Genomic DNA, 144179 nt, shown 5'->3' on the forward strand with positions numbered 1-144179 from the left:
AGTGCCCAAGATGACATGGTCCCAGATCTCAAATACCAGATACTTAGATTAGTTCTAGATTAGAATCACAAGACTTAACAAGTTAAGTGGATCATGAAAATAGTGTTTGGAAGTCTTCATCATTTCTTAATGATGTAACTGTTACTATAAGGCCTTATTAATTTGTTTTTCTAAATATTAAGACTGTAAAATGCTAAAATTGATTCAGTTAGTGCAAATTTTGATTTGCTTACACTGGTCTTATATAGATAAGTGTCTACATATTTCAAGATGAATCTTAATGCTTCATATGCACAATGCAATCAGCGGTTAAAGACATCGCCCTTGATTTTTTGCGGTCAAGTTAGTTTTGTAAACAAATAATTACTTAATAATCAAAAACTTTGTGCAGTGGCAGACACTTGGTAAACGTGATTTTCAGTTCACTGTATAACATATGCTTCTGCTCACATTGGCTATATAGAAATACAATTTAAAAATATCCTCAGTGATTATGGGAAAAAATTTATCTGCCCATTCAGCCTTACATACCTTTACACACCAGCAATAATTTAAGAGATTAATTTTTAGAAAGTATTTTTAGGGTTCAGTTAATGGGTAGTGATTCTGTTCTGGGTTTATTGGTTAGGAAACACTATTCATTTCTAATCAAAATATTTATATAAGCTAAATGGCATGAGGAAATGTGTGGTTAATATTATGGTTCTCTATTCATGTAAAAAAATTAGACAGTCACATCTTCTGGACACACAGCACAGTGTATTTTCCAAGAGTGAATACAGCAAGAAAACGGCATGTTCTGTTTCCATTGACTGTTACATCTTCAAGCTCTTATAGTACACGTGTCCTCATGTATCTGTACTGGATGCATTCAGAATTGCAAAACTTGCAAGCATGAATGACAGCAATCTGACATTTTAAAATTATTTTACACACACACTGAAATTAAAATTACATTTTGAAATACTTTTGACAGATCTTTCTGTATCTCCTTCCCCCTCTAAATCTGACTTTGCAATAAAAAAATAACTTACATGATACTGGTGGCATAAATGTCTAGAAGCCTCTCTGGTATCTAACTTCCTTGTGTGAAAAGGTTTCACCCTGACATTGGGCTACTTGCAGGACAGCATCTGCACCTTGGAGCAAGCTTCACCCAGAATTATTCATGCATGGTTCATTGTCTAGATACATAAGGTTTGTTAGGCACGTTATCTTGGTGTTAAGAATTCTCTTACTGGATAGTGAAAACTGCAGTGTTGAGTTTAATTTTTCAAATATCCACACCCTTCATGATCTTTCTAGTTAAGGTTGTAGTTTTCTAGGACTCCCTGAAATTTGACAGTTTCTTCACCTCAGGACACAATCTGGTGTGCGTGTGTGAAGACATTGAATATAAGAAAGTTGTTACTACTGCTTGTGTTTTCATAAAGCAGATAATTCTAGTATTTGTTAGAAAATACCCCCTCCTATTCTTTCCCAATCACATCTCGAGAGTGCTAAAGCAAGGAAATTCTAGTTTTACAGGTAAGAGGATAGTAACACTGACTTTTCAATTTTGCTTGAGATATTTACCAGATATTGTAGTGAGAAAGCATTAGCTGTTAATTGATCATTTTCTTAAAGTGACTTGATTCTTAGAAAAACATTATTGAACACAGTCAGAAATAGTATCAGAAATACCATTTAGAAAAAAAAATTAGGAAAAGGAAATAAGAACTTGTTTGCTTATACAAAACGTAAAAATTTAAGATGCTACTTTATAAAAGTCAGGCTTATATAATCTAAGAAGTGCATTATTACTGCATGATTTTAAATCCATGCATCACTAAGACCCATTCACATATCTGCACGAACAAAAGAAGCAAACACGCCATCCTCCCTTGCCAGGAGGCTTTCTGGTGTGTCATATTCTAGAATATTTCCACGCTTCATCACAATTACCAGGTCTGCTGTCAGAATAGTGTGCACCCGATGCTGCAAATGAAAAGAACGCATCCTTGTTAGGAATGTCACAACCCAAATGCAAGCCACAGCGTTATTATTCCCAGATTGAAACCCAGATCCCTCCTTTTTGTTTCTTATTTGAAGTATTGTATGTTTATATACTTTTTAAAATGTTGCCCAGTATGGTGAGATTTTTTACATTGAGCCATCTGCACTGTCTTGAGTATAATTAATATATCAGTGTTAACCATCTTCACCAAAGCTTAGGTGTAAGTAGGTTAATATTGGTCCAATAATCAAATGCAAAGAGGAGTCACTGTGAACCAACTGGGTTACATTTTAGTGTCAAATATTTTAGTATGGAATCGGGTGACTCAGTAAATGGCCAGCTCAGAGATTGTAAAGTGGTTCAATTCTGGGAACACAGTATGGGACAGTTGATCCCAGCATGCACTAGTACATGGATTATCCAGCACTTTAAAACATGCCTACCCTATCTCTTTTGAGATCTCAGCCACTCACCTGTTCTTTACTTCTGCATAATACTCTTGGAAAGATGTTTTGCTGTTAATAGCTAATAAATATGTCACTTATAGAGTATATGGCATATACTCCACATATACTTGTCAATCATTACAACATTCCTAAACTGTGGATGCTGTATCCTCTCCACGGTATGGGGAAGGCATCTGGGTTTATAGAATGGAGCAACAGCCAAGGTTCACAGATAGCAAGGTTCAGTTACCTCAAAATGTGGTAAAGGTCTCTGAGGGAGTATCTGGCACCTGAGGGGACTGTTGACCTGTCACACTTAATATCGTGGGTAGCAGTGGAGACTTGCCAACAAGACAGGACTCAGGCTATGGCTTCCTACCTGCAACTTGAACAGTCCAGAGCTACAGACTGCACGCTGCTAGGGATGCAATGCAAGCGCCTGTCTGGGAGACCCAGGGTGAGGATCAGATCCAGGTTAAAAACAATTGTGCCCATGATATGACATATACATGCAGGCAGTAAACATCAACTACTATTGCTTTTCCCTTTTGTAATTTAGAATTAGAAAAGAAAATTTAGAATTTCCTTTATTATCTCTGTGTTGGGTCCTTTCTTTCCTCTTAATACTAGCAGTGTCTAATAGAAATTTTACATTTACACATGGCTTACAATGTGTAAATGTAAAATTTCAAGCAGCCCTATCCCTAAAGCACAAAAAACACCTTGTTAACTCATTTCTATAAAGCATGTATTATTTCCATTAGTACTGTCTTTGAAGTAAGCATTTCACCCTTAAAGCACTTCTTACTTCGTCCTGCTCACTAGGCTGTCACTGTGCTCCTGGACCACTCAGGCTGAAACACGAGCATGCGGTGGGAGCCATTCTCCAGAGCTGCAAACCTACAAGTGCACCGGTTTCACTTCTACCGAGTCTTCCCAAGTACAAGCCGCAGTTATCCTCAGAGGCAAAGGCCTGTGTTATCACTGGACAAAGGTATCTTTTAACACTATTCCAGTTTTCAGCAGCAGTTAGTCAAAGCCAAAGACACAACTTTGAGACCAAGAGCAGTGGCTTCTCTTTGAGCCGGTTAGGATTGAGTTGGAGGATTCAAAAGAATCTTCCTCTTACCATGACTTGACGTGAATAGAGGAACTCTACGTATCCTAGTAGCCACGGATAGTCTTGAAATAAAGAATGAGTGTAAGAAAGATATGAAAGATGATGGAAAAGTACTCACTAAATGTAGGATGAACTAGATCATATAATAGGTCACTTTTTAATAAGGAAAATGTACTCATTTTTTTTAGATGCACTAAACCACACCATGCTTCATGCAGAGTAAAAAAAAAAATCAGTCTTTTCAGTAGATTGGGATCTGCTTTCTTTCCATCTCCCCACTATCCTAGGGGCAACAAAAAGTCCTCTTTTCTCCAACTCACCTCCCTATCTTCTACAGCGAGAGAATTTTCAGGAATATTAGACAACTCTTTTTTGACTTTGTCAATTTGTGAATGACTGACTTGGAGTCTCCTCCAGGGCAGAGGAAACACAGAGGTCACCGGGAGAAGGCAGAAATGGGCTTGTCTGAGGTGAGCCACTAGGCAGACCGTGTGTCTCGCCAAGGACTCATGTCCTGCTATGTTGCAGACATGGCATCCTTCTGTCCAGCATTACCCCCAGACTGGAACTCCAGCAAGCACACCATGAACAACTCCTGGCACTCAACAGTTAATGACAGGTGTATTCACGGGGCAGGTATGGGACATCTGTAGCTTTCTAAAGGATGCCTACAAAAATCCCCAAGGAACAATGAAATTGGTCTATAGGAGGGAGGTCAGTCAACTTTAAACTTTCATAAATCTCTTAATGCACACAGACATTTGAAATCATGTGAAAGTGCATTATTCAGTACTGAGGTGATTGCGTAGTATGACTCAGTGGTTCCCAGACCCCAGTTCCTCCCACCCTCTCCCTTCCATCCCAGCATTAGCCTTGCCTCATGCAGGGGATCCCTCAGGGATAACTACCAGATAATGGGACAGCTGGCAGAGTAGATCATGGGGATCTACTTGTTGGTCATCACCAAAGTGGAAAAGAGGCCATTCTTGTGACTGAGCAAGTTTGGACCAGTATCACACTCCACCAAAATACCCTCAGAAAATACTAACACAAGGCCTGCATCCACAATAGAAGAGACACGGTGCTGGAGGGAGAAATGGAGAAAACAGAAGTCAGGAGAATTAAGGATGCCTAAGAGACCATCAGAAAACAGTCACGTAGTCAGCCCATGATGAAGAGGAAGGGACAAGACACCGTAGCCTATCTTACGTAGATTTCTGCAATTCTTTATTTGCTTGGCACCATCAGTACAAAATACCTGCTTCTGCTGTGGGGTGTCTTTTTTTTTTAAGGTAAATGAGCAGAAAGAGAAGTATAGATAGTAATGGAATCGGTAATGAAATCTGAGTTTTGCTTTTGAATCTGTTGATCAGATGATCAGAACATGGAAGACAGAATTATTCCATAAGAACTTCCCTCTGTAGCTGGTGGACGGGTCTGAGTCCTGACCTGGAGTCCTTAGATGTAGGATGTGTTAACACTGCAACTTAAGGGAGTTAGGCAGGGCACAGAGTTGGGAGGAAGATGCTTTCAAAATACACATTTTCCTTTTTTGGTACTGATACAGAAATATTATCAGGAATCTATAATTCAACGTAAGTATATTCTAATTGCTCAGTCATAAAGATGATAGGATCTTAGAATAATGACAGTGGAGTAAGTGAACCCTGTTTCCCATACTTACAGCTATGGTAACAACGGTGCGGTCTGCAAAGGCAGTCATCACTACTTTCTGTAAAATATTTTCCTGAAATAAAAATGACAAAGCATTACTTTATTCTGGACTACCTTTCTCTTGTCACAACATTTTGTCCTTAAGGCCAATATCCCACCATGTCCAGTGCCTTCTGTGTATTCTGACTCCTGAGTCTTCAATGGGAGATAAAAAGGGAGCAAGTGCTCGGTAGCAGGCTCCTGTTGGGGACTACTGGTGTCCTTACCATGCAGATGAATTAGGGAGCAACAGAGTGACCGACAGATATATATCTTGCCAGAGGACTCAAAGAGGCAACTGAAGTTAATTACATCAGAATGTTTACTTGCTAGAATGTGCATATTGCCTCAATATTAAGATGTGCCACAGCAAAGTTTTGGGGTTCAATGTCTGGCTTCTGACTCCAGCTACCTGCCAGTGCAGACTCAGGGAGGCAACCATGATGGCTCAAATGCTTGGGTCTCTGTGACCCAGGTGAGAGACCTGGATGGAAGATCCAGGTCTTCAATTCAGCCCCATGCTAGGTCTGGCTGCTTCAAGTTTGAGGAGTGAAGCAAATGATGGGAACTCTGTCTCTCCTCTTAATAAACTCAAATATTTTTAAAATTCTCACTTGTAATATACTAAGAATAGCAAGCATTCGAAGTCAACAGAATCTAAGGTACTAACCTTTGGATCAAGGAAAAATTGAAATTCATGCCAAAAATATGGATTTTTACCCATACAAGGATAATCCAGGCAAAACCCATTTTTATTTCCAATACAATGTTATTTTATAATTTAAAAGGTATGGGTAAATATTCTACCCCTTCCTCAGAGTAATACTGGATTTGTTAACCCTTAAAATGAAGAGGTTCTTTCTTCTATTCAAATATGTTCTCTCTGCCCTAGTTGTATTATCCTTCTAATAATCTAGGGATTGATAAATCTTACTAATTAATGTTAATCTTGATGTACTTGATGCATTTATACTTACTTGGTAAAATGCCTTTATTGCTTTATATTATGTTGAGTTTGAGAAAGCTATATAACTTTACATAGGCACTTTGGTTAATATTCTTAATGGAAAAATGATGTCAAATTGGTAGCTCCATTTTCAGTAATTTAACTATTTTTAAATTGTTTTACTCTGGGACATAGTTTGACACTATGTAAAGTATTTGGTGTGGGTCTTTTTTTCCCCTATGTAATACCAAACTTTTGCTATTAAATTAACAGTTGAAAGAATAACATTATTATCCCATACACAATTTTGGTCTTTATATAACATTTCCCCTACTTAATCCCAGCCTTCCAGCCAGGTCTTTCTTGGACATATTTGAACCCTCTAAATAATTTATTTCAAAAAGCAAAGCTTCTAGCTTTCAGTCTTGAACATAGGAAATTCAATGGTAACCCTAGCAAATAATCTTTTTCAAATTGCTTGGGTAAATGATTGGGTACCATTCACATGCTGTGTTCTCCCACTTTGTCAGCACATGGTACAGGACTCTCAGCAACTGAGCTCTGCAATTGTATCAAAAATGTATGGCATGATACACTGCAATCAATTAAAGCTTATTCCTTCAGTCTACCAGAAACGGATCCTCATCTTTCCCCACCAAACCCCTTGCTTCTGCTACCCACTTTTTTTTTCCTTTTTACTGTTTGACATACTCTACAGATGAGTATCAACACAAGTGGATTATATAGTCTATATCTTTCTGTGCTTTATTTCACTTAGCATAAGATGTCCGGTTATATGCATGTCATTGTAAATGACAGGAGTTTGTTTTGAAAGATACCATATTTTATCCAATCATTCATTTATTGGCTCTTAGCCCGATTTTGTACCTTGGCTATTGTGAATTGTAACAAAATGAACCTAGGCATGTAGGTAATCATTGACATACTCATTTTTTTTTAGAAATTTCACACTCTTTTCCAAAATGGCTATAGTAATCTATATCCTGTACACATCTCTGCCAGTGCTTCCTATCCTTTGTCCTTTGGTAATAGCCCTCAGGTTTAGTGATGTATTGGATTACATGGTGACCACAGTCAGTAATGTGCTATACATTTACAAATAGCTAAAACAGGTTTTTTACGTTGTTGACTTCTCTTTCTACAGTGTTCACACAGCTCAAAATCACACTGCAACACCACACACATATAAACAATTATTTTCAAATTAAACACAATTAAGAAATTATTTTCCTTAGAACATTTCTGCAAGCCTGAACTTATTATTTCAGTTATTAGGAATTGGAATTCTTTTAGAATATGTATCATGGCCCATTTATTGTAATTCTCAGTGGTTAATCAAGGAGCTGGTTGAGAAGTCACTCAAAACAATCACATTGAGGATTCAGAAACAAATCACAGAAAATAAAATGGAACTTATACGCATGTTTCCCAACGCACCAATTTAAGGCACACACAATGTACTCACTGTGGCCATGTCAATGGAGGCCGTTGCTTCATCCATAATGAGGATGCTGCTCTTGCGAACAAAGGCTCTTGCCAGGCAAAACAGCTGTCTCTGTCCCACGCTAAAATTCTCCCCACCTTCCGTGACAACTGCATCTAAACCAGAGGAAGCAGCCAAGATGTCAGCAGCAGCTGGCAAATACATCGTATAGCAACAGTGCGAGGGCTAAGGAAGGACGAACTTGACACATGAGGATGATCTTGGATCACTCTGTTCTTACAGCAGGCAGTGAAAAGCTTCCTGGCAGTGGAATATAAACACTTGATAAGCATTTTTGAAAGACATTAGAGATTCATGTAATGGGGGGAAAAACCTGCAATAAGAACCATGGAATATCCTTGTGTTATATCCAGTTAGATGAAGTGGCTTGACCAATGTCACATTTAGCTAATTTGTGGTATGTTTGTTTTAAAGAAATTCAATATTCTGTATTCCAAGTCCAATAGATTTGGATACCTTTAGATGTAAGCTTCCCTGGGTAATAGTGGAATTGATTTTTTGGCTCACTTTCTCCAGTACAATATGTGACGCAGTAACTGAGGAAAACATTGTTGCATGAATACATGAGGAAATCTGCATTTTACTTTGTTCTTCCATCTATATTTCACAAGCTGCTAATGTAAGATGAACTTTTCAAAATATCTCATTAAAATTTAAACATCTTAGGTTCCTAAAAGGAATTTTGATGTTTTATATGCACCTAATTATAATGTCTTCTCATACTTACAGGCTAGGCGTTTCTTTTCTGATTTTTAATTTATGTAACAGAGGAGGAGGGTGCCAGGGCTTTGGCAACCGGTGCAGTCTTTGTTGAAAGGTTGCACCCAATGTTGGCTAGCACAGTCCAACCACAGTCCCCTTACTCTATTCTACACACACCAAAGCTCCTACCGTGGAGAAGCTGCCTCTCAATGGTGTGTGGGCGTGATAACCTGAACCGCTGTGCAAGCTCACCGGAGTCAGGAGGGCAGCATCACCCCAGCAGCAATGAATGCAGGGAACCATCTGATGACAGCGACTAGCAGAGGATGGATGAACTGGGGTATTCCGAATTGTTCCCAATGGAATGGATTGTTGTTCATCCTCTGCTCCTCCATGAGAAAAATCACTAGATTTTTGGAATAGTATCTTAAAGGGCATTAGAACATTTTCAATGCAAAGGGATTTAGCACTAGAATTTTATAATTCCAGAAAGAAAAGCATGTAGAAATATTTAGAGTCGATTAAGTACTTATGCCATAAATGTCTCTCTGTTCCAACATATACCTAGACCTCCTGACAGCGACTTGACCATATTCTTCAGCTGAGCGATTTCTAGAGCTTCCCAGAGTCTGTCGTCTGTGCATTTGCACTCTGGATCCAAATTAAATCTGAAAGGAAAAATATGTCATTAGTGAACAGAAGTGATATGCTTATAGGCTTGTGTGCTTAAAATGTGTTTTCACAATGCTTACAACAGAGTAAGCAGGATTTCACATTTCATGAATGAATGACCTTACTGTTATCAAAAGATGGCGTTTGATATCATTAGGTATGTTTCTATAGAGGCTACGATATGGCCCATTTCATTACTTGAATCCAACTGCTCCATGTTACTCTTAGTTTAATGTGAATGGTGTCTTGTAAAATGTTCCTGTGGCAATGTTTCAAAATGCATATACCTACATGAAAATTGTTATTTCAGGTAAGCTGTGTGGCACCAAGCACAACAGCAGTAACTCACAAGCCATGTGGTTGGAGTTATGAACGAACTTTAGTATTGGTGAAGAGCTTGGAAATCCAGAACTTCTACAGAATTCCATGCTTTGAGAAATAGAAAATACAAGAGTACTCCAAAAGGTACATGGAAAATACAGCTTGGGAAGAAAAATCCTATATGGGTTTCCTATATACATTTAGCAGATATTAGTAGATACCTCTTTTTGGGGCAGCCGCTTCTCTGCAGTAATTGGGGTTCAAAGTAAAACTGAGGGGGTGAGGGAGAAGGGTTGAGCCACACTCATAAGGCTATGCCAGAAAAGTAGCTCAGCAGGGTATGTGTAATATTTCAGAAAAGGCCAAAATCACTGATCCTGGATTCGGGGTGGTGGCCTTTGTGGAATTAAATCGAAGGACAGAAACTCCTTGAAATTTAAGCAATTAGTCTCCAGGCTTAATAAGCAACTCTAGGGGTTGCCCACTCTGAGTTGTCAAAATACAAACTGGCCTTGAGAAAGTATGTATGGATTTGAAAGAGTAGAACAAACTTGTCTTCTAATTCCATTTTCCACAAACGTTTTAAGTCCCTTTGTATTTCATCTTATCAACAGTGATACTTCACATTTACTGAAAAGCAAGTTTACAAGAAGTTCTGCGTAAAGGCCAGAAAGTAAATTCTGAAGTGAACAGGTTTATGCTGAGCTTGTCACCCACCTAATGGAACCACTGAAGAGTATTGGGTCCTGCAGGATGATGGAAAGCCGGGAGCGCAGCGTGTGGAGGGGCAGTTTAGAAATGTCTATCCCATCAATGACGATCTTTCCTGGAGGGAGAATTCAAAATTACAGGTATGTACGAAAATACCAAAAGCATACTTGGCTAGAGATTGCAAGCTCTGTCTTGGCTTAAGGTAGAAATTATTTTTTCAATTTCAGTATCAGACGTTTCATGATATGTCTTTAAGAAAATGTATGTTCTAGGCCTGAGTATTTGGTAGAGCTGTTGCACGGTCACGTGGGATACCCACCCACGCTCCCTATCAGAGTGCTCTGGTTAAGTTACATCTACTCAGCTTCCCAGTTTCTGGACGATGCGCACCCAAGGAGGCAGCAGATCATGGCTCAAGTGCTTGACAGCCTGATGGGGACCCAGATGGAGTCCCAGTAGCCTGGCTTAGTCTTGGCAGAGCCCTGGTTAGTAATGCGGGCATGTGGGGTGGGACCCAATGGAGGGAACATTTTTCTGTCTTTCTGCCTTTCAAATGAAACAAAAATAATTTTAAAACAAAATATACATTTTAATGACAATTTCTTATTTACATGTCAAGCAAGTTTTCAGTTTTTGTTTACATTTGCCCCTTTTTGAACATCGTTCCCACTAGAATCCCTTTATCATCCCGAGTTTTTTTTCTCCATGGGATCTATTAAAATCTCATTTTATGTGCATTTAACTATTTTTGTAACTATACCTTCCTGGTCAAGAAATAGGCTCTAAGCTCTTTGACAAGGGTTTTTTTTTTTTCTGTTTGTCCTACACTTCTATATTGACTTAATAATTGTACAATGCATTGCAAATAAGTGGATCTTATGAGGCACATATCACATCTTAACAAATTTCCCTTCACTACATGTAGCCTTATGAGGACATGTGCATTCCTGCTCTCTCCTCCACTCCATACATTCATTTACACTGTTGCTGAGGCAGCAGGCCTGGCTCAAAGCCACATTGCATTTACCTGAAAGGACTGCAGGAGTAAAGAGTAGGTGAGGGCAATTTGCTTAAACTGTGTCTTTCAGAATGTATGTTACTTATTTAAAATGTTAAGAGCCAAATGTTACTGAAAAGAGAATGAGTCCTTGGTGGTCAACCTGGTGCCAGAAATCCTTCTTCTACACACCTGAGGACCAAACTAACCAAATGTAATCAGTGATCTAGTTTTAATTGAAAAATGTATCAGCTGTCTTTTGAAAGTGCAATTATTTTACAATGCAAACCCAACAAACTGTCCTTTAACAGTGTGTGTATTATCATTAGCTACACAAAAAGGGACTGCAAACCCAGCATAAATTGTTCCTCCTAATCCTATATCTTTAATAACGAAGTAGTACACTTACTATAGTTCCACTTGGTTGTTCAAAAACTGACCCCTGTATTTCACAAAGCTGTCATTTACAACAAATAATATAAACTATGATTAGCATCACAGATACTAATTTCAAGTACTTTCTTGAGCTAGCTTTTTAGTTTATTGCTGAGTCCACTGTCAGGATGCTTATCTTCTGGCCAATTTATAGGACAGTTGATAGACTAAATAATTTGATTTTTTCCCCACTAAGACAGATTCAGTAAGTTCTGTGGTTTTACACATCATATTTATGATCTTGTGAATGAATAAATATTTGGGGACATTGTTAACACGAGCTTAGCCCATTACAGTGAAAGCTGTCCTCTTGGAAAAAAAACCTGAAGATTGTTAAACATTAGGGGAAGATGATGGTCAAGCAAGCATGAGTATTTAAAATGAAGATTACTCACCTCCTTGTCATTTTTTCCCCCTTTCTTGGAAAAAGATATTTTTGAGTGTGAGGAAAGCAAAGGCAATCTTTTCCTCTTAAAATGCCAGCCTCCATCTACTGCTATTCAGAGCAAGTGCCTTGGTTTTCAAATCTCCAGTTAGTACAAGTCTTTAGTCATATTCTCTAGACCTGAAGTTAGAGCTAAGAACTTCATTTCCGCATTTGATATTCCTTCTTGAACTCTGGGCTGTTTACTTGGGATAACTGCTCTGAACAACATGTGGAGGCAAAGTCCCCATATAAATATTTACTTTTCATTGCTTTGGAATTAGGTAACTTGATGTGTTTGAACAATTTTTTTAAAAAAAACTTTAAAAAAATGTTACAGCTCACATCTTACCGTCAAATATGTCGACCATTCTGAAGAAAGCCAGGGATAAGGATGACTTGCCACTGCCAGTGCGACCGCATATGCCCACCTAGGAAAGCCACAGCAACTCAGAAGGACTAGGACTCGGGAAAACCACGTGATGGACTATGTCAATCAGCGGATTCTTCAAAGACCTTATAGTGCTTGGAATGGCAAGATTGGCAGCGATTCATAACTGGTGAACTATCGAAACCACCTGAGCAAGAACCTCGGAGCATGCCCTACATCCGGGACCTGGGGAGGGTGGGAAGTTGGGTGGGCCTTCTCCCTTAATACCCCGCTTTAAACATGAAGGAAACTATCTGGAAATAAGTCTTACCCACTTTCCTATTGCCCTTAACCTTTTTACCCTAATTAACTATGTAAAGATTGTCAAAAATATAATAATAATAAAAAATGGAAACATGGAGGGTGTATTTGTATGTGCACCAACAAGGTAACCCCTTTGACAATATGTCCCATTCTGAGAGAAGACTTAAATTCTGAGTGTGGGAGAAAAAAATAAAGTGTAATGTTCCTTACTCTGTAATAGAAAAACCAGCCAGCTTCTATTGCTAAGATATGGTGAAACAAACCCCAAAGCTGCTACATCTAAAAAAAGTTACATTTTGTCATTTTGTTCTTGGGTTTCCTTTATAAATTATCATCATTAAGATGACACCATGGACTCTATATCCAATCTTCCTTGATTTCATTCTTACTCATTTTCTATGTGGTTGTGCTGTTTTCCCTTCATGGTCCAATTCTTGTATTGAGTATATTTTTTGGACTAATACATAATTCCATTGTGTCAAAGCATTGGTTTATAACAAAAAAATAGATCAGTGTGCACGTATGTATACATAACGGTTATTTTTACAATAACTAAAATGACATTTTGGGGCTGGAGCTGGCATGAATACATTCATGGGGATGTCTGGTTTGTCAATAAAGCTGAAGCCAGACATTTTTAGGAACCTTTTTGTCGATTTTTCTGATCCTGCTAAGATGAACAGATGACAATATGTCAGAGAACAAGTGTGATTCATTGATTCCCTCTCTATTCATTCCCTTTTATGTAGACAGTCTCACTTCAATCATTCAGGGGATAATAGCTGAACTAAGGGAGAATACAATTACTTTGTCTGAAAAACTCAGTAATTATGTTTGAAGGTGATAATGGAGTGGGGTCCAATCAAAATTGTATGCATATAACAAGACAAATGGTTGTGAATTCCATACCTTCTGCCCAGGTTTGATGTAAGCCTTGACGTGTTTAAGAACAGGTTTCAGATTATTCTCATATCTGACACACAAATCATGAATCTTGATCTCGCCTTCCTGTGGCCAGTGTTCTGGGACTTGAGAAGGATCTGAGGATGGGCCAGGCGAAAGATAGACTGGTAAGCAGGTAGACTGAAAGATGACAGGTAATGGGCAGAGAGACTTAGCAAGAGACATACACACTTACCTTTGTGCATAAATAGCTTTTCTGACAAAATGAAATCCAGAACATAATTCTGTGTATTTCAAAAATGGAAAATACCAACTAAGAGTTCTTGATTGAGAACTTTTAAAAACAGTTTGTATGTGTGTTTGGAGCATATTCCAATGCTCACTTATATTCAAGGTGAATATGTATAATTCATTTGGGAATTGACTTTTATCTACCAGTTAGGTTTTTAAAAACATTTGACTGCTTAAAATGCAAGGTGCCACACTGTGAGAAGACAGCAGATGACAGCCCAGGTCATCGGATTCCCGCCATGCATGGGAGAGACCCAGCCTGAGTCCCTGGTTGCTGACTTCCACCTGACACAGGCTTGCTATGGCAGGCATTCAGAGCAAGTCAGTGTAGGGAAGCTCTTTCTCTCTCACTGCCTACCAAATTTAAAAAATGAAAACAAATAAACATTTTAAAATAAAAAACAATGCAAGGTGCCTTGTAAGGTTCTGGGAATATGGAGGTAAAAGCGATAACTGGAACTGTTTGCTGTGTTCTTGCAGCAGCATATAAGCTAGGTCGGTAGCTACTGGAGGACTGGGAGAACCATCAGATGTGGCTTGACTCTGTGGTCACCCAAGAGTTCCAGATGATCCCACATTGCCCGAGATGAATCTTAGAGGCCAAAACAGTCAAGAAAAATTGTTTTTAAATATATGAATAACAAATATGAAAAGAAAGCACAACATATTGTTGGTGTCAGAGTGAAAGGTGTGGATGCATGATAAGAAAACCAGGTGTGTAGGCCAGGGTTGACCATGAATGGCCTAGTGGGCTTAGCTAAGTTATCTGGATTTTTGTCCTTAAATAATGACATAGCTGAAAATCCCAGTCCATATTCCAAGATGCAAATTTTGTGGCATCTAAATTTACAAGATCATAAGACAGGGAAAATTCTAGTTCATAGCGTAGGCTGGCAATTAATGTAATAAAGCATAAATATTTGTATAACTAAGTTTAAATATTATTAGTGCCTATTTGGACTTTGGTTCTATTTAAGATGTTTTAGGTATAAATACTTATTTATTCGGGCCCGGCGCGGTGGCGCAAGTGGTTAAAGGTCCTCGCCTTGCACGCCCGGGATCCCATATGGGCGCCGGTTCTAATCCCGGCAGCCCCGCTTCCCTTCCAGCTCCCTGCCTGTGGCCTGGGAAAGCAGCAGAGGACGGCCCAAAGCTTTGGGAACCTGCACCCGCGTGGGAGACCCGGAAGAGGCTCCTGGCTTCGGACCGGCATAGTATCGGCCCGTTGCGCTCACTTGGGGAGTGAATCATCGGACGGAAGATCTTCCTCTCTGTCTCTCCTCTCTGTATATCCGCCTTTCCAATGAAAAAATAATAAAAATAAATCTTTAAAAAAAATACTTATTTATTCAAGTGTAGATGGTCAAGTGCAGTCAAGCTGAGCGAGAATTACTGGAATGGAAAGCAAGAGCCACAATGTGCCTTCCATGTACCTGATAATTAAATCTACATTTCAGTTAAACAAGACAAGACTCCGAAATACCCATGGTGCCTTCGTAGTTCTCGGACTCCATAGTCAAGAAACTGTTCACTTTCTTCACTGCACCCATCTGGACCTCCAGATCAGCCAAGTTCCTCACAACCCAGTTCAGATAATTGGTTATCTGTGTCAGGTGACAAATAAAAAGACTTGTTTCAAAACTAGTTAGCAGCTTCATAATCATTGCATACTTGTGGAGATAGGATAACTGAAATGGTTAGCATGCAACACAGTTCGCACACAAGTACTATGACCAAGACAAAGCTATGAGATACAATGGTAAAGATCTCTTTCAGTGGAATCATCATCTTCAGATTGTCATCAATGTTCATGAGCAATAAGAAGCTATATACACTTGTGTTGCCGTTTAGCACCCTTACATTCATATTTCTTTGGGCAGGTGTTTTGCAGAACAGTCACAATGCCACATGTGCATCCCGTATTCAAATGCCTCGTTTTCATCCCAGCTCCTCTGTATCCAATCCAACTCCTAGTAAACTCATACCCTGGAGGCAGCAGGTGACAACTCATATGCTGTCACCTATGTGGGTTATCTGAATTCAGTTCCAGGCTCCTGGCTTTGGCTTGGCCTACCCTGGCTGCTGTGGGCATTGGAAAAGCAGATGGAGTCTCTAAATACTCTTTGACAATGTCAGAAGTGAACCCAAGCTGTCCTAAAATGCTCATTTGGGACCTAACCCTATTATTTGTCAGATGCCTTCCTTGTGTGAATTTCAAACTTCGCTACTGTATCACGCCAAGTGTTGAGAGTAACTACAGCAGGTTCCTCCAACACTGCATGCAGAGGAATATTTCCATCCATTCCTACCGTAAGTGCATACAGCAGACCTAAGCCGACCAATCCGGAATTTGAAGACCCACTGATAGATGCAATTGAGGCAGTCAGGACAATACAAGCTCCCAGGTAATCCTAAACAGGAGCAGGGGAAAAAAATGTTACAGTATCATTAGAGTGTTGTTGGAAAAGTGACCACTGAGATGAGACAGGCCATTTCATTCTGTGTCCTGGTCCACTGCAGAGAAGGACATTTCAGAAAGGAAGAATGATCACTCGCAATAGACGAGAACAGAAAGTGATACATGGCTCTCAATACATGCAGCCGGGACACGAACCAACACTCACATGGGCTCTCGATGTGTGTAAGGCAAGGATTTAGCCACTAGGCTGTTGCACCAGGCCCTAACCATTGGCATTTAACTAAATTGTTGAAGCACTAGGAGGGTTGAAACCAAATTCAACTATGGTGTCCAGAGGTAAGGATTTTGGAGATTAACAGGATCAGATGTCATCAGGATGGAGCTCACATGATTTAATACTTGTGGCTTTATAAGAGGGAGAGAGACCAGAAGCTAGACCTGTGCTTGCTTTTTGATTCATGCAATGTGATGCCTAGGCCACCCCAAGACTACTAAGGGAAGACCAGTGCCAGATGGGGCTCCTGAGCACCCCTAACTCCCAAGTTTCTGTGACAGTAAGGCAAAACACAGTGAGGAAGACACCCCAACAAGTTCCCATGCTACTGTAGCCCATGCCCCTGAGGCAGGCAGACGTGCAGACATGGGCACTCCAAGAATTAGCTTGTTCTATCGCACTGGGGAACACCCTCTCTAGCCACATTCTCACTGGTCTTTCAAACAACAACAAGCACAAAACAAATCCAAAACCCTAGCAACTAGACTTTAAGACTTTAACGACAACACTAGAGTTGAACGTGCTGAAATCAACCAAAAAAGTTTCTCAAATCGGCTCACATGTGCATATTTCTGCTGCTTTTTGAAAACAGTCCCAAAGATCAAACTGTTGGAGAGGACTTGGGGAGTACAGCCTTGGAATCACACTCTGGACTTGAATGTTGCTTTACCAATTACCAGCTAGTAAGATTACACAAGTCATTGAACCCCCCCGAGACTCAATCTCTGCTTTGGAAAAACAGAAGTGATACCTAATTCACAGCGATTTTGAAAGCAGTAAGAATGTAAAATGCCAGTTACATTTCCCCTTCTTGCCACGCCACATGTCTTTTATCCCCTTGGGTGATTTTCAAGCGTTTAAAGTAAGCTCTACAATGTGTACACATCCTAAAACGTCAAAGGTCAAAAACCACATTTAATTCCATACTGATTCCCATAATCTTTACAAAAAGGAAAGAAATCCGTTAACCCCTTGAGGCAATCAATTCCACTGGGAGATAGTAAGTACCTCTTGGATGGCTTTTCCTGTTGTATTCATTTGTTAACAGCTTTTCACATCCCACTCGAATCATTCTGCCTCTTTTGCCCTGAACTTGGACATGGATGTAGAATCCAACCAGTCTGGAGTGTGTTTTATGGTTTACAAATGCCAAAGCTCAATCGAGACGGAGATGGACACAGAATATACTGCAGGGAGAGAGCTCTCCCCTTCTGGTTCACTTCCAAGAGGATGTAATGGGCCAAGATGGGGTCAGGCTGAAGCCAAGAGCCCAGAACTCCATTCTTGTCTCCCACAGTGCTAGTAGGAACCAAAGGGGCCATCATGCCACCTCCTGGGGTCTGCATTAGCAACAAGCCAGAAGCAGGGGCCAGGTAGGCGAGCCAAGCTCAGGCACTCTCTCCAGTGTGGGATGCAGCAGCTTATCCACTAGGCTAAGCCCTCATTCCCCAATTCTAAACAATTTACACCAATATGAATTTTTCTTTGTTCCAAAAGGCTAAAGTTATGCTATTCATTTCCTTGGCATCTCACATAGCAGTTGCTGTATAGGCTCAGGTATTTGGCGCAGAGGTTAACAGCAGCATTGCTGGGTTTGAGTGCCTGGCTTTGAGTCCTGGCTCCATTTCCAGTTTCTGCTTTCTGCTAATGTGCACCCTGGGAAGTGGCAGGTAATGCTTGTGGTCCTGGCCACCTACATGGGAGATACAGTCTGAGTTCCTGGCTTCTAGATTCTGCCTGGCTCAGCCTTAGCTGTTGCCAGGATCTGAGGAGTCAACTAGTAGATGAGATCTCTCTCTTTTCAATTTTAAAAAATAGGAAAAATAGATTTTGTGATAAGTTGCAGAAAGTAAATTAGAACCATAGCATTCTTCCAGCAATATGTTCCTATTTGATGTAAGGGAATGGCATTTGGCCTCTGAGACAGTTACGTTATGTATATATATGTTAAGGATTTGAGGCAAGAAACTTTATAAATGAATATCTATTATTTGCTTTCCATCAATTGACTTGTTGAGAGTACAAGTGTCATTCAGTCATGCAGTCTTTTAAAAATGTGAAGTCATAAAACTTCCCTGACAACAATTATCCATGAGCATTGCATCTTTAAGAAGTTTAAATGTAGATAGGTTACGAAGCTTCATATAACACAACATTTGGAATTTAGACCCTGCCACCTCTGACCTCATTTGAGATGCATTTTCTGGTCCTTCATTCTGCTCCAGGCACATCAACCTGTTACACATAAGCTTCATTTCTGCCAATGACATCTTCAAGGGCAAGTCCCCCCAGTCTCCGATGCCCAACTTCAGCTCCATGTTCTCACTGAAAGGCAACTCAAAATCACCCCTTTACAGAGGCCTGCCTCAGGTTCTAATCCCAGCCCCGAAGCTTTACTGTCTCCCACCGACTTCTACCTACCTGAACTGAATGTTTGTGTGTGTGTTGCCAGTCTGCTCCCACAGGACAGGGTCTTCGAAGTTTGACCACTACTATCTCCAGCCTCAGCAAGAGTGCCAACCATGAACCCTGTGAGGGCTTAGGGATTCTTTCTGGAGTAACTAACTGGACAAAGTCACCCTGTCATAAAACATCTACAGAGTTTTCCTATGAGCCAAGTACCTTCCAAATTAGGACTTCTCCTGACCTTGCTTTTAGGATTCCTATGAGTCATTTAGCTCCTCACCAATATCTTTTCCATATTTCAAGAGTTGGACCTGGCAACAGAGTGCAAGGATGCATATTTGATAAAGTGGGAAGCCCAGCACCAATTTTATAACCTATTAATCTCCCATCCAGAACTGTAATATGACTCTCAAAGTGTGCATAAATGTCAGTGATTCTTTTCTTTTCTTTCTTTCTTTTTTTTTTTTTTGAAATGAACAGCACTCTTACCTAAGCCATGAATTTCACTGTTCAGTTCCAAATGATGATTTTTTTGGAAAAACCAGTTTAGATATGTCGGGGAACTCATACAATTTCTGCCTTCTCCAGATGAAGAGCGGATCTGAACAGGGCCAGAGGAGAGCAAGAACACACTGCGGCACACCTGGCTACCGGGAGGCGCTGAACACACACAAGAAGCAGTGCCGCTCACTTTGGCTGCGGCCTGCTGACTCCAAAGCCTCTTTGCAGGATTTCTCTCTCTCTCTCTCTTGGCTTCCTGATATGACTATTCTTTTATCCTTTCACCACACAGCAAGACGAAGCCTTGGAACGACAGCCTTTAGATAAAGTTACACAATTTTTCGCACATGGCAACAGCAATGCCAAAGAGCTGGAACTGTTTAGTGCAGAGGGATGAGGAGAGAACATCACGCTGAAGCAAAAAAACGTCAGCAGCAGCCGAGGGCAGGCTGCGGTGACACATCGCAGAAGGTCGTGGCCCGCTGCCCCGGCCCCCGGAGGACCAACAGTCCTTCGGCTGCCAGAGCAATCCGGGTGGCCGCCGTCTCCCGGCGTCCCTACCAGCCAAAGCTTTCTTATTCTCTTATCCACTCATCCTTTTGAGCCGTGCGTGCGTCATGGCCTTTGATTTTTTGCTAATTTAAAAGGATAAAGGGTGCACAAGGCTACAACTTTAATATGATAGGGGAGAAAAAAAAAAAGCTTTATCCAGAGAAAGACTAAATTGTGAATGTCTTAACTCTTAGCAGGGATGAGAAAGAAGGGGAAGCCAGCCATCCAAAAAAAAAATAAATCAATAAGCAGGAGTCAGGGCTCTGGGACCCTCGGAAACACAATAGAAGGCATTCTTGTTCCATTTTCCCTCTCATGAGGATTTTTATATCAATAACAAGACATTGTTTCTCAAAGCCAGAACAGGGAAAAAAAGAGTAGCCATAGAGAGCTCGGGTACAAAGCCTGGAATTGGAGTTTGTGGGGCTTCTGATTCTGCATTAGGGAATCCTGCTAAATGCTCCCCTTTATAACACTTCAGTTGTGTTTGCGCTCTTAGCAAATCTGTGGTGTTAACTCACCAAGAAATATGGCAAAGGACAGAGAATGGAGTGGGTTGTGTTAGAGCTTCAGATAACATCAACACAGATGTACTGGCCCAGCAGACATTTCATTACTTAGTTTTGCAGTGACTTATAAGGCAGAACATGTCCAGTAATGGGATTCAAAGAACAATTTACACCCTAGTCTCCAAGGCCCTATACCTGAAAAAAAAAGTATTTTTGACACCAGAAGCAGTTATTTCAAGCAGAACGCGTGGCTTTCATGATATGGAGCTGTCCCTGGAAGCGCAGTAAGGAGGTCACTGATGCTTGTACCATTGCAAGGCAAGAATACTTCCCAACAGGAATGTTCTATTCAACTGAACTAGCACTGTTGCCATGGCACATGTTCGTGAATTACAGCATTGATAGTTAAATGGAACTATCTTAATAAAAACTGAGTGAACTCAGAACACACTGAGAGTCAATCAAAAAAGTTCCTATGTTGGATCTCTGGGATTGTTGAGAGGGATGTGTGTGTGCGTCCCTGTTTATCCCCATGAACTTACTGCCACATATACACACTAGACAGAGACATCATTCACAAAGGACTGCAAACTTGACTTGCTTAGCAGACATGTCTGAATTTTTTTTTTTTTTGGTATAAACCAACAAAAATTTCCTATCAAAGCTTGCCTTTACCCTCCAAAATAGATAGAAACATTTTTTTTTTGTGGTATTAGCTTTTACAGTTCATTGAAGGGATCCTTTAAAAACAAGACTATATAAATCAAACCTTGAAAGGATTACAATACACAGAAAGCAAAGAGAAATAATAGGAAAGGCATTGTAAAGTAGCAGAGGAATGGCAGATTTTACCCTTTTCCGAGTATCACTATGTTTTGTTTTCAGTAGGTGGAACTAGAATTCTCTTCTCTGTAGGTTGTCAGCTGCGCTCACATGGGTAGTACACTTTGGGCCAAGCGAAAGGAAAGAATTCTCCATCTGGCTGCTATCCCTATCTAATGTTGTTTGACCTCACGCTTGGAAATTTTAAGGTTCTAAAATCTCGTCTGTGTAGACAGAGAGCTTGGATTTCTTCAAGATTGGTGTTGGCATATTGGCCTCTACCTGCTGATGTGGGGCAGGAACTAGAGTCATCACAGGCACCTCAGGTTCAAAGCACACACACACTTGCCCCTTATGCACACCCTTTGGTTTCAGACCCACACAAGCCAGAGCAAAAGGTAACTATTATTTTCCCCTTAAGTTCTGGGGGATTCCATTTTCTGGATCACTCCTCTCAATGACAGCCATGACCAAGATTGGGCCTGGCCAAAACTCGGGCACTGGAATTCTATCACAGTCTCCCATGGAAGTGGCAATAGAGACCATCTTCCACTGCTTTCACAGGAGCATTCACAGTGGAGCAGCCGGGACTCCAACCAGCTCCCTGAAAGGAGATGCTGGCATTAAAATCAGAGTACTGACCCACTGCATCAAATACCTGTTCCAGCCTGTTCCATTTCAGCACCATCACATCTCCTTTACCATCTGCCTTTTGTCTGATCTGCTTGAGTTCTGAAACAAAGTCTGCATACAGTCCAGAAACTTTGAGAGTAGGATTATTCCAGTAGTATAGAAACAGCTATTTTTCAAACCAATAGATAACTAATTTCAAAAATTACCATAAAGTCATCATGTACACCAACACAGCTTATTCATGATTTCATAGAGCAGTGTGTAAACTATTCCTTCCCTGGGAGAACATCTCTCTCCTCCCTTCCCTTCAATTTCTCTCTAGCTGCTTAGCTTAAGAACTGCTCAATAAAAATAGGTAACATTTCCATTTTTTTTTTCATTCAACCATTTGAAAGACATTTTTGAGTGCACTTGTCTATCACAGTACTAGGGGATTAATATCATTTTTAAACCTAAGTCCAGTGCAATGGCTCAATGTCTAAAACCTCACCTTACATGCACCAGGATTCCATATCCAGTTTGTGTCCCAGCTGCTACACTTCCCATCCGGCTCCCTGCTTATGGTCTGGGACAGCAGCAAAGGACGGCCCAAAGCCTTGGGACCCTGCCACCAGCATGGGAGGACTAGAGAAGGCTCCTGGCTCCTGGCTTTAGATTGACTCAGCTCCTGCTGTTGGGATGATTTGGGGCGTTAACCAGCAGATGGAAGATCATTCTGTCTCTCCTTTTCTCTGTAAATATGATCTGCCTATCCAATAAAAATTAATAAATCTTTGAAAATACACTACCTAAAACTGTCAAAAGGTACATATATTTATTCACCCTTATCTTTGGCTGAGGAACTGAGAATCAAATAAATCAATATGGGAAGCCAAGTCCTCACAATGCCAAAGTTTGCTTGTTTTTCCACATCACATGGGGTAAAAGAAGCAATCAATGATCAATCACAGTTTGTGCTGATAGGATCCTCCACCAGCTTAACACACAACATGCACACCAGGTCTGTCCTGCTCAGTGAAGAAAATGAACACATCTGTTCATTGGTCACATGTGCTCTTAAAAAAATGAAGCTGTACAAATATTTGCCATTCCATTAACTTACATGGTCTAGAGACTAACACAAAATGTTGGGCTATTTGTCTTGCAATTAGCTAAAACATTATGGCAAATTTCATCCGTGACATAAACACACCTGATCTATTTTAAAGCCCAGAAAATGTGAGGCTGACGAGGAATCTCAGTGCAAGACAAATTTTTACAACTCTCAGCCTCTTTGCGGCAAGTCTCTCGTCTGTTTGGATTCCATTTTGAAATCATGAAATGAACGTACCGTTCTGACCTCCAGCCATCTGTTGGCAGCTGAGAGAAATAAGTAGGCAATGTTGTTTGTGTCTGTCAGTTCCAGCATACGTTGCTTAAATCTGGTCTCATGCCTGCAGAAAACAAAAATATTGTGATGTTAGCCACACAACAGGCGAAGTAATAAAAGCAGTCACACTCGCTACTGCACTATTTACTCAACAGAGCGACAAAGTGATGGGGAGCAATGACTGGTACACAGACTCCTATTTAAAAATAAAGACCAGCTATTACTGCTGGGCTGCATTTTTAGCCGAGATGGTGGTGTCAAGTGTTTCTTTTCTCACATCCCTACTATGCCAGTAGATCCTTTTGATGACACAGCTAAATATTATTTCACACATTTTCATATAGTTATTGTCATTAGCACTAGCCCTGCAGTAACCTTACAGTGTATAATAGATTCTACCTGCTTTTGGGGGATGGTTTATCTAACTTTTCCAAATGACATAGTTAACTGTTGGTGCTGGAGGAGAAACAGGAAAAACAGGAGCCTTTGCCTATGTCAGTGATACAGATGTTTCTTTTAACTTCTCTTTTTACCTGTTGTTTATGGCAACACACCATGGATGCTGGGGTGGCTAGAAATAGAGCATAGAAAGCTTTGGAAATGCCAAATGTTCTTTTAGTATCACTGTAGTCAAAAGATTCATAGCTTTTTGTAAGGATGATCATTGCACAAAACAAACTCACAAGATTCTGTGATACCTTGCAATTTGAACATTAATCCCTGACAAAGTCAGTTCATTCTTGATGCTAAACATCATACCAAATTCTGTGTAACCCATCTTAGAAGTCAAACTGAAAAAAAGCCTCTGTGTTTGAATATGTAAGACACCATCTCATTTTTTTTTCTAAATCTCCCAGAGGAGTCTGGTTTTGTTTCTTGCTTGCTTTTACCTGCCTTAACCTTAAACAGAAACAATGGGAAGTTGGCGAATTTAATCAAAATAGCTAGTCTGAAGACTGGGGAAATGGCAAATCAAAATATGGATCATTCCTTTGTGGTGGCCACAGTTTATCTCGTCTGGACTCTAGCATGTGCCACTTACACTTACCAGGCATAGTTGAGTTCCACTGGAAAGCCTAGAAGTGATTCTTACAGGAGAAGACTGTCTCAGTCTTCCAGTAAAACTGCAAAACTTCAAGATAAAGCATCCATGTTGTCCAAGAATAAAGAATTCCTAGCTAGGTGGGGTGCACACTTGGCCGTAGAAGCAATCCATATCAGCCAATATAAATCAGATACTTGATATTTATCCAATCAATCTGATCATTCCAGTATGCCAAGTCAGAAAAATAATTTAGTCAGACAGCAACATCTGATCAACAATGATCAAAGGATCAACACTCAGATCCAGATAATGATGTCAGCTGGAATTCTGTAGCCTTGTCCCAAATGCCATGCATCGTAGGGCCTGTGCTGAGTGGCAATGCTTTGGGGTGAGAGTTGTCCAAAGAGGATGCTTTTCCCCAGATGCCCCTTACAGGGACTAACAGGGTGACTGGAAGGCAGAAGGATTCCCAAGGCGGCTGGGTATCTGCTCTAAGTGAGATATCAGGGTAGACACTAGGAATGCACGCAGGAGTAAGATGTGACCTCTTCATTTCAGGAGCCCTTTCTCCAGAGAAGGAAGCAAACACTGCACCACCAAAGAAGGATGGTACCATGCAGGAGATCAGTTTCAATGATCCTACGCTTACAGTGTTACCTGCACATGAAGGTGGGGGGTGGCTTGTGGTAACCAGGGAATCAGTATGACTGGGAAAGGACTGGAAGGTGGAGTGAGGATGGGGAGGATGGTCTAAGTGACTTTTATGAGGAAGGAACTGGATTTTTCAGATGAACTAGTTATTTCAAGTAGTGAAAACAGCTTGAGCAAATGCATACAAAGGAGAAAGCCCATTACGTTGAAGGGCTCGCAGTAGTTCCTCTCCTTAGCACTCAAATTTGGGAAAAGGTGAGGAGACCAGCTGGATCAAAGCCAGTGGTCTCCCACAGCCTTGGTTCTGACCAAGTGTTTCATCTGGACTGCCCTTACACTCCCTTTACTTTGCGATGCAGCTTCAAAAAATGCTCTTAAAGGGTTTGTAAATGGAGCTGGCAAGGATGGGAAGCAGCACTAAGAGGGGAGGGGTGACATGCAGTGAACATTCTTTCTGTGTGTTTCTATTTGGCAAGAAACCTTCTGTTTTCCTAGTGGAAACTTTGACACACTCAGCCTGTATCTTTTCATCCACATCCAGCTCATCTTCTGAACATTCTTAGACCTTTATTCTGTCAGACAAAAAAAAAATAGGAAAGGTCACTGAAATCTCTATGATACTACTTTCGTGGTCAACTACTTGAGGGAGTTCACTGCTTCATGTGAGTACAACACGAACCCTGAACACAGAGGAGCAAACACAGCCCAATCAGTAAATACTAACTTTCCAAAAGGCTCAAGGCTCTGGGGACTCTGCAGCTTGAAAGAAAGAACAGATGGATGGAAAAGAACATGGGCGATTGCCAAGCCCAAGTTCAAAATGTAAAGAGTCTAGAATTTTATCCATGATGGCAGGGCCATTCCTTCAGTTCCAAGACTTTGTTTTGTTTATAGAAAAGGCCAATATTCATGGTATTTAGTATTTGCTTTGATTATGAACTTCAGACAATCTACTTCTGGACGTAGGTAGTTCTGGATACAAATTAAGCTATCTTTGCCTCTTCTAAGTCAGGCATTGAAGTTTCACGTGTAATACCAAGAATTATTCTAATACAAAATTAGGAAAAGTAATGCTGAATTCTGCCCATGGTTCCAGTGAAGAAGGCAAACAGATAATGTGAACCTTGGCCCTGTGTTAATTTCTACTTTCAGTCCAAATCCCCACTTCCCTTCAAGGTACTCTACACGATTCTTGCCCTTGTCACATTAATAATGCCTTACCTGGCCTTTGGGGGAGAAGACAGAGGCTATTAGCTGTTGAATCCTTGAACTCCCTACCTGCTTTCCTGACGCATTTAGCACGTTCCCATCCCTCTGGAGAACTAAGCGCCAATTCCTCCTGTTCAAGCTCAACTACTCTCTCCACTTGGACAGCTAAATGCCACCCTGCTCATCTGACATAAAAATCTGTGCCATGAGCTGTGCCATTCTGCCTCTATTTCCCCTTCTTCCCTCAGTCTTCACAGCTGTCCCTATCATTGTCCTCTTAGGAATAAGCAGATAGCAAAAGCCTCTTTGTCCCTCTCCTGACTCCTTCTGTGGTCAGTGGAATCTCTTGGGGCCTTTCCTTGCTATTTCCATGTTCCAATTTCCAGTTAATTTTTCAGTGCTCTGAATTCTGACCTCAATCCTCTGCACTTTACCAATAGTGCTCTTGCTAAATCCACCAGAACTGACTGCCAATTCCAATGGACACTTTTCATTCCTCTTCACCCTATTTATGCCTTCACTACCATTGACCGTTCAATTTCTCCATTAAATGCTTGTTTAATTTCAACACTGATTTCCTGCCTAGTACTTAGATGGTTTATTTTCTCAGCTGACTAGAATTCTTCTTTCAGGTGGGAACTGAGTTCTGTCCTGCTATGTGGTAACATTTGTCACTGTCACATCACTGAAATCCAATCTTGGGAGGAGGGATATGAAACCAATGATGTTGTCTACAGTACACATGGAGCAGACATAAGCACAGCTGATCCTAAAGCCTTCTATGTTTGATCTAGGTAGAGCTAGATATAAATGTTTGCTTATTAGAAGGCATAATTAATATGAAGGGTCATCAAAAACACCAGATGATCACTTAAGGTCATCCGATAGCCACTAAGGTGGCTTCAAGTTCTTAGATGCTGGGTTTGCATCCTCTATAGTATATGCAGAACATGAGGTGAGTCCTCAGTGAATTATCATTAGCATGACTAACTTGTCTCATTCACAGCATAGTTGGGCTTTGAGGCAACTAACATGCTAAAATAGTCCAAAGATCAAAGTTGCTCAGGCTTAGATCAGCCTTCTTTATAAGGCATTGGTTTGGAGCTGATTGTGTCAACCTGACCCATGCTGGGGTTGGCTCGGATCTGGAGAAGGTCAAGAAGATTTTGAATTGGAAAACAAAAGCCAACACAAAAGTCCACATCAGTCCTCCTCTTCTGGTGATGCTGGCTGATGAACAGACTTCCAATAGGATCCTCCCAAATGGAAAGCCTTGGAAGCACGTCACAGGAGATGAGGTCCAACAGTTTCGGAAACATTAGTAGGGACTAAAAGGTTGGAAGGTGGAGTGTTGGATTCATTCACAAAACATCTGAATAGCTATTGTATGCCTGCCTCAACTCATATTCTGGAGATCAGGATCAAAGATACACCACCAGCTGCTCAATCTTGTGAAGGAATGCAAACACACAAGTAAGTCATTCTGAAACCATGAATTCTAGGATACAGAATATCCTTAAGAAGGATATCTCCACCCTGACATTCAGAGGAAACTCCCCATGGTGGACGATAAGCATGAACGGACATTGTAGCAGTAAGAGAAGCACTGATAAGCCTGACATAAAGGGAAATCTGGAGGACAGGTGACACATTCTGGCTTATTCTGGAGCATAAACTCAAGTGGGCAAACTATCTAAATTGTGAGCACCTGGAAGAGTCTGCTTGCCATGAGAGCTTTTCTGCCTGCTTGGTGCTGGTCATCTAAATAATTTGTCCAACGTTTTTTTTTTTTAGTATATCCATGTTCCCAAAACTAATAAATAAAGAGAATGAGATCCAAACTTACCTCCTGCATTGAGATTTGTTAACACATTTGTATACCCAGCTGCAACCACTCCAAGAGTCCACCATACCGCATCAGAACCTTTGTTCATTAAGAATCACACATCCCTTCGCGCTAATCTATAAAGTCTTAAAATTTGTAACTCAGAAAACTACTTACTGATGAACAAGCTTTGTCCTAATAACCAGTCCCTTTGTACCTACCTTATGTCCCAACTATACTGTATTGTTTTGATTGCACTGCAAAATGGAAATCTTCATGTTTTTGCACATCTATTGTGTCTCTCAACTCTTCAAGATTTTTCCTTCATTATGTCTTGATTCCTTGGAGATTCGATGCTATACTGCTTTCTGATGCAGTTGTTTCTTGGGACTCATAATAGTTCACTGTATTTTTTTTTCATAGTAAGTTTTTTTCCCATTAGACTGTGGGCACCATAGACCAGAGTCCAGGGTGGCTAGGAAGCTGAGATTCTATACATGTGTATGTGTGTATATATATATACACACATACATGTATATATATATACATATATATATATACATATATATATACACACATATATATATATATATACATATACATATATATATATATATACACACGAGAGAGAACACACAGTTACTTAGTTCCAGGCATTTTCTCAGTTTTTGAAAAAAAAAATCTGTTCTTACAGGGCTTATATTGGAAAGACAAATTGCAATTTTATAAGTAATAAAACACAGATAAGAATACTGATATGCAAATGCCCCAAAAGAAATAAACTGAGAACCTGGCAGGCTCGAGAAGGCAAATGGTGGCGCCTTCAGCTGGAGTGGGAATGAGTGTGGTCGAGCAGCCACAGCAGAAATAGTTCCTAACATATATTCAATGCACAAGTCAATTTCTTAAGCCAGTTAACATGAAAGGATTAAGGTGGCTGAAAGCCAGTCATCCTTAATATGGTATATTAATATCCTAGGTCATTCTGGCTACTACTAGAGTATGAATTTTATCTTGATATGCATGTCACTTGCCAAGCAGACAGCTCTGACATCCCCAGCAGGAGGCATTGCACACGGATGGGGACAATCCAGGTACAAGTGTGAATGCTTCATGATGAATTAAAACTTTCTGTACATCCTTTTGTCTTCTAACTCCATTTTACATTTTTAGAATAATGTTCTTAGGTCAGAGAAATTTGTGCTTGAAAGCAGTGCATTATTTGCAAATCAGATTACAGAAATACAGAATACTTTACAATGTCATTTGCCCGGAAAAAGTGAAATTTTCAATAATAGCACCCCTTTTTCTGATCTGACTTGACCAGGAAAACAGGGCTACATCATTTTTGGAAGGTTAAGAAAACATTCCTGAGCTAAAGCTTGGGTTATGTTGGTTTACAAATATTAAAGAAACAGAACAAAATTTAAAATAACTTTGCTGCTGTATTTATTTTGCTTGTATTATTATGTGTACATTTGTTCTACCTTGTTTATAGAGTGCTGCCCCCATAGTCACTCACAGTGCACGGTGGTTAATCCTCCTGCAATAGTTGAATCTGTCCTACTATTTAATGTGATAAACTGACTCAGGAGGAAACTAACGTTAGGGGATTTTATCTAAGTTATACAGCCAGTGCTTCTCAAAAAAAAAAAAAAGTTGCTTCTTTTCTTTCAATTCTTGTTGACACATCGGAATAATCATTCAAAATGTTGAGCCTTCATTGCCAAGTTTTCTTACGAGTTTACAAGGCTGTCAGGAACAGAAGGGGCCCAAAACATGGGAGCAATTCCCAGCTGTTTGTAGGTACAGATATGTTGATGATGTAATGGCCTAGCCAGCAAAATCAAAGTATGTTTACTCACCGAAAGGCTCGGATGGTGGTGAGTCCTTCAGCTGTCTCTGAGAAGTGACAAAGCAGCGGAAGTTGGGTGCTGTCATCCAGTTCCTGGAGGTCCCTGGGGAGAGAAGGGCAAAAATAACCTTCAGGATGCCAGGACCCCAAAACCATCATATTCATCCTAAATGAGGGCTATCTGGCATCACATTACTGATTGCCTTTGTGACTACGTGCCCCTAGCACTCAACACAATTGTTCATGGTGGGACCAGCGCAGTAGCCTAGTGGCTCAAGTCCTCGCCTTGCATATGCCAGGATCCCATATAGGCACTGGTTCATATCCTGGCTGCTCTACTTCCCTTCCGTGTCCCTGTTTGTGGCCTGGGAAAGCAGTAGGGGATAGTCCAAAGCCTTGGCACTCTATACCCACATGGGAGACCTGGAGGAGACTCCTGGCTCCTGGCTTCATTGGCTTAGCTCTGGCCTTTGCAGCCACTTGGGGAGTGAACCAGTAGACAGAAGATGTTTCTCTGTCGTGTCTTCCCTCTGTAAATCTGCCTTTCTAATAAAAATAAATACATCTTAAAAAAATCATTCATGGTTTTACAATCTAAAAAGGAAGGGGATGGTGGGCGTGTAAGGAATCCAGGGTCAGGTTGACTCTAACATGTAGCACTATACTATGAACTTTGTGTAAGTGCTAAGCCTTGGGCTTTATGATTTAGCCAAGGGCCATTTTGTTACTTATAATATTATTTGCAGGCAGCACAAGATTGGAAATTTAATACTTAACTTGATGTATATTTGTTAAAATCTGAGTTCCACCTACACTTACTTTGGCAGGGCCAGACCAAATGTTTTGATAGGATTGACACGACCCACTTGTTGGACACTGGCTACCCCTGTCAGCTGAAGTATGTGTCTATGGGAACACAGAGAAATGATCTATACATTTGTGCATAGGAAATTGGTAGCACTTTCTTTTGAGCAAGAAGAATTTAGATCAAACTTCACGTACAGTGAAAGCCCCAGTAAGATGTAGCACAAAAACGTGCATTCCAACCAACCAGATAATTCAGTAAGTTGAAGGTAGCCGGTGCCTATAATCCTTTGGGTGTGTGGTAGTGAGAAAAGACTGTGTAAACAATATAAACTTGTACTGGTTGGGCTGAAGTGTAGAGGATTTTTAATGGGCTCAGGGGAAAACGACTGAAGACTAAAAATAAAATTATCAGAGCTGTGCTTAGTCACCATAACTTAAGAGAGTAGGCAAGGACCAGTTAGAATTGTCTATATAAGAAGTTTTTTTTTTTCTAATTCCAGTGTTATATTGTTGTGATTTAAAATCAGAATGAAGCACCAAAATAACATATTAAGCAGTTTTATACAGTGTAAGGGTTAATTCGTTGTAACAGCTAAGTACTAGATGTGACGTGGCTCTTACTAATTCAGCAGATTTGAAAGGTGACAGTGCTATTTTTCAGGGTGTGAATAGACCAAATGAATTATTAAAAAATGACTTTAACCTCTTTGAATATTAATACCTGTCTTCATGTAGCTCCCACTGAAGTGTAAGTAGTGTATATATGATATTAAATGAAAGGAAATATCTGAATCTTTTGATAAACATGCATATTCTTGACAGCTTTTCTTTATAAGCAAGCAGTTATAGGAAACAAGTAGAAAGCTGTATTACATGTTTTACAGCATCTTCTTTTCATTTTTTGTTCTCCCCTACACTTTTCTAGATCTTCAGCATTGAGGGAATCAGAGAAGCAGAACTGACATCCACCTGCCAGACTAAATGCAACTGAAAAACTTTGTTCCATCATCTTCAGTAATCAGTTTGGACCATCCCGACATGCCTGCTGTCGTCCAGGGTGCAAGGCGTTTTCAGCCTGGAGTTTCCAAAACAGGCTTACTTATTTGAGAAACTGCAAGTGTTGGAGATGTGGAGGGAAGGACATGAGAAGGACTAAAAAGCAATGTGCAGAGTCTTACTTTCAAACCTAAAATCAATCAGGGATCTGTAAATTTGACATAGGCAGCAGGTGGTGACTACATTAAAGTTTGTGGTAAAGAAAAACATTGAGAAAAGACACACCTTTGTTTGCAGAACAGTGTTTTGTAAACCTGAAAAGGTGAGAGCGCAGCATAATCTTGGATTCGCCCAAAAAGGAAACAGTTATTGATGGATAATCAAACTTTGATGAATTTCCTGTAATCATATTTCCCTTTTTAAAGTCTTAGTGTAAGCATGGTGTAAGCAAGCATGGTGCACAATCCATTATCAACATGAACTTTTCTAAAAACAATTCTCCCCATGTATATTTTGCACAGCTTATTCTCCACTAAAGAACAGAATTGACCATTTCTAAATTATAATGGACCAGGAACATTTATCCAAGCTCTTTTCACTCAAGTGCAAATGAGTGCAAGATTGATTTAAGATGCAACTGTTTGATAGTAGGGATGAAAAGGCAAGGGCAGATTTGGAAAGAACCAGCAGTAATGAGGTAACTTTGAAAGCCTCGGCTCCGTCGGGCAGCAGCAATGTAAGTAAAAATAACAGGAAAAAATGAGGTTAATTTGATGAGTAGCTGCTGCTTTTCGTTCAGAATCTGCAACAAGAAAAGGATAAGGATGAAGAAACATCCTAGATGTAATATGGATCCCTCACATTGAATGCTTCCTGACCTAATGGTTAAGCTCAAATGTGGGTCCCCAACATTGGAAAGACTCTAATCCACAACCCTGAGGGAAAAACAGCTATCTTTAAAAAAATGTAAAATGTTACATAATTGACTCAGAGATTTCCACTTGCAAGCTTTCCCTGTTCCTTCATCTTCTCTACATGCAATTCATGATCAATAGTTTCAACTTCCTAAGTCAACTCAGTATGTCTTCGAATTTTAGCATTCCTTTTTAAGGAACTAAAAATTTTAATCTTTTCTCTACCTTTGGAACATACCGGTATTTACTCGCTGTTTGGGAGTATGTTTGATTTTGTAAATTGTCTGCCAATGTCACATTCAGCAAAGGGACCATGAAATGAAGAACTTGGCAGGGTTATTGAACTTCAAACTCAAATAGGTGGATTCACATGTTAATACCTGTCTTGAACTACATAAAGCCCAGACAATTAAGCACACTGACCATTCATATAAAGACTATTTTCATGTTAAAAGTAGGATGCAATTCTAAACACGTGACCATGAGACAACACTCTAGCAAATGCAGTTTCCAGAAAAATCAGTATTTAGGCTTATGAAAAGGCAGAGCATACAGCTTTACATACTTAGAGGCAACTCGGAAGTATTTCTGGATAAAATAGAAGGCAACTCCAAGGGGCACGAGAGCAACCAGGAACACAGGAGTGGCGTAGGAGATCATTCCGATGGCAGACAGGCAGAGCAGTGTGGAGCGAGTGAGAGATTCCAGAGTTGGCGGGATATGCTATGGGAAAGGTAGTTTGAAAGAGAAGCACATTTTAGGGCAAATGAAATGTTGCTAAGATAAAAAAATCCTTTTCATTTTTAATGTTAAGTTATATATTTAACTATAAAAGTAACATACAAATAGTTCCATCCCATGTAATTCTTCATTCATTGTCCTTAGGGTAGTATACATGTCTATTTATAAATGTACACAGCGCTTATTCCTAGCTTAGATATTTTATATGTTACTATGCTATAAATAGTGAAGATGTTGTTATACTACAAGTCTTATTCCACCACGTGCTTCTTCGACTTTATTGGGCAACAGATTACAGAAAATACAAGCCTACATCTTTTTGATAGTAACATTAACATGAAAAAAAAAAAACCAAACCCCTACACAGCTCTACTGTGAGGCATCTGAATTTCCTGCAATTGCTTGTTCATATTCTTTGCAGAATTCTAATCATTTATCTTTTCCTCACTGATTTTGAGAAGCTGTTTATATTTTTTGCCTATGGTCTTTATTTTACATTTTAAACGTGTCTTTGGTACTTTTAGCCCAGTTAAGCCTTGCAATGTAGAATATTTTCAATATTTATATTTTATAGTTATTTCTGTTAGCCTTTCCCTCTGTTTCTAAAGGTCTCTGCCTTACTTCAAATCTTAAGGTGCAAACGATTTTTCTAACTCTATTGTCTGCATTTTATATATTTTTGTATTTATGTAGTCATATTTATTCTATTTACATTATGGATAACTCATTACCCCAATATGTTTGCTTGAAAAATTCTCCTTTTTAAATCATTCAAGATGCTGCTTTTAGCTGATGTTAGTTGTCTGCACCTGACGATTTTGAATTGTCCATTTTTAAGCTACTTATGTATGAGCAATGCAGTCTATTCATATTATTTTTTAATCCTAGGGAAATTCTCTTTATGTAACATTCTTATGACTTCTGACATTGCTTGATATATTTTTGCCATATTAGGGTTTTTTTATGTTGTTCTTACCATGGTTACTCTTGGTAATAATGAAATTTATTTTTCACTAAATTTTTTCACTTGCTGACTTAAGTTTCAGATTTTCATATGAAGTATTTCATGTAGACATTCTGCTGTACTTTCTAACTGGCTTTTTATTTTACTGATTGGTTTGAATGCTCTAAGTAGCAGTCTGCCTGATAAATAAGTGTGTTATCTTTTCCAATATATATTATTTTAGAATTATTTTAGGGGGCAGTGTGACCTAACTTCAATCCTGTGAAAACACCCAAATTTGTCTTCATGCTCCTTAGCTACAAGCCTCCAACATTCATTTTCTAAATTGGAAATAATTTAGGAGTCCCTAATACCACTCTGGCAAGCTGGAAAGGGCCAAGGCTGGACTCAACAGGCTCATTTCTCAATCATTCCAGAAGTTCTGCTGTGGTGTAATTTCAACTTCAGAGTCTGGTGTCTTCCACTTTTAGCACAAACCTCTGGAGTCCTAAGGATCTTAGATTAAACAGAGCATCCTTGGGATATTCCACAGACATCAGATTCTTTAAAGTCTTGAGTGTCAACTTTTTATTGAGCAAGAGACTGACTGAATGTTGCTAAACTTTGAAGAATTTACTACTGTGCATGGAAATACACACTAATAAAAATAACTCCTTTTTATAATAAAAACTTCAAATGTTAATTCATTTTTTGCTGTTTCTCTTTATTTCATGAGGATTCTCTTAAGTGTCCTCGTCTACATACACAAATTAGTTTCAATTAAGGTTCTTCCATTAAGTCATCATTGTCATGAGTAATATGGACATGAATCTATGCATGCTTTCATGTAAATGTGAATCTGTTATTATTAATAGGGACCATGTTCTATCTTATAACACCTAGATTAGTTGACACAGAGAAGTTCTTTAAATTTGGAAGTCCCTCATATACTCACCTGATCAATGATGTTGGTGTCAGCTGAAAAGCGATTGAGGATCAGTCCCAGGGGAGTGGTGTCAAAGAACCTAGACAATACAGAGTGACATGTGTGATCACCCTAGACTCTGGACCCTGAGTACAGTCACAAAAATGGGATGTTCGCTACTCATCTTCAAGAAACACATATTCTTCAGACTTTCATATTTTGCTTAAATTTTATAAATCCTATGCTTCTGTGTATGGGAGTGAGAAATAATTGCATGTTCTTACCTTATTGGCCCCAGAATGATCTTATTGAGGAGATTGTGGTGAAGGTTTTTGGCAGCTGTGAGACCCATCCATTCAACGGTGAGAGATGTCACAAGGCAAAGGAAAATGCCTGCGCCACAAAGTATGCTAAATCCGGCCACATAGTAGGTCTACAAAGTCATCAACAAGAAGCACATCGAGGATTAGCCACTGAAAACCAAACCTTAAAGTCACACAAAAGCTTAGCTTCCTGATCTTGCACACAGCGGAAAAAGTGTAGGTGAAGCGGTGCAGCCTCCTCTCATGTTTGGAAATTTAATTTTGGCTTTCTACATTGAAAAACACATAATTAAATATCAAATATCAGAACAAGAAGAGTTGCATTATGTATAGACATTTGCATACAACATTTCTATAGTCTGTACAAAACGTGTACTTAAACCTTTTAATTCCAATCCGAATGTCATCTTTAAATGTCTAAGATAAACTTTTAAAAATAAAACAACAATAGATACCATTTTTAACACTCTCTATTTCGGGTCCTATTCTAATTGGTCATTGAATTATCAAAGAAGTTCTCGGAAACTGGGGAATTGGTGTTGCCCTAAGTAAGAGAACACCACTGTTAAGCTCAACATTTCCTTGATGATTTAAAACCAGGACTGACTCCATCCTACCTTGTCAGTTTTCTCAGTGTTATACTCCGATGTCCATGTGGCCAGCCAATAATCTATTGCCACAATGACCGAATGCTTCAAGAGCTTCGAGAAAATCATCAGGAAGAGCAAGAAGAATCCACCGGATGTGAGGTATCGCCAGCAGGTTTTCCAGGGCATCTTGGTCCTTAGCCTCATTACAGTGGACATGTTATCATCTTCATCTTCCTCCTCCTCTTCCTCTACATACAGAAAACCCCTTGTTTAAAACTACAGGTGGGCACCAGAGTGTGAGAATTGTTATTATCCTCCAAAAAGGAAATCCCACCCATTTCAAGCTTTCAGAAATTTAAAGTATTACTGTGAAGACATCTAATACTTTTAGTAAGGAAAGCTTCCAAAGTATTTTTTTTTTAATAGGTGAATGGATGAATGACCAAATAAATGTAAAATTTACGTCTGGATGGGATAATTGGCTAATTTCCACATCAAATTGACTAGAAGTTTAGACCTAAAGCTTAATAAGTTATTCAAAGTGTATCGCCATTAAAACCTGCCCTGCACATCTATAGTCTTTGACCCAGAAATTTCTGAATTTATGAAACAGAATGAGAAAACCATCTCTGAAACTGTAGGCAGCCTGAGGGACACACTCCTTGCTCTCCACAGTCCCTTTTAGGTGTGAGTAGGTTGGAAGCTCTTGGTGGACAAAGCCAAGAGAACATTGGGCAGGGGAGGTCTTTGTAAATGCTCCAAGCATCTGGACATTCCAAGACAGGTTATCCTAACAACATACTCCATCACCGGAACCTACAAAATCAATTCGATGATTAAATGACTGTTGATGTGTTTTCCATCCATTGTTTCTCCAAAGACCATTTTATTCCCGATCGCCCCATGCCACTGATCTATACTGACCTAGCTGTGGTCTGGAAGGACAGATTACTTGTCTTTCATTTAAGTGTTTTCAGACCGTGCCATCAAGAGACTATGGATATAATAGGGATACTGAGCATCATAAAGGGTCCTGATATTGAGTCTTGTCATATTGTTCAAATTTCCAGCAAATCTTTGCTACCAGTTATACTTTTTAGATGCAAAAACTGAAATGTAGTATTTCTTGATATGGTGTCATAAAAACCTTAACAGGACTTACTGAATGACTCAAAAAGAGATATTTTCAAGATGTTTTCCACAATGTGCATTGGCCATTCATTTCTGAATGACTGAAATATCATTAAGCACTTGATTTAGTCATTCTACCAGACCTTTATTTTTCTGATCAAGCATCTAAGCCTGTATCTAGACCACTGGATTCTGTTTTCAGTTCTTTCTTACTCAACACAAATACACAAACACACAGCATGTGCAGTCCCTCAAGGCACCTGTTAATGAATTACATACACTTTCCTTGACTCCTAGTTTCTTCATTGTCAGTATCAGGTTTTGGATGTAGCCTTTGTTTCCCTGTCAACCACCTAGTTATTCCCCATGGAGCCACTCCTACCTCAACCACCAAAGACGGACTTTCCCCGGCATTTTTCAGATACAAGGGAGAAAGGTACCTTCATCTTCATCCTCCATCTGGGCTTTGGCCTCTCTCGAATACATGGCCCTTCGCAGAGTTTTCCTCTCTAGAGTGGTTTGGTCAGCTTCCATGTCCTATAGGAAACAGGCTGCTGTCATCCAAAGTCCTCACAGCCCTAAGAGACATCTGAGCTGCCACTGGGTGAGCCACATGTACAAGGGGTTAGTTCTCTTTCAGGCTAACAGACACACTGCTTGCTATAGAGACCGACAATTCCTGTTGCAAAGACAGTTGTGTGGACAGTACTTCCATAATCAGAGGTACAAGAAGCAGCTGTGTAGGGAATGCTTTCGTCATCAGAGGCGGAAGGGCATTTTGGAGATTGAAGCAGGATGAGGGCTGTACATCTTGCTTTCCAGTCAAATAAATCCATGAATATTTGAAAAATGTGAGTGGTTCTAGATTGGTTAAACTTCTGTGAGGTATCTACTATAATGAATTTCTAAACCAGGCTGAGGTTCTTCAAAATCTCACTAAGAGAGCTCTAGAAGGGAAAAGGGGAAAGGACTTCAGTAAGATTTGAAGGCAGGTGGGTAATTTTAAAGAAAACAGACAAGAACAGTACTTGGGTTGCCTTACTGTGCAGAAGCAAGCTCCCGAATCAGGAAACGAGGGGCTCTAAACGTTCATGGAAAAATATAATTGGAAGATAAGTCTATTTCCCTGCAAAAAGAGCTTTGGAAAATGTGCTTATCTTTTTCATAATAGGCACTTCCATACATTTTTGGATCACTCCTCATGCACGAATTTCAATTCTTTCCACTAAAATACACAGTGTCTTTTAATTTCTATGAAGTATTAGAAGGAACAATGGTGTAGAGAGGGGACAGATGGCCAGAACGACCCTGTAAGACAAAATGGATGCTGCAGACTTGTCCCCTGTCCATGAATGGGAGAAGCACATGGCTTTCTCCAGCCCCTGGTTCTCAGATCCTCGACCCCTGGGCTGACCTCAGGACTGCGGTAACAGTAGGACTGCCATCATAGCGCAGATGAAATCATGTTCTATGGATCAGTCTGGAAAGCTAACTGTCTTCCATCTCCACAGGGAAATGCAACACATTCCAAGCAGTTTGGACCCACCAACTTGGAACCTATGGTAACTTGGGAGCTTCCTGTATTTGCCAATACAAAGAAATTCCAGAAAACCACAGTTTGACTGTTACATCAATACACTAAAAAAAAAAAAAACAATGGGTGATCCAACCCTAGGCAGTGGCTTTGGTGGCTTTTTGCTTCATGCACCTTTATAAAGTAAAAATGGCTTCTGAACCAGATGCTTAACAAGAGCATTTCATATTAGTCTTTACTTCTGTCTAGTGATAAGAAAACATTTGTGAAGGAGTGTCTAGGTGAAGCCAACTGTTCCTCCAGGAAACAAAATGGGCCTTGATAGAGAGGCAGACTGTGTCCTGCAATATTACACACTCAACAGAAATCTGTCTGCAAAAACTTCCACAAGAGGAGTGAGCATTTGACATAGCAGCGAAGATATGATGCCCTCAGCCTACATCCAAGTGCTGATGGCAAAGTCCTAGTTCCAACTTCTGACTACAGCTTCCTGTTACTGCAGACCCCGGGAGACAGATCATCATTCAAGTGATTGGACTCCCGCTACCCACAGAGAAACTTGCATTGTGTTCCTGGCTCCAGCTCTGGCTCTGGCTTAACTATGGCAGCACATTGCCCATCCCCACCCTTCTGTCAATCTCTTCTCTTCATTTATAATTTTTAGATATTTTTCTATGGTATTCTGGTAGACTCACTCCCATGGTATGAATTCCCTAGATGCAGGTACATTGAGTACCTTCCTTGTGTTAGGTGTTAGTAACCCCTTTCGTCTTCAGAAATGAATGCCCAGCAGGTGCTGGATTCGTTCTAGTTTCTTTTGGCTCCATTCCACCTCACAACTGACTTGCCCTGTCCATACCCCAAGTTACTCCCTATCTTCCTCCACTGATTTATAACCCTGTAAATGTGTCTTTAATTATGGAACTATGCTATCTCAAGTGATCACTTCATTTCTAAACACAATTTAATGGACTTTCTTCCTGGCTTGCTTAATATTATTACTGTAATATTGGGCCAACAGCTCTCATTTTTTTTTCCAGATTTTCTTTCCAAAGTAAACTATAAATTATCCCATTCCTTAAGCTTACATCATATTCTTTTGTCCCAGGCATTTAGATCACTGAAAAAAATGTCATTTGGAGCCCTCCCCAGTAAGTTTATAATCAAGCTTCCCACAACACAATTCCTAAGTGGGTACTTGCTAAACATACCTTGTAATATTTTTCTTGACAAATAGCGTCATCGTAACAGTTACTGCTATGATTTGTTGTATGCTACTCATGGAATTACATGTACTTATACATTTTTCTTCTCTGCGTGGCTAGCTTTTAAAGATCTGCAGCAAACCACAGAAGAGACAGACATTCCTGGATTTGCTTGGCTTCATGATCTTTCTTTCCCTATGGAAACATAGATCCTTTACTATCTTTCTACAGTAATACATTTTAATCTCCTAGATTTTTTTTTAGAAATTTGCTGACACAAGTATTTCATTTTATAAAGTTTTTTTTTTTCTGGCCATGAATATCAAATGCTAGTCTCTCCCTTCTCTGAACTCAAGAGCAAACATTTTGAAAACGTATGAATTTCATTTCTTAATCAAAGGTCATACTCACTCCAGTCTCTAGCTCAGTTATCACCTTGTTCAATTCCATTCCAGTGGGATGATACTGGATAGAGACCTGAGTTTACCTCCCATGGCACCATTTAGTATAGGTGCTGGGCACCTTCAGTGAAAGCTGAGGTTTTTTCAATAACTTTTTCTCAAGGCTCAGTTTACTCATCTGTAAACATGACATTTTTTTTTTTTTACTTCTTTCTCAAGAGCTTTGGGAAAACCAAATGTGAGGGAAAAAAAGGCCATGTGCTTGAAAACAGCTAAACAATATGAAAGTTTATTTTTAGTTCTTTCTGGTTTCTTTCTTCCATCTAACAATTTGATACACGGCTTCCTACTTCACAAGCACAGCTTTTCCTTTCAAAGTTCACTTGACACTTGTCTTGCTCAGGACTTAGTGTTATGTAGGTGATGAGTGATAATATTCTCATATCACTAATGAGAAAAATAAGTTAGAAATAAGCAAAGATACGGAAATGTCATGCTTCAGCTGATAGCTTGTCCAAATTTTAAATGAACAAATTATTACAGTAGAGTCTGGATGGTCAAATTCAATTAAGAATGCTGTAAAAACCTGAGAGACTTCATCTGAAAGATGGCATTGGAATTCCAGATTTCAAGGAGCTTGTTCCTTGGTGACACAGCAAAACATGATCACTCGTGACTGTAGATGAGACTCCCACTGCTAACCACCAAATGTGAAACTTGAAGAACACTCTTGGTACTTACACGGTCCATGTTGGATCGTCTGGGCCATGAACACTCACCTTCTCCAGTTCTTGATCCTGACGGTTCATAAGTGTTTTCCAGTGTTCATACAGCTCGACGTCTTTGGTCTGAATGTCCTTCAAAGTCCCTTCTCTGAGTACACTTCCATCCTTCATGGCAATAATCTAGGAAAAGCACCTTTTAGCACACCTGAGCAAAAAGTCTTAATAAAGTCACCTTTATTTTAGAAAGCAGATGGCAATAAAAATATGGAGGAATGGGGGAAGGAAATATTATGTTCTTAGAAATGGGTCTACAAATCACTTTGTTAAACATAACAAAATTATTAGGGACAATAACATAAGTAGAAGTCAATGCATGACTACAGATGAATATGAGAACCCAAACTATTTAGACTTGATGTGGAGAGTGGAGGAGTCACTCCATGTTTGCTAATGTATTGCATAAGTAAACATTATGAAACACCTGTGCAACAGTGTTTCAAAAAGGAGGCCTAGAGCTTTTCTCTAAACTCACCCAGTCAGCGTGTGTCAGATACTGCAGTTTATGAGTCACAAGAACAAGTGTTCTCTTGTCATCCTGGAGAAATTTCAGAATCCCCTCCTGCATGAGGTGATCGCTCAGGTGGATGTCCAGGGCAGAGAAAGGGTCGTCCTGCAGTCACAGGGAAGCAAGGAGGGGTTTCCTGTGGGTCATGTCACTCCTGTCAGAGTGCAGCACAACTTTGCCCCCCATTTATATTCTAAAAGTGAACTCTTTACAACTTGTTAGAAAAGGGCCCACAAATGAATTTTTCCTTCTATTTCAAAAGTTATTTGCTAATCCAATAACTATTCTAGCTGGTTTGGTTTCTTGGAGCATCCTTTAAGCTCACGAACCAACATTACTCAGCAAGCCTAGGCAGAGACAGGAGGGAAGGAAGAAGGGAAGGAGGGAAAAAATGAGCAAACTCAACTAAGCAAGCACTCAGTGCACCTAGCCCCTTGGACACTAGTCTGGAGTCCTGACTCTCCACTTCATGTCCATCTACTACTGTTATGAACAATAAGCTTTTGTCCACCTCCACCAATGATCTAGTATAGCACATTAAAACATATGTCCTTGAATTTACTGACTTTTTAGGGACTCATTTGTTCAAAAGTAAAAGTAACATGAAATGAAATAAACGGTAATTTTCTTACCAAGAAGACAATATTGGTGTTCTGATAGAGAGCTCGCGCCACACAGATCCTCTGTCTCTGTCCCCCACTCAGATTGATGCCCTAAGGGAGAAGACACGTTTTCCATCAGTAAATGAATGTTCATAAAAATTAGCTGTGAGTATAAACACCTCCTTAAAAGTGGATAGTAATTAATTAATTGTGATAGCAGAGAATAAAGCAATTAATTGGTCAGCATTCTAATTATACCAAGATAGTTTTGGCTGATAACACTCCAGTGATACAGAGCTCTGATGTGCTAAAGCATTCAGAAAAACACTTGGTGAGTGCTGTTCAGCCGAGAGCACTGGCAAGAATCCTAGCTTCCTGAACTGCGTGCAGTTTACTAAATCTAAACCTCTGAGATCTCATGTTTGAAGGTATGTTACACAGAAGTGTGCACAGCATTCTCATAACGACTTACTAATTTTATAGACACTAGTACTTCTTGAGTATTGAGTATGTCTAACTTTATTCAATGGCTTTAAGTTTCTCTTCTCCTTTATTCTTCGCAGCAGCTTCAACATCCAGCTATTCTTATTTTACATATGTGCACACTGGGGCTCAGAGAAGTTAAGCTCATCCTCTTAAACTCTTACTACACTGCAACAAAGAACAGGAATTAAGAGCACGGTCTACATGGAGCCCATGTGTGGTACAGTGATTCAGTCACTGTTTCAGAGTCCCACATTCCACACTGGGATGCCTGGTTCAAGTCCTGGCTGTGCTGTGCCAGCAAACAAAGGTCAAATGTGTGGGTCCCTGTCACCTACATGGGACAATGACAGAGTCCCAGGATCCTGGGTTGGTCCTAGCACAGCTCTGGCTCTTGGGTTTTTTGGGAAGTGAACCAATAGATGGAAGATTCATTCCTTCTTTTTTTCTTCCCTCTCTCCCACTTTCTTTCTCTGCCTTTAGAATAAAATAAAAACAGTTTTAGAAAAAAAAAGTTAGAAGCTATGGAGTCAGTCTATTCCTGGTTGTACCACTGACTCTGCAGTTCCTCATGTTTGTTAGCCTGTTGCAGTCTTAGTTTCCTTGGTTGTAATATGCAGATAATAAGAGCAACAAAATCCATTTGCAGTAACATCCATAATAACACTTATAATGATGCTTATAATAGTTTATTGTGCAAAGAGATAATGCATATATTGCTCTTACATTTATTAGGGTTAAAAATTATGGCCAACATTTTAATAAAATCACAGGGATATCCATATATCTATGAATATATATATTCAAGCTGGGCAGAGTAGTGTGGTATCAATATAAAACTTGCCTACATGAAGAAAAATGAATCCCTTAGGAATAACACATAGGTGCCGACAAGAGTGACAGACGCTGTCAGAAATGATGTCCGTTTCCAAAGCAGTTACAGAAAGCACAATTACATGACGACCAAGTCAGGGACTGTATTTCACTTTCCTTGACAACTTCTGAATGACAAGCACCTTGTTAAGTAGACAGGGGTTATTCAATAAATGTTTAAGAAAGAGTGGCAGCAAAGGTCTCCAGTCTAAATGCTTCTGGAACTTGACCCTAGCCACAGCCTACATCTACGAAGGTCAAGGATTTTCTAAGACCACTGGCCACCGACTTCCGGTCTGTGTCCACTGTTTAATTAAAAGTGAATACAGCTTACCCGTTCTCCAATTTCAGTTTGGTCTCCAAATGGTAATAAATCAATGTCTGGTTGCAAAGAACAGGCATCGGTGACAGCTTTGTACCTTTGGGAGAGATGATTTTGACTGTTTAGATAGCTATTAAGACACTATCCATAAACAGAGCACAGACTCAGCATTCTGGAAGCCAAAATATGTTGTCTGGCATCTTTAAAATATAATGCTACAGATGCAAAGATACATAGGTAATAGTTCCCAATCATCTCACCATAAGAATAATAGTGTATGAGGGGATGTCAATTTAGACATCCTACTGTGTGTGCTGTTTGAGACAGCATGTTAGAATTGATAAATGTGCACAATTTTATCTTTGAATTTATATTATGAAAAATGCTCGTACGTGGGACAGAACACTGATACAAATACATAATCAAGTATGCCTTTGTAGGCACTCGCTGGATGTTGATACAAAGTTCTCGTAAAATACAGAGGAAGCAAAGTGGGACTACGCAGAGAAGCATAGTCTGCACCCAGAAAGGTAAAGGGCAATTCCGCAGGGACAAAAATGAGGAAAGGGGAGCGCAGGAAACCCTAAGAGGTCAAACAACTTCCCAGTGTGCGTGAAGGACCACAGCAGGTTCATTATGCTTCAGGAACTCGATAGATATCCTTGCTCCCCAGCACGCAGGGTGGCCGTAGGGAGGAAAAGGAGGCTGATGGAGACGGACAGCGCTCATTCATCAAGGCTGGCATGGACCGCTGGGAGCACTGAGGGACCGGTCGAGGCAAGTGCAGGGATTGGAGAGAATGGGAAGAAATGCCAAATGGCTCTGTTTCCTTTGCCACCTCATCGCAAAATACTCCAGGTATTCTTGACTCTTCCCTCTTCTCCACCCCTGCCCATGTTTGTCCATTTCTATCCTGGACCCTTTCTCGGTGTTCTTTCACATTTCTACCATCATCCCCAAGTGCCAGCAGCAAACTCCACACGTCTGGATTACTCCAGTACACTCCTAAAGGTCTTCTTGGTTCCAACTCAGAATCAACTGCCAGATGTCACCTCCAGATCAGGCACTACATTTATCTGGCTGTGCTGTCCTAAAATGCACTCAGTTATATCCTATTGACTTCGAGCCCCACTCTCCAACCCTGACCTCACCCTTCCAATTCCCCTGTCTGCCAGTGCCCAGTCCCAGAAGTTCCCATACGATCTAGGTTCTTTATCCCCTATTACATATTTCATCCTTTCTCTGCCTTCCCAAGCTGCTCCCATTTGCCAAACGCTCCTGAACTCTCGGGGTCCAGCAGAGGGTCTTCAGAAACATTCTGACAAGAATGGCTCACGGAATGGTATCACCTTCGGAGTTCCAGGATGATAAAGATGGTTGAGAGGGAGAATGTAACTCCCCATCACTGGGATCTTCAAGATTCTTCTATAACTCATCTAACTTTCCCTTGTTTATCTGCACACCAATAACCTGATCAGCATTTCCCCCTTCCACATATATTCCAAACACATATGTGATGAGTCTTTTAAAAACTGACACATGGAAAACTGGAAAATAGGAATGTTTGAAAAATATTCAGAGATTTCTTCTGTTTGGTACCAAAGTAAACCTATCTTTTAACTTCATTTTTCCACGAACTTTCTAAAGTACCTTCCATTCACACTTAAGTTGGTGCTATTTATTCCTCATGTTCAAATTGTTCCCAGTAGCTGTATTGGATACACTGAAACTTTAATGAAACTTCTTTTGAGTTTCTCAAAAACCATCAGTGGGGGGCGGGCCAGCATCTAACACAGGGTTTAAAAGATCATTGAAGAAATGCCTGGGTTCAATACCCAGCTGTAGCTCCTGAATCAGACCAGGAGAGGTAACAATGACGGCATATGGAGTTCCTGCCTCTCACGTGGGAGACCTGGCTTGAGTTCTGGCTCTGAGCATGGGAGAGCCCCGTTGCAGACACTTGGGTACTGATCCAGGGAACAGGTGTTCCATTTAGCTTTCTTTTCCTGTTTCTCACAACATCATAAAACAAAAACAACAAAAGCCCATTGGTCATGCAGTGAAGAGTGAGGGTGATCAGGGAAGAAGGCTGTGAATGGAAAGATTCCAGAAACAACGGATCAGAACCATGAATCAAAAACAGCTGTCGTTTCAATTTCAGATCTTATATGCCTAGAATTACCTCTGCTTGTTGAAAGGACTTCCAAAGGTGATATTTTCTTCTACTGTGGCATTTAATAGCCAGGGTTTTTGGGCAGCATAAGCCACTGAATACCTGCTTCTACTGTAGAAAGAAAAAAAAATACACTAGAGTTAGGCAAAGTTACTGTGCTAGGCAGGTGCTTGAATGTGACTATGGAAAATAACAGTTGATGAAGTATCTCAAATAGAGAAATAGAAAACTTCTAAAAGGGAAAAGATTAAAAACAGCTAACCCAATTCTGAAGTGGTTACGTGTATCACTTGAATGGAAGGGATTAGAATTTCATCAAAATGTCATACAATGTATAAAATTAAATTTTGTTAGGCCAGAAAAGTGTTTTAAATGCTGAACTACTGATAAAATTTCCCCTTAAGTTATTGTAATCTTAAAAATATATTAAATATGAATAACAACTTTCTCCTCTTCATAGCTACAGATATTTTGTATCTGTATAATCACTTTATGCAACTCCGAATTTTATACACATATCTTAAGGATGTATGTTGATAAAATAAATATGCACTTGTGGCATAATTAATATTTTAAAATTTAGATATTGCTGATATCTTTAGATAATATAGATGACTATATAGTAACATCTATAGAAAAATATATTTCTAGATAATGCATTTATATTTATATATAATCTATAAATATATTGAAACAGAAAAGTCCATACCAATAATGCAACTACACATTTAGATTACCCTTCTCAATTCTTTGGGCTTGAAAAATTTCCCAGATATCTACACATCAGACCACTGCTGGCAATGATTAGGAAAATATATGTAAGCTAAAGACACAGAATATTATGGGGTCATGGGCCAGGGAGTGGTAATGTCAGCTTAGAAGTCAAATTTCCTCTGTTAGTTCATGATTGGTAAGTACTCATTAAGAACTAAGGTTAAAAAAGACGAAGGTTACGAAAGGGCGTGGTTAAAAACGCGCAATGATGACCTTGAAACGTTATGTCCCGGGAGTTTATGAGACACGGTAACAGAGTAATGCAAGTCATTTGTTGGATCATCAGATTGCAGTAAACCAGTGGCTCTCAACCTCTTGACAGTTCTGCTTCACGTGTGGTTTTGTTGATCCATTTTGTTTCTTTTCTTTTTTAGTGAAGTACTGAGTTCTCCATTTCTATTTCCCCATCGTTATCAAGCTTACATTGAATAAAGAGTTCCTCAAAAAGTTTGTGGAAAAAAAATAGAACTCAAATATAAATTTATTTTGGTACAATAAAAACTTAAAATCCATGCAAAGTTTTTTTCATAATAAAAAATTTGCACTATCTTTTTAAAAGAACCCATATATATTATACATCACTTTTAATTTTTATATTAAGGAATCATGAACTTTGATTCCTAAATCAGGCCGACTTGAGATATGTGTGACTCATGGTAGTTGACCCACTGAGCAATTTTGTTTGGCAAATCATTTTTCCAGCAGCCTGTAAAGGTTGCGAACCACTGCTTTGGGGAATACGCTAACACAGTTTAATAAAAAAGCGACATCGTGAGAATGAACAAAATGACCAAGAATAGGAGATTAAAGTCTGGAGGGAAAGAAGTTATTCTGATTAAACTCAGGTTAAAATAGAAATAATACCTTCTGGTTGCTTCAAAAGAAGGCTCAGATTCATTTACACTGCAAGTATGGCAAACAATGCTCATTAATTATGAATAATAATGTAATGAGTGTGCAAACATATCAAGAGATAAACACTGGACATAAAAGCTACATTTTTCTTCCAAATGGCTTTTGATATTGAAAGACAAAGCAGATAAGTAATATTCTTCATTTGTGTCTTCATGTGCTAAGAAACAACAGCTCCCAGAAAATGGGACTGTTATCTTTCATACATGCTTTTCATTTATACAACCACCTGAATTCTAGCCCAAGTTCAGTTCTGACTGCAAAAATCTAGGTCATTTCACTGGAATGCAGTGAAAATTCCATATTTCTAAGACCTCTCTATCTTTAATATTTTACTTTATTCTATATGCATTTCTAATTAACCATCGTAAGGCACTAGCAGAAGAAATATTTTTTTTTGAGATCTAAACTAAAAGGTGCATAGCCCAACTGGGTGTGATGAGTATGATCATCTGCTGACTGACATTTATAAAAGAAGCAGAGATTGGCTAATTCTAATTACTTTCCCCCATGTTATAGGGGGAAAAAAATCCAAAGATTCATTCAGATTTTTCATTTTTAAATAATTTAAATTCAGCAGAATTTCATTTTAAAAGATACAAATTCAACATCATACACATAATTGAAGCTTACACAAACTTCAAAATGTGCTTTCATGGAAAAAACTAACTGCAGTACATAGAAATATGGGTTTCAAGTTACTCAGGAAATTGTTCACTACTGCTAGTGATATCTTGGGATGGTTGACAGAAGCAGTAAAATCTCAGGCTAAAATCTCTCTCTTCATGACGATTATTCCCTGATTTTAAGTTACTCAAAAATGACTCAATATCCCAAGTGGTACTTTCTATAGACCATGCATACTTAAGATATGAAGAAATACGGACATACTTTCTTAGTGGCAAAAAGACAAGAATGAACTCCTGAGTTTTAGTCACTCTGGAGAAGAGAGCCAAGATGAGGAAGAATGGGTGTGTACTGACAGAAATTAATGGCTTAATTTGTATGTTGGCCATGCAAGGGGACAGTTAAGCACACATCTGAAAATAACAGTCTCACTAAAACCTGATTTAGATAACAAGATTGTGTGGTATTGATTAAAGAATATTCACTAATCACCCCTTAGAGCAAAGAATATTACAGATGCAGCGAGTAGAAGATCATCCATCATTCTTCATGCTCCCTTTCACCCTTGTCAAGTCTGACAAAGGAATAAACAATAAGCTAGGTGACATAAATGATAAAATATACAAAAAGCCCGTGCCACTTCCGGCAAATCAAGGACAACAATGAGGTTAATACTAATGGCACAATTAAGAAAGGGGGGCCTGTGTTGTGGAACAGTTGGTTGTGAGCTGTCACCTGTGACACTGGAATCTCATATGAGTGCCAGCTGTCTCACTTCCAGTCCAGCTCCCTGCTGATGTGCCTGGGAAAATAGCAGCAGAAGAAGGTCCCAGTGTTTGGCTCCATGAATATAGACAGGAGACCCAGGTGGGATTCTAGTGTCTCAATTTTGGAGTGGCCTAACCCTGGCTATTAAGCTCATTTGAGAAGTGAACCAGAGGATGGATGATCTGTAATGTCTCTTACCATCTCAGCATCTCTTTCTCTGTAACTCTGCCTTTAATATTTTGTCTTTAAAAAAAAGAGCTAAATAAAGAAAAACCCAAGAGCACTGTATGCCAGAAAAGATGCAAATTGGTTGTGATGGGCTATTCTCGTCACAAAGGACCTGATATAAAGTCAACAGGGTTGAAGAGTGGGGATAGACAGGGAATGAAGAAAACAACATAAAGAATATCCAAAATAGGCACAGCCAGGCAACAAGGTCATGAGCCATTTCCTGACGATGCCTATTTGGGATATTCTTACTGTTGACCATGTTAGAAACATTACTGTGATGACAGAACGTAACAAAGAACTGGACAGCAAGACTAGAAGTGATATAGAGATCACTGGAGGCTGGGAGAGTCACAGAGATCAGAAGGCAATGCCTTGAATTAGGGAGACTGAGAAACAGCCAAGAGGTAAGGTAGATTCAAAAAGAGCCAGAATTATGCCACTGGACAGAGGGATGGGATTAGGAAGAGAGCTGAAGACATGAACAAAGGCAAACATTTGGTAGAAGGATCTTCACATCAGACACATTCCATTGGAGCTGCCCAACGAGTATCAGGTTGACCTTGGCCAGGAACCAATATTTAAAGCTCAACGAGAAATCCAGGAAACCAAGACCTCAGGGGTGATTTTTCTTCTTCTTGATATGGATCTGAAATACTAAAATCTTTGTATTCCACTCTTTCTCAGTGCAAGCTCATTACAAAGTCTCAATAATTGTAGCTGCCTCATAAAAGAAAAAGGAGAAGACACTAGAAATAGAAGTCCTGGTATGAAGTTGCCTCATGCAGCTTCGGACTTTTGACTCATTGATTTTAGTTAATCCTTAAAATCAATCAATGTTCAATTACCATCTATTCAGTACCCTCAAATCTCTTAACCCCCCAGACTCAATTCAGTCATGTCACCTATTGTTTGTTTTTAATGAAATCATGTACTTCTTTTTCTTACTTTTGATTTTAAAAATTAGTTTCCTCATTGTCTCTCCTGCTAAATAGTAAACTTCTTGAAAATATAGGGCAGAATTTCCTTGTTCACTTATATATTTCTCATAAACTAATGCAATAAGTTGTACATAAAAGGTATTCATTAAAGCTCTTTCATAAATGAAAGTGTCATGGAAACAGAACTGAATTAACTTTAGGACATCCTTATCTATGCAGGGGTTAAGTAGGATCAAGAACCAATCACTAAGATTTAGTACTTAAGAGAGCTATGAATCAAACTTTCATCCAGAATCCAATCACAGGGTGGAAGAAATAGGAGAAGGGCAAACTACTCAAGAGAAATCTTCCTGTAGTTTAACAGAATGGCCACTTAAAAAAATGGGCATGTGCCTTGGCATGGTGGCCTAACATGCTAATCTTTCACCTGTGACACTGGCATCTCATATGGGCATCGATTCCTATCCCAGCTACTCCACTTATTATTCAGCTCTCTGTTTATGACCTGGGAAAGCAGTGGAGGATGGATTAAGTTCTTGGGACCCTGTGCAGGAGACCCACAAAGAGGCTCCTGGCTCCTGTCTTCAGATTGGCTTAGCTCCAGCCATTGCGGCCATTCGGGGAGTTAGCCAGCAGATAGAAGAGCATTCTTTCTTTCTCTGTAAATCTTCCTTTCAAATAAAATGAATCTTTAAGTGGCAGATAATGGAGAATAAGGTATAATGAAGACATTTATACAAGAGGAGGGTTAATATAGTCTGGTTTTGAAACAGGACACTATATAGAGGGAACTTCATTTCTGAGAACCTCACCTTTAAGGCTTTCTGCATATTCTCTTTGATGTGGAAATGTGTCAGAAATGTTCTGCCAGATGACACTCTGGTGTTTTAGGTCTAAGCTTGACATGAAAATTGGCATTCTGGCCATTCTGGGGAATGTTTTGTTCCTCTGTGTCCTATCACTGGGGGAACTGCTAGACTGTCTCCATCGGTGGCCTTACGCACCAGCTTCTACCTACCTAGAAGTGTTCTGAATCAACAACAATGTTCTCTGTCCTGCCCAAAGCAAATATTTCTCCCTGGAAAAGGCCAGGGAGCTCTGGCCTTCTCTGGAGCTTGCTCATGCCAGTGTATGAGGACACACGTAAAAATAAAGCTTATGTAACCAGATGCAACTGCATCTGGTGGAGAAAGGAGGACAGCAAGATCTTCCCATAACTCTGAATTTTACTTTGAGCCATCAAAAAGTAGCAAACAGTTCAATATGCTGAAGTGAAGAACTTCACAGTATTGGAACATCATCAACTCATAAATATTGGTAACTGCTAAAATAACTTAAAGTGATCTTTTTATGGCTTTATTGAACTGGGTACACAAGTTTTACTATGGCATGAAAAAAAATTACAAATAGCTTTCTTTTCACAGGTCAGTATTCTTTGAACAGTCTTGATCTGAAAACATTTGATCAAGAAAATCATCTTATTCTTTTAATTATAAAAATTAGATCTTACATCAACTTCATCTCTTAGCTTAGTGTTCACTTGTTTGTGGGCTGAAGCCAATACAAACATTCCTAAAAATGTGTTTCTTGAAAAATGTTTTCGGTGAAAGGTGGAAACAAGACACGGAGATTTTCGTTCTGATTTACTTGTCAAAGACCTACAGTGAGCAGGGCTGAGCCAGGCGGAGCCAGGAGTCAAGAGTTTCATCCTGAGCTCCAGCATATGGCCCATATGGTGTAGCAATCCAGGTGTTTGAGTTATTTTCTGCTACCTCCTGGGGTGTTTACTGAAACAAAGTAGTTCAGACAATTGAGCCTTCTGCCGACCGTGGGATACGGCTATTCCAAGGGCTGCCTTAACCTTTACGCCAAATGCTCACCCCACATGTTTTTTAAGAGCTACAGTTATTGTCAACTAGAAAAATGGTCATAAAAGATGATTTTTAAATTATAAGGGTTTTACAGTTATTCCAAATTATACTAATTCCTTGAGCACGTCTCCATCTTCTTGGGTTTGGCTCCAAGATTAGGCCCATTCCATTCTCTTTGCTCTCTTTTCACAGCTCTCATTGTAAGTAGAGCTACTTTAAGCTCTCAGATGGATTTCTAAAGTTAATGTCTACATGATCTAACTTCTCTTGACTCTGTAATCCACTATTCACAAAACAATCAGGATAAGCTTTTCAAATTGTAAATCAAATCTCTAACCATAATTCACTCTACTTCAACTCCTTCAAAGGCTTCCCACTCAATTTAGAGCAGAGCCTTCACTCCTCACCATCTCCAGCAAGCTTGCTTCCCTCTCCAGGTAACCTCGTGTTTACCTGCCTGCCTCAGTCAGGACTCAACAACATTCTCCTCCCTTTTCTCATCCTGCCATGAGTTCATTCCTACCTGAGATACTGGCACTTGCTAGCTCCTCTGCACACAGCCCAGCGTGGCACCACAGAATCACTCATGTCTCAGCTGAAATGCTAACTCCTCCATCTTTTCCTTAAACTCCATGTAAAGTGTCCTACATTGTGTATCATATACAGCATTGACCACAGATGTATATTTTTCTATTGTATGTGGGTCACACACTAGACTGGCTCAGGGACTTAGTCTTTCTTCTGCATTTCAACATATAAGATCATTTGAATGATGTAGAAATCCCCCCCATTCCTTCAAATGTAGTTAATTTCATTCTTGAATCCACATTATGAATTAGACTATGTCATTTTAATAGTACCTACTCCACCCTTTACTCCCTCCCGCTGGCCCTCTAAATATTCTAAGCACACTTACTAAGTATTATGATGCTGTCATTTTTGTTCATAATAATTGTCACATGGAATTTGCCTTTGAATACATTTTAGAAATATTGGGAACACTGGGAATTATATAATCTCTTATTGGCTTTTAAAAAAGTTACAGCACACGGGAGGAGTTTCTTTCCTGTTCTTTCCAAAAAAATCTTTAATGAGTAAAATATGCTTTCATCTGGTTTCACTCTTTGCCTAGCTTTCATGAAGCTCACAGTGGAATTTGTGGCCCATATTTTATCTCCTGGGCATAGATTTCTTTTAGCTCCTTGCATTACTCAAAAATTCTTTTCCTTCTTGATTACTCTTAAGGTTTTATTGTATTTTTTAAGTTGCAAACTTTAAGAAATAATATAGGATAAAAATGACATATGCATAGAAAACAAAATTTTTTTTGGTAAAATCCTTTTACAAATCTGTTATTTCTCCATCATGATAATTTATTCAAATTATATCCAAAATTATTATGATTATTTACAATACTGAGAGTTAATCTGGCCCTACTGGAGCTTCTAGATACTTCAATGATGGATATGGACTTTCAAGAGATATCAAAATAAAATCTGAAGTTTCTCCTGTTAAGCAAAGTGCAAATGACTTAATTCTGGTTATAGAAAACACACTATAAATTCTGCCAGATCTAGTTCTTTTTCCAGGATAGAAGGTGAAAATGGCAGGGCAGACAATGTCTAATGCTTGCCAGTGGTGACAGACGCATGCCATGAAGCAAAATCAGATGGCAGTCTCTGCTGACACTCTGCTGGAACTGCATTACAGAGTCATGACTACTTGTTAGATTTTTTTTCCAATAGGCAAAGTACACTCAGCTTCTCTCAGCCTCCTTCTTCTGCCAATGACATTGAAAACAGGATTCACAGCTCTACTGATCCAGCTCAAATTTCACATCCAACATTTACTTCATTTAATTGGAGTTTAAAATAGAATCTACTTTAAAAGTCCCATAAATAGTCTCCTATCATTCTTGATGTCTGTATATATCAATAGGAGACTAAATCATTATGACCTTCACAATAATTAGAACTTAGCCATTGGATAAATGATTTATCCATGTATTTGAACCGTATGTATTCACAATACAAAGTATAAGATGATATTAAAGAATATCCTGGGGGCAAGCATTGTGGCATGGCAGGTAGAGTGGTCATCTAAGACGCCAGTGTCCCTTATGAGCACCAGTTTATATCCCAGCTGTTCCACACCCCATTCAACTCCCGGCTTTTGTGCCTGGGCAATTAGCAGAAGATGGCCCAAGGGCTTGAGCCTCTGTTTCCATATGGGAGACCCTGTAAGAGTTCCAAGATCCTGGCTACAGCCTAGGACAGCAGGAGCCATCGCAACTATCTGACAAGTGAACCAGCAGATGGAAGATATTTCTATCTGTCTCCCCCTCTTTAATTCTGTCTTTTAAATAAGTAAAAAATAAATAAATCTTTTAAAAAGGAATATCTTTAAGGGGAAGCATTTGGTAAAGTAATGCAGATGCTCCTTGGCCTGTTCACATTCCTTATGAGAAGGCCTAGAGTCAAGTCCTAGCTGCACACACTTCCAGCTTCCTGCTAATGAGCACCCCGGGATCAATGAAGTAGTTGGGTCCCTAGCACACAACTGGGAGACCTGGTTAGAGTTCCTGATGGTGCTCTGGCTCTTGTAAGCATTTTGGAGAGGCATTTAATATAAAATGAAAAGACATCTATAGTGTTAGACACATAGGGGGAAAATATGTCTTGCGGTGGGAGCTGTGCTGTGCACTAGGGGCAGTATACCTGGCATCTACCAACCAGGTCAGCCCTTTCCCTGCTTAACAACCAATACTGACTCTAGGCACGGCCGTATGTTGCCCATGGGTAAAATCACATCTACTTGAGAATTGCTTATCTATAGTTAAAACGTCTAGGCAAGCTATAACAAGTTGTTTTCATTAAATGGCTCATGGGGCTATTAGGTTGGCAAAACTAAAACATGCAACTTCCTCTTTATTTCTCAATTGTATATTATTGTATCTCAGAATCACTTTATTACGGCAGTACGCCTTGAACACCCCAAAGCAACCACTCCAGCAGCTAGTAGCGGCAGCACGCCAGTCTCCCTTGACCATGTGTTTAGAGTTGCACAACGCACACACTAGGCTGACACGACCATCTCCAACTAGACACTTGTAGCACACAGTTTACATTAGATATAACAAGAGATAGGAGATTTTTTCAGCCTCTTAAGGAGAGTTTAGAAAAGATCCTCTGATATTTCTTATCATGAGGCTTGAACCATTATCTGTATATAAACTTTATACACCCTGCAAGTTCTTCTCCATAATTTTTAAGGGGGAAACTATTTGGCAGAGTGCTTACGGTTCTACTTAGGAGTCTGCCAGCCTTAAGGAGTGCCTGCGTCAGACTCCAGCTCCCTTCCCAGCTCCGGCAATCTGCAGGTGCACAGCTCAAATCCTGGGCCACGTGGGGGACTTCTGATGGCACATGGGAGACCAGACAGCACATGGGGGACTTCCGACGGCACATGGGAGACTTCATATGGCATGGGGGAGACTTCAGACGGCACATGGGAGACCAGACAGCACATGGGGGACCAGACAGCACATGGGGGACCAGACAGCACATGGGAGACCAGACAGCACATGGGGGACCAGACAGCACATGGGAGACTTTATATGGCACGTGGGGGACTTCAGACAGCATTCTCCTGGCCAGGGCTGCCTCTTTTGGGTATTTAGGCAGATAGATCATTAGATAAGAGATCTCTGCCTCTATCTTTATCTTGCAAAAGTTGATCAATCTTGAAAACAATAAAAATATGTATGTACAATGAACTTTCAAGTTTTCTATTTGAGTGCTAGCCACTTGAGCATTAGTCACTTCAAAATCTAGCTTAACAGTTACAACTTTATAATAGTACAAATAAGTAAATTGCTGAGATAAAATAAACAGTTGGGAAAATTTTTATGGTTTTTACGTTAGGATATGTAAGGCATATTCTAATTAAAAGTGAAAACAAAAGCGACCCTCATTTCTGAGTTCTCAGACCCATCACAATGGAATCTATTGCTCCACATGTTTCCTTGGAAGACTAGAAGATCATTTACATTACAACTTTGTTGAAACTCTACCTACTTGCTCCAGTGAACTTTGCCATCCAGTGTCTGCATCTCACCAAGGATGGCGAGAAGAAGCGAGGACTTTCCGCATCCCACCTGGCCCACAATCATGGTTAACTGACCTAGACAAATCAAACCAAAGACAGGAACAGGATGAGATGGAATTCCCTGAGAAGAGAAAGCAAAAGCTATTTAGAAGAGCCTAAAGTTTCATGTCAATGGCCCAGTTTGGGGTCTACAGCAATAAAATATTCTAAACAGCTCCTGTCATTGATACTTAGGTCTTTCTGAAACTGGAAAGAAACATAAAAACACAGGAACTCATTATGAGAATATCAAGCATTAGTAGAGTAATATAAACATTGCACAGCTGACATTTTTAACTTTGTTACTCAATTTATTCAAGAGAAATGGGCAGTCTTACTTAAAATAGTTTACTAACATAAAAGCGATGTGAGACAAGCTATTAAGACATTCTTTTTAATTTCCCTAATTTTCACATGCTGGACTGAAATTGCATTTTTATCTAATTATCCAGAAATGTTAAATAAAAATATTTCTGCTAAAAATTGTATTCATTTTCATAAAATTCCAGAATTACCATTTTCTTAATTTCCATTTTGAATATTTTATTGCTAAGATTAAAATATTTATGAATATTTGTAAAAATTTGAATACTGAAAACTATAAGATATTGAAAAAAAGCATGCACAAATAAATGGAAAAGGAGCTTGTGCTCATGGATGTTCAGAACATTGTTAAAATGGCCATATTATTCTATGTAATCTGCATATTTAACATGTAGATTACTTTCTATCAAAATCCCAAAGGCAAATTTTACAGGGGTAGGAAACATAATGCTAAAATTTATGGGAATCACAATAGAACAAAAATAGCCAAAGAAATCTTAAGAATAAACATGGAGTTATCACACAGCTTGATTTCAAAGTACATCAAAGCTACACTAACATTAGGACAGTACAGTACAAAACTTAGCATTGGAACAGAGATGCATGTTAATGGCAGAATGGCGAGCTCAGAAATAAAACTGCATCTATAGTTGACTGATTTTTGACATACTATGAAAAGCACAGTTTCTTCAAGAATTAGTGTTAGGAGAACTGGATTATTTTATACAATGCAGCAGAGCAGCGGCTCATTCTGGCTGCTCTACTTTCCATCTAGCTCCCTGCTAACCAGGCATACTAAAAATCTCATCAGTACTCAGGAACAGAAAAATAATTTCATCATATACTCTTTTTGAAAAACCTTTCTTAAACAAATTGAGAAATCAACTACCCTGTTATTTCAATGGCACAGATCAGCAGGTGGAAGGTAAGTAGCTTGAGCAAAGGTGCAAGAAGGACAGTCTTAAAATGTCCAGCAATCCTTGCAGTGACACATTGGTGCAAGAGCCATAGGTTGCAAATAAGTAACCCAAACTAAGATTTATGTCTTTAAAAACAATTTTGTGATATATTCCATTATCTTAGAACAATGAACCAGTAAGAGGCTGTGTAAGAAATGACTGACCTGTCGGAATCCGGATATCTATATTGGATAAAGTAGCTGCACCACTGCCCCAAGAAAAGCATCCATTTGTGACCTAGTGAAGAAAATAACATCACAAGAAAGCAGTGTAATAAAACAGATGCAGCCATGCTTTGGTTTTGTAATGCCAAGTTACCTAGTGGGTATATTCATCAGTGTTCATTGAAGTTAAAAGAAAGAGAAATGGTAGTATAATAAAACAGGTGCAACGCCACTTGAAGTGGCACCCATATCAGCAATCATATTTATTCTAATCTATTCTTTAACGGGCATCAGGTGCACATGACAGCTTTTAAAAATTTTCACTATTTTAAAGACAGAGACGTAAAGTGAGAAAGAAAGAGATAAAGGGAGAAGGAGAGAACAGAAGCACTTCCATCTGCTGGGTCACTGCCAAAATGCCCATGCCAGCTAGCAAGGGACCCAGACTGAAACCCAGAGCTTCCAAGTCCATCCAGGACTTCCACTGGGATGGCAAGGACCCGGGCACTTGGAGCCAACATTTGTTAGCTCTCAGGCTGCCCATTATCATGAAGCGGAGCTGGGAATGGAGTTAAGATTCAAACTGGGACTCTGGTGTCCACAGCAGCATCTTAACCCCTACACCCAACACCTATTCCATGGGAATTTTTAAATGTCCAACAAGGAGGAACAAAAGAAGGTAAAGACGAAGCCAGCAATCAGGAAGATGGACTAGATATTGAGAAGGGAAGGGAAGGATCTGGAAACATCAGGAGAAGCTAAAGATACACATTTTCCTCATAAATTAGCATTTCAAAACCACAAATGATAAACTAAGCACATTATTGCCCAGAAATGTTATAGGATGAATTGGTGACATCTATATTGTATGTCTAAATATAACCCTAAAAAGCTATTCATTGAATTAACAACTTAGAAAAAAAAAACCCTGCTTGAATAACTCTCAGAATGTAAGAATGCTCTTACATTAGACATTCTCTAGCTTGTAAAAGGCATGGGATAATTTCCGCCTCATGGTTATGCATGAAGATAGTCACAGATAGGGGACAGCATTACTGAATGCTTTATAGATAATTTGCTGAGAGCCCATTCCATGTAAGGTGACATGCTAGGATTTGTGTTGCCTACACAGAAGGTATGAGTCAGTTACTGATCCTCATGTCACTGGAGTTTGCACTTAAGTGCACAGAATGTGCCAGGAAGGACAGTCAGGTGCTGTGTGGCAATATTTGGTCAATAATAGATGACATACCCAATAGCAGTCTCTTCGGATCACACTGCCTAGTGACATTCTAGCCTCTGAATGTGTAGAAGCATGCTTTGGATGTCACCGCAATGACTAAACTGTAGTGACAATTCTGGAATTCATTCTACTGTTAAGTGACACATGACTGCTGGGTATAATACAAGATAAAATTAGCTGAGGACCAAAATGGAGGGAGAAGCAACAGATCAACAGCTCAGAAGACACATCATGAATGACTACCTTGAGTTAAAAACTTTTTGGAAGTAAATGCCTTTTATCTAGTTTTGGAAAACATTATCAGTAAAGGTATTTCTGCATAAAGAACTACAGTCTACACTGAAGAACAGGAAATCATGAAACATGTTGCAGGAAACAACGGACATAGCTGCTAGGGCACAGGTTAAAAATATGGCGGCTAAAGGGCAAATGTCATTCACAGAAATCATATAGTGTCAGAAGCTAAGGATCTCTGCAAGGCTAAAGGAGTGAAACATGGTGGAATCTATAAGAGAGTAAGCAAGGAATTGAGAAAAGCTCTCCATGGTGGCTTAATGTCTTCGGTGACTAGCAAGTATGGTTATCTGCAGAAACAGGTTAAAGGGGACATAGAAGAAGGCAGGAAGAGAGTGGTGACAGCTGTGCGGTGATGGAAAATAATGACAAGGAGAAGCAGGTAAAAATGTTCCCAAGAACTACAGAGGATCAGCCAAGGCAGGGATACTAAATTTGTGGCTATGCCAACTTGTACCATTGGGTGGTTTTCTCCACATCACTCAACAACCTGGTAGAAGTGGGCACAAGACAGATGTGCTCTAGAAAGAATGAAGGAGAACAGAAAGAGCAGGGGCTCATGATTTTGAAGTTTCAGCAAGGTTCAAAGAAATACCAGTGACCTTGAAGGCCAATGCCTGAAGAAGCTGGAGGATCCAGATTTTGTCATCAGTGGCCAGCTGTTGTACTAAAATAAGATCCCGGGGGTGGGAGGCATGGAGGGAGCAGTTCCCGACAGTGACCAAGTATGAATGCCTGGGGAAGTTGTGCAAGTGCAGTGATGGCTGACTTAAGGGTTTCCCAGCTCAGATATTACATAGGCTGTACACCATTAGAACTCAGCTCTCTGGGTCCCTGCCACACACATGGGAGACCTAGACTGTCCCAGTTGCTTTCTTCAGCCTAGCCCAGCCTCAGGAATTTCAGGAACTTATGAAATGGATCCATCGATCTCCTTCTGTGTGTCTCACTTTCCCCTCCCTGCATTTGCAAATAAATAAAAATTTTAAATCAGGGGGAAATTACTTCCCAAGGTAAGGGGAGAAGAACGCCAAAGTTAAGGATCCCAAGAGCATTCTTTAAATTTTCATGGGCTACAGCATTTTATCCTCCAATCAGCCGCACTAAAAAAAAATGACACCTCCGCCAATTACAATGCGGAGAGGGGAATTGCCAGTGGTGGTAGGACTAGCACTGACAGATTCCATCAGTACAATTTTTGCACAATTGTGACGTGGCTAATAGAATACTGCTATGGGACAGCTAATCAAAAAAAGAACATTAAAAGCAAGCTTCTTCAGTATTAAACACACACACACACACTGCTGGGGCAAAACCAAAAAATCCCTGTACTTTGGAGATGCGGAAGTATTAAAAATGGTAAACCCATGAAAATACTTTGAAATGTCATGAGAATGAAGCATCATTGTAGGCTGGCATTGAGGACACAGTTTAGGGCTTTGCAGCAGAGAGCTTCAGCCTGAGCTAATAGCATCCACGTTTAATCCAGAAGGAAAAGCACCTTTATTGCAATGTCTTCTGTCTCCATGGGACGCAGGCGCCGTGTCGACTGCTCGTAGCTGTCCAGGTGGTATCTCCCAGGCTGCTTCCTGTTAATGGTTTTTGACTGCTGTATTCCAAACAGAAAGAAACACAAGTTGAAACTTTATGGGGAAAAAAGAGATTTTATACAACATTAACTCACATGGCTATTTCTTTGCTTAAAAAAAAAAAGAGCAAAATTAATGCAGTATTTCAATTATCTCCAGGGCTTCTACCCGCCACAAAAAAAAAAAAAAACACATAATGAAAAAGATACTGTTAGTTTTAAACAAATTTACAGGTCTCATCAGAGAGATGAAAATGGAAATATATGCTACTTCAGAATGATAGAAATTAAAATGCTAAGGCCAAAGCTAGATTCCGTATGTTCCCTCTTCAGGGATATAAATGCATCTATCTAGGCAGGGCATAAAAACCTGTGTACCAGGGCAGGTGCTTTGGTTAGGATGCCGCTTAGGATGTTTGCATGCCACAGTGAGTGCCTGTTTTGAATTCAGGCTCTTCCCCTTCTGAAAACCTATTTTTTCTTTAAGTCAATCAAAATGGGTCAGGTTAAATCACTCGTTAGGTGAGGTGACAGTTAAACATCTCAGCAGTCGTTATTGCTCTTCTTCTGAGTTATGAAGATTTAGAACATGATGTATTCACATAAATTATATTAAGCTATACATCACTGGTGGATTGCCTACGGACTGACAAGCATGTTAACATCTAGGATTTTCTGCCCAAATGATGCATATCATCAGGAGATCTGGACTATTACAGAATGATCCAGCATCCAGCCTATCTCAAACGGTCTAGAGCCATTCAGCCAACAGACTAACTCACCTATTATAAATAGGATGTCAGCCGTGATAAGACAGGCTTCATATATTTAAAGTGAATTTAAGTTAGACTGTAACTAGAAATTTGCCATTCTCTTAGTTTGTGTGTAATTACGCATAGAATTAGAAGATAAAGTTCTAAAACAAATAAAGAAAATTTAGTTCTGGGAGCCAGTCTGGTGGTGGAGCACATGAAGAAGCTGCTTACGACACTGACATCGCTTCCTAGACCCCAGCCACTCCTCTTCCCACGTGGCATCCCACTGCTATGCGCGGGAGGAAGCAGAGTCGGCCCAGTTAGCCCATCTCTCCTCTCTCATTTAGGAGACTGGGACCAACTCGGTGGCTCCCAACCTCAGCCTGCCGTGGCCCTGGCCATTGCTGCCCTCTGGGGAGTGAACCAGCAAATGGAAGTACTCTTTTTCTGCTTCTCTCTCTCTCTGTTCTTTTAAAATCAATCAGGTTTTTAAAAAGAAAGCAAATTTGTCCCTCTACAGCTCTAATTTAAAACAAATTGAAAATCAGAATTTGTTCAGGAACCCAGTAAAAGAGTATCTTATATCATCTGACTTCATTAAGTATATTATAGAGATTTGGAAGGCTAAACGCTAATGCATTTTAAACAGTTAATTAAATAACCTAGAAAGGCAATAAAAATTCCTAGATTTGCAAAACTTCTTTTGGGAATTCTGCAATTGGAGATTTAGAAATTTGTTTTTAATCCACTGAGATCTACTCTGACGATTAGCAATGTTCTTGAATAACCAGTAATTTGATCCAAACAGGATATTGCTTATCTAATTTCCATCAATTGGTATATCAACAGGAAATTGAATTATTAAATAGTACATTCCTAGGCTACATACAACAAAATGTACAACTCAGAAAGGCATCGAGCAATGGAAAGTAAAGTGTTAGCAGCGGTTCTCAGAAAATACGAAACACATCGTCCCTTTAAAAAGAGACAGTACATGTTCATGAGATTTTCTTGCTCTGTTTGCAGCTCTCACGGGCCTCAAATAACCTTCGCAGTGCTCTACATGACACGCTATGAACAGCTACTGTTCTTTCCTGTTCGTGGAAAGTGTATTTTCCATGAGCAGGTCCACACCTACACATTAACCTCACTGTATTCTAGATTTTAATTCTATAGCAGTATTCACCAGGGATCCAAAGGAATGACTTCATGCTCTTTCCAAAACGGAGGAAAGGGTGGGAAGAGGAGATGTGTTGACAGAGGCTTGAGCTAGAGTTCCACAGATGTAATTTGAAGAGACGTTGGCTTTAGAATGTCACTAATTCTCCATGGAGATGCTACAGCCAAGCCACTTAACTCCAAGCTTTTACAAAATACAAAGTATCGCAAGCGCTCTCAAGAATGAGTTTCCATTTGTGTTATTTTCAAACACACAGCTTTTTTTCCTCTCTCCTTCTACAAAAGTCTGTCATTTGTGGTTTGGCCTATCAGCAGTGATGAATGACCCTAAAAGACATCAGAAGTCCAGTCTGGTTTCAATAAACCTGAAGATATTGGATGTATCTGAAGGGGATTCATTTTTCTTTCCAAAAAATTTTCTTCAGTTCAATTTTTTTTGTATGAAAAATTCTTCATACTTTCTTAATCTATGAACTTGACCCCCTACATCTCATTTCCTGAGGTCATCTCATGCTGTTCATCCTCACGTTTTCTAAAGAGGATTGCACGCGCTCTTTGGGAGCCTAGAATATTCCAACGTGTGGCTCTAACACAGAATCTGACTTTCCAGCTGCCTAAAAACATAGACACTCTAATATATTATTCTTGCCTTCAGATCCCTATCCACACAGCAGTAATCCAGCATCTTAAGACATGGTCATTCCAGTATATGAAAGTTCTTTCTCACACACAATCACCTCTGCTAAAAAAAAAAATAACAGAAAGTAAAAAACAAAACTCCAGAAAAATCCAAAGGAAAAAAAAATGAGTTTACATATATCTAACTGTTTATTTTTTGTAACTTTAAAACTTAATGTGATGAAAAATTTAATATAGATTGCCTTCCTCATGAGGCTTTCCAAGTTCCAATAAATTCAAATTCAAACATTGCGTGCACACTTTTCTCTGGGTCACACATCATTCCCTAACAGTAAATGAGTAACATTAACTTATTACATGGCTCATTTTGGAATGTCGTAAGAATGCATCTTTCTATTTAGAAAAATGCACGTTACATTTAAAGAATTTCCTTAGGGTTCTGGCACCATGAGAAGCATGTTTAGTCTCCCATGATGATCATATAATCCCATATGAATGCTGCTTCAAGTCTCAGCTGCTACACCGCCAATCCAGCACCCTGTTAATGTGCCTGAGAAAGCAGCAAAAATATGGTGCATGTCCTTGGGCCCCTACACCCACATGGAAGACATGGAAGAAGCTCCTGGCTCCTGGCTTCAGACTGGACCAGCTCTGGCTGTTCCAGCCATTTGGGGAGTAAATCAACAGATGGGATTATGTCTCTGTCTCTCCGCTCTGTAAATCTGCTTTTCAAATGAAAATAAATACATCTTTCTTTAAAAAAGTATTTCTTCAGGAGTTTTCAAATAATGCTTTTAGAACGTCATAGTTCCATTCATGAAAATATTACCTAATGATTCACGACTATAAACTTTACATTTCCACTGTTGATGTCTCTTTGGTGTCACTAAGTATCTCAAGTTTATTATGTGCAAAATACTCCTGCTGAGATGCCCTAATCACTCACATACTCATTTCTCAGCCTTCCTATTTCAGTTAGTGGCTAAACCACCTATCCAACAGTCGTACCAACAACCAACCTAGAATTAATCCTCGAATCCTTTTTCTCTATCATCTCCACATAAACTATCCCAACTATTTATTAGCATAACCTCAAAAATGTATGTTGAATGTGATCATGTGTTCACAATGTGCATGTACCTATAACATTCACCATCATGGTCCTTTTTACTGGTCTACCTGTTACGATCTGTCCTCATTGACTTCTCCCCGTACCGCATTAAAGCATCCAATCTATGGAGGCTGTCCCCTATTCACAGCTCCCATGTTAAGCAAGAACACTTACCACTCCAGTGTGTTTCTTACAGGACTCAAAAGGAAGAGAAGTTTCACTGGTTCGCCAACTATCATCACCAATTTCATCACTTAAGAGAAACTCATTGAGTTTTTGAACACTGCAAAATGCAAATGCAGAATAAGGTTTAGTAGCAAAACTTCCATCAACAAAGAACTACCTAAAGGAATAAACATCCCCCGTTTCATTAACATGGTGAGTATTTGCTTCCAAGAGTAATTTTTTCTTTAAGACTTATTTATTGGAAATGCAGTTATGCACAGACACACACATAGAGAATGAATGAATCAATATGAATGAGTGAAAAATCAATGTTCTATCTGCTGGCTCACTTTCCAAATGGCTGCAGCAGCTGCAAGAGTTGGACCAAGGCAAATTCAGGAGCCTGGAACTCCTTCTGGGTCTCCCAAGAGACTGGTAGGGTCCCAAGCACTTCACTGCTTTACCAGATGCATTAGAGGGAACCGGACAGGAAGAGAAGCAGCTAGAACTAAAACCAATGCTCTGGTATGGGATGCAAGCATCACAGGTGACACCTTAATACATTACACCAAAAACCAGTACCCTTGAGTCCTCTTTGGAGACGAGCTGGGAGGTTCATCAGGTCAATCCAACACCCAGAATTTCCAAGACCCAGGGTTCCTTGGGACTTGAGACTTCTAGTGCTAATCAGAAAAGCTCAAGAGAACCAGGATTGTGTCATTCTAGACTCCATGGCATTTCCTTTGCATGTTTTCTCAAACTATATTCCTAGGCAGAGATAGTACAGTTGGATAGGAACCTGCAATTGAGTTGCTCAAAACTATCCCAATGAGGAAAGTAACTCTGATTATTCTAACTTCACAAATTAAGAGAAAGGAAGTTCACAGAAATTAAGGAAACTGCCTAAAATAACTCAGCCAGACTATTCACCTGGAGTCACTGTGCCATCTGACTCTACAAGTATGATCTGAACCAATTAGAGGACAAATCTAGACACTTGGTACTGAAAGAGTTGGTCAAGATCCAATTGCACATAGTCACCTGAGGACTTCCTGGGAACCGTCTTGGGTCCCACTCTAAAATATGAATCAAAATATGTGTTTTAATAGTATGCAAAGGTGCTTTCCTAACCACATGATATTCTGTGAGGCTCTAATTTTGAATGGATTGCCCACATTTGTGGCTGCCAAAGGCTCTCCCGTCTTTCACATTCTAGTCATCTCAAATCAATACCGTAAGATTAGGAGCAAAAGTAAGTAAATAAAAAATAAACATACAAGCCACATGATTAGTCCACACACTTGAATACAGGCACCATCTGTGACAGGAAGTGTCACTCCTGATGGGAAACCAGGCAACACCTATTCATCATGAAATTTTCTTTGCTCATTTTATTTTAGCTTGTAGTCAAGTTCAGTACCTCCAGACAGGTCTGACAAGTTTGTTTTGGTGATATGCTAATGTAATAAAGAAAAGTAAATTTAATTCTGTTGCCCATAATCTTCAAGGCCTTCAGCTTTGCATGCGAGACAAACATAACAGTAGATAATATCTATCAGGCTCTTCTATTAGCCTCCAAATTGGACTAACAAGGAAGAGAGCAACTTAAAAGTTTTGGCTTTCATACTCTTTAAAGCTTTGCTAGCCAAGTCTGAGCACTCAGACTTAAAAGACACTGCATCAGAAATAACTTATGACATTTTATTCATTTCGAATTACAGTTATTCCCTGTCTTATTTTATAGATTGTGGTTGTTAAGTTTTGAAAAGATTTGACTTTAAGGGGTACAGCGTTGTCAATTCAATGAACTCCTTCTAAACAATCTAAGCTCTGCGTATTCACATAAAGCAAAGTGCAAGACGAGGTCATTTGCCTTTGGAGTCTCAAGTCCAGCAGCCCAAGGCACCTGTTACTCGATAAAGAGCTGTTGAATGAATCAAAGAACTAATACTCCAGTGCTCCAGACATTTACACAGAGTACATTGATTCAGTTCTCCATCTCACTTTTCTGGTATAAGTCTTATCCAAGCTTTTATAGAAAAAAAAAATCAGCTCACTGCTGTAGAACAAGAGAAAACAAGGATTCTCAAGTTCATCTCAGGGGAAGGCAGAACTTCCTTCACCACATCCAACACTGGAACTCGATTTGCAATGAACAATCATTAATCCAGGACTGAGCTTTCTCTAAGCCCCCCTGTCTTTCCCTTTCCATGCCCCTAATCCTTCCCTCAGCTTTCTGGCTCAGGTCTCCTCAACTGCCCTGAGCTTGTTTTGTTATTGTTCAACATAGGCGTGTTTCTCCCATTAGACTGTGCACTCTTTAAAATGCACAGATTTTCAGCTTCAGAATGTAGCTCAATGTCCAAAATATAATTCTTCAAAAAAGGTTTGATGGATAAAGGAATGGGTAATGCAAACCAATGCAAAGTCCTTTCAGATATCATACAACCCAAATGATTACCGAAAAAGTGAAAATTCTGACCAACAGTTCAGTAATTTCCACTAGGCTGCCACGTTATCATTTTAAATACCTATTTATTCACATGATAATTTTGTTCTCAAAAACAAACAAATAATACAGAGCCACAGGAGGTACTCTAAGACATGGAGCAAAGAGGAACAAAATCAAGATAAATAAATAAATAAAATGAACAATTGTAAATGGCAGATTTAGCAATACACTATCCAGTTTTATGAATCATTTCCTTTAGTTGTCTTAGCCATAAGCAGATGCTGTTATCTGTGTTCATTTGATACAGAAGCTGAGCTAAACTGACTTGAAATAACATACTGGAAGTTGAACAATAAATACTGCATGGTTAAAAGATACTTTTGATAACAATCTATTTTCTGTTAGATCAGTATCTTGCAAATATCCCATTTATTTAGATTCATTAAAGTTTTAAAGCTTTTCTTTCACATGATATGTTTTTTTCACTCCCAAACTTCACTTTTGGAAGAAAGCTAGATACTTTGGACAGGTGTGTATTAATTGGAAATAATGGACTGTGTTGCTGGAAATGACATGTGTGATTGGTAGGCAGGATGACATTTTGTGAACTGAAATACAGACGATGCCCAAGATTGAGCATGCATGGTAATAGATATCAGGGCTATTTTATTTTCCTGAAGCTAATGCAGTAACTCTAGCCAAGCACATCTTCCCCAGGGAGATCCATGAGAGAGGACACAGAGAGATTTCCTGACAGCACGAGGGATTTGTTGCACACGCTTTTTTTCTTGGCAAGTAAATTCCTTGGACACAGATACCACATTATACATCAAGCATCAACAATGTAAATTTAAATTCCTTATAAAGAATTCAACATACTCTTCCAGAAAAGAAAAACACATAAATTATTTCCTTATGAATAAACCGAAGTGGAGATGTGAGATAAAATACCAGAAAAAAAATTCCTCCTATTTTAAGCAATTTTCAGTAATAATGACTTTTCTTCAGTTTCTCTATATTGCCTTGTGTTAGGAGGAGACCATTTGTCTCCCTTACATTTCATTACATGAATCCAAGTGGTCCAACTCTTTGAATGTCATGAAGGCAACATGAGATAACAAGTCAAGCCTTTCTAAGATCCTTTGCCCTGACAGAGATTTTTACATGACATGAAAATTTCCTCCAGTAAAGTGGTATTCAAGGCTCTCGCATGCATGTGAGATAAAAGTTCAAGAGTGTGTGTTAGTCCATTTTAATCCTTCAAATGAATCAATGTACAGTGCAGGGAAGAGTAAGAATTTGGTACAGCAGTTAAGATGTTACACGGGGCACCTACAACCCATTTTGATGGCTTTGTTTGAATCCTGGCTTCTCTGCTTCCAATCAAACTTCCTGCTAATGTGCAACGCAGGAGGCAGCAGGTTATATTTCAGGTTACTTGAATCCCAGTCACCCACACGGTAAACCTAGGTGGAGCTTTGGCCTAGCCCAGCCCTGACTGTTAACAAAAATAAACACGTAAACCACAGATCTCTATTTGTCTCTCCACTTTTTGAGTAAAAAAGACGTATGGTTAAGAGAAAAAAAAATAAAGAGTACTGGGAAGATTTATAACATGCACAGTGTTGAAGAGAAGAGGGGAAAAATCAGCCAACCAAGTCTCTGATCATAAACAGCCTGTTCAACTCACTGTGGGCCAACTGCCATCACAGCCTGGTCATGGCTCCCCAGACACAGAGGAAAACAGTCACGTGGGTTCCCAGAACCAGAACAATGAAAAGGGCATTGGCTTCCTCTGTTGACCAGCCATCTCGATAGAAGCCTGAAATCCACTTCTAAAACTCATTTTTTACAGACAGCAGTTTTGTTAAGCAGATTCTATTTGGTCTGCAGCTTGGGAAATCTGAAACTGAGCCTGAAGTCAGACAGGTTGTTAAACTAGCAAATGCATTTTCATGAGTTGTGTGGAGATATGCGGAGGGCATATTTTATATACTCACCTGTACAAGGGTCTGTCATAGCACAACTATACACTGTCGATTTGGGGACCACTCCTAGATGCTTGATTGTTTGTCTCAAATTCACACTTAATATCTTTTTGATGTTTGCTCACCTTATGCTTCCAGAAAAGTTATCTGTTCTAAGTTATCAATTAAGTTTTGTCTCTACTGAGAGCACAAAGTCAGATTCCAATTAAAAATGCTACCACAAAAGGGGCAGTTGTTAAGTGGAGAAAATGAAAATAAGACCAAAATAGCAGACTCCGGTCATTCATCAACTTTACTGTTTAAAGTCACTTCCCTTCCAGGGTGCTGCCTAATTTGGAAGTTGGGCTTCCAAAGGCAGTGATTTGAACAGTTGCAGAAGGCAGGATAATAAGAAAAGAAATGAGAGCATGGGCTCAGCTTGGGACTCTAACAGATCATGGATTGGTTAGTAAGGACACACGTTAAAGGAAGAGGATTGAAATCCTGTTAGCAAATTCAGAGAGGATAGATTATAACCTAAGATAATTTACATACATTTTAATGTAATCTGTTAAGCCATTGCTAAGCCAATGTGAACTGTTTCCTAAAACTGAAATATAAAATACTAGTTCTCTCAGTAATATCTACACATTGAGGAAACTACCTTGATGTAACAGACCTTATGTTGCTGTAATCTCAACACCCAATATATTTTTGTCTGAATGTTTCCTCATTATTGCAACATGTTGGCATTTTCTGCAAAGGTCAGATATGAATGTGATGATGGGGGTCTATGAAACACACTCAGATTTTATAAAGTTTATACAGATTGCATAGTAAAACGTACTAATTAAGACAGGCTTGTTTATAACAGAGTCTAGGACATGGCAGACTATGGTACACACTATGGTAGCATAATGTGGTTTGTTAAAATACTTGTTTTATGATACAAGGGCACTTCACAAAGTTCATGAAAAGTTTATGAATTAAGAGGTAAGTTTACTTAAGCACAATAATATTTTGAAGTCCATGACGTCTTCTCATAATATGCACACATGTGCATGGATTTAAAAATATTTGATATTTTGAGTTAGTTGAATAAATAAACTTTTTTAGTTCTATTTTCCCCACAAACTGCTTAAAGTACCATGGTATAACTAAATGTGCAAGAAAATGGTAATTATTATAATGATATATTATCTGTTTTTCAACATTCATATCCACTTGTTTGAGAGACAGAGACAGAAAGAGAAGGGGAGGGAGGGAGAGAGGAGAGTTCTAGAATGCTCTTTCATACCAGACGCCAGCCAGCTATGGCCAGGGCAATTCGTGTTTCTCAGCAGGGGGAGGTCAGGAATCCAATGACTTGACCCCTCACTGCTGCCTCCCAGGATCTGCATTAGCAGGAAGCTGGAGCTGGGACTGCAGCCAGGAGTCAAACACAGGCCCTAACTGACATCTTAACCACTGTGCCAAATAATGAATTTGTTTCTATTTTTAATAGTTATTTGTTATGGGAAACTTGAGATAAAAATCTAAACTGGTTGGAAAAACTATAGAAGCATATATATTTAAATAAACAAAATATTATTTCTTCTTGCAAAAGTTTCCATTTACAGAGACTATGAAGCTGAATTTTTTTTTTTTTAGCCATACTAACACTAAAAGCATGAAGTGTACATTGATGTGAATATTGTCTTTCATGGTTGGTGAAAACTTAAATGGGTACTGCTTCAGTGGGAAACATTATGGCTATGTTCATAAAAAAAAAAACTTTAAAATATCTATATTGGGCCCGGCGCGGTGGCGCAAGTGGTTAAGTCCTCGCCTTGCACGCCCGGGATCCCATATGGGCGCCGGTTCTAATCCCGGCAGCCCCGCTTCCCTTCCAGCTCCCTGCCTGTGGCCCGGGAAAGCAGTCGAGGACGGCCCAAAGCTTTGGGACCCTGCACCCGCGTGGGAGACCTGGAAAGAGGCTCCTGGCTTCGGATCGGCATAGTATCGGCCCGTTGCGCTCACTTGGGGAGTGAATCATCGGATGGAAGATCTTCCTCTCTGTCTCTCCTCTCTGTATATCTGCCTTTCCAATGAAAAAATAATAAAAAATAAATCTTTATAAAAAAATATCTATATTGCTTGACTGGCCACTCTATTGGGGAGAACAGCATGACCATACCCGTGAAGGACCTTAAAGATGTGCATCCTACTGCTGAAACAAGTACCCTAAGTTCTTGAAACAAAATCTAAAAAAAAAAAATCAGAGAAAAGTTTGAAGATAAACAAAGTGGTTTATTACTTGAATGCTAATTATGTTAGGGGTAAAACAGAAATATTCTGAATGTACAGAAAGACAGTCCATAGAACATTAGAATACTGATAAAAAAAGTGGTCTATCACAATAGCCAGTATACATCATCTCTTTGGAAGATTTGAAGGAGTCAAAAGCTACATGATTTCAAGCTTCTTATTTTTAAGTGGAATATGTAAAAGAGGTTGTATACCAAAATTTGAACAATACTTGACCTCTGCAAAGTGATGTTAATAGTGATGTTAATGCTGCTTTCTATAGTTGATTCTGTTTATTAGCATGCCTAGGCAGCCTTTCTGTAACTATTCCCTGGCGGCTCCAGATGGTTCAGTGCTTACCTGATGATGGCTTTGACTGCAAACCTCACCACGGTGGACAGCAGGAAGAGTGGAGTGACCAAGATGTGGAAGAGAGACAGCGAAGCAAAGGCTTCTGCCGGCTTCAGGTTGTTCCCGCTGGCATAGGCGTGGGTCACAAATGTCTGGACAAGGAAGGCATCTCTTTAGAGAAAGCTGGAGAAAGTGACACCTTTATACACCTGCCGTATTTCTCTATGCCAGTACATCCACTGCAACTACAAAACCAGTTATTGCCTCCAAGACATCCTAAGTCTTGGATTCCCAAGTCAGGACAGATTTCATGAACTAGCTAGGAAATAGACTTTGGTTAAATTACTGCGTAGATGAATAATAACTATAGGGAAATCCAAGTTCTTAACAACTAACCAGGTTCTTGCTGCTCAATATTCACTGTTCTCTGAGAACAGGCACCATTGTACCTGACATGGATCATTACTGTAACTGCATGCATTGATGTCCAGGAAAGACAATCATATTTTTAAATATAAACTGATAGGCTTGTCATTTTAGTGTGAAATGCTGTGTAACTACTTAGCATTTTCAGCACTCTCCGGTTAGCAAAATGACTAGGAACAAGGTCATTGACATTAGGGCACTTTTAATTCTTCTATTCACCCTCCTCTCCTCCCATTCACACACTGAGACCATCTGGCGATATCTGGGAATATTTGACACGGATTAGAGATGCTGCTGACGTGGCCAGGGGGAAGCCAAGGACACTGCTACACATTCTGAAGTTGAAAACAGAATTTCCCCACAAAGGAACCCTAGATTAGGTCTAACCTAATGGTGACCACAGAGGGAGGTGGAAGATTATGAGGCAATACAAAGTCATTTATAGACGGTGATTTGGTTCTGTTATGAAAAGCAAGAAAAAAGTCTCTTACGGCAAGGACAGCTGCTATGGGAATGGCTGCATTCATGAAGACTGTGGAAAGAAATCAAATACATTAATATCATGGAATCATGGAAACATTTTCAGAAACTTTAATTAATCCTCTAATATTGCCTTAACTTTCCTTGAGGACAAAAGTAAATAGTAGATTCAGTTATATTTTGTCTGGAGTCTACCAATGTTTCCATTTCTATCACTTCTGCAGTTCTATAAACAGGTTCATGTGCAGATTAATCTTGCCTAAAAAATTATTTTCTTTATGGCTGATGTGCTCAACCATCAAGAACACCTTATGGTACACTGTCAGTGGCTAAATGTCTCTTGGGACATCCACATCAGTATGTGTGTGAATGAGTATGGGGTAAGAATCCTAATTGTTTCTGCTTCCAGCTTCCAAGAATACACACTCCAAGAGTTGAGGACAAGGGCTCAAGAACGTGGGTCCCTGTCACTCATGTGGAAGACCTGGACTGAGTTCCAAGCCACTGGCTTCCGGCAGGCTCAGTCAAAACTGCTGTGGGAATTGGGGAGTAAACCAAAAGATTTCTACCTTTCAAAGACAAAATTTAAAAAATAAAAGTTCTCTCTCTGTAGTTTGGTTCCTGGATGATTTTGCAAAAGTTCAAATTAACTCTTCACACTTTAATCCCTTAATTTGTGAAGTGGCATTAATAAAATCTAAATCATTAGGCTGTTGTGAGGGTTTAGTGAGATAATATATGAAAAGCTGCTTGGCTGAATATACTTAAACACCTGTCCATTGCCATTGCTATTATGCTTACATCAGACTACATCTATCTTCCCCAACAGAATTCAGCCCATTAAAAATAGGCACAGGAAAAGGACCATGGCTCAGTGTACTACTGTACAAGTTAACATGGCTCCCAAAATGTCTTGCACCAAAAATGAGCTTATCTTGGAATTCAATTTTTCACAAATTCTTTGAAGTCCCTTCATAAAAGCAATTGGATCTAAATTATTCTGTCTATAGCAATTTGATATCATATTAACAGTGGTCCACAGCTATAAGAGAAAACTTTCATTTAATTCTGGTATATCAAGTAATAGGGATAGAATAGCTCTATTTTCTGGAAATATTAAGTCATAAAATGAGTGATTATCATCTTTAAGATCCAAACTAGTTTATAATTCAAGAGAAAAACAATACATAAGCTTCTCAAACTGTAAGTTTTTGGAAGTCTTGGGAACAAGATAGATAAGGAAAACTGACACACAAATCAAAATAAATACTAGTGGGAGTACTTAAGTTCATATGAAGTATACAAACAAACTCATTGCTATGGAGCGCACCCTGGGGGACAAGTGTGCTGTGAGGAGAGACAGCCGTATTCTGTAATAACTGTGTTTCTGGAACCCAGCTCGATGGCTCAGTTGGCTAATCTTCCAGTTCATGTCCTGATTGCCCCACTTCTCATCCAGCTCCCTGCTTGTGGCCTGGGAAAGCAGCAGAGGATGACCCAAAACAGCAAATCTGGCTTTCCAGTAAAAATAAATCAATCTTTTTTTAAAAATGGTTTTTAAAAAAACTAGAGATGAAGATAAAAGCACTCTGCATTAAAAATTTTTGGAATTTTGGAAATGGATTAAAGGAGAGAATTTATGGGAAGTTTGGCCTCTTTCACCTGCAAATAATGTTATTTCCTCTCATTTTTCAAAAGCTGATTTCTCATATGATCAAGAAAATACAAAGGTGCCTTCAAATCTCAATGAAAAGATGAAACAAAATGACTTCATTTTAATGCAGAAAAAAATTCTGTTACAAAAATAAACTCTTTTAGTAATACCTAAAAAGTTTGTTACCAAAAACTATGCATGGATTTCAGTTATTTAACAGCAAAATAAATTCGCACTTTTACTTCGAGTTTTTAAAATTCTCACCAAGGAGACCAGTAGAAACTCTACAGATAATTTCACAGGAACTTTGGGAATCAGGTCAACAGTAACACAGCCAAAGCAATCTAAAGTTTCAGAATCCAAGATGTCGGAATAGGGAAAAGACATGCCGATTTTGACTGCAGGCACATGACAGATGAAAAGCAGAGGACATACATTCCCAGGGGAAAGTTGCGGAGATGTATGCATTAGAAATTTGATAGAAAAAAAAAAAGATGCTGTGGAGCAGAATGTTCAGTGCAACGCACAGCAGTGAGCAGGGGCTCCACAGGCAAGTACTGGAGGGAACAGCAGCTTCTTGGAGAGAAGTAAGAGCAGACTGGGACAGCCTGGGTCTCTGGTGATATTGCCTGAACTTGACCCTTGCAAAACACACTGACATTGACTTAGTCTAGTGTGCTAGTAGGGGCAGGGTGCCCACTGACCCAGTGAAGGGAGAACACATTTCCTTTCCCCATCCTTTACAGTGGCACATGGCAATTAGCAGGCAATCATCTTTATAACTCTATTAGAGGCTGCAGTGGTTAGAACACAAGACTAAGGGGATTTTTATCAAAGGGTTAACTCCATGGGCCCTACTGACTGTGTATGGTCTGGAAGGTTTGCAGGGTAAAGGGCAGCCACTTAAGGACTTGGAGGTGCTCCATTTTCCCTTTTCTATCTTAGGCACCCAGTCTCAAAGTGCCAAAGGAGAGCACTAACAAGCAGCTAACTCTGGGAAGAACTTTGTTCCATCTATGAGCCATCCCCTGCTGTTTTCCCAGATCCCAAGCAGGGAGTTGGATTGGAAGTGGAACAGCCAGGATTTGAATTGTCACATATATGGGATGCCAGCATCACCGGCAGAAACTTAGTTTACTACACCATAGTTCCAATACCATGAGCAAAAACTTGCAAGATGAGCTTGATTCACAACAACTACTAAAATTTTAAACATCTTGGAATGAATTTAACCAAGGAGGTGAAGAACATGTACAACATTTGTTATAAAACATGAAAGTACATTCTCCCCTCTGTCTTTAAAATAGTGGAGGCGAATCAAATACCTTGGGATAATCCTAACCAAAGATGTAGAAGACCTCTATGATAAAAATTACATTGAAAAAAGAAATAGAAGAAAAAGAAAAAAGAAATAGAAAAGGACAGTAAAAGATGGGAAAATTTACAATGTTCCTGGATGGACAGAATCAACATCATCAAAATATCTGTATTACTGAAGTAATATACAGATTCAATGCAATCCCAATCAAATTCCCAACAAAATTCTCAGAGATAGAAAAGATGACACAAATGGTCGTCTGGAAACACAAGGGGATACGATAAGCCAAAGCTCTCCTAAAGAATAAAATAGAAAACCGGAGGAATCACAACTGCAGACTGCATGACACGCAACAGGGCAGTGGTCATCAAGACAGTCTGGTCCTGGTACAGAAACAGAGAAGATGATCAATGGAACAGAAGAGAAATCCCAGAAGTGAGCCCACATGTACAACCAATTAATCTTCAACAAGAAAACTTTGAATACAATCTGGGGAAAAAAGCCTGATCTCTTCAACAAATGCTGTTTGGACAACTGGATAGCAGGCTGCAAAAGTAAGAAGCAAGACTCTCACCTTTCACCTGATACAAAAATCAGTTCTATATATACCCAGAAACCATGAAACTATTAGAGGAAGTCATAGGAAGCACTCTATAGACTATAGGCACTGGTAGAGATTTCTTAGAAAACTCACCCCCAAAACACAGGCAGGCAAAGCCAAAATAAACAAATGGGACTACATGAAATCAAGAAGCATCTGTAAAGCAAATGAAACTTAACAAAGTGAATAACCAACCAACAGATTGGGAGAACATCTTTGCACACTATACAAGTGATGGGAGACTAATATCCAGGATTTACAAAGAGCTTCAGAAACTCGATGATAACAAAGCAAACAACCTGTGAAGAAATAGGCAAAGAAAATGATCATTTATCAAAAGAACAAATTCAAATGGCTAATAGATATGAAAAAATGCTCAGGCTTCCACCCTGTCAGGGAAATACAAATGAAAAAAACACACTGAGATTCCACCTAACTCCAGTGAGAGTGGCCTACATGCAGAATTCTACTGACAATACCTTCTGGCATGGATGTGTAAAGAAAGGTACCTTACTTCACTATTGGTGGGAGTGTAGGCTATGGAACCACTATGGAAGTCAATATGGAGAGTGCTAAGAGAATTGAAAATTGATCTACTATATGAGCCAACTAATTCCACTTCTAGTAATATATCCAAAGGAAATAAAATCTGCATATGAGAAAGGGATCTGTAATAAGCACAATCTATAATAGCAAAGATATTGAAACAACCCAGATGCCCATCCAAAGATAAATGGATAAAAAGTGGTGCTACATCTGCTTTACAGAATACTACCCAGCCATTAAAACCATGAAAATATGCTATTATGATCAGTGAAATAAACCACTTGCAAGAGGACAAATATCATATGTTCTCTCTGATAAATCTTCATGCAAAATACAAGATCAGTAGATACACAGGTAAATATGTATACATATATATTTATCTAAAGGAACTGTAAAATAGAGGCAAGTACAATACCATGGAGTGTGGCTCTCTAGCTCTGAATGACAGATGGACTCCCAACGAAACTGTTAAATATATCTTGACCACAGAATGCTGGGCTTTCTACCATTGTCTGTACCTACAATGTCATGATACAATTAAATAGAATTATGGACTTTGGATTGTTACTGAAGGGCTGTACTATTGTTATAATCCAGGGGAAAACAGTAAAGTTGGGGGGAAGGGTGGAAGGGGAAATCTCTAAGCCTCAGGAACTGTATCATGAGAAATAAAATAAAGAAAACAGAAGACAAAAAATAAAAAGGAAAAGAATCTTCTGTGTTTGTGGATTGTGAGAATTAGGATCATCAAAGCATCCTTACAACCAAAGGGATTTTTAGATTTAGCATGATCTCAATCAAAATACCATGGATGTTCTTCTCAGATCTAGAAAAATAATACCAAGATTCATAGGGAAATACGAGAGACCACAAAGAGCCAAAACAATCTTAAAACAAAAGCAACAAAAAGCTGATTTTAAGACTCTCTACAAGGTAGTTATAATCAAAACACCCTGGCACTGTTACATAAAGAGAAATGTACCAATAAAACAGAATAGAAACCCCACATTTAACTCATGCAGCCCAAGGAATAAATCTTTGACAAATGAGCCCTTATCAGTCCCTGGAGAAAGTACAGTCTCTTCAACAAGTAGTACTGGGAAAACCAGATCTGACATGCTGAAGAAGGAAGGAAACTAGACTCCACCTTACGCCCCTACAAAATCAACCCCAAATGGATCGACAATCTGTATCTATATCCAATTACTAGAGGAAAATTTTGAGAAAAACTCAACAAGACAGTGGCATAAGCACCAATTTTTAGACAAGACCCTAGGTAATATGTATGTTTATTTATTAGAACTATACACCTATGAAATATATGTATCTGTTCTCTTCATATTAACAAAATTTAAAACTTATATTTAATTTTTAGAAAATTATATCCAATTTTAAAATAGAAAATGTTAGTGAAACCAGCTACCCAATCTAATTGTGACTAATAAATGTTTCAATTACAGATATTAAAATTATCACCATTAATATCTTACATATGAAGAAACCAAGGACTTCTGCTTTCCAAGTCCCATGACCAAGGACATATACTTTGAAAGGAACCAAATTAAGGTCTACTTGATTTTGAACCTGTGCTTTTGTTGCTCATTAGACTCTTAACCTCATGTGATTAATGACTATTGGAGTATGCATGGATAGAAAATACATTCTCCCTTTGGTAGCTACAGCATCTCACAAATCACAACTAAAAGAGAGTAAACAGTGCATTTGCTGGATACCCTTCCCATTTTCTGTCCCGAGAGCAGCAGAACTTACTGGACAGTGAGGTATACAGGGCAAACGCTTTGAGACTGGACAGTTCTTTCACTCTTGTTTCTTCCACACTTTTGCAGAAAATGTGCTCCCAGGCATACAACTTGAGAAGCTTGATGCCTTTCAGTATTTCATTGGTTTTCTTGAGTCTTTCTGTGGAGTAATCCTATACAACAAGGGGGAAAACAGTACAAATAGCACCCAAGACAATCAGAAAGGCAGAAGCATTTCATGGACTCAATTCAGATCTTGACTGTGGATCTGCTCAATTAACAATGACAGCAAAATTCCCAGAAGTAAACTGTTTGCACTGTGGTCTCCTCCATTGCTTTATGTTTGTTTATTTTCATCTGCTTAAAAGAGAAAGCTACAGAAAGATATCTTCCATATACCAGTTTACATCCCACACACCCTTAATAGTCAAGGGTGGACCAGGTAGAAGCAAGCAGCACAAAACTCCACCCAGGCTTCCAAGTGGGCGACAGGGTCCTTCACACTAGCACCATCCTGTGCTGCCTTCTGAGATGTGTTCTCATGAAGACAGATTGGAATCAAGGTAGCTAGAAGAACCAGCTCTCTGATATGAGAATGTGATCATCTCATTTAAGCAGCCAGCTGGAATATTCAACATCCCCTATCTGAGTGCCTACGTTGGAATCCCAGCTCTAACTCACAGCTTTCTGCTGATGTATGCATTGGGAGGCAGCAGGTGACAGCCCAAACATTTGGGTCGCTACCATCCTCATGGAACCAGGAACTCGTGGGAGTTCCAGGACCCGGGCTTCAGCCTGCCCCAGCTAGCATTTGAGAAGTGAACCAGCAAATGGAAGATCTCTCTCTCTCTCTCTCTCTCTCCTTCCTTCCTTCCTTCCTTCCTTCTTCACCTCCTCCTCTCTACCTTCCTCCCTCCTCCACCTACTTAAATCACCCCTCTCTCTACAGTTAAGACAAAAACAAGTCAACTAAAATTAAGACTTTGATGAGATGGTCTCAAAGTTTATTTTTACCTCAAAGCTTAAGTATACCGGTTGCTTTGGTTTGTATATGAAAATTCTTTAGTTTCACATGATTTTTTTGAATAATATTTACAGGTAATATAGAGAAACATGGAAATGATGTAGAACTTACAATGGCTCCCAAAATCTAGACCCTTTTACTATCTCCTCAGCACTATTCATCCTACTTAGGAGAACAAAAACAAAATTGTTCTTTCACTTCTGAATTGGGAATATGAGGGTCAAGTATTGCGTGCAGTCACATTGTTGCTTGACGATACAGTTAATGAGATTAAGACTATTACTTGGGACATTAAGAGATTTTATATATTTATTTACAAGTTCCTGTGTAAGTTGTTAAGTTGTAAATTAGACACAACAGCGAGTAACAGTAACAACTTGGATGAAAATTAGAGATTTGTAACAGATAAATGCTTTGATTTTATCAGCTAGGTTTTTTTTTTTTCACTAGCAAGTGACATATTAAAATTACTAGCAAGGTACAATATAACCTTATGGCCTATTCACTATCACAGGGACAGCAGAGGGGCCAAAAGTTTATGTGGAAAAGCAGCAGCAAATGCCTTTTTATTTATTTATTTATTTTGCTTCATTTTTTTGTCTTCCAAGGTCTTAAGCATCTATCGAGTACTGCAGGATGAGTGAATGGATAGTGCTAAATGGAAGACAGATGCCTAAGGACCTTGGCGTCTTCGTTTATCCACCACACCTTCTTGTATTGGCGGAACAGAAGGCACAGCTGCCTCAGTCAGAAATGAGTAGCCTCATCAGAAGCAGCAGGGAAAAAGCGACAAAAATCCCCGTGTGACACACAAGTCACCATCACAGTGAAAATCCCAGCTGTAGAGACAACTCCTTTGGTGGCAACATCTTGACATTTTACGCCCAATTTATATACATCCTTTTTCATATTTAATCGAACTTTATTTCTTAACATGCTGTCAACAATTTGTTATCTGCAATTCTTGCTCAGATAAAATGATTTCATGGCAAATGGAAGCCAGAAAGGGTCAATAACTTGGCTATTCCTGGCTTGCTGAGCTGACCATGAACATGCTGAATCAGAAGAACTGACACAGACACATTTCCATGTAATTCCACAGATCATCACATCATTTCAGTCAGTCACGGGGAAGTTCCATTGCAGAAGCACCATCTCTGGCCCTTCATTTGTCTCTTGATCCGTTTTTTTCCATGTCACTAACTGACATCCCATGGCCTCCAAGTACACTTCAGTGTTCTATCCACCAGCAATGGAAGATCTGCCATCTCACCACTTTACTGTATTCAAAAAATTAGGCACTGCGACTCTGGCATCTTAATCCTTAGACTGGTAAGTCTTCAATCCGCTTCTAAAACTTGTTTTCACAATGCCTAAGGCTCAACATGAAGTCATCCAGAATGGTATGCATGAACCTCCTATACGATACATGTCAAACAGCATGAATGGATTTTCCTAATAAGGTTTCCAAGACATGCTACTTACCAGAGTGCTTTTCTGAGCTTCTGCCAGCTTTGTGGCAATGAAGTACTGAATGGGCGCAAGGAGCACAATAACAGCTGCGCCAACCAAGGCGCTGGAGCCAAGTAAATTATAGAGCAGAATCACTCCCATTATGATCTACAAAGGAAATCACATGGGAATGAACGAGACCGCGAAGCCACTATACAAAAGGACATATTTAAAATAAAAATGCAGTATTTCTTACTTGTTGTATTACATTTATTTGGATGTCAACTCCACTGTGACAGGTGTGTTTTACCCATGATTTATTCGTGGAATGCTAAGTGTTAGTAACTTATTTTTAGTAAGATGAGCTGTACAACTGGTGTCTCATCAATTTCTATAAAGTTGCAGAGTAGGTCCGCAATGCTCCTGGCTTTCTAAAGCTGACTTATCTTTTAAAAGACACAAAGTTTTTTGTTTCCTAAAAATGGTGTCTACTATCATAAACTTCACATTCTGTATTCTGTTAGAATTGTTGTAACTTTTAAAGAGTGGAATTATGGAAGGTGGCATGATGGGAGAGTCCAGTGTGGCTGTTTGTTCATTGATGAAATTTTAAGGACCCTATTCATCATGTCATGTCAAGAAGGCAAGGCTGAACTGAAACTTTTGGGAACATGAAGTTGGCATAGCTCATTACTTCATTTTTCTTTTTAAATTTATTTATTAAAACCCATATCTGAACCATATAGGATGGCCCCCTTCAGATTCACACTTCCTTCTTCCATTAACAATTTTAAGATTTAATTCTGCTACCTAGAAAATATTTTTCATAGGACCTCAAAATTATTATGGCTCAAAATCAATTCAAGAGATGCGTCCATACATTTTAAACACACATTCTGTGCTACAGAATGATAATACCATCCGTATGGTGTCGATGCTACATCAACTAGTCAATCAAGTCATTCAGGTTCACTGGGAATTCTGATCAGACCAGCGATTTGATAAAGTCACCCACAAAAGCAATCATTTTGTGTAGAGCATGTTTCTTGGTGCATTTTAATTTATACAAGATAAGTAGCTTTCTAATTGGTCTGTCAGTATATTTCAGACAAGCAACTCTATCTTCATCTACCCTGTACACACTATCTACACTTTTACTTGGCTCTGCTTTCCATTAATATATGAAATGATAAATTTAGAAGCTAGCACATCTCCTTTATTATTTTATTCTTTGTTAATAAAATGAGTACCCTGGGATATAAGTGACAGATTATGTCAAAGACACCTACAGTATAAGTGCTATCTATAGCATACAAAACTTGGACATCACTTATTCCCAAAGTCTGTACTTAGCAGCAGTGCTTGTTGGCAGGGGAGGGGATAACCACATGCCTTTACTAAAATACTGTTCTACACTGGACAAAGCTAAATAGTCTCCTACTTTGACAACTTCCTAACATCTGATAGAGTTTGATATTTTGTGGCATACCAGCTATTAACACTACGAAACAAATTAAAGCAATTTAGAAATGTGGTAAGAGAGTTTACCAAAATGAAAGGGGGCAAATCATGGCTCTCTAACTTGCAAGGACTTACAAAACCATCTTAACTACTAATAACTGCACAAAATATTAGGTACTGTTGGTAAATGCCTTATGTGTTGTCAATGTATTACATCTCGACCATGTCTACAACTCCACAAAGTAGATACTACAATTGTTTTATACTGAGGGAAATAAATGTTTCAGTGGCCAAGTACTTGACCAAAGAACAGTAAGAGCAGATATTTGAACACAGTGTAATTCCAAACCCTGCCTGTCAGCTTATTTATCTATAAACCAAGAATAGCAACACAAGCACATGGACAGTGTATACCAGCAATGAGCTAAATACTGTGATGTTCCTTTTATCCCCTCTGCAATCAGAATGTTACTTATGATGATCTACCTGAACAGGCATAGCCCATAGATTGGGACACAGGAACAAGAACCACATGAGTTGGTTGGTTTCAATGGCAACCAAGTTGTTGATCTGTCCCAGGGTCATCTCCCCCATAGATAAGTTAGAAGTGGACAGCCTTAGTATCTTATTGTATATCATGGCCTGTAAGAAAAGAAAAACAAGATACACTTTAAAACTTTGCATCAACACTTATTTTCATTGAAAATATGACATTTTAAGCTTTTTGAAAAAAGTGCTGTACACCCATGTTCAGTCTGTCACTATTATTCATTTGAGTATCCTGCTAGCCCTTAACCATTTTTCTAGTACTATGAGCAAAGTAGATATTGAACCTCAAACATTAGCTCACTAACAAATAGGATTAGGAATCAGGCAATGCATGAGTTAAAAGTGTTTTTCTGACTTTAGGATTTCTGAAGTCATTTCTAATAGGTTTACTAGTTAGCACTATATTTCTTTCATTATGCAGATCCTGGAAAGGTGTTGCTGTAACATCAAAGTGCCAAGTGGAATGGAATCACATAACTGAAACTACTGTTATTCCTATTCCTGGACAGATACGGAATTTTCGAGAAACAAAGATCCATCAAAATCAGCGCCTACCAGCAGTGCTCCACGGAGGTTAATGCCCGTCTCTATGGTGACATAGTAGGACGCCTGCAGGAATGTCCTCTGCAGAATAAGAGCCAAGAAGAGAAGAACTGCGAGGACATAAGCATTTTCAAGAAATTCCTTGGATGAGAGTGTTTCTGAAATCTTGTCCCCAAAAGGAAAAGAAAAATACACAAAATTAAACAAGTCTTTTCATACACGAAGTCAACAGTTCATGTTATTAAGGATAAGTGACACTGACATATGGATACTCAATGTCTTCATAATGTCAGTGGAATGGATCACAACAGGCAATTTTGGATTCACTTCATAACATACGCAAACCCACAGAATACATGAACGAACTGCTCAACTGCTTACCATTGGCTAAAATGCCTTAAAATGATAAGTTTATACTTAAAAATTTTGAATGAATTTTCCACAAAAGTAGATAATTTAAAAACTCATGGAAGCAGAATTCAAGAAAATGTCCATTTTTCTGCAACACTTTGAAATCTGGGCATGGATTTTAATAGTACATTTTCCATCAGGTTTTTGAACAATCGTCATACTCTACCTATGCTAAATAGGAAGTACTAAAACAAACTGAACTGCAATGTAGAAATTGGAATCACAAAATGAATATCTCCTCATTTGATCTGATGGAAATTCAATACAAGTTCTAGAACCTCACTAGCTTAAAATAATTCTACAAGTTGACCCTAATTCTTCCATATCTTAATTTATATTGATAAAATGAATTATAAACTATAAAGTAAAAATCTGATTGTGTTCATGCAACTCTTCCAGTAACCTGACACAAATTAAGAAAGTTTGCTTAGCAGGAATATCACAAATTAACCACTAGGATATGCAAAATCCACTGATTTTTGCTTTACAACGGTGGTATGGAAGCATGCTTGTTAGAAGAACAGAAAAGATAGCAATCAACTAAATGCTTCGTGCCATCTGGATATTCCTCATTTTCTACAAAGAAAATCCCATAAAGTTGGGCTGGTAATCATGCTTCCTCTTCTGCCACTGGAATGTAAAAAGACACAAGTCCTATTCTGAGAAAAAAAAAACGCAGCTAATAGGTGTAAGCAACAAGCGTGGTAAAAGCATTCTGCAGAATTTATGTATCTATTTAGTGGCAGGGTCAAAACGCTGAACAAGTGTATTCAGTGGTGAAACAGACTTGTTCACTTCAATGGCAATTCAAAACAAACGTGCGTACGAGCATGAACAGTTCAATCATTCTGTCCAAAGGTCCCCAAAACCCCAAAAGATGAACTGATCAGTAAGCATCACACTTTATTTCGAACAATAGTTAGAAACTGTCAACACGAAGTAAATGAAATGTTACAGAAGTATCAAGGAGAGTCAAATTCCAACTAGCATGATCAGGAAAAAAAATTCATGGATGAGGTAGCCTTTAACATAGGTTTTGCTAATGCACAAAATTTAAACAGATGCAGAGGTGAGAAGGGAAATCAGATTGAAGGAATACGAAAGTGACAGCCTATCTGAGCTAGAGTTTGTGAAACTAAGTAAACTAATTTTTATCTTAATCCACACAATTCATGACAAAGAACTTAAGAATAGAAAACAGATTCCATATTTATGAAATTTGTTTGAATTATTACAAATATTTTCTAATCTATGAATATACTGTGCCATATACATATATATATACCCAAAATATATGCATGATAGAATATTATCTGCTGTATTCATTGAGACAGATGGATGGATCTTATATGAAAAAATACATGTACAATGATATAAATCACATTAACATCATTGGTCATGAACTTGTAAATATGTGGCCCAACCATCCTGCATCCATGTCATTCTTTAAAAGATTACTATAAAAATCAAATGAAATAATTCAAAATTTCTACACACATTTTCTGGCACGCAGGGGTTCATTAAGTATTTACGGCCTTTGAATCTGCAAAATAATTTTGTCGGCCAGGTAGCTTCAATGAAAATATACGCAAGTAACTTTCCACAAGAAAACAACTATTTTTGTCCTGTTGTGTCAATAAACCAATTTGAACTACTTACAAGAACGCATTAGTGAAAACCAAGAATTACAACAAAATCTGCTACTGCTATGTTTTCTCTGGAAAGTATCATGAACTTACTCCCGTTGTGTTATTTGTCCCAGTCTGGGTTTCATTCACACGCTGAACTATCCCAGAAATACAGAGTGGTCCGGCAAAACCTAGTAAATCCGCCAAATAACGAAACGTGCTGCTAAGTAGAATCGGCCGTCCGAAGGCTCTGTACATGGCCAGCCATATAGACGGAGTCCGGTTTGGACGATCAGCTACTTTTTTCTGAAAGTAAAACAAGATAAACCAAAGTAAAAAAAAAAAATCTATGGCAGCAATTCAGAACTACAAAAATTCCTTATAATGCTCTTTGAAAATGTTTAAAAAATTTAGAGAAGCATGTGTTTCAGTCACTGGTGAAGACTCCAGTATTTTTGAATCAGAGGGTCTGGGTTTGCATCCCTACCCCACTTCTTATCTAGTTTCCTGACAATACACATCCTAGGAAGAAATCTGTCCTGGCTCAAGGTCACTGCCACCCTCTGTGAGAGACCTACAAGTTCTTGACTCCAGACTTCCGCCTGGCCTAACCCTGTTATTGGCATTTGAGATCTGAGGAATAAACCAGTGGGTGGAGAATCTCTCTCTCCCTGGCTCCCTCTCTCTTGGCTTTCCAATAAATGAACACTTACATACGTAAGTAAAATGAGAACCTAAAAAAAGATTAAAGATAAACGGTAAATTAGTCCTTTCCAGTATGATATGCACAATTATATATTCTTGCACTCTAAGTACACTATGGTGTTTAAATGTTTCACTGAAATCAACAGAATGAAAGCATGTCAGTGTTTCTGAGATTCTATTATTTTCAGTTGCCAAAGGATGATGTGAAATTCTTAAAGATATATGCAATTTTAGTTTCTTTTGATTTGGAAAATTAGTATCTGTCATAAACATCAAATAAGAACATGTGGAACACAGGACAGTACAGTTTTGTAAGCAACGGAGGGACTGGTGGGGATTTCTGATTTCTATAGTTACTGTATCCCAAGAGATTTATCTACCAGATTATTGTAAGTGACACAAATTGAATCATCCAATCCTCCAAATACATCTACAAGTTACTCCATCCAGGTGAATGGCAGTCACCGCTTTCAAAAATCACAGTTTGTGTCTTCTAGGTATTCTTTCAAGGAATATAAAAAGAATACCTAGTGTGCGTCAGCCAGCTCACGGCTTTCTATCTGTACATATATTCGTTATAAAGATCAGAATACCTGCTGAATTACCATCATTAAAATTTGTGAAGGAGGTGGATAAATTTTGTGTGTGTGTGTGTGTGTGTGTGTGTGTGTGTGTGTGTGTGTAACGGAACTCAATTGTATTTCACACTAAATTCCCTATTGGATTTATTTTCTTAAGTTTACTGATTTAAGACACTTATGTACCAAGTTCAACCTGTTCTATGTTGTAAAGAGCACTCGGAAAAATGTAAACTATGTTGACACTCTTCTGCAAGTCTTTACTTCAGCAGAGAAGTTTTTCAAACATTATGCAATGCTATTCCCAGAGGTTAAGCCACAGAAGGGACTCAGGTTCATCCGCAGTAACCATTTCCTGCAAGATTCATTTCATAATATTAAACTCTGGCCCAGAAACACAAGTCAGTATCATCATTTACAAGAAAATGCTTTGTTGATCTTGACTTAAAACAGCCAGAAACATTTCTCTGATTTGCCATATCCTAATTTTTTTCCCAGTGTGGTAGTGAATACTAAAGTTTTTAAACAGCCTGGGAATTGAAGATGATTGCAATATCAAACACATCTAATGCTGTAACAAATAACTTCTTAGAATAATAACAAGCTGAAATTTTCAAAATTTTTACTTTTAAAACTTCTAAAGCAGTTATTAATACTCAAAGAAGAATCCATAGGAAACCAATTTTAGAGGAGACACAGATGTTGACGCTACATGGAGTTGGCAGGTGTCACTTATGTTTTAAATTTAGATTCCAACTTTCAACTATAATATCAATTTTTCTGTCAGTAATGAAGAATTTTTTAAAGGTGATATCAGGGTCCAGTGTGATGGTGTAGTGGGTTAAGCCATGGTCTGGGACACCAGACTCCTCAATAAGCACTGGTTCAAGTTTCAGTTACTTGACATCTGGTTCAAATCCTTGCTAAGGGAAGGCAGCGCAAGATGCTCCAAGTCTGGGGCCCTGACACCCACATGGAGGACCCGAAGCGAGTTTAATGCTCGACTTTGGCTTGACTCCGTCCTCACCTTTGGGGAGTGGACCAACAGATTTAAACACTCTCTCCCCTCATCCATCCTTCACTTTCTCACCCACTCCATCCTGCCCTCTCTCTCCCTCTTTCCTACATTTCAGTTTGAAAACTTTTTTTTCCTGTGTAATTTTTTTCAAATTTTTAAATCAGGTTTATATAGTAATTAGCAATATTAGCTTACATGGTATTTGCTTATTTGAATTTTTAATAAAACCTTTATTTCTCATGATACAGTTCCAAACACTCAGGGGTTCCCCCTTCCACCCTCCTCACAGAGGAAACTTTTTTTAAAGTGAGCATTTCCTTTTTAACCTACATATACTATTCATATGATGCATCAGAAAATAGTTAAGGGCTTTATGTATTTGTGATATCACATGTCAACATGGATTATTTACACAAAATCATTATATTTTCCTCCCTGTATTGACGGATGACTATTTTAGACATAGCAACGCTTAACGTGACTATTTTAATACCATACCTACTCCATGGGCTCTTCAACTTGCTCCCCAGGGGCCCTGTGTATTATAGTCTCAAATACTAGTAAGACAGGCAAAACTGGCTGGTCTTTCATGATAAAATGTATTTATGCTTTGTTCTGTTACACATTTCCAAAGCTATGTCAAAGGAAGACATACACTAAATTACCTTTTGTTCTTCATAGGCGTCTTTCAGGCAAACATAATTCGTGACTGCCCTCATGGCTATTGGCAATTTCCCAATTGCCTTCAGATCAATGGGCTTTTTATGAGCAGATATAATGAGCGTGTTCATCCACCAGTATGTGGCTTTGGACAGTAAATTCACGAATGGCTGAAGAAATCTCACGCCCAGATCCTGCAGGTCTTCAGGCGGCTTCACTTTCTGGGGATTCATGAAGAACACGTACCTCTATGGCAGGAAAAGGTGCTCAGTCAGTGCAACTCCTGTCTCACATTTTAAACACAAAGCTTCAACCTTCGCTGCAGTTTCAACCCAATCAAAATGTAAATTTTCATGCCTCTTTCCAACTCTTTCTGAATAAATTTAAGAGCCCTGTTTTTTATAACGAATTGATTAAATAAACTAGTTGAGTTGAATGATAGTTTCTCATTTAAGCTATATGAGGCCAAAAGCTAAAAAAAAAAATCAACTGACTTCAAAACTTGTTATTACTGAGAACCAAGATATACATAAATTCAATTTTAAAACATCAGATTTTGAATCTAAAAAAACCTAAATTTTAATATTTCACGGTCAATGCTGAGTTGCTTGTGTGTGGTGTTCATCACTGTTATCTGTTCTCTGCATTCACCATTCACTGCAGTGTCTTCCACAACTACCACACACAACCACAGTCCTGATTTTAGAGTATGGAGACTTTTGAAACATTTGTGTCCCGAAACTGAATTAAAGTTCAACTTTAGATATATTTTCCCACAGACTCTACATATTTACTCACTCTCAAAAATGCCAATGACTTTTGGCTGACTGTCACCTCCAACCTTGGGCTCCTGAATCCAAGCAATGAAACCCAAGTGCCTTAGATACCTACCCTGACCCGGATGACATTGACCTCCACAGCCATCAGGAGCCCATTCAAGATGACCATCATGCCAGTGATGCAGAAACGCAAGTCCGACATCCACAAGCCAGACTGCCAGTACTTGACCAGCTTTATTGTTTTAGTAATAAACGCCATCACCCAATACAGAAATAAAGCTGATACAACAGAAGGAAAAAAAAAGAGAGAAATGATCGATCACTACCTGTTACCTTCAAAACTTCACTAAACACATAACATAAACACAATGATTTTTAGTAACGCGGGCAGTTTTAAGTACTCTGTTTGCAAAGATTTCCTATGAAAATGAAACATTTCTGCTTGAATGCATTCTGGAGTTTCAAGATAAGGCAAGTCTCAGCGTGAAAGTACCAAACGCTTCTGCTCGGATTGTATGTAAGGGAAAGTGTAAGAAACCATCTAATGAGAGGAATGAACACTTCTCAGAACTTAGGTGTCATTCTACTAACATTTTTTTTTAAGATTTATTTTTTTATTGGAAAGGCAGATATACAGAGATGCGAAGAGACAGAGGAAGATCTTTCATTCGATGATTCATTTTTCAAGTGGCCACGACAGCTGGAGCTGCGCTGATCTGCAGCCAGAAGCCTGCTCTCGGTCTCCCATGTGGGTGCAGGGTCCCAAAGCCTTGGGCCATCCTCAACTGCTTTCCCAGGCCACAAACAGGAAGCTGGATGGGAAGTGGGGCTGCTGGAATTAGAACCGGCACCCATATGGGATCCTGGTGTGTGCAAGGCAAAGATTTTAGCCCCTAGGTTACCATGCTGGGCCCTCTATCAATGTTAGAAGTGGCTTTCTCTTCTGGTGCTTTTTTAAGAGCCCTGATGACATGAGATCTAAGTGTGTTGCAGCTCCCCAGGATTGATGTCACTATTACCCTAGAACCCAGGGCAGGGACAGAGTGGAATTTCTGCTTTCCAGAGCAGCGGGCATGAAGTGACTCCTCTCTCACTCCATCCACAACAGCACAGACAGCAAGGCTATCAAGTGTTTGCCATCACAAAACCATGGGCAGCATTCTGTCACAGGTATGACTATTCCTAGATAGTTGCTGCCAAGGAATTTGATTCAAAGTAGACCAGATGGATATGGGATCATCAAGAAGAATTAATGTAAAATAGTGAAGATTTTCCTAACTTAGGGGAAAAATGATCAAATCAAATGTTATCTGAAAAGATGTATCTTAGATATGGGGTCCTTCCAAAAGTTAATGGAAAATGGAATCAAACGAAAGTTTATTTTGATGCAAACATTTTTGAAATCTACAAATTTTTTTATTAGCAAGCTCATGGATATCATATATTATGAAAAAATATGCATCATGAAATCATGAGGAAACTTATGAGGATTTCCACACTTTAGGAACCAAAATAAACTTTTCTTTTGATTCCATTTTCCATGAGCTTTATAAGGTTTCCTTGTATTAGAAACAGATTAAAAATAAGTTAATGAGAAGACACACAATGAAAAGAAGAAGCCTGAACAAAAAATCAGGAGCACTTATACTCATTTCCAGTAAAGCAGATATCAAGATGAAGAGCATTTTCCTAAATAGGAAAACTTACTAATGATAGAAACATAGGTTGGTGTTTTATAGAGCTGCACCATTTGGAACTTGGCTGTGCCTACTGAGTGCCTGGATTCTAGTTCAGGCTTTACTGGTAATTCCAGCTTCCTGCTAATGTTCATCTTGGGAGGTGATCCCAATGGCTCAAGTAGTTTGCAACTCACCTGGGAGACCTGCACTGAACGCCTGGCTTCAGCATGACCCAGAGCAGCTACTGCTGGCGTTTAGGAAATGAACTAGCAGAAGGAGATCTTTGTCTATCTCTGATTCTCTAAATAGATAGAAGTAAATTTATAAAATATAGAAATACCAGTAATTATAAGAGGATTAAAGTTTCCAAAAAATATAAAATGCAAAATATGCATAGGACTACTAAAACCATAAGACCTGAACACTACCAACCAATTGGTACTGTTTGATATTTATTTTTAAAATTTCTGTTTGATGGGCCTGGTGTGGTAGCCTAGTAACTAAAGTCTTCTCCTTGCACATGCGGTGAGATCCCATACGAATGCCAGTTCATGTCCTGGATGCCCCACTTCCCATCCAGCTCCCTGCTTGTGGCCTGGGAAACCAGTAGAGGATGGCCCAAAGCTTTGGGACCCTGTATCCACATGGGAGACCTGAAGAAGCTCCTGGTTCTTGGCTCCTGGCTTCAGAACGGCTCAGGCCTGGCTATTGCAGCCACTTGAGGAGTGAACCAGCAGATGGAAGATCTTTCTCTCTGTCTCTCCTTCTCTCTGTAATTCTGCCTTTCCAATAAAAATATATGTTTAAAAATTGGTGTCTGGTATTATAACATATAGTTATATTTCCAGGAAATATATTCTTGTTTAGTGCATATACTACTAGTGCACACTACACACTCATGAAACAAGGAACCATCAATTTAAAATAACAAAATTATCAAGTATGTTGTCAGATCACAATAAAATTAAATTCTAAAAATTAAGGAATCAAAGAGAAGTAAACCTACTGAGTTTATTTAAATGATCAACAAATTGTAATACACTTAAGAGCTTACAATAGCACAGACTGGGGTACATCTTAATTCGGAGACCGACATCAGAATGCCTAAATCTGAAGCCCATCTCTAGCTGCTGACTCCAACACCCTGCTGATGTGTACCTACCAGGGAGTCAACAGGTGATGGCTCAAGCATTTGGGTGCCTGTTCCCTACCTGGGCCACTGGATTGAGATTTCAGTTCCCAGTTCCACACTGATCTAGCTCAGGCCAGTGGGTAGTAAATCAGTAGGGGAGAATGAAGGAACAGAACAAATGCACTGCCTCACAGTTTATGAGTTCTGGAGTCTGTGCTTGGGTTCACTGACTTCACTGCTGCAGGGTCTCAGCAGGTCGGATATGCAGAGGCGGAAAGAAACTGCAGCCTTAACAGAGATCCCACGGACAAGGTACCCTCATCTTCACCATTCTGTGTTGCAAGAAGCAAGGCACAGCCCCATCTCACTCAAAACAATGCATATTTTGGATTCAATTTATGTGATGATGTAAAACACGCAAGCCTAGTCAATGCTGGGGGTCCAGAGTAGAACAGACGTTGTTTCTGTGGAGGACCAAGGGGAAACTGGGTAGGAGTCTAAGCCAACTTAGGAGGGTGATGGCAAGGTGGGACAGGTGCAATGACTCAGGGAAGTAAGATTTCTGTACTTTATGTACATTTCATATGAATATTTAACTCTACCGAATCACATACACATACAAGTGTTCAGCATCAACCAACTCAACTTAAAATTCACCAAGACTAGGACGGGTTGATAAATGCCTAGAAAATAAAAGGGATATTAACAATATACTGTATTGGGTAATTTTCATAATAAAATGTTGGGACTAAAGTTCTATGATCTCAAAACACAAGTAATTTTCCCAGAGCCAATTTTCCCTCCTAAAAGTTATAGCATCTTTCATGTTTACAGTTCTTCTAGAGTAATGATCAAATTTTCATTCAGCCTTGTAACTACATAACAATTTCATCCAGAGTCTAACTTCATTTTCTTCAGAGCATTATTTAGATGTGCATTTTCTAATTGCATTCGTTTTTACCATCAATTTTCAGGTATGTACATGTAGCTTATTGAACTCCAGTGCATTTTAGGGGGAGGAGTTAACCAGATGGATATTTTAGTCTTTCTGGTGGGTTGGTTTCTGTGATGATGTCTGCCTGCCATTTTGTACTTGAGAGTTTTCTCTTCCAATAATTCAGATGTTGATAAGTCTTTCATATATATCTGCCTCTTTTGGTTTGGTTCAGTCACACCATGTGACACAATATAAATAATGAGTATTTTGTTCACACTCACTCTGAATTTCAGTGTTCACTGGGAAAATCAATAGAACACTCTTGGTGGGCTTGGATGGCTTTCCTTTCTTAATGTTTATATAGTATCCATGTCATTTTCATCACACAGCCATCCACGATGATGTTTGCACAGCATCATGCTTCTTAAATTGCCTGCATCTCACGTTAGAGTGCCCAAGTTTCGGTCCTGGCTTCTCTGGCAACTCGTTTGCTGAACACACATGCTGAAAGGCAGCAGGTGATAGTTCAAATACGTGGGTCCCTGACACTCGGGTGAGAGAGCTGGACCGCCTTCTGGGCTTCTTGCTTTAGCCTGGCCCAGCCTCACTCTAGTGGGCATTTGGAGAGTGAACCAGCAGATGGAAGATGTGTCTGCCTGGCTGTCATCTACTCTCAACCTTTCAGATATGGGAAAATTAATAAAAAAAATTAAAACAACCAAATCAAATTTTAGCTTTAGAATGTTTTAAATAGGCTTTCATGCAAACACATGATTATGCCTATACCATCAGCTTGTCCATAGGCCTTCGAAGGCCAGCCGTGAGCCATATCTAAGACTTAAATTGTAGCTCTCTTGATAAAAGTGTTTATACCTTGGAGCCAAGGATGGGTCATGCTAGAACTGATCATGATGAGGGATGTTATTTTAGTCTAAGACAAAAGTAAGATTGGAAGCATCTTGGGCAGTCTTTGAATCTACTGGATGGGAAGGCAAGAAAAGGTCCTGAATGAAGGCTAGCCTGAAGTGGGCAGGAGGGTTTATAACTGCAGTGAGCTGTTCCCCAAGGCAGATGGTGCAGCAGCTCCCCAGAAGAACTCCAATTTCTGAGGACTGCACGTCTGTGAGCCCCAAGCCAGCCCATTCCTTTCTCCTGCTTTCCACCATGCATGGACACCTCACAAGGAGCGTCTCTGAGGCTGATGTCCTCAGGGAGCAGATTGGAGCAACTCACCATAGCCCTGGCTCCACGTGAGCTGGGCAACAGCAGAAAAGTCACTCTAGTTCTTCTGTGCTTCCTGTTACTGACACTCTCCAGAAGGATGACTCCACAGCTAAAACTCTAATAGCTTTTTTTAGAGGGGAGAAGGGACTGAATTAATCATACTCACCTAAAAGTAATTTAGGAAAATTTGACGTTTCAATATTATGATAGTATACAATTGATGTTGTCGTGGCAACAAATCCCATCACAGCTGGCATGAAGAGGTGGAGATGCCTAGACTCGCGCCGGCTGGGAAAGTAAGACAAGGTTAGTGTGGAAAACCAGAGGATTCAGACTTTTCTCTCCCTTAGCAGGAAGATATGTACAACAGAGAAGGCAGCACTTTGCCAAGACAATACATAAAGGGAAAATGTATTGGACAATGTAATTTTGCTTGAAACAATTTATCCCAACTTAGAGGTCTGGATAAACATCGCTAAGTAATATCTTAAAATGCTCACAACAAATACACAACTGTCATATCAACACAGTATCAATTATTTTAGCAGGACAAATTGCTGAATGATTTCATAATTAAATCAAGTGAAAAATAAGTGAATCTATACTGCAGTGCATTAAAAACTATGTCTATTCCACTTTCCTAGATTTTGTGGTCCTTGGTGATCACAGAGAAGCAGGGAGAAAGCTGCCACTTACTGGGTTACTCTCCAAAGGCTTACAATGCCTGGGCAGGACTACGGTGGCCTCTGAAGGCCAGACAATAAGTAAATGACTTTAGCCATCATGGCTGCCTCCCTGGAATCAGGAGCTGGAGTTGGAAATGGAACCCAATGTGGGATGTAGACATCTGAACTGCTAAGCTGAACAGCCAAAGCAATTTTATCATCTACTGGTCTTAGACACCTTATTATGTTCTGCATGTAACAGTGGACAAAACAAGATACAGTATATGTGGACACAAATTCTTTACATCAGCAGGTAGTAAAGGGACACAGCACCAGTGAGGGGACAGCGAGAGAAACAGCACTTATGTGTGGGAGAGAGAAAATATCAGGAATGAAGTCACTTTTAAACCCGAGACCTTAAGAATGACAAATACTGCATAGAGCAAGAGAGGAAGATGACTCAGGCTGGGGTTTCCAGACCCATTCAAGGTTATCAAAAACACTTCATTCAGTACAACTGCAAGAAGAGCCGGCTTCATGCTGGGGCAGGAGACCCTTCTACGCACATTAGAGCTGCAGTAGGACCACACACTTAGTATAGACAGCCCCAATTCCATCTGCATGAATATCACAGAGCAAAACATCCAAATTTTATCAAATTACTGAAACATAAATACATACATAGACAGAGAACAGGATGACTAATCAAAGAGTAACAGGGGGAAAGTAAACATCTTAAAAAGTCATTTCAGAAAAGACATGGTTGATAGTGGGGGGTGAGAAATAAAAAGGAATCCACTTAGCTAAGACAGGCACTTTGTGAAGAAAGAGAATGTAAAACCACAGAGAAGCATGAGATAGTTTAATATGCTCAACATTCCAAGTACTTCAGTATGCTTGAAGAAAGTTGAAAGTAGGAAATGCTATGCTCTGGATGAGTTGTAGGCTCAAATATTAGAAGCTTGGTCCGATGTGTGGCAACCGTAAGAGCTAGGAGGGCATTTAAAATACGGCACTTAAAAGATGCCTGGGGCCTGGCACAGTGGCTCAGTGGCTAACTCTTCAAGCTGTAGGCACTGGGATCACATATGGATGCTAGTTCATGTCCCAGCTGCTCCACTTTTCATCTACCTCCCTGCTTGTGGCCTGGGAAAGCAGCAGTGCATTGCCCGGAAGTGTGCACCTGCGTAGGAGACCTGGAAGAGGGACCAGGCTCCTGGCTTTGGATCAGATCAGCTCTGGCCATTTGGGCACTGAACGAGCAGATGGGATTTATTTATGTCTCTCCTTTTCCCCTTCTCCCTGTAAGTTGCCTTTCCAATAAAAATAAATAAATCTTAAAAAAAAAAAAAAGGTGGAACCTGACGGGAAGTTGCAATCCTGGCCCTTCCTGAAGCTCTGCCTTCCTGTCATCCAAACTCCCTGTGATCTACACTTCCATCATTATGACCCCACTGGCCATCAATGCCAGCACTATGCATGCAAAGCAGAACTGTGAGCTAAATATACCTCTTCCCTAAGTTATTTAACCTCGGGTATTTTGTTAAAATAATGGGAAAATGGATTAATGTAAGAACTATCATGAAAGGATTGGCTTGCCAAAATAAGGGGTTGGCCTCTCACATTGCAAAGCATTACAATACTTTATAACAAGTAAGGGATAGAGTGGATCTATGTATTCAAGAGAATACATATTCTGGTACCCAAGTGGATAATTGAGTTATTTTTTTTTTAATGTGGGGATTTGTGATAGAGGGGAAGTGCAAGCAGGAAAAGAAATTAGGAAACTGTGTCTATAAGTCATGTGACAGATAATTAAAGTGTGACTAAGTTTTGGTAGGAGTAATATGGAGGAAATGATACATTTTGCTGTTTAAATTGGCAGGACTAATTCTGTAAGGGTGTGAAGGTGACAGCAAAGGAGAGGTAGGAAATAAAATAATTCCTTGGGTATCTTAGTCAACAGTTAAGTGAACAAATAATATATGTCAGAGTATCAGAAGGTTGGAGAAGATGAAAAGCTAGTAAGCTTCACCTGCTATATGTGATTTGTGAAAGTGACTAATAATCATGCAGACACGACTGTCTAATAGGTAACCTGGTGAAGACATTTGTGATAGGATCATTAGTATCACCCACAACTTGCCAGAAACAGATCAGAAAAGTCAAAAAGAAAGCGCAAATCAGGACTGCTCCTATTAGGAAACAGGAGGCATGCACAGACACACAGCTGGGAATGTGGGATGCTGGAATCCCAGAGTACCTGATTCAGGCTCTGACCGCATCACTGCCAAATCAGCTTCCTGTTAACGGGCACCCCGGGAGGCAGGCTCCAGTGCTCAGAGGCCCACTTAGATGTCTCAGGCAGATTTTCAGCTTCCTGACTTTGAGCTGGCCAAGCTCACGCTATTATGGGCATTTGGAGAGAGACCCAGCGGATGGGAAATCTGTTTCTCCCTACACCTCTAAGCCTGCTTCCTCCTCCTGCCTTTCAAATACAATGAAAATAGCTCATGTTTAAAGAGGAAATTAGGACATGGCTCTAACACTTTCCAATGATTGAATGAAAAAGAATTTAAGTCACTTGCTAAACCGGAGATTTAAAAATGATTACCTATCCAAGTTTATAAAATGTGATCACAACCATACTATTGAGGCTGTTAGTATTTTACTAGTTAGTACTTTGCAATATTCCATGTTCTGAGTCATCACTCAACCATATATTTTCTTTATGCCATGTTATTTCAAGAGTAGGATTTGTAGGCCTCAGTGGCTTGGGAGAAACACATGCAAGGGATCTTGAAAAGGTCCATGGAGAAAGCACATTATGAAAAAATTATGGCAGGATCTTCAATTTTTTTTTTTACAAAAACAAACATATCTTTTAAGTTATACTTCACACAAGCTTTAAAATAACCTATCTCCATGTTTATTTGGGCTACAAAGGCAACACGTGTTGTTCACGATGTTTAGAACAGGGCCAGGTTGAAGCTAGAAGCCACAGATCCAATCCCAGTCTGTCCATGGGAAGCAGGAACACAATTACTTGAACTATTACTGTTGCATTCCAGGCTTTGCATCAACCGATGCTGGATTCTGGAGTGAGAGCTGGCAGTTGAACTGCGGTACGCAATAAAGATGGGGAAACCATGTAACAGGCTAAGCCTCCATCTATGGCACCAGGAGCCCCTATGGACATTAGATTGAGTCCCAGCTGCTCCATTTCTGATCCAGATCTCTGCTTAGACATGGGAAAGTAGTGGAGCACGACTCAAGTCCTTGAGCTCCAGCACAAATGGCAGAGACCTGAAGAAACTCCTGGCTTCGAAACAGCCCAACTCGGCCATTGTGGTCAAGTGGGGAGTGAACCAGCAGATGGAAGATCTTTGTGTCACTCTCTAATGTTGCCTTTCAAATAAAAGTAAAACAAACCTTTTTAAAAAAGAAGATGGGGCATCTGAACTACTGTACCAAATACCTCTCCTTCATGCATTTTTTAAAGAACCCTTGCAAATCCTAACACTGTAGATATCTTTAGCCAGAAAGTCAGAATGAACATGCTAAGAGCCTCAAAGGACAAAAGAGTATTTCACTAAGGAGAAAATAAAAATAACCTAAATAAAATACAGCAATAGTGACAATCTTAACACATGCTTTTTCAATGTAAGGTATTAAAGGGTATTCAAAAAATCAATACGTAGGACTTTGGTAATCTGACCAATGAACTCACTAAAATTTGTCACAACATATATATTATTGATAGACTTATCTATAATTTTCCAGTACATACTAAATGTAATAAATTATCAAAAGCAATAAGTTTGCAAGGTAGATTCTCTAATAGACTGATCAAATTAAACCACATAGTGAAAATAAGTCTGCAAACCTAAGGGTCTAAAGCAGAAACACCCAAGGGGACATAGATCGGTACTTAACAAAAACATAACAGGTTTAAACACTGGGTCATTAGAAAGCACAAATGGTGAAGTACAAATTCTTTTGTGTTATTACACTCATTATAATGAGCATTTGTTGTATTTTCAGAAAAGAGGAATTCATAAAAGTCCTGTTCTATAAGATGGAAGGATTGTCTCCAGGGTCACAATGCTAAAAAGTCAAAAAGGTATCCTCAAAAGAGTCATTAATATTCATCAGGTCCGTTAATATTCATTGGGTTTCCACAGAGAGACAAAGGAATACTGTATGTTTGGGTTTAGCAGCAGTTCAAAGATGAATTTTTGAGAAGCCTGGATAAAAAAAGAGTGAGAAGAATTCTACAGCTAGAAAGTGAGAGGATGGGCCCAGGTTCAGGATTATCTTCTCCTATAACTACCACTACAAACAAGTCTGCCATTAGCAAGTCACTCTATTATCATCAGCTCAGGTCCTAAGCGCCGTCTCTGGATCTATCCATCAACCGCGAGGTTAGAAGAATCCTGCTCACGTCACGTCGGGTTGGTAGAAATCACCACACCAATCTATCTTCCACTTGGCCCACACACAGAAAAACAATTAGGTATAGAGTCAGCCTAGAAGGATTGTAAAATAATGGAGACTACAAATGGCTTATATTAATACAAACACACCAAGAGGCTTTCAAAAGTTATCAGTAACAAAACAGCCAATTAAGTTCCTGAATGCTTGGAGGGATAAAAAAAAAAATGTAGCAGCTCTGATTATTCTTTTTACTAGAAATTAAGACATGTCCATATCAGCAAAGAGCTGCTGGAAAGCATGACAAAAAGTTGGCTCCATGACAATAGCTTACAAGTTTCATTCCTTGTTAATTGCAACAGAAAAACATAAACAGATGTTGGGGAGGTTCTGTTAGATAAGAGGAAAATTATTTTGGATCTTTCCCTTTAAACACGTTACAGGCTTTCTCCTAGTAATTCTGCAATGAAAGATGTACTATTTAACATAATCCGGTAATAAAAATTTCCCCACTACTTGAGTCAATTTTCTCTAAATCTTCGATGAAGAATTTCCCCCAGATAATGTTTAAGAATTCATCGTAATCTGCTAATACAAATTGTGTCCATTTAAAACAATGTCAAGATCCCTTTAAAAACCATGGATTTGGTGGGGTGGGGGGAGGAGCTGTCCCGGTGGCACATCAGGCTCACCCTCTGAGGCCCTGGCATCTCATATGGGCACTAGTTCGAGTCTCGGCTGCTCCACTTCCCACCCAGCTCTCTGTTTATTGTGAGGGGAAGCAGCAGATAACTGTCCCAGTCCTTTGGCCCCCCCATCCATATGGAAGACCAAAAAGAAGCTTCTGCTTTCAGATTAGCTCAGCTCTGCCCAGTGACCACTGCGGAGAGAAACAGCAGATGCAAAATCTCTCTACCTCTCCGTCTGTCCTCCTCTTTGTAAATCTGTTTCTAAAGTAAATAAATTAATCGTTTTACAAATCAGGCTTTGTAACAATTCCTGATGTTAAAGTAATTTCATCTTCAGTTTGTGGCTATATTCTTATTATTTTAATTTTCAATCTTTCCTAGTGTCTACCTCATTTTGTGCACTTAAAAAATAATGGAAGCAAATATGAATAAAACAAATGAAATCAGAACTAATTAGCATACTGATAAATAGCTGCTAGTATTAGAACTATATACTAATATAGGTAATTGTTTTCACAAATGAAGGTTCAGCTATTTAAGGAGGGGAAGAACCTCTTAAGAGGTCTCCATGGAACAGGAATTAAATGCATGTTACACAAAGGAGTTCAAGTCCCATGAATCGGTTTGAGTTATCGGGGAGTTATACAGCAACACACAAACAGAGACAAATCACATGATAACCAGACACAACGATTGGTAGCTCTGATTTCTGCGTCACGCATCTAGCTCTATGCCTAACTTTGTATGCTCTTTGCTATTATCCATCAGGCAGGCCCCGTCACTTACGAGTCTGAAACGATGCCTTCCGCTATCTCACATACATGCACAAACAGGAGAGCAAACGTGAGGATCCATCTCAGGTTATGGCCAGGGAAGTGCAGCCACGTGTTGTGATGGATTTGTACTTTGGAACTTTGGCTTCCCCAGCCTGGAAAAACAAAACAAAGAAATTAAAAGGAGCTAAACAAAGGGTCAATGCTTCTCACATCAGAAATAATTTACATGACTGTGATGAGCTTTCCTGGTGTTTTGGAAACTTTTGCATTTTCTATTGGCTGACTCCTGAAATGACCATAATGGTCCATGCTTAGCCGATCTGAAGCCAGGAGCCAGGAGCTTCTCTTGAGCCTCCCACATAGGCACAGGGTCCCAGGGCTTTGGGCCATTCTCAGCTGCTTTCCCAGGCCATAAGCAGGAAGCTGGAAGGGAAGTGGGACAGCCAGTACACAAACCAGTGACTATATGGGGTCCTAGTGTGTTCAAGACAAGCTTTTAGCCATTCTAATGTTGGTCAAGTAGTACCAAAATAAAAGCCTTAGAAATAAAATGGATAGTGTTTCTGCAAACGGTCACCCTGGTCCTTATCTTCAGTGTCTACACATTTGTTTAACATAAATTATTATATACCAAGCATTATGTCAGCCTCTGCAGATACCCTACGAAACCCTTTGATCTCTGTCAGACTAATGGTAAACATATGGCAGTGTCCTTGCTCCCTAATTTGTTAAATGGATAAATAAAAGCAGACAAATTATTCTCAATCCTTTTGGCAAACAGGTTGTTAAATTATACTAGTCGTCTTCTTTTTATAGGCAAAATCACGCACAGGAATATTAAACAACAAATAATTCAAAATAGTTGTTCCCTCTTAGAAACATGAATGTGGACACAGTAATGGAATTGGGAAATTACACAAAGAAAGGGTCACTTTTATTCTGTTACAATCTTTCAGATGCATAGAGGCTTCAATATGTTTATTAACCTCTATAATTTAACTTATCAAAAAATTCTAGAATTCTCAGACATTTACATGTTATTTCTTGCAAGAGATTTTTATACATTTGCCCCAGATAGACTGTAAAAGAGCAGGGATGATTATATGATGAGCTCCTTTTTTAGGTTTGCACATAGATTCTATCAAACTCATAGCCTCGTGCTCCTGTACCTACATCCTACTACTTCAAGTCCCCAACCATGTCACTCTTGCTGCATTCTTCCATTCCAGCTCGGAAATTTATTTCCCTATGAGATTAAGAATCAAACTAATTTGTCCCTATCCCTACAAATGAGCTAACCAGGTGACACTGCCACTCCTCTTGACCTTGACACATCCGTTGCATTGCACTAGTCCCTGAAAACAAACGCTCCATTTATCCAAACTCTACACCCTCTAATGAGCACAAAAACTCAATGAACGCTTTAGATCTATTTTACAGAACTGTTTCATTCCCTCTTAAAACAAACAAAACCATTGAGGGCCATTTCTAAGAAGGCAGGTATGTGAGCCCTATTTGTGAAAGATCAGATGCCAAAAAACATGCCATCGGAAAACGAATACTTGTTTGCTGTTTTCTTACACATTAGCTTTCTTATTGGAGGAGCCGCACTGTTCTGCAATTCCATCACTAACAAGGTGCACAAGGATTAGGTCATAAAACACAACACCTTACCAATAAACAATATTGGAAAAGTGATGAACAACAGGAAGACATGTGGGACCAAGTTGAGAGCATCCACAAAGCAGGGGTTTTGTAAGACACCATCGTAGATATCATACGAAGAAATGTTATTTCCACAAAATGAAAGGCTCATTTCTTCTTATATGGCTTATTCTAGAACAGAGAGAAAACAGAAAAACAAGAGATCATCATGTTATTAAAACCTCTCTCATAGTACCTTCAATAGGGAGCTATGGCATGAAATCAATAACGGTGAAGATTGTCATGAAAAAACAAAAAAATTGCCCAAGCAACTTGGTTTCCATTTTTAAGGAAATTTTTTTTAAGAAAATTATTTTTTAAGGAAATTATTTCAATTGGGAAAATATATGTAAACTATTATCTCCCTAAAATGGTATTTTGCATGAAAGTCCGACTTAAATGACATCAAAGAACAAAAACAGAGACATACAAGATAAAGATGACATAAAACCAATGGCTGAAAAAGCAATGACAGTAAGCAATAACAACATTTTCCTGTGTTCCCTTGCTGAGAAACCAATACCAAGTAGTTTTAGATGAACAGTTAACTGAAATGTTCCATTAATTGCAAAAAAGAGTAATAACACATTAACCAAGACGATTTTTCTTCCTCTGAAGAAGGCTGTCTCAAACATAACTGAAGAGAAGTTAAGGAAACTATCAAGGTCTCACAAAAATCTTTTTAAATGACGTCACTTGAGTGTTGAAAGACACTGTCTTTGCACTGGGCGTCTGTATTATGTTAGAATAGAAGCAGAGATTAGAGGGGAAACAACAGACAAGATTACACCTCGCTTTGTAAATCAGACTTGGGACCCCAGTTTGAGTGGAATGCAGACTCCAGTGGTGAGGTGAGCACAGGGTTATAAGGTTTGACTTACACTGGGAATGGATCCCTCTCATGGCTATACAGAAACATACGGTGGAGCAGTAAGGTCTATGCACCAAGTACTATCAGAAATGCCAGCAAGAGCTTTAGCCTTCAGCAAACCACAATAGTGCCTACTATTTATGTGGCACCTACTAAATGCTTAGCATACTATATACATTATCTTTTGTCCTCAGAAAATCCACAGAAGTAGTGGTATTATCTGCATTTCGAAGCAGAGAATGCAGGGACTCAGAGCAAGTCAGTAATTTGCAAACCAATAGAGAAGGGGGCAGCCATGCACAGGTGTCTCACAAACCGAACCACTGTATCCCACCAGGCGACTTCCAAGATGCTTTTTAAAGAAATATCTATTCTATTCAAATGACCGGTTAAATTCTAACCTCAATAGACTTTGCTTTTATTCCATAGTTATGTTCACCTTGAATTCAGAGTTAGCTTATTTAAAAGGTGGCAAAAATTTGATCAACTCACATAGTACCTTCTGTCTTTTTCTTTTCATTGATAATTAATTAAGCAATGGACACGAGCAAAATTTTTCCTAGGAAACAAACAAAAAAGGAGTATTAGAAACCATTGACTACACCTGGTTAAGTTATTGCAGAATGAAATTTCAAGCAAAGGTGTTACAGACCTATGGTCTGTAACCTATGGTCTGAAATGCTGAAGTGATTATCAGCAATCCACTCTAGGCATCACTTCTGGCAAATCCTTTTTAGCTAAGTTATCTTATCTCTGGTTGAAATATTATCATTTTCAAAAATAAAAGTTACATTTTTCCAAAAACTCAAAATTATATTCTGGGTATATCCTTTCTCAACCATTCTAAAGATTCTAAGTTAGGTGAAGTCATTTAAAATAACTTGCGATTTTAGAATTACAGTCCAGTGGGAGTCTCCGAGTTGTGTGTAAGATGTATTTCTTCAAAAACCGAGTAAATCAAGCACCAACTTGAGGTGTGTGCTTGCTCACATCCCACACTGGGGCACTGGAACGTGAGTCCTGACTTGGGCTCTTGACCTGCAGCTTAGTCCAGACCCTGGAAATCAGGGTGGTAGCTAAGGTAACTGGGTTCATGCAAGCCACACCAGGCACTTGGAGTGCCCGACTCCTGACTTTGGCCAACGCCTGGACATTGCAGCCATCTGGAAAGTGAACTAGTGGGTAAGAACTTCATGTATTTGTCTATTTCTCTCCCTAATTAATAAAAGCATAGATACAGTTAGTAACAGAATGTTAAGTACTTCCTTATTTATGAAAAATAAAAGGCAACTTTGAGCTCACTCATTCATAAAAAAGAATTTTACTATTGTTTAATTAACACACCCCCACAGTCTCTTTTAAAGGGATCCAATGCAATATATCAACTTTAAACAGGGTAAACCAATCAAACCAGATAACTGGCCTTTCCATTTCTTCATCTGTGTTTACAGCTCTCCAGTTCCTTTCCTCCTTAAGCCTGAACAACTGGAAGACTCAGAATCTCTGATTGGGAATTATATAAACTACTACTGTAATTGGATGATTTCTGTCACATGACCTTCTTCAGCCCAGCCCCTTATGGAGTTTTCCAGGTTCAACTGAGCACTGAGACAGGTTCCAGACCCTAGGAGGGTCCTCTTGTTGACCCCTCTCAGTGTAACCCCACTGAGAAAGGCTCCAGAGTAGCTGACAGAAGCAGAAAACAGAACTGAATAAATATCAAAGATAGAAAGTGAAACTCGGATTACAGCGATGGTCTGTAGAACAGGAAGGAGAAAATGAAAACCTTCCTTGGTGGTCTGAGCTGTGGCCTCATGACAAGCACACCATCAGGACCTGTTTCCTTACAGGTGCATTCCACAAGGCTCCACACGCCCTAGGACTTAGAAACTTCAGATATGGTTCATGAGTGTGGTAATTGCCCAGGCAGACTGGTTCCTCTGTAAGAAATCATCACGGGCTGATTTAATTCTAAAAAGACAGTAATGTCTGAAGGGAAAGGCAGGTGCACCATTTTGCCAGTTCTTCTCTTTGAGTTAAGTGAAACCTGCCCCTGGTTCTGTTTATTCGGCTGAAAGCATCGTTTCTGATGGAAAAGTAGTCCCAGAGAACTTGGCGAGTTTCCACACCTGAATCCACTCAACATAGTTCATACACACACACACACACACACACACACACACACACACACACACACACACACACACACACACACAACACTCACATTCTTCAGTTGTTGAGCGACTCGCTCCGTTAGGCTATGGCTGAGAGACATCACATTTCACACAAAATCAGACTTTGAAGTTACTCAGCCTCTGGTTGGCTTTAAGAAAAAAAAAAAAAGCGATGTCTAGCTAGCTGGTTAGCCAGGACAAACGCCAGTAGGAAATTCGCTAGCAAATATGCCCACTGACTTCTGATTTAGAGCCTGAATCGAATCCATCCATCGTCTCTTCGCGGGTTATAAAACTCTACGCATACCGAACGAAAGAACTGTGTTAAGTACTCAACAGATGAGCAACCTTAAGACACAGAGACACTGCGAGGGGACTTCCCGTTGAAGCCCCTCACTGACCAACCAAAGCAAAAACTGAATAAATACCTGGGGCAACACCTCGAAGACGCCTCGGACCCCTACGATGCACTTGCGCTGCTCTCCACACACAGAACTCCTGCCCTGGCTCAAACTGTCAATTTCAAAGCAGGACGCAGGACGCCTACCAAAGCCAAGAGTCGCACAAGTTCAGCAGACAGAAACCCACTTCGTGGACACCACAAAAAAAAAAAAAAGTCACACGGGGGGCGGGGGGAGTCATCGCAACACCTCTGTGCGTGTCCAGTGGTCTTAGAGCAAGAGCCAGCTGTGAAAGCTTTTTTTTTTTTTTTTTTTTTTTTTTTTAATGGAAACCTGATTCCACCCCCCTGTCTCCTCTCGGCCCTGGTGCTTACACCCTAGAAATAGCACCGGAGAAGGAGCCGCTAGGACAGCCTGCCAGCGCCCCCAGCTCACCGAAGCCTAAAACCCACAGTTTACAGCTGCCCTTCAAACCTTTTTAGTGATATTTATGTAAAAGACGCGGACTCACGCACTTGGATGACAGCGTTTTCCTCTGCTAGCTGCCAGAGCGTGCAGGGCGCGGGAGCAGATTATTTTTAGGGTGGTGGGAGATCAGCTGCTGCCTCCTATCGAGTTTCCAAATTGCACAAACTGCTCTCTGGGCTGGGGCGGACACCAGGACTCCTGAGGCAGGAAACCAGGCTGGAGCCCTGCGTGCTCCCGCGCCTAGGACCCGGGACCCTCCTGGTTTCCTGCACCAGAGTCTCCAATGTGCAACAAACCCAAAGAACTGCAGGGACACCCCCCCGCACTGGCTGAGGCCCTGAGAGCTGCAGGGCACAAAGTCAGTGGTCCGCAAACATCAAAACACACGAGGATTCTTTCTCTTCCCCCTCTCCCAAGTTCTATAAGCACCCCTGTATTGGCCACAGAAGGAATCCGACTTGGGGGTTCGCTGCTGTCCCCCAGGGCTGGCCGAGAATTGGAGAGCAGAGCGGCAGGGCAGCTCTTGCCAGAAAACTCAGAAAACTCTCCCGTCACTTCTGGCCAGCGGGGCCGCGCCACCCTCGCCCCAGCTCCCCCAAAGCAGCTCCTCCCTCCCAGGGGCAGCACAGGCAGAACCCCTTTCTCGCAACACCCCCATGCCCCCACTCTGCCGGACAGCCCTTTACTCTCAGGATGAGGCACAGCCGCCCGAGTTATGTTTCCCACAGCTCTCTTTTCTCCAGGGCCAGGTCCCAGGCACAGTGAAATGAACTCTTTGGTCAGTCCTAGCCAGCGGGGGGCGGGAGCGTTGGCAGCCCAGGCAGGTTGGGATGCAGGCACTGCCCCGAGCTCGTGCACATGCAGGACCCCCAACCCTCCAAGGACAGGCCCTCCCGGCTGTGATGACCCCCACGCCCAGGCGGCTTCCCGGCCTTCCGAGACCCCGTCTCGGGCAGAGCCCCAGGGAATTTCCCGGCGGGCGCCTCGTTCTGGGAAGATCTCTGGGTTCCCGGGTAAATGCCTGGCCGCTGCCCGCGCCTGGGGGTTGGAACCCACGACCGCTAGGGACCCCAAGGTCACGGATGGGCAGAGGGGGTCTCCCAGACTTGGAGACCCTGCGGCCTTTGGACCTCAGCAACTGCGCGCAGGCGCAAGAGGGAGGACAGAGCCCCTGCAATGAGTGGATTTCAAACCGGGTCTGGAAATCTGGGGAGACTCCAGGGAACAAAGCTTCCTGAGGCTTCAGAGTGGGGGGGCGGGGAGAGCCGGAAATCGGCGATGAGACCGTTCTAAAATATAGATGGATTGTGACTACACAAAATCAAGATTTAAGAACGGCAGTTACTTAGGTCACCAATTTTTTTTTTTTAAGGATGCTTATTGTACAAAATTTGCAAAATGTGAAGAATCATCAGGGGGCCAAACGAGGCTCCTCCAAGCACAAAACCACTCCTGTGCTGTAACAAACATGGATTAAGCGCATACCTTACTGACATTATTCCTGCTCCATAGCTAATGACTTTGGCTAGGTTGCTTAACGAGAGTATGCCTCAGTTTCCTTAATCCCTTCAATGAAACATCCTATGCTGGATGTGGGTGAAGAATCCTGCGCAGCAGGCGGAGGGTCCCTGTCCCTTCTTTTTTTTTTTAAAGATTTATTTTTATTATTTTTTCATTGGAAAGGCGGATATACAGAGAGGAGAGACAGAGAGGAAGATCTTCCATCCGATGATTCGCTCCCCAAGTGAGCGCAACGGGCCGATACTATGCCGATCCGAAGCCAGGAGCCTCTTCCGGGTCTCCCACGTGGGTGCAGGTTCCCAAAGGTTTGGGCCGTCCTCGACTGCTTTCCCAGGCCACAGGCAGGGAGCTGGAAGGGAAGCGGGGCTGCCGGGATTAGAACTGGCGCCCATATGGGATCCCGGGCGTGCTAGGCGAGGACTTAACCACTTGCGCCACCGCTCCGGGCCCCCTGTCCCTTCTATAAATGCTTCAAGTCTGTTAGATTTATCCTATTTTCCCCAAGTACATCTTAATATTGCTGGCCTCAACATGGCTTACCACCACATCGCATCCATTAACACTCCTAATGGTATTTTAGGAGCTTTACAGAAACCATCTAAATGGCTGCATCATTTTACAAATTCAGAGTCTGCATACTATTCTGCTGTGTGGCTCAATCATTATTTAAAATCAATTTTCCTATTGTTACACAAGTAATTGTCAAATTTTGATCCGATGATGAACACTGCTGTCTTTATTTTTCTCCACAGCAGGAAATTTGAAAAGTAGTTACATGCTCAGAAGTGGTCGATATTTGTAAGGCTGTAGCTAAACAAAATGTTTGTGATGACTCCCTAACTATATGAGATGACCTATTACACTTAAAACAGCATTGGGTGCTATTTTGTCATTTGTACTTTGACAATATTGAATTCTGTCATTAACATTTAACATACCCTCAGGGCTTGTTAATTTCTCTATTTCCTCTATGTGAATTTTTAATGTTTGTTCATGTAACCATGCTTTATCTTTTCTTAAGGTATTTGTTGTCATTTGATTCTGGAATTTATTTTGGTATTTATCATGGCTGTGATTAAGTTAATATTTTATTCATGTCCTGGTGTGAAATAATATCACTATCCCATAAATATATTGATTTGAGTATATGTGCTGCAGAAGCGAGCACACTATCCCATAAATATATTGATTTTATACCAACATCTTCTCTGGCTTGCCTATTCAGTTACAGTAAACTTTTTTTCAAGGCTTTTATTCTATTAAAATAGGCTGATTTGGTAAGTATATCTTTAAATTTTATGTTTTAATACTAATACTGTCAATCCTTTTCATTCATTACCAAGTTCTCTTAGCTACTCTTGTTAGGGAAGTTTTTGGAGTTTCATGAAATCCAAGAAATGACTAGCAAAGAAATGTCATATTTCCATATTTTCTTTCAACTCAGAAACATAGTATCCTTTTTGAGTTTTGTTTTTAGTTCAATGTTAAATTTTATGTCTGTACAATTTTTGTAAAGATCACACAAATTTCTGATTTCTGTTTATTCTGCCTCTCTTCTCTGACACATTGAACTTCTATCCAGCCACTTCATGGACCTTCCCAGTAACCTCAGTGCAGTGTTACCATGCTATATTCACTTTCCAGAATAGCGGTTCACTTCTTTCCCCCTTAAAGATAAAACTCATTTTGTCTATTATCACTGCTAAACTCCAAACCACTGTTGGGATAACGTGTTCCTGTCAGAAACATAAACAATATATTTTAAAGTCAATATTTTAAGTATAACTTTCATAAAATGAAAAAAAAAAACACAAGCCTGCTTGATGGCTCAATTGGCTAGTTGTCCTCACAAGTGCCAGGAGCCATGAGGGTGCCAATTTGTGTCCCAGCTGTCTAGTTCCCCACTAGCTCCCTGCTTGTCGCCTAGGAAAGCAGTAGGGGATGGCCCAAAGGCTTGGTACCCTGTATCTACAAGGAAAACCTGGAAGAGGCTCCTAGAACCTGGCTTTGGATCCGCTCAGCTCTGGCCATTGTGGCCATTTGGGGAGTGAACTAGTGGACACAAGACCTTTGTCTCTCCTTCTCCCTGTCAATCTTGCTAATAAAAATAACTCCATAAAAAATGAAAATGAAAAGCACAAATGTTAAAAAGTTTTCCAAAATGATATTTTACATTCCTTCTATGAAACTTTGACAGTTTCAGTTATCCCATTGTATTGCCAATATTTAGCACTGTGTGTTATTTCTAAAATTTCAGATCTACTAGATATGAGTCAGTTCTTAAACATGCTTAGAATTTGCAACTTCTCTGTGACCAATGATTCTGGGCATGTATTTTCACAGGTTTATTAGTAATTAGTAGACCATTCTGCAAGCCAGCACTCTAATCGACTCACGTGACTTAAGTGATGCTGTGTCACATGACTGTAATGTTACATAGCAAAACTATTTGGCAGGTGATAATTATTAATTAGTTGACTTTAAAATTAGTTGACTAGTTGACTTTAAAAAAAGAAATGACATCAGCGAGATAGGGAAGTAGAAGAAAAAAGCATTTTACTCCTAAAAAAACACAAAACAGCCACTTGTAAAAATATAAAAATACAAATAGTTACTTTATCCAGTAGAAGAAATCTCAGAAATCCAGTAAGAACGGGTAGCAGCATCATAATGGAATACAAACAGGAACCACAGTACATCCCCCATAAAAAGGCAAAAGGACAGGAGGAGAATAACCGTGCAGAGCAGCCGTTCAGGAGTTGGGACAGTGATATTTACAGATGGCTAGCCATGAAAGAGGGTGGAAGCTATATGAATCAGCTACCCAGCTGGTGCCATTCACTCCACGGTGGCTTACTCTAAGACTCCCAGGAGGCCAGGCTGCATAGAACCCCAACACCACCCACAGCAGAGAGCCAGGAGCGTTTGTGGGCACTGACTAGAACAGACTGTGCCAGAGGATGCCAGCAGCTTTGGTCATGGAAACAGCCTATGTCCCTGGCTGCTGCACTGGAGAACACTGAGGCACACACCCTCAGGGAAAGCGGTTTTGCGTTGATCAAAGACTTGGGCTGCATTTGTTTTACAGAAATTGAGAGCAATCCTCAAATCCACATGCAAGTAAAACACATTCTCCTGCCCCACAGCCAAAGTCATCTTTAGAAAGAAGATCACTGCTAGAGACATCACATTTCCTGATTTTGAGGCATACTGCAGAACTACTATAAGAAACAGACTATGACTCTGGCGAAAAGGTGGACATGGTTCAATGGAACAGAACCCAGAAACAACTCCAAATGTACCTGACTGAGAAGAGTGTGACATCACACATGGGCAAAGGATAGTCTCTTGAACAAATGGGTTAGTAACATGGTGCCCATGTGCAAAAGAGTACCAGTCACACCTACACAAAAACTCGTGGTACACAGAAATCTAAGTGTCAGACATGAAACTATAAAACCTAAATAAAGCAAAAGAAAACCTTAACATTGATCGTGACAACGATTCCTTTAACATGAAAATCACAGGTAACAAAACCAAACAAGTGAGACTATACCAAACTCAAAGTCTTCCCCAGAGAACAGTAAAATAGGCCACAAAATGAAAACACAGCTTACGGAAGCAGTCAACGTGTCCACGTAGAAAGGGAGCCCTCAAGTACCGTCAGTGGGGAAAGATGAGTTCAGCCATGAAAAAAGTGTGGCGCATCCCTGAAAATGAAAATAAACAGAGCCACCATATGATCCAGCCATCCCTTCTGTGAGTACAGATCTAACCGGAACCAGATCAGTACAACACTATGCCATCCTATTTATAATTACCCAGCTGTGGACACCACTTCAATTTCTGCTGACAGACAAATGGATCATGAAAACGTGGCATACATATAATATTACATTTTAATCATCCATTGATTATATGTATACACAATGGGATATTATCCAAATATAAATTATTTAAATTTATCCCATGTTATTTTGTGATTGAATGCTACTGTAAATGGTATTTTTAAATAGCATTTTCTACCTGTTCACTAAAAGTATACAGAAATGTCTGTATCCTGTGACATTGCTGATTTATAAATTCTCGTCTTGTAGATTATGACATGTTGAATATTTTCACCTATAATTAAGGATGGCCTGACTTCTTGCTTCTCTATCTGTATCCTACTGATCTTTTCTTACCTTATCTCACATGTGAGCATGTCCATGATGGTGTCAAGTATAAAGAGTAAAAGAGAACATCATTGACTCACGTTCAGTTTGTAAAAGCATTCAGTCCTCACTATGAAGAAATGTGCAGGGTATGGGCTCCGCACAACGACTCAATTGGCTCATCCTCCTTGCTTGCAAGCGCCAGGATTTCATATGGGTGCTGGTTCATGTCTCGGCTGCTCCACTTCCTTTATCTTCTGCCTCACAGGGCTGGCATTCGTACAAGTGCCAGTTAGTGTTCAGACTGATATGACCAAGAACTGCATTTCTTTAATTAAAAAAGGACACACCTGGAGGCCCAGTGTAATAGCTTAGTGGCTAAATCCTCATCTTGCATGCGGTGAGATCCCATACAGGCACCAGTTTGTGTCCAGATGCTCCACTTCCCATCCAGCTCCCTGCTTGAGGCTTGGAAAAGCAGTGGAGAAAGACCCAAAGCCTTGGGACCCTGCACCCGTGTGGGAGACCCGGAAGAAGCTGCTGGATTCGGATTGACTCAGTTCGGACCGTTGCAGTCATTTGGGGAGTGAATCAGCAGATGGAAGATCTTTTTCTCTGTATCTTGGCCTCTCTGTAAACCTACTTTTCCAATAAACATTTTAAAAATTAGAAAAACAAAGTGCAGGTTTTGAACAGATCCGTTGTAATCACAGCAAAAACATTTCCTGCAATTTCGTTTGCTGAAACAAATTACGAGTGGAAGCAGAATTTTGTCTGTTTTATTCTGTGTCTACTGAGTGGATTCCATCCTATTCTTTAAGCCTGCTAATAAGCCATAACAAGTCTTATAATTTTATAGTATTAAATCAGACTCACATTTCAGGGATAAATTTCCCAAGGAGTAAGTCACGTCCTACTTACGTGTCTCTAGATTCAGCACTAATTAATTCATTTAAGGTATTTGCATGTTTCTTCATAAGGGGCATTTGTAGTTTGTCTTGTTCTGTTTGGAGGGGAGGTTACAGACTGTTCATTTCCATATCTGGATTTTTGCTGATCTAATAAAATGAATTCTGAAGAATCCCCTTGACCTCTTACTTTCTGAAAGAATTTTATAAAATGATTATTATAAAATAATTAACCACTCTGGCATGATAGCAGAGTGGTTAAAGTCTTCGCCTTCAACATACCAGGATCCTATATGGGCACCGGTTCTAATCTCGGCAGCTCCACTTCCCATCTAGCTCCCTGCCTGTGGCCTGGGAAAGCAGTCAAGGATCGTCCAAAGACTTGGGACCCTGCACCTGTGTGGGAGACCCGCATGAAGCTCCTGGCTCCTGGCTTCAGATTGGCTCAGCTCCAGCTGTTGTGGCCGCTTGGGGAGTGAATCAGTGGAAGGAAGATCTTTCTCTCTGTCTCTCCTCCTCTCTGTATATCTGCCTTTCCAATAAAAATAAATCTTACAAAAAATGATTATTACTGAAATTTGTGGGTAGAATTCAAAGTTGGAATCTGTGGGCCTAAACTCTTCCTTGCTTTTTATTTATTTAATTGATTTTTTATTAGATACAGTTGTACTTAGATTTTCAGTTTCATTTATTAGTTTAAATAACCTATTTAAAAAGTTATGATCTATCTATTTGAAAGAAAGAAAGGGAGGGAGAGAGGGAAAGAGACAGAGAGAAAGAGAGAAAAGCAAAAAGTGAGAAAGAAATTTTATTTTCAGTTAGTTAACTTCCTAATTGCCACAAGTAAAGCTGGCCAGACCAAAAGCCAGAAGGCCAGGGCTCCAGTCTCCCCAAGTGGGCTGTAGCACTCCAGTGCTTTGGCCATCATCTGCTGCCTTCTTAAGGTGCATTAGCAAGGAACTGGTGAAGAGAAGCAGTCGTGACTCCAACAGCAGCTTCACTCGCTACACCACAATGCAGGGCACTCCAGTCACATTTTAGCATCATTCAGTGGGGGCCAGTGCAGTGACTCTACAGGCTAGTCTTCTGCCTGTGATGCTAGCACCCCATATGCATGCCACTTGGAGTCCCGATTGCTCCACTTCCAAACCAGCTCCCTGTTTATGGCCTGGGAAAGCAGGAGGGAATAATTCAAGCCCTCGGGTCCTTATACCCATGAGGGAGAGGTGAAGAACCTCCTGGGTCCCCATTTCAGAATAGCTCTGCTCGAGCCACTGTGGCCATTTGGGGAATGAACCAGTGAATGGAAGATTGATCTCTCTCTCTCTCCTTCTCTCTGTAACTCTGCCTTTCAAATAAAAATAAATATATCAGTATTATCATCCAATCATGTTAATCTCTAGGTCAAGTGCACTATCCATAAATGAATCATATTGTTTTATCTTCTGAGTATTTATCCTTATTTTTGCTCCCCTAAGTCTGAAATGCTTTTTCACATCCAGTTATTTCACATGGCTTGTCACTTGCATTGTTTATTCTCCCACATGGCTGGTAGTCTTTTACTGAGATGCATGCTGTATCGTATTTGTTCACATTTTTGCAGCCCAACGAAGAAGAAGAGTACGAAGCTCTTTATTTGAGAGCTGAAACTGTTTCCTTCAACCGTGAGGCTTCCACTGTACTGTCTAGAAAAAAGTAGGTAATCAATAAATATGAATGAAATTGAGTGAATCTGAGCCTTCCGCACAATTTTCCTTTTCTGCGTTCAATTTGCTATGGTGTTAATAAAGGCCAAGTGATTCAGAAAGGAACAGAATGCAGAAGTATGTCCCTGTGGGTTGGAAGGGAATTGGTTTTAGTGACTCTAAGTTTCTCTACCTGGGCTTACTGCTATTTCATCTCTAGAGTCAAAGGCTACTCCAGCTGCAAGGTTTCAAGAGGGACATATTGAACATCCAAGTTCAACTGCATCACTGTGAACCATCAGGCATCAGAACACAATAGCATCCATGTGCCTTTAATTTCACATCAAATGTCTAGCCACACAGTCTCTTCATTGGTTTTGTGTTAACGTTAGTGATTACGACTTGATGGACACTGGTTTCTTTGAGCCAGGCAAATGTCGATATGCTGTTTATTTCTTGGCACAAATTCAGCAATGGCTCGTTGGTACAGGTGTCAAGAGGAGTAAGGGAACTCTTTCTGTAAATGATATCAAATATCAAACATACTGGGCCCCTTGAATGCACATCATGGAGGCAGCTCTCGCTTGTCAGGCATAAAGGTAGCTAGCTGTATGTGCTGAAAGATGCCAGCTGTGGAATTTGAGGTTTTAGCAACATAGAAACCATAGCAAGTCCAGACACTGACACCCATTCCCATTTCACTATATTAAGAATGATCTCAACTCCTACACTTCATAAGTAGAGGGAACCATGTACTGGCCACATTTGGTGACATTGCTTTGAAGATCATATGCTTCAAATTAACATCTTAAAAAGCTCCAGCTGTGAAAGCAACATAAATCAGTTCTGAACTCTCCACCTTACCTGCGAAATTGCCACATCTGGTGAAGTTACCATTACTCACTGTGCAATTACCAATGTGCATCATGAATAATGAACCTGCAACACAAATAGCATACAATAAGAGATTAATTTGAACCCTAATTTATAAAATAAAGGAAACTAGACTGATTTTCACATTTTTCAAATGCAATTTAGGACAGAGGTTTTTCTGAAAATCTGGATATTCCCACTGATATTGATTCACACTTCCGTCAAATACTGCTGCATCAACGCAATGCTTTGGTAAACTGAATTTTTATTCAGGCTAGAAAGAGTGAATCTTTTCGCATCTAACATACAATAAAAATAAGTGTATTTTGATTTTAAAATTGAGCACTGCGTTATTTTCATGAGATTACATTTGGAGTTGTTCTAGTAATAATTCATCAGAAATCACAAAATGATAAATATTTCAATGGTGTCAATTGCATGATTCAAAAAAGTAAACTTCTTGAGGCTAGCATTGTGGAGTACACCAGCATCCCATAGGGGTGCCCATTTGAATGCCATCTGCTCCGTTCCCCATCCAGCTCTGCTAACGAGCCTAGAAAGCAGGAGAGGAGTACCCTAGCGCTGGGTACCCCTTCACTGACATGGGAGATCCTGAAGAAGTTCCTGGCTTCAGAGTGGATCTGCCACCCATACAGGGAATGAACAATCAGAAGGAAGATCTCCGGGTCTCTCCCTCACTTCCTCTCTGTAGATCTACCTTCCAAACAAACAAATACTTTAGGTATTTTAAATTAAACCTGTTAATTCTGGATATGCTGTTTATAAATATTCCTCACATAATCCTTTGATCATACTAATAATTAATTTTAAGCTAATTAGTATTAGAGACCATGTAACTATTTTTCCTTTCTGAGGTTTGCAATTATTTTCATCCAAACTGGACTTCTCCCTAACATATTTAAATTTTTAGCAATTTAGTACAAATCATTCTAGAAGTAATTTCTCACCGATGTTTTAAGAGTACCCATCTGTTCCATTTTTAAAAGACGTATTTAAGCCTAATTTTGACACACACACATATATATAAAATGTCAAATATGTCTTTTCTGCCAATATTATATGGCCAAGATTGGACCAGGCCAAAGCCAGGAGCTGTATTCAAGTCTTCCATGACAGTGCATTGGCCCAAATACTTGAGCCATCTTTCACTGCTTTCCCAGGCACATTAACAGGGAGCTGTATCAGAAACAGAGCAGTCATCATGGATGCTGGTGCCACAGGCAGCACCTGCTTGTGCTGCCACAGCACCCGCCACCAACCAAGTCAGAAGTGCAGAGGCCACAAGCCAACTCTCCCTCCCATCAGGCACTGGCCAGGGACTTCCCAGAAGTCACTCTGCATTCACTAGCAGCAGGCCAAGTTGTCACCAGGGAGGCCGAAAGCAGAGCTGGGGCCTCAGGACTGCTGCCATCAACTCAGGGGCTATGTCAAAGGAGGCCTCTCGCACTTTCTAAACTTCTCTTTCCAACATTAGAGGAGAAATACACACCTGTGTGAACTCGGCAGGTTTCCTCCAAAAAGTACACCTCAAGATCAAAATTTCCTTTTTTCAACATAAAAACACAGGTAAATTTTTCTATTTTGTTCTATAATCAACCATCACTACCATTCAAGAGTCATGTATTTTCTCAATCAGAACTTACCAGCATTTGACTTCCTGCTTGTTGAATGACTAAATTATATATTCAACTCTTGTTGATGACTAAGTAATGTATCCAAGTTGCCGTAAGTTGGGGGAAAGTATGTCTTCCTGCCCTGTAGTAAAATCAAAGTACCAGGAATATATTGCACAACTACTCTGCTGTCTCGAGAACCCAAAGATTATATCCCATTTTAGAACACAAGAGCTTAGTAATTCAGTGTTAACCAGGATAACTTCCAGAAATACTTTTCAATGAAGGTAATGGTGTAAAGTCATGCACCAAAAACAAATCTTAGATCAAGGTTCACGTATTTTAGCTTTGATCTTTGTTTCCATACTCAGTCAACTGTCCACTAGTCAAATTATCCACAGTTGGATTAATCGGTGGCTTGTCCTCCATTCCTCCTGCAGATCATTTCAGTTCCTTTTTTGTCCAGACTCTGAAGTAGAAAATTGAAGCAATCATTCTTACCTACCTCTAATCAAAAGTGTTGGGAAATAGCACAATAAAGCACGCAGTTTCAATGGACGAAATGCTGAGTAGGAAATTGTTTTGACTTCTATCATCATCATCATCATCATTTTATAATACAGTTCCACAGGTCCTGAGATTTCCATTACCCCTTTTCCAAGTTCCTTCTCCCACCTCACTGAGTTTCCTGATATTATTACTATAGTATAGTTCATACAGTCATAGATCCATCATTGCAGGCAAGGACAATGGCAGAGGGTCCAGCATCCCATTATCAAGATATAGTAAACAGTTTCATTGGAGTCCATCTTTGATCTGAAAGTAGAGATGCATACTGCATTGTATCCTCATATCTGGATATGATAATCTCTATTACACAGTTATTACGCATCCCGTTTAATGAAAAACCACAATAAAAATTAACAACAGGAAGAAAAATAGAAATTTACAATGCCATGAAGTTAAATAAAATGCTACTGGATATGATAGTTTCCATTACACAGTTACTGTACATCCCCTTAAATGAACAGCCACAAAACAAAATCAACAGGAAGAAAAAAAAGGAATTAAAAATGATATGAAATTAACATGCTATTGAATGACTAATGTGTCACTTTAGAAATTGAAACTAAAATCCAGAATCTTCTTGAAGAAAATGATGCTACTGTATGATCTACGAATCAGTGAAGAATTTAATGAGAAAGTTTTGAAGAGATGGAACTAACCAAAAAAATCAATCTATGAGATGTGGTTTCCACTGATCTTTGTTGGTGAGATATGTCTACTGGAGGCAACACATAGATGGGTTTTTTTTTTCAGTCTACTTATCTATAATGTTTGATTGATGAGGCAATCCATTTACATTCAAGGTTAATATGAATGGGTGGTAATTTGGACCTGTCATTTCAGCAATGGGTTGTTAATTGATTTAGTCTTCTGTAATGATTTTACTGGAATGTTCTAAAGATTTCCTACATCTTTGAAAGATGAAATAAAATTCTTCCACAGTAAAGAAAAGTTAAAAGAATATGCCTCTTCCAAACCTGCCCTACAAAGAATACTTAAAGATGCTTTCGAGAGAAAAAAGAAATAGTGCCCACTAAAACCAAAGGCAAATGTGAAAACCTCCTTATCTTGTGCCTGGAGACACAGAAATTTACTTCTCTATTTGTCTTGAATTGCATGATCCTTGGGATGTAGACTACTCTAAAAGGCCGACATATTAAAGGTTTGGTCCATAGATTTTGTTATTGAGAAAAAAAAAAGATAGGAATTTCATCAAATCATGGTGTTTAATGGCAGGGCCTTTGGAAAATGATTGGGTTGGATCTGGGTCATTGGACTGGAATTTCTTAATTTCAGTTTTGGTGACTTCATAAGACAGCATGTAGACACAGACAGGTTCCCTCTCAGTGTGATGCTCTTGGTCAGCAAGAATGCCTCTACCTCTCTCCCACTTTTAAATAAACTATACAATAAAGACATGTTTTCATTGAAAATAAATTTTCATATTTGAGTGTTTTTCAGGCAAAATAAAATCTTAAAATCATTCAGACTGTGTTTCTTCTCTTTCCCCATCTCTGTCTTTTCCTATGCCTTAACTAGTTCTACCTCCCAAATTCTCTTTATTTGTGCTGTAACTCAAATGGTACCCTTCAGTGGGGGTTAGTTCAGTTTTTCTGACCTGTCCCATCTCCATTTTCAGTTATTACATCATGTTGCTGCATTCAGCAGAGCTCTGTCCCAGCTTTCTCCTTTTACTTTCTTTGTACTTCCCTCTTACCTGCCACCCACAGGGCAGACCTGGACAAAGTTCCTGGCTCCTGGTTTTGGTCCCAGGCCAGCCCTGGCCATTTGATCATTTCAGGGAAGCACAAGTTTGACTCCATCTTTCTCCCATCACCTTCCTTCCCTCTCCAGCACTGCCTATCAGAAAAGCTAAATAAATCTTCACAAGACAGGTAAATTTTCAGTACTTGCCCTGTAGCCTGGAATCCTCAGTGGATAAACTTCTAACCAATCAAGACAGCGTAGAAGGCAGCAGTCTAAGAGGCTGCTAATCCTCTTCTCCCTTCAAATATAAAACATGAGTCACACCCAAAGAGAAAACAGTGGACTCCACAAACATTCTCTCAGATTGCAAACTGTATTGGCTCCTGCAGTCCCACAGCAACATCTATGGAGAAGCTGATGTTCTTCTGCCCTCATATCTTTAGAATCACAGCACAGATTATAGTAATGAGAATTGCACAGATTAACAGCCACGAGTTGTATTCCTGGATAAAGCATCAACAAAGACACTGGTAGGTTTTAGCCCAATAGGATTCTGAATCAGGCAAATTGGTTTTATTCATTAATTTCATTTATTTGACAGAGAAAGAGACATTTAGACAGAGGGTTCACTGCACAAATGCCCCCAAAGGTTAGCGTCAGGAGCAGGTCAAGGCCACAAAAACTGGAACCCAATTCAGGTTTCCCACAGGGGATCCATTACTTGATTTATTCACCTACTGTCTCCAGTAGTGAATGTTAATAGACAGCTGGACTAAGGAGTGTGACCAAGACTGGAACCCAGTTACTCTGAAACAGGAAACAAATGTCCCTAAGCAATATCTTCACCATTAGGATAATATCCACTCCAGCAAATTCTTCTAAAAGTAATGAACTTTATTCTGAATCATACTATAGTTATACAGGTCTAGCAGTATGGAACAGAGTTTCCCACCAATTACAGTTGGTAGAAATGAAAGGTAGTCAAAATACACAGAATAGAAAATGAAAGGGAGATCTCCATCCCTAATATTTTTCTACAGAGTCTAGAAGGACTTCTACACATGCATATAATATTGAATACTTAAAAGTTCCTATTGAGGATGTGAATACAGATGATCATCCTTTAAGGAAGTGCTTTGAAAGGATTTAAGGTTAAAGTCAAAGTAAATAACAACAACAACAACAAAAATGTTCCTGGAGTAGCAGTTCACAGAGGCCAAGCTAGGAAACAAGCCCTGAGGGCATTTAATAAGTTTAGATAAGTGCTGCAAATTACATTGTCCAGTCACTTAATAACAATTCTTTAATTCTACTGCAAACGGGAACTATCCCAAGAGTTCATTTCCTTTCTAAGTGATTCATTTTGGAAAGCAGAGAACTTCAGTCAGAAAGCAGAGTTCACCAGAGCCTGCTGAGAATCAACAGGCTGGTGTGCTTGGTTCCATCAGCCCAAATGAAGCATTTGGTTCTTGGAAAAAATATTCAGACTTGGATTCTTCTTTCCACAGTTATTTATGAATCTAACTGCCTTATAGGAGAAAATAGCAAGAAGAGGTTTGTTGTCTTTAAGAAGTTAAATCCCAACAATGAAGAAAATCATTAAAATTGTGGTTCAGTATCGTAAGGGAAAAGTATTCAAGAAGACTGTACCATTGCAAGCAAGACCCAAGCAGGCAAGTTTTCTTACGGGATGATACCGGAACTATCGCTTGGAACATGAAAAAGAGCAGTCCAGGTAAGAGGCAGGAGCTCTTGGGGAAAATTATATTTTAAGTCAAGAAGGCTTATGCAAAGACCCTGTGGTAACAGGGGCTGCATGTCTTTAAAATGCCAACAAAGATCAGTGGCTGAGGTTAGTATAAGGAAGAGTCGAATAAGAAGTGACCTAAGAAGGAAGTAAGAGGGAGGGAGGGAGGGTAAGGTGACAAGTATCACCATGCCCTTAAATCTGCATTGTGAAATAAGTAGAATTTGTTCACTTCACATAAATAAAAAAAGGGAGGGAAGAAGAGACAGAACAGTTAGGGCCTTGGTAATAACAAACATCTTAAATTTTATTCTAGGTCTACAGGCAGGAAGCTAAATCTAAATTTAGATAATTTCTTTATTTGAAATAAGCCTATGCAAGGATTTTTAATATTCACCTACTTTCTTTTATTCAGTTTTCTTGTGAAATTTTACTAAGAATATATTTATTAACTTAAATAGCAGAAACATTTTCATTTATTGTTAGTAGTGGTAGTAATGAAAAGGCAGATCAGATTTATGAAGAGATAGAAAGATCATCCATCCACTGATTCACTCCCCAAATGGGCACAACATCTTTAGCTGCACTGATCCAAAGCCCAGAGCTTCTTCTGGGTCTCCCATATTGCCACAGTGTCCCAAGGCTTTGGGCCATTCTCTACTGCTTTCCTAAGCCATAATTAGGAAATTGGATGGGAAATGGAGCAGCCAGGACACAAACTGGCATCCCTATGGGATCCCTGTCCTTGCAAGGTGAGGATTTAGTCATTGGGCCATTGCACTAGGACCTTCATTTTTTTAAATTGTTCATGCTGCAGTTCATTACACTCAGGGATTTCCCTTCCCACCCTCCCCATTCCTCTCCTCCTTTCTTTACTCCTCTCCTCCTTGCAGACACAAAGGCAATGTCAACAGCTACACATGAGTTAACACCTTCACTGAAACCTCCAGCATGCTTTTTCACTAAGAAAACCAAAGGTGACAGCTTTGGCATAGCAGATAAATCCACACTCTGCAGAGCTGCCATCTTCCGTGGGTGCCGATTTCAACAGCTCCTGTTCTACCTCCAATTCAGTTCCCTGTTGATGTACCTGGGAAAGCAGCTGAAGATGGCTTGAGCCCCTGGACCCCTGGACCCCTGTGGGAGACTCAAAAGTTCCTGGATCTTGACTTCAGTCACCCCAACAGTGATTGTTGTCCTTTGGGGAGCAGATGGAAGATTTCTATCTCTGATGCTCTCTCTTCTCTATGTAACTCTGCCCTTGAAATAAATAAATCTTTAATGTTTTAAAAATCAAGTTTATTAGCATATTACTCTTAAAAGGATTATTGTTCATTTATATTAAAATTCCAGGAATAGCTTCTCAAGAGACAGATGGCTTTCCTCTGTGGGATGACTCAAAACCTCAGGTTTCCTCCAGTGGCCAGCTCTCCTTGCTTCCCAGGACACTGGTTCCCAAGCTTTCCTGTGCCTTGTACTTGGAAGTTTGTCAAGTCTTGATGCATAACTGCATCCCTTAGAAAGTAACTCAGTGTGTCTGGGGGTAGGGAATAACTGAGAAAAGAATGTGAGAGAGGCACACTCTCCCAACAGCATGTGCCTGAAGCTACGACAAAGGAGCAACCAAAAATCAAAGAGAAAGTGAGCAAGTGCTCCTGAGCCCCTGCTGCCTTCATCTTTGTTTTCAATGATATGAGATTATGTTTTTAAAAATTATTCCGAATACATTTTTTGTAGGTTTGGCACCCAGATGTTCATCAGTGAAAGTTTGCTGCATTTTTATCATATATTCGTTAATACAGAAATAGGCACTCCGAATGTTGAATGACGATCTCATGAGGAAGCCACTTCTTTAAGAGCAAGGATGCATTCTGACATGGCAACCATCAACTGCAACAGAGCAGCAGCCTTCCTGGTTGGCACTCACCTACATCAGCAGTGCATTTTCAGCAGTTTTTCAAAAATTCACTTGTAATGAGCCATCACAATGCAAAGTCTTCCTGAGACCAATACATAGGAGATAGTGCAATGAGGCTTTGCAAACATGAGGTGACCAGAAGCAGTTAGTAAATTCCTAATTTCCTTGTCCACAAGTCAGAAAGAAATTGGGTATTAACAATTTCTGAATGGCATTTTGAAGATGACTCATTAAATGGAGCTCTCCCAAAGGAGAAGGGTTAGAGACATTTTCTGCTAACACCACATCATGACATAGGGGATTTAAGGAGACCAGTTGATGACCTCAGTAAACATATCTCAACAGAAGTTTGAAGGACAAAACGGACAAATGCTGCACCATGCCTGGGAAATCTGAAACAGGAGAGAGGCGGATGAGGCGGTGATGTTTGGGAAGGACTAAACATTCACTCCCATCTCTGTGCTGCTTCTATTTATTTGAAAGGCAGAGGTAGGGAACACGCATACACTGATTCTGCAAGCTTGTGCAAGAGCCAAGGTTGGTCCAGGCACAATCCAGGAACCAAGAATTCAACCCAGCTCTCCCATCTGGGTTTTCATGACTCAAGTAATTGTGTTATAAGCTGTTGTCTCCCAGGGTGTGCTCCAGCAGGAAGCCAGAATCAGAAGCAGCCCAGGGATCTGAATCCGGGCACTCCAAACTGCTATACCAAACACTCCCCTTCCCCAGGCTTCCTTCATGTTGTTGTGAATGGGCCTGAACGGCACTCCTACCCACCAACCTCAGAGGACTGTCTGTCCCATGCCTATCTGGTATCTGAGCGCTACTAGCTCAAGGTCTTAAACTAGACTCATTTTTGTTGCAGTCTTCAGTGCTTGTATTGCAAAGAGAAAAAAAAAAAAACAGACTGAAAACACTGGAATGAACAATTCAGCCTTTTGTGTATTTTTACACATGATTAAAATAAGATAAAGTCCTTGGCCAACTATACATAACCATAAAATTTTAAGATATATTGCTTAGTGATTCTTATACATACTTACTACATTGAAAGAACCCATTTCAAAATGTAAGAATGTATAACCATACTAAAGCCAGGTTCTATTTGATTAAAGTCTTCCTGTATTTAGTCTGTAGTCATGATATCATGGGTTTAAACTTGGCCAAAAAAGCAATGAGCATATAAAAAGTAAGTTTACTTAAAACATTTTCCACAGTTTTCTTTCCATTCTCCCCAATTTTTTGTTTCTATGGAAAAACTTGAGGGAAAACATTTTGAGTAATTATTTTAAAGGACAAATAGGAAGTTTAGTGGAGAGAAACTTCTCTTCAAAAAACGTAACAAAAGGAACAACAGATACTTCTACAGCTAAAAATCAAGCTATTAATTGTAAGGGCCAAGATCTCATTCCTCTCCTCCTGGAAAGTAGAAGTCATAATAATGGAAAATTTTAGTCAAAGGATGGAAAATAGACAACATTTTGTGTGTCCAATGTATGCTGTCTCCGGATTCACTGTTTTGTAACTTCTGTCACGTAAAATGATCCACTTCAGGCGAGGTAGTGAGATTAGCAGCTAAGCCCCGGTGGGAAACAACACATCCTGTTTCCGATTCCTACATGGCTCTAGTTCGACTCCAGCCTCCTTCTAATGTAGCTTCCGGGGAGGCAGCTATCTCTATGGGAAATCGGGATTCAGTGTTCTGTTCTGTGACTCGGCCTTAGGCCACCATGGGCATTTAAGAATGAATCAACAAATGGATTTTCCCCTCCCCGTCCCAGACGTGGTTTTTATTATAACAGTTATCTGAAAACAGGTTTTTTTTAAAAGATTGTTTTTATTGGAAAAGCAGATCTACAAAGGGAAGGAGAGACAGAGAAAGATCCTCTATCTGCTGGTTCACGCCCCAAGTGGCTGCAATGGCTGGAGCTGAACCGATCAGAAGCCAGAAGCCAGGAGCTTCTTCCTTGTCTCCCATGTGGGTGCAGGATCCCAAGGCTTTGGGCCATCCTTGACTGCTTTCTCAAGCCAGAAACAGGGAGCTGGATGAGAAGTCGGGCAACATCCATATGGGATCCCGGAGCAGCAATCATATGGGAAGTGAAGTCATGAACCAGCACCCATATGGGATCTCAGTGGATGTAAAGCAAGGATTTAGCCACTAGGCTATAGCACCAGGCTGTAAAAGCAGTCTTTTATTCCCTAATGAAAATTAATAGTGAGATTCTAGGTCCTCCGGAAATACTACACTTGTGAGTCGTTGACTCCAATGGGTTTAAATGCTTTTTGCTTTTATAGAAAACTATGTGACTTTTTCTTTAAAACCATGACTCTACCACCAAACAAATCAATACCAAAGTAACTGAAAAGCTCAACATGACATCACATCTAGGTTTCCAGGCCCCTGGTGTCCTGTGTGACAGCTAGTAACATCGTTATGGAGGACAGATCCAGTCATTTCCAGATTTGTTAACATCTTCCAATTCTAAACCATGCTGGAAGAATGGCTTACACCCCACAAATCTTCACGGTGGTCCAGCAAGAGCAACTGTGCCATCTGGATTTGTGTTCCCAATATAAAGTAATTGATACTTTTAAAAATCAGCAAGGACACAACTGATTTGCTCTGGAGCTTCTGTCATAGTCTTTCAATTCTTTCTCATTTCTGCTTTCCGAGTTTGCTTTGCGCCTCTCATCTTTGATGTGTTTCTTTCACGTGTCTTTAGTGAGGCAGCTTCATGCTTGTGATGATTTGCAGTTACTGGAACCAATGATTATTGTGAGTTTCAGCACAGAAATTGCCACCAATGAAGCAGTTTTTGTTCCCCTGACCATTTCCCTCCTCTACCTGCAAGCACAACCTATTGGCTATTTCTCAACTGGTGTAAACATTGAAAAACATCTCATGAAGGCTTAGGAGATCCAGGTACATTCCCAGGACAGGTGGTAGGAAGGAGATAAAAGAGGGAAATCGCCTAGCCTCAGCCCAGACCTCACTGGGAAAGAAAACAGGCAGAGAGAAAGGCACTTGGGAAAGCGAGTATTCACATACACAATGAACTCTGCAGCAAACTTACCTGTGATAAGAGAAGGGACGCATAATGCTTCATTCATGTAACACTTGGTGGTGGAACATGTTTCTTATTAAGGGAAGAAAAAACCTTAAAGGTGATGTCACTGATGTTGCAAATAGTCAGAAGCCCAAGGGTTCCGCCTTCCACTCAGGGGCTCTGATGTGGATACACAGAGACAAGAAGGCAATGGAACCAGCACTTAACCATCTCCTGTACTAACAAGGCAGCCACTGTCAATATGACCAATATATTCTGTCCCATTGTCACCATCTTTTCTAGAAGGACTCAATCTTTCATAGAGGTTGTAGAACCGCAGCTGTCTTTTTTTTTTTTTCTTTCTCATGATAACTTTCTTACCATCACATTAAGACTGGTTAATGATCTACTCCCTTCTGTAGTTTAACATATTGGACTTGATAAAGTTTCTGTACTTAACCTTTCTCTTTCCTTATTTTCAGATTTTTTTTTATCAGTAGAAAGAAAACAGATCCTTGGTGTTCTGGCCAGTTCCTTGACTTGTGCAAACATTCTAAAACTTAGGATGCTCATAACTCACAGATGCAGACTGGGACACCTGCACACATTGTTCATGTGAATCTAAAATAGCAATGACTGGAGACTAGAAGGAAGCAATAGTGAAATCAGACCATGGGAACCAAATTGGAATGCAATCAGGTGAAGGAGATGGCTTCAAGTGTTCTACAGAATACTAGCCATGGTCTGCAATCCAAGAAGTGAGAGGGCAAATAGCATGGTGTCCAAATATTGTCCAAATATTGTATATTCCCCGTAAAATATACAGGTATTTCACATTAATGCAAAGCTTAAAAAATCAGGCATTTTATCCAATCCATAGAGAATGAAAAGTAGTAAGAACTGAGTACCTGCTCCCTTTTATAGCATAATTATTTAACTTCCCCTATAGGAACCTGAATAGAAATATCATCTAGAATGTGAATATTTACTCAAAAAAAAAATCCTTGTCCTGTCATTAAAAACAGGTGCCGAATTCATCTGAGAAGAATGGTGCGCACCACAACCTACCAATGATACAAGATTTTTACTCAAAAGAGAATCAGCATATAGCAGTCCTTGGAAACAATCTTGGGGTCTCTCCCAATTATATTCTACTATGGGCACACTTATGCCAAGCAAGAATGTATGCAGTCCAACTTCTTGTATTTTAAGAGTTTTAAATCATGCTTAATATTTTGGGATCAAAGTTTTAAGAATTCACATTTTACATCTGAATCACATTGCAGGAGTGGGAAGATCCTCCCTCTCTGTGTATTTCTGCTTTTCAAATAAATCAATCTTCTAAAGTAAGTTTAACTTGCTTAGATTCTGTATTTCTCAAGCTAACTTTACCTGGGCTATTACATCAGAGAAAAGTGTTAATTTTCACAGGCCATTAGACGGGCAGTATTGTGTCAGTTCTTTTGGGCTAACATTGCAGGAGAAAAAAAAAAACAAATTATCTTTTTAGTATTTCTTATCACTCTCTCAGTACATAGGAATTTTTCAGTTTCTTTAAAACTGAGCAAAGTTGGTCTTCATTGTTTCCTTGGGACATTTTAGGAAACTTATTTTCCAGAGTTAGAGCAGAAAAGAACTTCCCTACCAACTCTCATGCTACTGAAATAAATAACACATCTGTAGGCCAGGAAGCACACAAATCTGCTCACCTCCTCTTCCGGTCATAGTGCTGATATGTGCTTCCTGTTTGACCATCACGAGGAGATCAACTTTCCTCCACTTCCATTCCCAGAACTGTTTGATCTCAGTGTTCTCCACCCCTCTCTCCAGCTTTCCTCCATCACTGACCCCCACAGTCAACACCAAGAAGGTTTCACAGGATTGCCAGAGTCTAGGAAGACCAGAATCTTACACCCACTTTGAATCTGAGGTCTTTTCCAGCAACATAAACAAAACAACACCTCACCTGAGTGACAGAAGAGACAAAAGATCCAGTATGCAAGGATTAAGAAGGCAGGCAACCAAATGATTCGTCAGGAGGATTCTCACACAGATACGGTCTGAAATCTGCACTCAGACCACTGTGCAGCTACACACAGTCATAGAAACATCACTCCTGAGTTTCTCTAACACAGAAGGGAGCTCATCATTTTAGTTTAATGCCCCCCTTGAGTTATATTATCACCGAATGCAGCAAAATCATGGATGTGTCATGATACCAACTATCATACAAATGCAAGACTAATTGACTAATGGATCATATGAAGTTCCAGATTTGCACTTAATAAACAGTTAACACCACATATATTCTTCAGCCCCTACCATTGCAAAGCTGAGAATCACTAAAACATCTGGTTAAGCAACAGCACTCAGAAGGACTGACGTAAGCCAAGAAAAATCTCTAATAGAATCAAAGCCACAACAGATTTTGCTGGAAAAGATTTGAAAAAAAAAAAAAAGATCTGAAAAAGAGAAGCTGAAAAGGTGGGAAAGGATTCATCTAAAATCAAATTGCAAACTTTTAAAAATTTATTTTCATTTTTTTTCTACTGATCTCCTCCAGTATGCCTGTCACAGCCACAGTTGGGTCATGCCAAACACAGAAATCTGGAACTCATCTCTGATTTCTGACCTGGGTCACAGGGACCCAACAACTTGAATCCATCACCTGCTGCCTTTCAGGAAATGAATTAGCAGGAAGCAGGGTCAGAGGAAAAGTCAGAACTTGAACTATGCACTCTGATTTGGAACGCAGGAGTCCCGAGGCCTGTCTTAACCTATGCCCACCCCAAATTGAGAACTCTTATTTAAAAGATGTTTGCTAATATACTTGAGAGGCAGAGCTACACAAAAAGTGGCAGAAACAGAGCAAGATCTTCCACTTGCTGTTTTATTCTAGAAATGGTCTCAACTTTTCAGGACAGGTCAGATTGAATCAAGAGCCAAGAAATTCATGCAGTTCATGTAGACAGCAGGGGTCCAAGCACCTGAGTCACCTTCTCCTGCTGTCATGGTACATCAGTTAAAAGCAGCCAAGCTTTTAACCAGTTCTCTTATGTGACACCCTGGAACCATAGGTGGCTGCTTAACTAGCTACACAACAATGCTAACCCACGAGTGGAACTTTAAAAGCAAGTTAACAACTTTGCTGTTGTGTAGAATCTAAGGCAAGAACTGTCATGTTCCTAGGGTATTTGGTTTAGTGCTTGAGATACTGCTGGGTACACCTGTATTTCATATTCAAGTGTCTGGCCTTGACTTTGAGCTCTGCATCTGCTTCCAGTGGCCTCATAATGCATAGAATGAGAGGCAGGGGTGATGACTCAAGGAGATGAGATCCTGCCACTCAGAGAAATCCTGACTTGATCTGGGATGGGAGCTCTTGGTCTTTACCTCTATGTGTCTCTTTCAGAACCAAGTCTGAATGACAGAGAGGAAAAATGGAGTCAGCAACCCAGGGACTATACTAACAGCCTCATCTTGGCTTTTATCTTGGATGACCTTTAGTTTTAAATGAGAACATGGCACCTTTGGCCTGCGCTTTTCACAGTAGCATCAAAACCAACTTGGTTTCAGAAAATCCCTCAAGGTAAGCAACAAATCTTGGTCCCTGGCCAGTTATACTCTTAGCTGCTTGACAGAATCAAATGCAAAATAACTCCAGGGATGCATGATAGCAGGTAGTGTGAAAGTCAAGTGCATTGTTCAAATCCCCTGGCTTTTACTCTTAGGGGATCAGGATCATTGCTCCTTCTTTAGCGTGCTTTCCCATCCAACTGCTGGCACCAGCTACATCTCCTCAGCAAACCATTCCCCCAAACACATCTTCCCACCCCAGGCATTTCATCAGCAATCTTGTCGCAATGTAACAACCCTGAGGCATCACATTCCCCCTAAATCCCCAGCAGGATCAGGCTGAGATCACAGCCTTGCCTTGCCTGGTACCCCAATGTCCTGCTTCCCCAATTCACTTGGCAGCTTCTGCTACAGCCTTTCCTTAACTAACACCATCCCTGAATCCTCATCTTCAGGGTCTGCATGGAAGAAGCAAGCCTCAAGACATTCCCATGGGATTCCCAGTGGAAAATAAACACTTCTATAAACAAACATGCTTGGAAAAAAAAATGATCAAACTCACAAGGAGAAAGTCTACCAAAACAATCTGAACCACTAATTTTATGCAGTGAAAAACACAACTAGAAAGAACAGATAAATGATCCAGGACCCAAAGGAGAAAACAAAAAATGCATAGCAGAACACATATAGGCATACTATGATAATGCTTAAAACATCTAACAGTTGCTAAGAGGTCTACAGAGAGGTATGAAGAGAAAGCATGTCTAAATGGATTACAGAGGTTGCGATGGAGAGGAAACAATGCAGGTCTTATATCGGGTCCAAGAAATTTAAATCTATATATAAAGAGACATTGCACAAAATGTTAAAAAAACAGTATATTGAAAACAGCCCTATGGAGAAGACAGACTACATAGGAAATGAAGCAGCAGCAGCCAGAAGATGCTGTCAATGGCAAACAGAGTCTAGAGGAAAGCAGTACACTGTTTTCAATGGAGAAAACAGGACAACTGGTGCAACCTCTGAGATCTTCCTTGGGAATGTCCACACTCCATACTGGCATACCTGCACTGGAGCTCAAACTCCATTCTGATGCCAACCTTGTGTTAACGCACACTCTGGGAGGCAGAAGGCCCCTGTCATACACTGGGGAGACTTGAATGAGTTCTAACCTCCATGCTTCAGCTTGGTCCAGCCCTGGCTGTTGTGGACATTTGGGGAGTAAATCACCAGATGGAAGATATCTTTCTGTTATCTGCTTCTATTTGGGCGTGCATGTGTGTGCACGCTGGTGTTGGTGGATGGCTACGTGGGTGGTGTCAGCCTTTCAAAACGCAATAAATGTCCTAGTGTAGAAAATTATAGTCAACATAAACTAAAATATCATCCAATGAGGACAAAACAAAGACATTTTCAGACAACGTCTGTGAGATTTTGTGATAACTTTTCACTTAAAAGAAATTGACCTCTTAAGTGAAGGAAGGAAGTTGAGACCCAACCATGTCAAATAACAAAATGGTTAAACCTAGGTGGACTCCACTAAATTATCACTGACACTAAAATAAATCTCCACAGCAAGAATGCTTAGTTGGTGGATGTTATGGCTCAAAATAAGACGAATCATAGAACCAATGACTTGGGAATTGAATGAGTGTATAGTATACTGAAAATAAATATTTACTCAATGCATAAAAACAAAATACTCCCACCCTATAACAATACAAGGAGAATGAAAGGGCGCTTTTGATAAAACATGATTTATTAATGGGAAGAGAGAAGAAAAGAACCAAGCAAACAATGTCAAACAACTCAGAATTATGGGTTTGGTGGCAGCTACCATGGTGGCATCAGTAGCAAAGCATAGCCGATCTGGCGGGAAGAAGCACGGCTACATGTTATAAGTATTATACAATGCTAGAGGGACAACTCATCTGAACTTGCCAACTCTGAACTTGCATATGTATCTAATGTATATGAAGAACCAAAACAGAAAAAGCCAAAACTGACATCATTACAAGAAGGAAATACATCTGTAACCATGACTTTCGAACTTCTCCCCAGAGGTTGACAGAACTAAAGCTACAAAAAACATAGGTGGCATGAAGAAGCAGTTAGCATAATTGACTTATTCCATATAAACAGACTTGCTCCCAAGGATTAGGAAAAACATTTTGAAGCATGCAATGTTTAGAAAAACTGATCCTTCATTAGGCTATAAAGCAAGTATCACAATTTATATCATATAGAAACTTTTCTAATAACAAAACTAAGGCAAAATACCTGGAATTTGCATATTTCAAAAAATCCTTAAAATGTAGGAAAAATCTAAGTGACAAAAATACACTTTGATTTATTAGAACACTACAACATGCACATATAATCCTCTACAGCATTACGCAGTATACGATAAAGTTCAAGCCACGTCTATGTTTTAGAAGGTATGTGCACATATTAGATATGAAAAAATAAGAAGTATCAAAGTCAGAAGTGAGAAAAAGTTATCTCAAAAAGGCTGAGGTTTTTAACAAAGGCAGAAAATATTAATAATGCAAAAACCCAGCGGAGAGGACTGAGAAATTAGAAAACAGAATCACAACTTGTGAGAAAAGTACGTGCACATTTCCATCTGTCTTCAGTGACTTCCTGTCATACGCCACACAAGGATCAACCAAGACGTGACTCCTTGTCTATCACCAGACTTCCTGCCTCTTGGCCTTAGCTTCTTAGCTCCTTGGCCTCTTCTTGATGTTCCCGAACTATCTCAACCTCCTTCTTCCTTGAAGACCTCTCCTCTGCCCGGGATATTCTGCCCCTTGCAATAGTCTTCACTGTACTCATGTTGACATCCAAAAATGTTTATTGAAGATCAGCTAAACTTTTGTCCCTGCCCAGGGCACTGAACACAGTGATGAACAAATATCTCTGGCAGTTTCCATCAACCAATGAGATCTTACTTGAACACTTACATAAAATGTCAGTGTTTTGTACCTTCTGCTTCTACTTGCTAGCCTGCCACTTTAAGAGGCAGGTCCTTCTGTATCTTGTTCCTCACTTCATAACAAGAGCATGGAATATACTTTCTTATATGTCCAGGAGGTTATTGTTGAGAGAATATGAGAACAGGGTGTGCCAGAGGAGGAAGGTTTGCCATTACAGTTCGGGGAAATAGAGGAGCTTGCCCGCTACCAAGGGGTATGAGTGTGTATGAGTGTGCCCAAGTGGAAACACTGATCCCTTCTAAAGCCAAGAGGATGGATCCTGTCACCCATAGAATCAGAGGCTACGTGAGTAACACCATCATTGGTCAGAGAAGACCTTGTTAACCACCTGCTACTTGCTACTGCCTACTAGATCACACACTCCCCTAGATGTCTGTTCTGTTCACCAGCACACCCCAGTGCCCAACACAGCAGTGACAACCAGACCCAGGGGTCTGGCAGCCACACACAGAGGGCACATTTCATCATCCAAGCAGCAGTGTACACCATGACCATGTGCAGGGCAGGAACTCCAAGTCTCGTGTTGGGCTTTGACTTGAGAGATAAAAGTACTTCCATTTTGTTTGAAAGCAACTTCTTAGATCGTGATTATTTTCCTGAGCTGTTTTACCAGACAGTTAAGATTTTAGGTGTGTATAGTGTATATAGCTGCTAAAGGCCACAGTATTAATAACTTTATTGATGTTTTATGCAAACATTGAAATAGGCAATCAGGCTGAAACTTGTGTACACACTAAAAATATCTTGTGTCTGAGTGATAACTGGTCATCCACCCTATCATCATATGAAAACCCATTCAAGCCTCTCACAGAGAGACAAATGCTGTGTTAGGCACTTATTTATTAAGATCATAGAGCAAGAAAATCGAGGAGCAAGGATTCAGAGGTGGCAGTTTGCTTTTACAGTCTGTGTGATTTAATCCCTGCTCCACGCTTCAGTCTTGCTTGATGAACCTGGTCCCGTCCTCTGCCCATTGTTCCTCCTCTTACGAAAACAACTACTGCTTAGCTTTAAGTCATCTTTCCACTGTGCCCCTTCTCTGCCACCTCGAATTCGGATCCTTCTCGTGCCCTCTGCCGCTAATGCCAGCCATTGCTCTGACCTCTGGAATAGGAGGTCATGGTCAAAGACAGTCATAACCAGAGACTTTCAAAGAGATGGGAGGGGCTTTCCAATCCCTATCCAATTCCCTCAGATGTTGGAATCTCAATGTAATGGCATATGGGATTATTTTTTGAACCAATGTCCATCACGTCCATCACAATGTTGCAGGTGGCAGCTTACTGCACTGTGCAACAAAACTGATCCCAATACGTGATTTTCTTTTTTTTTTTAAAGATTTATTTTTATTATTTTTTATTGGAAAGGCGGATATACAGAGAGGAGAGACAGAGAGGAAGATCTTCCATCCGATGATTCACTCCCCAAGTGAGCGCAACGGGCCGATACTATGCCGATCCAAAGCCAGGAGCCTCTTCTGGGTCTCCCACGCAGGTGCAGGGTCCCAAAGCTTTGGGCTGTCCTCTGCTGCTTTCCCAGGCCACAGGCAGGGAGCTGGAAGGGAAGCGGGGCTGCCGGGATTAGAACCGGTGCCCATATGGGATCCCGGGTGCACAAGGCGAGGACCTTAACCACTTGCGCCACCACGCTGGGCCCTCAATACGTGATTTTCTTTGGAAGACTTTTAAATATCAAAAGCCAAAATCTGCAATTTTAATAACACTTTTTAACATTTGTACTCAATGAAGAAATGAAGCGCACCATGTTTTATATCAATCTGGTCTTTATTATATACTTGTGACCAGGTAATTAACTACCTGACCCATTTCCTGGTTTATGGATCATGAGAACTCCCTACCTCATTAGGGTCAGAATCCAGTGAAAATCTGAAAAAACTCTACAATGTGCACACAGTGGACGCTGTTTTTCTCTCCTCCATAATGCCATTTTCCCCGTAGGTCTGACTTTCATTTCGATTTTATCCAATTTTTCCAAAACATCCCCCACTCCCAAAAAAATATGTTCCTATGATACACAACAGTAAGTTCTCCACCTTCTGAAAGTCCTTCACGTTCCATCATTCTGAAAGTGCTTTGTTTTCAAGTGTTTCATTGCAGGTCAACACTACTGAGTGCAGTCAGACACAACTCTTGCCTTCCCTCTGCTGACTAGCAAACCTAGCAGCCAGGTCCTTGCGAGGGACAGCTCCTACTCTGCTGGACACTGTTGAATTATGGACTTCAAGTCCTGGTTTCAGACAAGTTCCCCTCCCCTGGAAAGAATTCAGCACTCCTAAGCGACACCACCAGCTTCCGGCCAGTAACCCTATTTTTAGATGTGTTACTGTTGTTGGCTTAAGGAGTCAGTCACACCTCAGTAGGTTGCCTACTAGACAAGCTACCTCTTCTCAACCATTCTTTCTGAATTTCCCAACTTCCAGTCTTCGTGTAACAATGGGATAGCTCACATTTTAGTGTCTTTTCTTCTGCAGTCTTGCTCCCTCTAGTGCCGAGTTAAGAAACAAGATACTTGTGTTTCTGTGAAAAATGTTACCAAATTATCTAACAGGTAGCTACGGGGAAGAATGGTAATATTTACACATTTGAAATATTTCTGCCCATCTCAGGCAGGCTCCCTCCAGCTCGTTGCCTTATCTCCCAGAACAAGTGCACCACAGTCTCCTAGCAAATATTCGTTGAACTAAACTGCTGAGAATACACAGAATGGAAAGTAAATCATTAGTAAGTATTATCAATTTAAGATGTGCCTTTCATGGTGACGCTAAAGCTTTGGAGCATTACATAACTGTCAAAATGCAATAATTCTCTAATGCTTTCACATTCCTTCCAAGAAGGAGTTTTGTGGTTCAAGCATACTTAGAAGGGAGCAAGTCGCGGCGTAGCCGACTTGTGGACGTTGTCCCTGTTTCCCTGCTTGCAGGAATGCTGCATGCTCTAGGCTAAAGCTGCTGGACTTCCGTCAATCCCTGCTCCCCTGGTGTGAGTGAGTGCGGCCAGGCAACCTTGCTTTCTACAAGGAGACACACACAGCGAGCAGCTTCCTGACTTCTCTAAACCTTTAGCCACGTGCTTTCAGTGTTCTCTCTTCAAACTGATTTATTCATGTATTGCTTTTATCTGAAAGCAACAGAGACAAGAGCGAATGAGCTCCATCTGCTGGTTCACTCCTCAAATGCCACAAACCAGTGCCCATATGGGATTCCAGTACCACACGCAGCATACCACAACACTATACCACAGCAACGCCACTAGGTAGCTTTATTATTTTTTTTAAAATCACTTTATTAGAAGCTCAGCACAGTGGTCTAGTGGCTAAATCTTCATCTTGCATGCACTGGGATTCCCTATGTTCACGGGTTCGTGTCCCAGCAGCTCCACTTCCCATCCAGCTCCCTGTTGTGGCCTGGGAAGCAGTAGAGGACAGCCCAAACCCTTGGGACCCCACATCCATGTGGGGGACCCAGAGGAAGCTTCTGACTCCTGGCTTCGGGTCAGTTCAGCTTCAGCTGTTGTGGCCATTTGAGAAGTGAACCTGCAGGTGGAAGAGTTTTATCTCTCCTCCTCTCTGTGTATCTGCCTTTCCAATAAAAATAAATCCTTAAAAATGAAATAATTTTAATTTTTCCATACCATATATGGAAGATAATCTTGGACAGAATAGCCTTGTTGCAGGGGGTAACGCTTTCCAGAGGGCACGGACAGAATCCCTGCAGAGTGGTGCTGAAATCACGGCTTTCATCCTTATGTTTTCATTAGTTAAGAAATACAGATCTAATACAGAGGAACTTCTCAAAAACATTATGAAAGTTTATGCCCATGTCCTTATTAAACTGTACAAATAACAGCTCACAATTACAGAACTCAACTCATCTAAACATATTTGTAAAGTAATTCAATGTCTGTACTTTCACTTCACAAACACTGTCAAGTTTATTCACAGCCCCTCTCCCTCCCTTAGGTTTTCTGTCTCCCATTCTTCAGTCTTTCTCAGTACTTGTCCTGCCCGTTAACTATCTTGGTGATTGCACAAAGCTCCGAAAAACCCAGCTGGCAAAAGCAGGCCCATTTTTACAGCTGGCACAATGCTGCAACTGGCTAATCCTTCCCCTACAAGTGCCAGGATCACATATGGGTACCAGTCTGTGTACCTGCTTGTGGCCCGGGAAAGCAATGGACGATGGACCAAACCCCTGGGACCCTGTACCCATGTGGGAGACCTGGAAAAAGTCCCTGGCTTCAAACTAGCTCAGCTCTGGCTGCTGCAGCCATTTTGGGAAGTGAACCAGCAGATGGAAGATCTTTGTCTTACTTTTACAATAAAAATAAATATTTAACAGTAACAAAAAATTGGGCCCATTGACATTCAGTATCCCTTAGGTTAAGAACAGACATATGGGGGCCAGCACAGTGGCTCAGCAGGTAAATCCATTACCTGGCCTGCAGCATTAGCATCCCAAATGGCCACAGGTTCTAGTCCTGGCAGAGGCTCCTGCGCTCTAGCTTCCAACATGTCCAAGTCTGACAAGGTAGAGAAGAAACCATGGGAGAGAAGGTCTCCCTTTTTCACTCCGCAAGTCTACCTTTCAAATAGAAAAATAAGTCTTTTTTTTTTAAGTACATGTATATTTTTTTAAAAAAAAAAAAAAACGAGGGAGAGTGGGGAGAAGCACCCGAGTCCCTCCCATCCCCAGGGAGGAAAAACCTCTGTAATTTCCATTCTGCTCACACACTGGATGTTTAAGGGAGACTTAAGAAGTCCTTCAAAGTCTCTCTAAATTATGGAGGCAGACAGCTGATTCTTAGTGTCCTCCTCCTTAGTTGTAAAGAATCCTGGTGTGGGGGGTGCAGCCACAGCCCTGGCAGAGGCAACTAACTCACCCTGGCACTTGGTTTACAGCGTGCATGAGCAGTGTCAGTTTAATTGCAAGAGTACACAGAATGGCGACCAGTGTTACAGGGTGTCCCATCTAGTAGTCCATCTAGAAAAGCAAACAAGGGTATTTCCTGCATTGAAAAACGCAAAAAAAAATGAGCCCAATGTAACAGCCTACTGGCTACATCCTCCAGGATCCCATATGGGTGCTAGTTCATGTCTGACTGCTCCACTTCCCATCCAGCTCCCTGCTTGTGGCCTGGGAGAGCAGTCAAGGATGGCCCAAAGCCTTGGAACTCTGCACCTGCGTGGGAGACCGGAAAAGGCTCCTGGCTTCTCATCAGCTCAGCTCTGAACATTGCAGCCATTTGCAGAGTGAACCAGCAGATGGAAGATCTTTGACTCTCCTCTCTGTAAATCTGCTTTCCCAACAAGACTAAGTAAATCTTAAGCTTTTTTTTTCAAAAATACTGCTGAAGTACAAACATATAGGAATAGCATAGTTTACTGTCAGACAGTTAAAATTGTAACCCAGAAAGCATGTTTGATGAAGTGTTAACTATCAAATGAATTAATCCCAGAGAATTTGGGGTTTTTTGCATGGTACTACAAAGCTCTAGGGGGCTAGTGCCGTGGCATAACAGGCTAAGCCTCCAACTATGGTGGCACCAGTTCCAAGTCCCAGACGTTCCACTTCCTTTCCAGTGCTCTGTTAATACATCTGGGAAAGCAGTGGCAGATGGCCCAAATCCCCAAGTCCCTGCACCCACATGGGAGACCTGGAGGAAGCTCTTGGCCTCCAGCTCTGCAGCAACCCAGCTGCAGCCTTTGAGCCCAGAGGACAAGGCAGTGGATGGAAGGTCTCTGTCGTCCCTTCCCTTTGTAACTCTGCATTCACAATAATAAATCAATCTTGAAAGGTAAAAAGGAAGCCTACATCACTCAGGGTAGAAGAGATTAGTTTAAAAGAGGTAACTTCCTATTGTGTAAGAACATAATGATAAAATCCAATGCATTTGTGTCTTGCAGGTTTCATCCTTTCCAATGCACAGGATGAAAAATCTTCCCTGTCAGATTTGATAAGAACAGTAGATTCTGCCTAAAATTTTGCTCCTGGAATCCTGTGGCTCTGATGCTTCCAAATATTTGGCATGTATCTAATAAATGGGCAGTGTGTTCACTAAAATTGAGTTTAACTGCATGTAACAGAGATCCTGCTATGGAGAACTGGAGGTACCAGTGTCTGCTCTTGTATTTAAGGAAGGTCAGACAGCATGGCTCAGGCCCGACCTCAGGGCTCGCAGGCATCCCCGGGACCACAGAGACCCTTGGTGCTTTTCCGTTCAACCCCATTCACTACATCTGCATTTGTAGCTGCAGCAAGGAGGAAGGGGTGGAAAGGCCAAAGGGCACATAGCAACTGTCTTTCATGGAAATTTCCCAGAAGTTACAGACTTCCGTTCCTAAGTCATTGAAAGTTCCTAAGATGCTCAAGGCAGAAACAGAGGATGGAGGTTGAGGCAGGCAAGGAACAATTTCTATTGCAAGTGATGACATACAGCATTACCCGTGAGATTCCTGATGCCCTCACTCGGGAATCTGTGCAAATCCATCCAAGCATCCAGTTACTTCAGTAAGGTGTTCTATTAGCACTTTTAAGACAAATCCAACAATGCACACTTTCCATTCAGTCTCTTTTCCCCATTTTTTAATTTTCCCACTCAGTCTGGTTTCATGATATCCAAATTCACTAATGCTTTTTTCTCTCAATGGAGCCTTCCTTTGGTAAGTAGGAGTTTTGTTTTCTATGTGATTTATTCCAGCTACAGCCTTACAAATCCCAATGAGCATTTTAACTGGCAAATACAATGTACCTATATAATCCTTAACTCCAGTGCTCAGTTGAAAATGGCTTTTTAAATGGAAATGTATTATGCCAATACATATGTATATAGAGTTATATTCTTTCAAAAATTTGAAGAGTAAGTATGCTTATTTCATTTAAACTAATTTGTTGTGACTTCCCATTTTTTCAAAAAGTTTTCAAAACACCAGGAAACCATGCAGCTCTGATTACCAAATTAGATTTTTGGTTTACTATGTAGAAGGAGTCTTAAGAGTCAGGTTTCCAAGAGAGGAAGTGGAGTTCTAAGTTCCCAATAAAGTGACATTTACAAGTCATGAGGCAAGCCTAGTAGAGCCATGCTACCACTCAGAATAAAGAGACTTCACCAGCATAGCACAAGAAAAGCTACTTACAGTGAAGAAGGTAAGATGGAGGCAAAGAAGGTCAATTTAAGAATTCTTCCTTTCTCAGGACTCAAACATTCAAGTATTTTCTTTTAAAAGATATCATATTATTTATTTGGAAGACAATGTAGCAGAGAGAGAGGGTACCTGCTGGTTTACTCCCCAGATGACTACGAGCAGCCTATAACTTCACCAGGAACTCCCATCTGAATGGCAGTGGCCCAAGTACTTGGGCCATCTTTTGCTGCTTCCTCAAGTGCTCTAGCACAGAGATGGACTGGAAGCAAAGTATGCAGGACTCCTAGTATGGGATGCTGCCATTGCAGACCACAGCTTAACCAGCTATGTCATGACGTCAGCTCCTTACGCATTCCTGAGAGGGTCAATAACACATCACCTTGGATGTTCTCATGTAAAAGGATACCATTTTTCAGACAGATACTCTTTCCAATCATGAGAAAACGACCACATAGGAGATGGAATACAGTTGAGTAAGGATAGTACTGGTGATATTCCCAGCCATTATGATTCCTTTGCCACATTTGTTTTTAAAAAGGAGTAAGTCCAGAAGCTCCTCCATCCCTCAGTGACAGAAAGGTTTCACCGACTTTATGTCTTTCATGAATAAAGGATTTATCTCCCTAATGTGGGAAATACTCCCTGGAGACAGTCCCAGCTCTCATTCGTTTTTGTTGGGGGCCTCTACCGCAGACTCCTTCTTTCCCATGAGGCCTCTCAGAGGAGTCCATATGCACTTACTGCTTGCTACAAGACATAGAATCCTAACCACCCGCCCACTAAGTTGAGGAAACTCAGAACCTTCTCAGTCTCAGAAGTGCACACAAGGCCCACTGAGTCCTTTGCTTAGACAACAGCACAGCCCAAGTTTTTATGCATGCCCAATCTTGTCTTTCTTTTCCCTTCCATAGAGAAGGATCTCAACAGCTTTTTGAAATTTTCTTCTCGCTTCTTAGTTTCTAAAAGACTTCTTGAGATGTAACTGTGCTATCATAGAAGAAATTGGGTTTCAATTACCTGCCTTCAGTCAATAGTAAGAATTTTAGCGCTAGTAGCAACTTGGTCACAAGCAGTCCCTGTTATAAAGCATCTTAGAATGTTTACTAATAGTGAAGTAAGACAACATATACATGAAAATACATGTGCTATGTCTCCAGCATTTGAAAAATGTAGTCTAAACAATCACCCAAAGGATAGGAAAATTGGGTGCCAAACTCTGTTGACATTTTGGACAAAGATGAAAGGATGAGAGATTATTAGTCGACAATTACATTAAAGTTGTAAACCAGAGGACCATCTTTGCTGCTGATCTTCTGTATCTTATGAGCAAGAAAAGCCAAGACCAAAGGAAGCACACAGTAAAAGTTCAAAGTAATTCCCAGGCCAGCTGTGAAGATCAGGTCTTGCATGGGAAAGAATGGAATTCTGGCACGCAGAACTGGGACACCAGCTTCCCGAGTCTCCATATCCCATTGGCTTATGAAGTATCTTCTCAGAAGATACTACTTCAGAAGTACCTTCTCCATGCGCTTAAAGTCTGGGCTCCCTTTTGAAAGGAAGGTAATGCAGATCACTCCGACCCTTGCGTATGAACTCTGGGCAACAGCTCTCACACTTGTCCTCATGACCAACAGGTCAGTCATGACCTAGCTGAGATAAGAAAAGGAACTCTATACCCCAAGCAGTTGCAGGAGCTGGTCAACATACACCATAAAATGCTGTGGTAAGTCACAGCAAACCTGATTCCATGGGAGCTGAATCAAAAAGAACAAAAATGAAATTCAACAAGAGAGAGTATTCTCCTAAGATACATGACATAAAACTCAGACTTATGGGGCATGTTATAAACACGATGGTGCCTACAGATTTAGAAAAATAATGGTCCAGACCACATGAGGTAGAAATACATTTTGAACAATTAGCTCAACACATCCACAAAGGAAATCAAATATGAGTTATACAGTTATCTGCATGTGTTTCCATTACATTCTCCAGATGAAAAAATCATCACGGATTCTGCTACCATGGGAACATCTTATTGCTTAAAACAGATAATGACAATTTGATTAGAATGAAACATCAGAAAAGTCAGAAGGACTGTGGGAAAAAGTGTTAATACTCGATGGGATTAGAAAAACACAGCCACGTTGTCTTGACACACTTGGAAGACAAATGTCAAAATTCTTCCTTTGGTCATTTGTCTATGTGAAACAGATCTCCAAGCCAATCCCAAAATTTTCTCCACTCAAGGGACATTGTTGTAAACAATTCATTTTACAGTTTTTCTTGGGAGAAAGTGTAAGTACACTTCCCGGTTATCCCACACCACCCCTTGCTCCCTGTATCTGCAAATGAAGTAGCAAATAATGTAAACATTTGCTGGAATCTGAGGGAGAGAAGAAAAAAGCGAGTAGAACCTTGGAGGAACTAGATGATTTGCAAATGATCCTTGGTTCTGTCTTGCAAACTGGGATCCATTATCCTCCCTGAATCACCATCTATTAGGCAATGTGGGACACTTCAGAACTGGGATTCACTTGTTCCATCTCGGCTTAGTCCCGTGGAACCCCTCCTGAGGTCACCAGATGGGATACAGGGGGTAGTCATCCTTGACCTTGACATATTCATGCCTACCATGCTCACACTGTCTTCACTTCCATCGCCTATTTCTCTCCAAAATGTAGGGCTTTAGTCAGACTCCTTAGGATCCTACCAATTCCCCCTTCGTCCTCAATTCTGTCCTTGGATGAGGGTGTTGGAAAAATAACACAGCCATGCTAGAATCTTTGGTTTCTGTCATTAAAACAAAAATGTTTCTGCTCAGTGCGGTAGACTAGCAGCTAAAGTCCTTGCCTTGCATGCAAAAATCTCATATGGGTGCTAATTAGTGTCCTCGCTACCCCACTTCCCATTTCCTGCTTCTGGCCTAGGAAAACAGCAGAGGATGGCCCCCAAAATCTTGGGACTCTGCACTGTGTGGGAGACCCAGAAAAACCTCCTGGCTTCAGATCCAGTTCAGCTCTTCCGGCTACTTGGGGAGTGAACCAGCGAGATGGAAGATCTCTCCTCTCTGGAAAGCTTCCTTTTCAATAAAAATGAATAAATTTTAAACACCAAAAAAAAAAAAAATTGTTTGCCTGTTGTGTTCTAATGGTATTCCCTTTTTCCTGATTGGTTTCTTCAGATGAATTCTTCGTTTTGCATGTCATTATATTTGCTTTTATTGATTGGGTATTGGAAGGGTAAGGTTGTAGGCCTCTGGTTATTATGCTATTTTGACTTGCTTATTCCTGCTTAATCTTGATAAGAAATCTTGATGAGGCTTCATGAAGAGATTTAAGTAGGTAATTCAGGAAGAACTTAGCATGAAATCAATGATCTGCTAATCATTAACTTTAACTGTTTTCTATGACTAAATTCACAGGAAAATTGCCCAACATATTCCTATTCAACTTAGCTTGTTACAGTCTGATTTATAATCTGAAGTAATAATATGCACACACACACCCAGAAAGAGCCGACTTTTCTGAAACTAGTACTAAAAATAATCCTTTACGCAACTTTTAAGACAAACTCTCTCCTAAACCCTTGCTCAATGGTCAGCAAAATGAACACATGAAGGTGCAATCCACAAATCTGCGCTAGGAAATTTCAGAAATAATGCTTATAACATGCTGATAAGTAATTCTAAATATCTCTCAGTACATAAGTTCTAGTTTAAGTCACTAAAAGGACAGGCTTGACAAAAGTAAAACTGGGTGTTTAAAAACAATTCAAATTGCTTATCAAACACAGCATGCCTCAGGAAGTTCAGGTTTACAGTCTCCAACAGCATCTGTGACTCCATATCATATGAATATTCTTAGGAAGTCATTTATTTTTAAAATGTGATTAGCGCCTATTTTCATTTCTTTTTCCAAACATGTGCAATAAAACCTGCACATTAAAAACAGGATAAAGCAACCAATG

The 144179-nt window shown here is 40.0% G+C and overlaps 1 protein-coding gene and 1 long non-coding RNA gene across 8 annotated transcripts; both read right to left on the reverse strand.

Moving 5' to 3' along the window:
• Positions 1-1839: 1839 nt before the first annotated feature.
• ABCC9 (ATP binding cassette subfamily C member 9) lies at positions 1840-102908 on the reverse strand. 7 transcript variants are annotated; one of them, XM_040968394.1, is made up of 38 exons: positions 102767-102908; positions 101103-101244; positions 94695-94816; positions 89669-89835; positions 88783-89025; positions 85928-86122; positions 83790-83942; positions 83172-83327; positions 81258-81392; positions 78759-78921; positions 72881-72921; positions 71973-72115; positions 64917-65025; positions 60972-61079; positions 57934-58006; positions 56417-56522; positions 47858-47896; positions 46229-46330; positions 44059-44143; positions 42399-42479; positions 41734-41871; positions 41256-41381; positions 37777-37873; positions 36233-36453; positions 35577-35725; positions 35323-35392; positions 33249-33406; positions 29977-30069; positions 23343-23445; positions 16206-16307; positions 15380-15500; positions 13612-13742; positions 12361-12439; positions 10159-10267; positions 9013-9116; positions 7708-7841; positions 5247-5309; positions 1840-1977 (listed from the first exon to the last, which is right to left on the reverse strand). In XM_040968394.1, exons 1-38 carry the CDS (start codon positions 102906-102908, stop codon positions 1840-1842), a joined length of 4641 nt encoding a protein of 1546 aa, XP_040824328.1. The 7 variants fall into 7 exon arrangements, with proteins under 7 accessions (XP_040824328.1, XP_040824332.1, XP_040824339.1 ...); XM_040968398.1 differs by having other exon boundaries at positions 83790-83935; positions 85924-86122; XM_040968387.1 differs by lacking the exon at positions 1840-1977 and adding an exon at positions 4509-4646.
• Position 102909: 1 nt separating this feature from the next.
• LOC121148366 lies at positions 102910-112528 on the reverse strand. Its single transcript, XR_005882550.1, has 4 exons — positions 112487-112528; positions 111849-111941; positions 104167-104226; positions 102910-102928 (listed from the first exon to the last, which is right to left on the reverse strand). It is a non-coding gene; the product is annotated as an uncharacterized LOC121148366 (long non-coding RNA).
• Between the last annotated feature and the right edge of the window lie 31651 nt (positions 112529-144179).

This window comes from Ochotona curzoniae, unplaced genomic scaffold, assembly GCF_017591425.1.
Source record: "Ochotona curzoniae isolate NIBS_2020 unplaced genomic scaffold, NIBS_Ocur_1.0 contig_1482, whole genome shotgun sequence".
NCBI classification, from domain to species: Eukaryota; Metazoa; Chordata; class Mammalia; order Lagomorpha; family Ochotonidae; genus Ochotona; species Ochotona curzoniae.

What these genes read in the sequence shown, in the direction of transcription:
- ABCC9 (XM_040968394.1), bottom strand. Translation starts at nt 102,908, where the DNA reads ATGAGCCTTTCATTTTGTGGAAATAACATTTCTTCGTATGATATCTAC. An exon ending in AGTCCTTTCAACAAGCAGAG is followed by an intron (nt 44,144 to 46,228) that starts GTAATTCTAGGC and finishes TCTCTCCCAAAG; the next exon opens with GTACAAAGCTGTCACCGATG. An exon ending in ACCACCATCCGAGCCTTTCG is followed by an intron (nt 23,446 to 29,976) that starts GTGAGTAAACAT and finishes TGTTTTCTGCAG; the next exon opens with GCATGAGACCAGATTTAAGC.